We start from the raw sequence: 144,179 nt of genomic DNA on the forward strand, positions 1-144,179 counted from the left end.
AAATCTCATCTTTGGTTCTGCAGTGAAGAAATATCTTCAAGAAAATAAGCTCCCGAAGAAAACATTACTAATTCTTGAAAATGCTCTAGCCCTCCCACCTGGTCTTGAAGATGACATTCTCAATGATTTCAAATTTGTGAAAGTCCTCTACCTCCCACCTAACACAATTTCCATCTTATAACCTATGGATCAGCAGGTCATTTCCAACTTTAAAAAGCTTTACACAAAGCACTTGTTCTGCCGCTGCTTTGAGGTGACTAAGAATATAATTCTAACCCTTTGAGAGTTTTGGAAAGATCACTACAACATCGTGATATGTTTACGCATTATTGACTTGGCATGACAAGAGGTTACAAGGAAAAGCTTGAACTCAGCATGGTAAGAGTTATGCCCTGGTGTTGTTGCAGACAGGGACTTCAAAGGATTCAAACCAGAGACCGAGACTGAGGTAGAAGCATTGGAGGAGATTGTGTCCCTTGGAAAGTTGATGGGTCCAGAGGTAGATGAGGGTGACTTAAGCTCATTGAGGAACATGAGGAGAACTGAGGAGTTGAAGAAGCTACAGATGATGCAACATACAGAGCTTCTGCAAAAGAGTAGTAGTGAAGAGGAGGTAGAGTCAGAGGAAGTGATTCCTACAAGTGAAATTAAAGACATGCTGGCAATGTGGGAGAAGCTTTTAAGTTTCATTAAAAAGAAACACCCAGAAAAAGTTTCAACTTGTTGTGCTTCAGCACTTTTTAATGACACTTGTCACATTTCCGTAACATTTTAAAAGGCAGGCAAAAGCAAACCTCTTCAGATAGATTTTTATTCAAAATTCCTGTAAGTGAAAGTGCCAAAAGTGCAACCAAAAAAGCAAAAACAGGTGATGATTAAATGAAAAATACATAATGTTAAGCTTAGGTTAAGTTTAAAGTTAAGAAAGTGCATTTTTTACAATTAAGTTTTTGTGGTTTCATTTTAAGTAAAAAAAAAAAGTGCAGTTTTAGTTTTGTTAAAGCAATGGTAGTCAACCTGGTCTCTACCACCCACTAATGGGAGTTCCGCTTTCATGGTGGGTGGTAGCAGAGCAACCAAAGAATAAATAAAAAGATAGATTTAACTATAGTAAGATGTCTTATAAAGATTTATTCTGCCATAAAGTACTTGGTAAGTAATTATTATTATATGCTTTAACTTGCTGTAACTCTGCTTTATAAATTTTATAAAGTAAAGGTACTTCCCTACTTTATAAATCACCATTACTGTGGAACTGGTGGGTGGTTAGAAAATTTTACTACTAACAGAGATACAAAAGTGGGCAGTAGGTATAAAAAGGTTGACAGCCCATAGTTTAAAGTAAAGAAAATGCAGTTTCAGTTTACATTTAGTGTTAAGAAAATGCAGTTTTAGTTTACATGTCTACAATGCCTTCCTCCCTCCCCCCTCCTCCACCATTCACCTGTTAGCTACACTCATCTGTTTCCAAGGTAAGAATACAGTACTAAATAACACTTTTTTCTTTTATTTCATATATTTTGTTATTCATTGGTAAAGTATACATGTGTGTTTCTTAATTAAAAACATGTCTTTTTCATAATTTAGGATGATTTGGGGATGTTTCACAGGGCTGGAAGGGATTAAATCTATTTCAGTTATTTTCAATGGCAGAACTTGTTTGATATATGAGTTGACTGACTTATGAGCTCGGTTACAGAATGAATTAAACTCATATCTCAAGGTACCACTGGATTTTAAATGTACATATATATTAGTACAATCATGAAATAGATATAATTTGTACATAAATAAAGACACATATATTGACAGTACATGCTTTTTTTTTCAGCTCTTAATCAATAACTTTGTAGAATACTATGCTAGCCAGCATATAATAGTATAAAGATTAGAATGTAATTTGTTCCTCAGAGAGTTGGCTATATTTGAATTTTTAATTTAAATCATATTTATATTAAACCATGCCAAATGCTGATTATAGATTATGCTCTTAGGCATCTTCTTAGACTTTGAAGAATATTTAGGAATAAATAATATCCACAAATATTTGTGCACAATTATGAGCAAGTTTTACCTATTTACTCTTTAATATATTTTCATTATTGTGCTTATGCAGTGATCAGATTTCAAATAAAAAATTATACTAACCATAAATGAAGCTAATATAAATAAAGATATCAGCACCTTTGTACACACTAATTTCTAATTCCCCCTTTAAATGAGACAAAAAAAAATGTGTAGCACAGAAATTATATATATCAATCTCAGAATCCTATAAATGTACTGATTAGCTTTGCTTCAATTAACAGAGAAGTGCTCTCCCAGGATCTCTTATTTTAAGAACTAAAAAGAAAAACTATTTAACTACTGTGCCCCACTCCAACCCAATTCAATGATTTTTAAATATTAAGTAATAGATACTTTAATTAGTCTTGAAATTATGTCACCTCTCTCCCTTGAGTCAACATGAGAAATCCTTGTTTTTGTATTTAATCAATAATAATATGTCTGACCTACTATCATTTTTATTATTAATCTTAATTTATTGTATTAACATGAATTCAAGTGCCCCACTCAATATAACTGTCTCACCCCATCCCCTTGTTCCCCATTGTCCCCTCTCCTTCATTTCCTTTGGGATTTGCTGTCCTGTAATCTGTATCTCTGTGTTACGTACATATAATTTCACTAATCCCTTCACCTTCTCTGATCCTATCCCCTCATTCCCGTTTCCTCTAACTGCTGTCCCTCTAGTCCCTGTGACCCCACCTCTGCCTCTATTCTGTTCACTTTGTTCATTAGATTCCACATATAAGTGAGATCATACGATAATTGTCTTTCTCTGCCTGGCTTATTTCACTTAGCATAATAATCTCCAAGTCCATCCATGCTATCACAAAAGGTAAGATTTCCTTCTTCATGGTCTTTTTCTTTTTCACGGTCACATAGCATTCCATTGTGTATATGTACCATTGCTTTTTAATCCACTTGCCCACTGATGGACACTTGGGCTGTTTCCAGATCTTGGCTCTTGTAAACAATGCTGCAATAAACATAAGAATGCATATCTTCTTTTGAATCAGTAATTTTGTATTCTTAGGATATATTTTTAAAAGTGTGATAGCTGGGTCAAAAGGCATTTCCACAGTGGCTGCACAAGTCTGCATTCCCACCAGCAGTGCAGGAGGGTTCCCTTTTCTCCACAACCTTGCTAGCATTTATTGTGTTTTGATTTGTTAATGAGTGCCATTCTGACAGGTGTGAGGTGGTATCTCATTGTGGTTTTAATTTGCATTTCTCTGATGACTAATGATATTGAACATTTCTTCACATGTCTATTGGCCATCTGTATGTCTTCTTTGGAGAAGTGTCTGTTTAGTTCTTTTGCCCATTTTTAATTAAATTGTTTATCTTCCTGGTGTTGAGCTTTAGAAGTTCTTTATAAATTTTTGTTATTAACCTCTTATCTGATGTATTGGCGAATATGATCTCCCATTGTGTGGGTTGTCTTTTTATTTTGTTCATGGTGTCTTTTGCTGTGCAAAAAGTTTTTATTTTGATATAGTCCCATTTGTTTCTTTTGTCCTTTATTTCACTTGCTCATGGAGATAAATCGGCAAAAGTATTGTTATAAGAGATATTGGAGAGATTAGTGCCTATGTTTTCTTCTAAGATGTTTATAGTCTCAGGACTTACATTTAAGTCTTTTATCCATTTTGAGTTTATTTTTGTCAATGGTGTAAGTTGTTCTAGTTTCATTTTTTTGCATGTACCTGTCCAATTTTCCCAACACCATTTATTAAAGAGACTATCTTTACTCCACTGTATGCTCTTACCTCCTTTGTCAAATATCAATTGACTATAAAGACATGGGTTTATTTCTGGGTTCTCTGTTCTGTTCCATTGATCTATATGCCTGTTCTTATGCCAGTACCAAGCTGTTTTGATTACAATGGCATTGTAGTATAACTTGATATTAGGAAGTGTGATACCCCCCACTTTATTCTTTATTTTCAAAATTGCTGAGGCTGTTCTTCCTATCCATGAATGTGGTATACGCTTCCACTTGTTTATATCTTTCTTGATTTCTTTTTTCAATGTCTTATAATTTTCTGAGTACAAGTCTTTTACCTCCTGGATAAATTTACTCCTCTGTACTTTAATTTTTGTTGTTTCAATAATGAAGGGGATTGTTTCCTTAATTTCTCTTTCAGACAATTTATTGTTGGTGTATAAAAATGTTACTGATTTCTGAATATTAATTTTATATCCTGTCATATTGCCAAATTTATTTATCAGGTCTAGTAGTTTTTTTACTGAGTTTTTAGGGTTTTCTATGTACAGTATCATGTTGTCAGCAAATAGTGATCTACTATCATTTTTTACTTGAATAGAATCTTTTCTTCTCATACACAAAAAGTAAACAAAGGCTGTTACTAAAATTATTTTTAATTCATTTATGAAAATATGTTTTTGTTTCTTTGGAAAATTTTCTTCAAAGTACTTGAGGGTAAAAATGCAAGTGACAAAATTATTATCACAATATAATTCTATGGAATTACATCATACATACATTCAATTTTCTAAAATTTTAATAAGTACACTTAGGAAATAAATAAGGAAGGAAAAGGAATGAGAGACAGGGTAAAAATTTAGAAAGTAGGATGAGAAATAATTTATGTTGTTTGAATAACACACTTCCCGTTTTCTTGACTTCACATAGCTCCAGAGGAGCAGGAGTTGGGAGACATAAATCTTTAATTCAGTTATTCTCAGCTCTCTCTTGAAAATTTTTTCAAGAATAAGTATGATTCTAGTGTTTAAATGTGCATTTCACACAATTTAGACTCTGAATACAATCTAGTACTTTACCTAGTGCTAAGCTGAAGAAACCACAATGTATTTCAGTTTAAAGACTAGCTAGTCAGTACCTTAGTGCAGTGGTCCCCAACCCCCTGGCCATGAACCAGTACCTGTCCTTGGGCCATTTGGTAATGGTCCGCAGAGAAAGAATAAATAACTTATATTATTTCCATTTTATTTATATTTGTCTGAATGATGTTTTATTTTTTAAAAATGACCAGATTCCCTCTGTTACATCCGTCTAAGACTCACTCTTGATGCTTGTCTCGGTCATGTGATACATTTATCTATCCCACCCTAAAGGCCAGTCCGTGAAAATATTTTCTGACATTAAACCAGTCCGTGGCCCAAAAAAGGTTGGGGACAACTGCCTTAGTGTGTGTGCATTATACAATACAGGTAATATAAAGAATTCTCAAGAGTAATTTTGTTGATCTGTTCTTTTGCATAAAACTATAATAGCTGATCTCCATGTAATCTGTGACTATGTTGGAATGTGTATGTTTAGAAACATCGGTAGGATATTTATCACATCCGAGTCATCACTGTGGCTCACACCCAACTCTAGTCCATGACATCAGTATTTAAACCATAGCTACTTCTCTCTCTCTTTGTTGTCCGGGTTTTAATTCCAAAGAAATTATCTGTTTATTTGTTGGTTTGCTTGCTTGTTTGTTGGTTTGTTGAAGTACTGTTTTTCTACAAAACACTCATCAGTGCTACAAGATCTGCAAAACCCCTCCATATTCGAAAATGAATTTCTGTTATCTTTATGTTTGAAAATGAGGTTAACGGTATAAAATGATTAGAACACACTTCTTTTTTTCTATTCTTAGGGATTCCTCAACCTTCTTCTAGCAGGTAATGTTGCTATGTAAAATTCCAAGACAAGCCTTGGCCGCATAGCTTCATTGGTTAGAATGCAACCATCACCTCTATCTAATTTCAGAACATTTAAAACATATTCTTCAAAGAATGGGATAAAAGCCTATTTTGAAGATACCAGGATTCATATTTTGGTTATCTTCAAATCATTTACTTTTATGCCTTTATATTTATGATCTTCTAACTATATTGCAATATATATCCTTGGACACAATATACATCATTGGATACATACCTGAATTTCTGTTTACTTCCTCAGACCAAATCACTATGAGTGAGACTGTTGGACTCAAAGAATAAGATCATTATTAAAATTCTAGATATATTAGCTTTTGTAGCTACTTCTACTTAATAATTTACACCACATCATACAGGGCTATTATTTTAAGAATGTTTATTATTTTGAAGTGAGGAGGAGTGCACGGGAAATTTATCCATAGTCTCTTTACTCATTGCCCCCCAGCCAGTGCTTGATTGTAATTCCTATATACCACAGATTTGCTGTCATTTTCTAATAGTACTTAAGTTTTGTTTAAGGATGAAGTAATACCTATGTCAGTGTACTGCCTAGAAGAATAAATTTTACATAAGTAGCAGTTAGTATTAATTAAATTAAATGTAACCACTTTTTAAAAGGTAGCCAATAAAATATTTTTATATTATCTGTTCCTAAGAAAAAGATAGAATATATTTAGAAAAACTCTATATTAGGTTGCATCAAAGCATGAGTTCTTTATCATTTTTAATCCTAGAACAGCACCTAGCATATAATAGGTGCTTAATAATTATTTTCTGATTGAGTACAATGTTGAGTAGCTTCTCTCCATACTACTGCTGAAAGTCTCTCATCTTTATAAAAGACCCAGAAAAGAAATCTCATCTTTTCAACTAAAGCTTATAAAAAAATATGTTTGAAAAAAAAAAAGATCTGTTTGTAAATACCTAAACTTTTGAACATTTATTATGTTTGCTTTTTCACAAAAGACAGAAATTACACCATAGGAATAAGTTATGCATTCAAAACATTTTTTCATTTTATAAAGTTATCACTATCCTTTTTACCTAAGCTGTAGGTCATTGTGTCCATATGGAAGTAGTGAAAAGAGCAATAACTATATAGATGACAACTCATTCTATGTGACAAGAACATTGAAACTGAATCACAAAACAAAATGATAAAAATGAACCAAATAAGAAAGATTGATTTTAGGTTTTTTATTAAATTAGTATCTTTTTAAGGAAAGATCATTATGATGTGAAATTATTTTATTTCTTTGTATCATCTACTAGAAGTCTGTAAAGACCTTATTATAGACTCCCTTCCACAAGTGATTCATTTGGAGAAACCAGGAAATCAACTATATTGCCAGATGATTTAATTTCCTACAGTCCAGTCAATATATTAGAATTTTATACATTTTCTTTAGTAAGACTTTGTAAAACCCTCTCAGTTAACTGAAAATAACAATCTTTTTAAAAGTCACTGCTTCAAACTTAACTATAAATATCTAAATTGCATTTCTTTGACTGAAATTTGTTAAATATATATAAAAATAGAATATTACTAGCAAAACTGGTAAATAAACCAATAATTTTAGCACATATTTTTTTCCATTAATATGTAACTAGAGAGGGTGAGAGAAACATTTCTACTAAAGTTACCCAGTAATAAAAAGGAATTGCCATTCCCAATTATATACTTTATATAAAAGAGGAATTAAAATTGAAGTATTGTGGGTCTTTAATATGACATCTTATTACAAGAAATGAATGTGGTATTCAAATACTGTGTGGGTAAATCTAATGAATACATAAAATTCTTGCCATTTTAGTAAGTAAATAAGAATATTTAAGCATCCATAGGTAATTACAAACCTATGCTCAAAATAAAATCTAATATGATATTCTGTGAATCTAGTAATAATAATGGAGAGTATTAACCTCAAGGTCTCTTCGGTAAGGAAAACAGACCAGTATATTTCTTCTTAACATGATTTAAAACACAAATTAACTTAAAAAATTACCATTTGCAGTACAACATAAATTACAAATAACAAACCAAATAAAATAAACTTTCTTTCTTAAAGATCATACTTTAAAAATCAAATGTGCTCTAATTTAAGGTTATTAATTCTATATTTTATATAGAAAGAAGAGTTGATCTTCTAAACATCTAATCATTCCACTAACATGCAATTGTTATAGGTTCTCTGCTAGCTGGCTGAATAAACCTCATATTCAGCTCTCAAGTGTCTCATAGTTTAATGGGAGAGACATACGAGTAAATCAGTAATTACAGCATGGTATAAAATGAGTTAAGCTAATGACATAAACACAGTGCTATAATGGACAGCCTCATCATAAAAAACTTCTCCAAAAAGGCAATAATTAAAATAAAATATTTTTAAAAGGTAGTAAACATAAAACATTAAGAAGAGCAGGGTGTTTCAGGAAGAGGGACCATAATTGTGAAGACATAATATATAATAGGAAGACTCGTCAATAATTGCAGGTAGTTGAAGAGACCAACCATGCCAGGGGGAAGTAAAAGATAAAGAAGCAAGCAGGGTCCAATACCTTGTTGCTTTCACTGAAAAATTTTTGGCAGGGGAATCATTGATCTAATTTAAGTTTAAAACAATCTCTCTAGCCCTGGCCAGATAGCTTGGTTAGAGCATTGTCCTGAAGAGCAGAGGTTGTCAGTTTGATCTCCAGCCAGAGCACATACAGGAACAGATCGATGTTTCTCTCTCTCTCTTCCTTCCTCTCTTGCTAAATTCAATAAATAAAAAAATTTAAAAAAAATCTCTCTAAAGCATTGTAAAAAATAATTGAAGTACAGTGCTGAATGAAATCCACAATGATCTATTCATCAGCGTAATTCATTATGAGCCTGTCACAGAAACCACAGGAAAAGTAATAGAGATTTGATCTAAGAAAGTATCAGTGGGAATAGAAATGTGAAAATTTATATAAGAACTTATAAGAATGCTGAATCTATTCTATTGGAGTTGCTAAGTGTTTGGATTTGTGGAATAGGGGAGAGAGAAATGCAAAGAAATCTAGAATAAATCTTAAGTTTCTAGTTTGGGTAACTAAATTCAGTCAGATTTATTTTCTTATCTACATGGGAAGAATAGAAAGAATGAGTTTAAAACTTTGAAGATTAATTGAATTTGGGGCTTGGAGAATCTGAAGTGAATGTAGGACATCTAACAGGAAATATCCAGTGGGTAGTTGAGTATATGAGCCGGGGGAAGTAAATTTGATAGACTTCATGACTAATGGTAGCGAACACATAAATTCGCGTAAGGTGGCCATAACAGGGAGAATACACAGAGTAACAAAAGCAAAGGATCAAGAACGAAATCTTGGATATATCAACTATAAATGGTATTTAGAAGTAGGGGAACCTCAAAATGCATTGTTTGGATGTAGGGAGAAAAGAGAAAGAAGCAGAGAGTTGTTCTACAGCCTGGCAGAGAGATAGAAGTTGAGAATGAAAAGTAAATAAAAATGTTGCAGGTAATATTGTGGGGTAATGCAGTGATGCTATAGCAAAAACTTAAAATGGGGAACTGGCTTTGAAACTGGGTAATGCATAGAGGCTGAAAGAAGTTTGAGGCACATAATAGAAAAAAACAGATTGCTTTGAAGAAACTTTTAGAAGTCTGATTGTTAAAAAAGATCTGGTGAGAGCTCAGAAGAAATAGATTATTAGAAACTGAAAGAAAGGGTATCCTTGTTATAAATTTGACTAGTATTTTGCTTTGGGGTGGAAAGTAAAACTTGTAAATGATGAACTTGGATATTTAGCTGAGGTCATTTCTAAGCTAAGAATGGAAAGTGAGGTCTAGTTTCTCCTTGGGGCTGTAGTAAAATGCAGGAGGAAAGACATAACGTGAGACAGAAACTGTTAAATAGAATACGAAAATTTTCTGAAGGTCTATAAATCCTCAGACTGTTCATTTTTCAAAAGATGAAAATGTTGTGTCTTGGAGAGAACACCAAGAGTATGGCTGAATGAAGTATTGTTGGAGTGAGAGACATGTGATGCCTTGATCCAATCATCCATTTCAGCAGAAACACTGCCATCCTGTCCTGAAGAAAACAGAGGCAATACAAAATAAATAAAGGCGGATATATTTCTGGAATTCTATAGGGAAGAAAAAGGAAATGAGACCCTAGGATGGTGTTCTTTCAAGAAAAGGGAAGAACAATCCTAAGTATGGCTAGGAGGTCATTAGGATGTCACTCCTTGGTTCTAGAGGATGGAACTACCACTTTCTTGAGCCAACAGTGTGGGGCCACTTTGGGCTAAGATGGAGGGACCACCACAAAGGACCCAGAAACAGAGGCAAGTGGGATCTTCACAGACCCAGAGGACAGACCATCCAGTCATAGAAAATAATTTTCAGGCACTTAAATCTAAACGGTTTCTTCCTGTTTGGTTGTAAACTTGCTTTAAACTAGTGACCCTTTTGTGTCTTACATTCTCTTTGTTTTCGAATGAAAATGTCTACTCTGTGCTGGTCCTACCATTGTGTTTTGGAAACAGATAGCTTATTTTCTAGTTTCATAGATCTATAGATAGAAAGAAATTTTGTGGCAGGATGGAATATGCCTATAGTCATACACATATCTGATTTAAATGACGAGACTTGGGACTGTTTGAGTTGATATTTAAATAAGACTTTGGACTTAGACTTGATGCTGGAATGGGTTAAGACTGCTGGGAACACTGTTATAAAGTGAACATATATATTTTACATGTTGGAAGGACATGAATTTTGGGGTATCAGAGGGCAGACTTGTGAGTGCAATCTGCCCCTCTCAAAATATGTTCAAGCCTAAATCACCAGTCTCTGTGAATGTGACCTTATTTGGAAATTGGATTTTTGAAGATGTAACAAGTGAAGGTGAGGAGTACTGGTTTGAAGTTGCCCTTAATTCAAGGAAGATTGCCAGTAACCAACAAGAACTAACTATTAGAGAGACATGAAACAGATTCTTCTTCACAGTCTCCAAAAGGATCCAATCTTGTCTGCAGTCTGATTTCAGACTTTTAGCTTCCCAAACCATGAGAAAATAAATTTCTGTTGTTTTAAGCCACTCAATATATGGTAATTTTTTTTTTTTTGTATTTTTCTGAAGCTGGAAACGGGGAGAGACAGTCAGACAGACTCCTGCATGTGCCCGACCGGGATCCACCCGGCACGCCCACCAGGGGCGATGCTCTGCCCACCAGGGGGCAGTGCTCTGCCCCTCTGGGGCATCGCTCTGCGGCGACCAGAGCCACTCTAGCACCTGGGGCAGAGGCGAAGGAGCCATCTCCAGCGCCCGGGCCATCTTTGCTCCAATGGAGCCTTGGCTGCGGGAGGGGAAGAGAGAGACAGAGAGGAAGGAGGGGGGCGTGGAGAAGCAAATGGGTGCTTCTCCTATGTGCTCTGGCCGGGAATCGAACCGGGGTCCCCCGCATGCCAGGCCGACGCTCTACCGCTGAGCCAACTGGCCAGGGCTTTCAATATATGGTAATTTTAATGACAGCCCTAGGAAACTAAGACATATGACAAATGCTAATGCTGCAGGGAGGTCAGGAAAGTTAAGTATGGAAAGTGATTAGTTGGTTTAACATGCAGGTAATGGATAGGACAGTGCATTGACAAAAGAATATTAAATATTTAATTTAAGGATAATACTAAGAGTGAAGAAATAGAAATATTGAATTTATATATCTTATTAAAGAAGCTCATCTAGGAAAAGAAGAGAGATAAAAGTGGTAACTAAAGAGAATGTGGTCAAGAAAGGGCTGTTTTAATATAAATTTTTAGATATGGTTAATCCTAGAAAAAAAAAGTATGAGATGTTGAAGAGAGAGAAAAAATAGACGTGGTTGAAAAAACAAGTAGCACAGATGAAAGAATGGCTTTTAAGGAAAGATAAACCACTTTCACAGACACAATAACATGATTAAAAAATGAATGAAATATACAGAAATATGAAATTTTTGGCTTATGATCTTAATTGTGTCAGATAAATTGGAGACAACATAATATGCTGAGCATGAGAAGAAAGATGGAAAAAGGAAGAATATTAAGGAATAGTTGAAATTCTTGGAAATGGTAACTGACCATAGACTCACATGGATAAGGTGTCTACAAGAGAGTAAGAATTTTTAGGGAGCATCTGTCTACATGATTAATGGAGATGTGTAATTGTTGAATGATTGATTGATTGCCAGCAATACTCAATAGCCAGATTGTAGTCACTCAAAACTACGAGGATGGCCCTGGCCGGTTGGCTCAGCGGTAGAGCGTCGGCCTAGCGTGCGGAGGACCCGGGTTCGATTCCCGTTCAGGGCACACAGGAGAAGCGCCCATTTGCTTCTCCACCCCTCCGCCACGCTTTCCTCTCTGTCTCTCTCTTCCCCTCCCGCAGCCAAGGCTCCATTGGAGCAAAGATGGCCCGGGCGCTGGGGATGGCTCTGTGGCCTCTGCCCCAGGCGCTAGAGTGGCTCTGGTCGCAACATGGCGATGCCCAGGATGGGCAGAGCATCGCCCCCTGGTGGGCAGAGCGTTGCCCCTGGTGGGCATGCCGGGTGGATCCCGGTCGGGCGCATGCGGGAGTCTGTCTGTCTCTCCCTGTTTCCAGCTTCAGAAAAATGAAAAAAAAAACAAAAAAAAAACAAGAAAAATAAAAACTACAAGGATGGAACTAATCCAATAAAATTGCAAAACAAGTATGATGGAATAATGAAGAAAAGAAGCACAAACGAAAGTCACAGTATAGACTATCGGTATATGAAACTGCTGAGAAAGAAAAAACTCTCAATATAAAGGGAAACTACAAACATTGACACTAAGTGTGAAAGAACTGTCCAAAAAAATAAATAAATAAGGTTGTTTTTAGAGACTGGAATTTTGTCAAGCTCTTCTTTCCAAAAATAACTCCTCCACTGGCAAAACTACTTGAGATTCTGCTTTATTATGCTTATTTTGGGGAAGCCTGTTAAAATAAGAGTATAAAATATTCCAAACTGTTTCTCTGAGTTGTTAGAGAAGAAAAAAAAATATATGACTAATATCCATTTTATTATCATAAATTGCTAGCAAAATATTGGAGCACATTACTAGAATGTATTCTAAGCAGAAATACGAAGAGTGAATAAAATTTTGAAGAAATGTAATCTATTATGCATAAAAGATAGGTAAACACTTCTTGGTCACTAAGAAAAAAACAGCAAGCATTTACATAAATAATCATAATTTGCATTATACTTATGCTGTCAAACCAAGATTTAGTCACTATTATCTAAAACTGATTACAGTCTCCTGGGGTAGCACTCTTGGCTTACTTGCCAGCACCCTTACAGATTTACATAAGCGCATACCCTTGCACACTCCCAGCCTTTAAATGTGAGAGTATAGGATCTTCTCTTAGAAGCACTCGGTCAGTTACTATTTCCTCTGACCTTCTCTTTCTCTGCTCAGCAGTCCATGTCTAAGGCTTTCAGAGTTCTTATGAAAAGAGAAAGGGAATGAGAAAGAATAATTAAACCAGCAGAGTAGGCTCAAATAAGAGCAATACTCAGATTCTGAAGCCACAATGAGCAGTAATTTCTCAAATTCTCTTAGTCAGGAGCCCTTCTCCTTAGCCTTCCCTTATCTCTTTTTAAATTTTTTTATTGATTTTAATTTATTGTGCTTACATAGATTCAAGTATCCCACCGAATATATCTCCCTCTCTCCAACCCCCGTGTTACCCTTGTTACCCCCTTTGAACCCTCCCCCAATGCCTGGGTTCCCTTCAGGATTTGCTGTCCTGCTCTCTATAATGCTGTTATCTTTATTATATGCGGCTTAAGTGTCTGTCGCCGATAGCTTATTGGTTGCTTGTGTAACTGTACTAGCCAATGGGGTGAAGTTGCCACGGCATTCAAATAGTCCCGCCTTCTGGCATGCCACCTCACAAATTGAGGTTAAAGATTGGAGCAATTATTATGCTGTTAAGAAATCTTAACACCAGAAGGGGTCTTTGCAATGGTACAAGACTAGAGGTTCTCCAATTGAAAAATAATGTCATAATAGCTAAGTCTTTGACTGGCTCCTCTAAAGGTGAAATACATGTCATTCCAAGAATTGATTTGGCTCCATCTCAAACAGGGTTTCTGTTTCAATTGAGACGTAGACAATTTCCTGTAAAACTTGCCTTTGCTATGACCATCAATAAGTCTCAGGGCCAAACGCTTAAGCGTGTTGGCATTTTTTTACCTGAGCCTGCATTTGGACACAGCCAACTTTATGTTGCCTGTTCAAGAGTTCGTGAAAGAACGGACATAAAATTAAAAATAATTGATGGTCCTCTGCAAGGTGAGCTTGAAAATGATGGAAAGATCTACACAAGAAAGGTTGTGTACAAAGAGATCTTTGACATGTGAATTAACATTTTATTATTTAAATCACCTTTATTTATTGAGCTAGCGGTGGCTCTTAAGAAATGTACCACCAGTGGTTTCCTTCATTGCACTCTACTTTAAGCAATTAAGAAAGTAGAAGGGGGAAACCCCATGGGGCAGTAAGCAAAGGGGCGTCCTCACTGCCTGCCCTGGGTAATTCAGTTTGAATTAGCAGACACCTTTGCACAAATCATTTTAATTACAATTTATAATATCTAGAACAGCGGTCATTTCGTATGACCGCCAGGCTTTCTAGTGTATATATAATTTCACTAATCTCTTTCCCTTCTCTGATCCCATCCTCTCCTTCCCTTTCCCTCTGACCCCTTTCCCTCTGTCCCTTTGATCCTGCCTCTACCTCTATTCCATTCCCCAGTTCACATTGTTCATTACATTCCTCATATGAGTGAGGTCATATGATATTTTTCTTTCTTTGCCTGACTGTATTATACAAAGTGAAATAAGCCCTTATCTCTTAAACCTTCCCATTTTTTCAAGGTGTAAGCTTCTGGTAAGCCTGTCTGACTTTTTGGCACTTGATTTTATTCTCACAAAGAAATTTTTTAGAGAAGTTGACAGAATCTAGAATCTACTGACCACAGCATCCTTCCATTCAGTCACACACTACATTTTTCTCTTTACCTCCCTATTCTATTATTCATAATACTTGCTTGAATGTCAAAAATACCACTACACTGCAGGCTCCAGGAGGACAGGGTTCATATCTGATTGGTTCATTGTCATACACCTAGTGCTTGGCACAGCTCCTGGAAAGAAATATACTTAGTTTATACCTGAGGAATGACTGAAGCAATGAATGAACAGTGGCTACCGTTCACTACTACTCTGGGAGGCAGATTCTATGTAAGGCAGATTCTATGTAAGGCAGATCTAAAAGAAAAAGCATGACTTGAATTCCTTTCTTCCCTAGCAAGGAGAGACCTCTTTAAGACCCTTGTATTGTAATTACTTCTAATTTCATCATTATCACTTATTTTTTGTCATATCATCCCCACTCATGTGTAAATCCAAAGAAAACACAACCACAGACTTATGATACTCTGTATGGATGAGTAAAACAACAGTGTAAACTGAACAGATTTCTATACAACTGAGCAATTTCAAAACTTGAAACATTTGAGCAAGATATGCATAATTACCAAACTACTACAATGACCCATTTTATAATTTTGATAAATGGTGCATATCATACAAAATTTTTTTTTTAATTTTCCCATGATTTCATTAGGGAAGAAAGAGGCTTTTATTTGTAACTTAAGTAATTTTTAGATGATGAATTGCCAAAAAGAAGTAATTTGCCTTTAAAAGAAAATGGTTTAATTTAAAATTAGTAAGCATAAAATGTAAAATATCTATTAACTCTACTTATGTTTTATCATATACTTTCATAGGCTTCTTTAGGAAATAATAACCCTTGGTAATTATCACTTTCAACATTCATTTACTTTGAAGCAGGGTTGTGTCAATGTAATTATCAGATTGCCTCAAATTTATTTATGTGCTACTGTTTTCATCATTAGAACTATAAAAAGGAAAACACTAGTCATTACCAGTTACCCGGGGTCTATTTGTACAATAATCATTGCATTATTTTTAAAGAATATAGTCTGAACTGGGAAACTAAACAATACAGAATATTCACAAATTAGAAGTTAAATAAGTAAATCAGAAAAAAACAAGAACTACATGATTCCATACATTGGTGGGACATAAAAAACGAGACTAAGAGACATGAACAAGAGTGTGGTGGTTACCAGGGGTGGGGGGAGGGAGGACGCAGGAGGGAAGGAGGGAGAGGGGAAGGGGGAGGGGGAGGGGCACAGAGAAAACTAGATAGAGGGTGAGGGAGGACAATCTGACTCTGGGCAATGGGTATGCAACATAATTGAATGACAAGATAACCTGGACATGTTTTCTTTGAATATATGTACCCTGATTTATTAATGTCACCCCATTAACATTAATAAAAATTTATTTAAAAAAAAGAAGTTACCTTCTCTCGAAGAAAAAGAAAACCAAAAAATCCTTGCTGAGATTTATTTTACCTGAAAACATTTAAATAAAGTGCACAAAGATAACAAGAGGAAAGTAGCTAACATTTATTAAAGTCTCCATTTTGCCTGTGTAGTTTCAATTCTGTTGAAACTACACATCCTTATAATTATCCTGTAACTTAGGTATTTTAAATTTTTTCATTTTCAAATGAGGAAACTGAGGTTCAAAGATTTCAAGTGTTTCCAGGAAATTGCTAAATTATGTTTAACGTGAAATTGCACACCTGCCCCTAAGAATTTAGGAGAGCATCGCCTTTGGAAAATACTGATTAATGACCTGTATGATCTAAGCACAGACTACTTGCTCTAGCCGCATTCCACAGTGCACTGCAGCTCACCTGCCCACCTGTTCAGGACACTAAGGATATCGCTGCCCATCTTCATCAGTATGTCCTCATGGTCAAGCCCTGAAAACCAAAGAGCCAAATGTGCACATCTGTATAACCAAGTGTAGGTAGTCAGATTGCTTAAAGGATATGTTTATCCCAGAGAAATAAAGAAAAACAATTCTTGTCATTTTTCAAGAAAATACATCTCGGGATTTCTTTTTTACCCCCTGTGCCTTCTGGCCTTCCGGAGCAGAGCTCTTCAGGAGCGATCATAGTGTCTCACGGCGATAGAGATAAAGGAAGAGGGGGAGACAATGGAAGCAGGAGCGAGAGTGAAGGATCTGAGAGGTGGTAACAGAAGCACACATGGAGAGAGGAAGTGAGATTCCACCGCGCGCGGCCAGCTGTGCCCACAGCCCGCCGCGGGCCACACCCACACACTTTTAGAAGAATCCCGGGAGATGTGCTTCCGATTTACCGGTGAATGGTTTAATTGGTTTAGAAAAGAGCAGCCCTCGGTAAATGTCTTGAGAGCAGAGACGTCAACAAAATATGCTGAAGTTAAAAGAGGAAAAACAATCTTGGAGAGATTTTAAATACTTCTGAGACAGTGCAGCCCTTCCTTGAGCACTTCCACCCGCCAAGCTCCAGCTGCTTGGCGGCAGGTGGCGAATGAATGAACTCAGAAGGGCGGAGTGTAGGAAAGGAGAGCAATCGCGGCCTGAGAAGGGGTTGGTCAGCTCCGCGGTCCCCCACGACGTCACCAAAGCCGGGAGCTATAAGAAACCATGAAGTGCGCCGCAGCCCGAGAGCCGCAGTGCTCCAGCTGGTGCGGGGAGCTCCCGCCCGGTCCAACCCAGAGGTCCCCGTCGGTGACAGCCCCTGACATCTCTCTTCCCAACGATATCGTCCTGCCAGCCTGCCAAAGGCGCAAACTTCTAGGGGAAAAAGTGGCGCCGCGCTCCCCATCCTTACTGGCTCAAAGCATCCCTTTACTATCCAGGGGAACAGCAGTTCCGGCGGCGCTTCCAGGCGCTGTTGAGAACCTCCCAGCAGCCAAGAAACGGGGAGGAAGGAAGAACTTTAGGGGACTCGGCTAGGGCTGGCAGCGGTGCGCGGACAGATCCGAGGCCGCAGACCCGAGGCGATGGCCTCTCTCCCCGCAGTCGCGAACTGGACGGCCGGTGCAGGAGACGCGGGCGCTGACGCCGGGAACCTGAGTGAGGCGCTCGCGGCTGGGGCCGCTGTGGGGGCTGAGGCGGGGTGGCTGCAGCTGCTAGCCCAAGCCGGCAACCTCTCCACCTCGTCCTCCACGCTGGGACTGCCCGCCCCCTCCCCGGCGCCGTCGCAGCACGGGGCCAACCTCACCAACCAGTTCGTGCAGCCGTCCTGGCGCATCGCGCTCTGGTCCCTCGCGTACGGGGTGGTCGTGGCCGTGGCGGTCTTCGGGAACCTCATCGTCATCTGGATCATCCTGGCCCACAAGCGCATGAGGACCGTCACCAACTATTTCCTCGTGAACCTGGCCTTCTCCGACGCCTCCATGGCTGCTTTCAACACCTTGGTCAACTTCATCTATGCGCTTCACAGCGAGTGGTACTTCGGCGCCAACTACTGTCGCTTCCAGAATTTCTTTCCTATCACAGCGGTGTTCGCCAGCATCTACTCTATGACGGCCATCGCGGTGGACAGGTGAGGAGAAAACAGCGAGAAAGAAGGGAAAGGGAGAGAGAAGAACCGGGAAGGGGGCAAGGTTATAAAGGAAATGGTGATAAGATGGGTCTGATGAAAGGAAAGGGTCTAGCAAGGAGTTCTTGGAGAAGAGAGGTCACGAACCCATTTGTAGTCCTCCAGGAACTAAACCAGCTTCTGTTTCTATGGCCTCTCCCACTCCCAACCTAGCCTCCTGACCCCCACTAAGGGCATCTAGAGAGACTGAAAGAAGCGGATGAGAGAAATGGGCAAAGTCCAAGCAGGACAAAGTCAGCTAGAAACACAATACTAGCAAATTTTCTCAAATAGCTTCAAACAACTGCAGTAAAATTTGAATCTCTGTAAAATATACTCTCTGGCTTTCCATCTCTCTGTCAGAACTTATTCTCTCAGAGGAATGGATGAACAGTCACCCTCCACCCTTCCTTCCCCTCCGGTTCGCTGGTCCACATCCCCACCTACCGCATTCCCTGCCCATGTTCCAGGGGCAGCACTCGTGTAGCCTCCCAGTCATGGAGAACTCTTCCATCAGAGATAACGAACTCCCCCCCGAAGGTTGACAGCAGCCAAGAGCTTCCTTCTGGGCTTAGATTTCACTTCCAGTAATCTGCCAGGCTACAAGCTGGGTAAATCCCACGCCTCTGAGATTGCATCCAAATCTTTCAGATAATGAGCAACAAAAAGACCAAGAAATAAATGTTTAGAAAGCAGACTGACAGCTGTTAGAGGGGAGGGCACCAGGGAGGTGAAAAAGGTGAAAGGATTAAGAAAAAAAATAATAATAACCTCAGACACAGTCAACAGTATGGTGGTTACCAGGGGGAAGGGGAGTGGGAGGAGGAGCAGAGGGTAAAGGGGAGAAACGGTGATGGAAGGAGAGGTGACCTGGGGTGGTCAACACACAATACAATATGCCGACGTGTTATACAATTGTTCACCTGGAATTATATAATTCTATTAACCAATGTCACCCCAATAAATTCCTAAAAAATTTTAAAAATGAGACTGATTTATAGCTGTTTAAGGTAACTTTTTAGATTGTTCCCTCATCTACAGTGGAGATTCTGAGATACTCAAACCATTTTTAAAATGCTGGGTAGACCTCCAACATTTGTTCTCATAATTAAATTTACACTTTTCTGTGTGCACTTGCTTTCTTACACTGAACATTATAAAATATACATGCTGTGTTAGGATAATTATAAATCCCCACTTATTATGGAAGCTGGTAACACTTTATTTCAACATTATGGTGGGGGAAAAAATGAATGACACCAGTTGATTCCAGTCCCAATTTTGTGACTGGCAGCAGCATGGAGGATACAGGGGGTGATTTCAATTTAACCGCAAGCCTCAATATTCTCACCTGTGGAAAGAAAGGAGCACTTTTTTGACATTAGCAAACCCACTTCAAAAGAAAATGAGGCTTAATATTAATTCTTACTAAGTTAAGCCACAATTATAAGAGAAAAAATAAGTTCTTTCAGTAACTCTATCCTTTGTGTTGACTATATTGAAATAGTGAGCACAGAAGTATTGATAACATCTTTAGAAATTGTTTTGAATGCCAAACTCAAAGGGTTAAACTGAAAAGGCAGTGGTTAATTGCCACTAACCAGGAGAAATAAGCACAAAATCACAATCAACCTTTTACTCTCTTATCTCTGATCTTCCACATGTGTCTCAAACCTTCATTTTGTGGGGAGAGAAATAAGAAGACATATCAAAATCAGCCTAAAATTGAGGAACAGATAAAATTGCTTCTAACCTTGCTCTACCAAGATAGAAATAAATGTTGCTTTGGTCCAAGCATCTTCTTTTTATATTTTGTCTTTGTTTATTTCTCTTTTTGTATGTGTGTCTTTTTTATTTCTTTTTAATGTTGTGATCAGGAAAGGCATTAATATATCATGTTATAAAGTTCTCACAATATTCTCAAAATTTTAATGATGTATTATGAAATGTGATGAAAATTTTGTAAGAAACACTTTCTGCTAGCATTTATACAAAATCTGAAATAGTCTTGGAGTTATTTTAATGGCTAATATAATGCTATTTCACTATGCTCACTGTTTTGAAATTAATGAACACCACTTTACTAGAAAACATTCAATCACAAAAACTATGCACAATTTATGGAGCATACAATTTGAAACAAAATCTGAAGCATACTCTTCAGATACTGAAAATCTTTTTAAAAACTGTCATTTAAAGGATTTTATTTTAGCAGACAAAAAATACAGAAATAAAGAAAAGCTTGTTTAAGATATATCTTTTAGATTCAAATACTGTACAAATACAACATTTCTTAGAACTCTCAATAGTTTATCAATGCAAGGAATCTATCGGTATTGGTATCTTGTCAAAAATGAACTGAAAAAACTTGCAATTGCAGTTATTTTATAGATTTAAGTTTGCAAGGTTGACCCTTCTGACGATGTTCAGGTGAGTCATGGTGCCTTTGTTTATGACTGCCTGGGCTCCTTGCCCCATATAGAACACAGTTATCACTATGTTCACAGAAATGATATTTTCTTGTATAATTAATGCTTTATTGAAATAACCATAAAGATTATTTAATCCTAATTAGTTTTTATTGATAAAGGAATATACCATGTCAACACTCAGCTTATTGAAATGTGAGTGTTTTCTGTCCCCATTTAATATAAACCTAATCCTCCCAGCTGGAAATGGAAATGGAAAGCACAGGTCACTCTGTCCCTCTACCTAAAGTTAAAAGATCCTATGAGCTTAAAGACTACTTCCTCTTTGATTCAGACACATCTGGCTTTCCTTCAGCTGCAGCAAAATGCTTGCAAGTGCTTATGACCTTATAAATTTTAGACTTGAGAGGATGGTAGATACTCCCTTCATGAACACTTGTATTTTACAAATGGAGAACCTCAAGCCAGTGCTTACACATTTTGTTGAGCAAAAGGCATTGACTTTTCCTTGAAGTGTTTGCTCTTCATCCTGTACTGGGAAAATTGCTCATGTTCTACTGCCACTTCTTAAACTACATACAATATTGGTAACAGTATAAAATATTTGAATGTGAGGTCACAGGTTCTGGTCTTATCCTGAAACGTGTTACCTTCTGCTTTCTTGGAAATTCTTGGAGAACTGTGTCTTTATTGGTTAAGAAACCATCTTTCAGTTCTCCATAGTTCCGTTCCTTCTTGCCTGATAGACTACTTCACCATCCCTACACACACACACACACACACACACACACACACTGGAACTGTTTGCCAATGAAGAATCACTTTTTCTTTCCACCATCTTCTCCAAATTTGCCATTTTGAAATGTAGCATTTAAATATAACATTTAAAAGATACTACACTTTCCAGGATCATGCAGTAGAGCCAAGATTCAAATAACTGCAATCTAACCCTAAATCCCTGCTCTCCTAAACATCTTCACTATATGGCTCCTAAGAATTGTGATAAGTGCAGGGTTTAATTAGACAAAATTCTTCCTTCAACTAAAATAGAATTTAGGACTTTTTATGCTATATAACTTATATGTATATATAACACATCTTACATATATATTACCTATATCTTTTTTTTTTGACAGAGACAGAGAGAGAGTCAGAGAAAGAGATAGATAGGGACAGACAGACAGGAAGGGGGGGGGAGATGAGAAGCATCAATTTTTCATTGCAGCACTTTAGTTGTTCATTGATTGCTTTCTCATATGTGCCTTGACCATGGGGCTACAGCAGACCGAGTAATCCCTTGCTCAAGCCAGTGACCTTGGGTCCCAAGCTAATGAGTTTTGCTCAAACCAGATGAACCCATGCTCATGCTGGCAACCTCGGGGTCTCCAACCTGTTTCCTCTGCGTCCCAGTCTGACACTCTATCCACTGAGCCACCGCCTGGTCAGGCTATATGGTCAGGCAATATTACCCAAATCTTAATTGAGAATGTAGATATTAGAAAATTATGAATAAAATAAATAATATAATAAAATATTGTCACTTTTATTCATTTATGATGTGTACCACTCAATATATGGGGATATTAAAAAATAAAAAATATTTTCATTTCTAAGAACATTTTTGAGATTAAGTTAGAAAATCTAAGAAGTTTCATTAACATTTAGTAAAGGCCCAGTATTGACTGGAATATTTAATTAAAATGTTTAAGCTGACACTTAACTATTTCTTACCTGAGAATCATAAGTAATTTAATGTTTTATTTGATAGTTCAAAAATATTAACAAAGATAACAAAAAATACTTTATAAACACAAGAACACATCTGACATGAATAATCACTAGATGTATTACTTAATCTTATTGAACTAAGTTATACTTTTTAGCCAAATAGAAATTAATCTTATATACTACTCTTTGTTATTTAATTTCTTTAAGAAAATTCTTTTCTATAAATCTAACTATTATGCAAAGTATTCACAGAACCTCTATTTCTTTTGCAATTTACCATGTTAAAATAAAGAAGAATACAGTCATAAAAAATTGTGAAGCCTGAATCTTTCTCCAACTAATTGCATACAAATGCATGGCTCCATTTTTCATTTTTGAATAAAGAGCTCCAATTTTCTTTTATCTAATTGGTTTTCTTCTGGATTATAAAGACATGTAACAATTTATACAATAAAGAAGGTAAATATAAATGAATGAAATTATGTAAATGTACTGTGATAAATGTTATAACACTGCTATAACTATATGAATATAAACTCTTTGGTCAATTTTTTAAACTACTTTATCAGTCTTTAGTTCTAGTACCCTGAGTCAATGTTCTCATTTCTTTCTACTTTAGAGAAAGCCACTGCCCATGTAGTTGATATTCATTGTTAGTGTTATGATAAGACTTGACTCATTTTTTAGCCCAGATGATGAACTGGATGAGTTTAGACTAAGATCAATTACTTTCCTTTTTTTTTTTTTTTTTTTTTTTTGCATAGTAGTAACTAAAACTATATTTTAGAAAACATTATTTTTAGGAAATTTATATGAATTATTGGTACTTTGTACAATTTGTAGCTCTTATTCAAGGATTGAAAAAATCACATATTTGAACATAATATCAATTCTTCCAAGTCTCCAGGCACATACATATAAGTGTGGTAACATTAATATGAATATTCCATTATTTTAGTCTATAACTTTTACTTATAAACCATTTCTTTCTATTCTCCCAATTATTTTAAAGAGTCCCTATGGAAGTCTGATAAGAGTTTATCAGTATCTTTAGCATTCCCATTCTCCCCACCACACCCTGGCCAGAAAAAGAGAGAAAGGGAGGGAGAGAAAGAGGGAAGAAGAGAAGAAAAAAGAGGAAAGCAAGCAAGCAAGAAAGAAAGAAAGAAAGAAAGAAGAAAGAAAGGGAGGGAGGAAGGAAGGAAGGAAGGGAGGGAGGGAGGGAGGGAGGGAGGGAGGGAGGGAGGAAGGAAGGAAGGAAGGAAGGAAGGAAGGAAGGAAGGAAGGAAGGAAGGAAGGAAGGAAGGAAGATGAGAGTAAGAAAAGAAGAAGGAAGGAAGAAGGAAAGGAAGGAAGGAAGGAAGGAAGGAAGGAAGGAAGGAAGGAAGGAAGGAAGGAAGGAAGGAAGGAAATGCAATTTCAACGTTTTGGTACAGTTTCTTGGGAGGAGGAAGGCATATCCTACGCCAGATTTTCATTTTGGGCACATTACATCCAAATGTGCAAAACTCAAAAGTTACAAACTTTGCCCTCTGCCTGAAATATTTATATTTTTGATGTCTATTTGTATTCCAAACAGAATTTGAAAAAATTATCTTGTGCCTTACTTTTACACAATTTCTCCTTTTCCAATAACACAATTTACAGATTCATTAACCTTTAAATTACAATAAATGGTAACCATACTAATAGATATTTAAAATGTTAGCCTTCTACTTGCAACTCTCACTCCCTGGGGCTCAGCTCTGAACCATCTGTCCAGAATGATGAACTATCCATACTTCTTCCTCACTGTGACTCATTACTCTGAGCATAAATCAATGAGCAACTTTATTGAAAATTGCTCATTGGTTGATTAAACAAATGCTGCAAACCAGACAACTGGGTGTGTAGCTCCACCACTTCATTAGATATGGTCAGGGTCTGGATGCCATTCTAGACTCAGCAGTATCTCCAAGATATGAGGAATTTTTAGACCATGGATTTAAGTCTGATATAATTCTATATGTGCAATGAGGTTGATGTAGATTTCATTAGCTCTAAATTATGAGACTTTGGGTAATATTATTTTCTTTTATATTTTTCTTTTTATGATTATCTACAACAAAATGTATATTTTTTACTTGAAACAAAAAATAAATTTTTAATTAATTAAAGTTCTAAAGATGAATGGTGGTGATGATTACACAACGTGAATGTACTTTCTACCACTAAACTGTACACTTAAAATAGTTAAAATGGTAATTCTTATGTTTTACCACAATAAATTTTTAAATATTAGTTAATTAAATAGTTTTTTAAATTTTTTAATAATTTTATTTTTTTAATGGGGCGACATCAATACATCAGGTTACATATATTCAAAGATCAACAAGTCCAGGTTATCTTGTCTTTCAATTATGTTGCATACCCATCACCCAAAGTCAGATTGTCCTCTGTCACCTTCTATCTAGTTTTCTTTGTGCCCCTCCCCCTCCCCCTTTCCCTCTCCCTTTCCCCCCTCCCCCCATAACCACCACACTCTTATCAATGTCTCTTAGTTTCACTTTTATGTCCCACCTACGTATGGAATAATGCAGTTCCTGGTTTTTTCTGATTTACTTATTTCACTTCGTATAATGTTATCAAGATCCCACCATTTTGCTGTAAATGATCCGATGTCATCATTTCTTATGGCTGAGTAGTATTCCATAGTGTATATGTGCCACATCTTCTTTATCCAGTTGTCTATTGACGGGCTTTTTGGTTGTTTCCATGTCCTGGCCACTGTGAACAATGCTGCAATGCACATGGGGCTGCATGTGTCTTTACATATCAATGTTTCTGAGTTTTTGGGGTATATACCCAGTAGAGGGATTGCTGGGTCATAAGTAGTTCTATTTTCAATTTTTTGAGGAACCACCATACTTTCTTCCATAATGGTTGTACTACTTTACATTCCCACCAACAGTGGATGAGGGTTCCTTTTTCTCCACAGCCTCTCCAACATTTGCTATTACCTGTCTTGTTAATAATAGCTAATCTAACAAGTGTGAGGTGGTATCTCATTGCAGTTTTGATTTGCATTTCTCTAATAACTATAGAAGATGAGCATCTTTTCATATATCTGTTGGCCATTTGTACTTCCTCCTGGGAGAAGTGTCTGTTCATGTCCTCTTCCCATTTTTTTATTGGATTGTTTGTTTGTTTGTTGTTGAGTTTTAGGAGTTCTTTGTATATTTTGGATATTAGGCCCTTATCTGAGCTGTTGTTTGAAAATATCATTTCCCATTTAGTTGGCTTTCTGTTTATTTTGTTATCAGTTTCTCTTGCTGAGCAAAAACTTCTTAGTCTGATGTAGTCCCATTCATTCATTTGTGCCTTCACTTCTCTTGCCATTGGAGTCAAATTCATAAAATGCTCTTTAAAACCCAGGTCCATGAGTTGAGTACCTATGTCTTCTTCTATGTACTTTATTGTTTCAGGTCTTATGTTTAGATCTTTGATCCATTTTGAGTTAATTTTAGTACAGGGGGACAAACTGTAGTCCAGTTTCATTCTTTTCCATGTGGCTTTCCAGTTTTCCCAGCACCATTTATTGAAGAGGCTTTCTTTTCTCCATTGTATGTTCTTGGCCTCTTTATCAAAAATTATTTGACAATATATATGCGGTTTTATTTCTGGACTTTCTATTCTGTTCCATTGGTCTGAGTGTCTATTTTTCTGCCAATACCATGCTGTTTTGATTGTCGTGGCCCTATAATAGAGTTTGAAGTCAGGTATTGTGATGCCCCCAGCTTCATTCTTTTTCTTTAGGATTGCTTTGGCTATTCGGGGTTTTTTATAGTTCCATATAAATCTGATGATTTTTTGCTCTATTTCTTTGAAAAATGTCATTGGAATTTTGATGGGAATTGCATTAAATTTGTATATTGCTTTGGGTAATATAGCCATCTTGATTATATTTATTCTTCCTAACCAAGAACAAGGAATATTCTTCCATCTCATTATATCTTTCTCAATTTCTCTTAACAATGGTTTATAGTTTTCATTATATAAGTCCTTTACATTCTATGTTACGTTTATTCCTAAGTATTTTATTTTTTTTGTTGCAATTGTGAAGGGGATTATTCTTTTGAGTTCATTCTCAATTGTTTCATTGTTGGCATATAGAAAGGCTATTGACTTCTGTATGTTAATTTTGTATCCTGCGACCTTACTGTATTGGCTTATTGTTTCTAGTAGTCTTTTTGTGGATTCTTTGGGGTTTTCGATGTATAGGATCATATCATCTGCAAAAAGTGATACCTTTACTTCTTCTTTTCCGATATGGATGCCTTTTATTTCTTTGTCTTGTTTGATTGCTCTGGCTAGAACCTCTAGTACCACATTAAATAAGAGTGGAGAGAGTAGACAACCCTGTCTTGTTCCTGATTTAAGGGGGAAAGCCTTCAGTTTAGTGCCATTTAATATGATGTTAGCTGATGGTTTATCATATATGGCCTTTATCATGTTGAGATATTTTCCTTCTATACCCATTTTGTTGAGAGTCTTAAACATAAAATTGTGTTGTATTTTATCAAAAGCCTTTTCTGCATCTATTGATAAGATCATGTGGTTTTTGTTCTTTGTTTTGTTGATATGGTGTATTACGTTAACCGTTTTACGTATGTTGAACCATCCTTGAGATTCTGGGATGAATCCCACTTGATCATGATGTATTATTTTTTTAATATGTTGTTGTATTTGATTTGCTAGTATTTTGTTCAGTATTTTAGCATCTGTATTCATTAGAGATATTGGTCTGTAGTTTTCTGTTTTTGTGCCATCCTTGCCTGGTTTTGATATGAGGGTTATGTTTGCCTCATAAAATGTGTTTGGAAGTATTGCTTCTTCTTCAATTTTTTGGAAGACTTTCTGTAGAATAGGAACCAATTCTTCTTTGAAGGTTTGATAAAATTCGCTGGTATAGCCGTCTGGGCCTGGACTTTTATTTTTGGGGAGGTTTTTAATGGTTTTTTCTATTTCTTCTCTACTAATAGGTCTGTTTAGGCTTTCTGCTTCTTCTTGACTCAGTCTAGGAAGGTTCTATTGTTCTAGGAATTTATCCATTTCTTCTAGATTGTTGAATTTAGTGGCATAAAGTTTTTCATAGTATTCTACAATAATTCTTTGTATATCTACGGTGTCCGTGGTGATTTCTCCTCTTTCATTTTGGATTTTGTTTATATTAGTTCTTTCTCTTTTTTCCTTGGTAAATCTTGCCAAGGGTTTGTCAATTTTATTGATCTTTTCGAAGAACCAACTCTTTGTTCTATTAATTTTTTCTATAGTTTTACTGTTCTCTATTTCATTTATTTCTGCTCTGATTTTTATTATCTCCTTTCTTCGGCTGGTTTTAGGTTGTCTTTGTTCTTCTTTTTCTAGTTCCTTAAGGTGTGAAGTTAAGTGGTTCACTTGGGCTCTCTCTTGTTTGTTCATATATGCCTGAAGTGATATGAACTTCCCTCTTATCACTGCTTTTGCTGCATCCCATAGATTCTGATATGTCGTATTGTCATTTTCATTAGTCTGTATATATCTTTTGATCTCTGCACTTATTTCTTCTTTGACCCATTCATTTTTTAAAAGTATGTTGCTTAGTTTTCACATTTTTGTGGGATTTTTTTCCTCTTTTTTGCAGTTGAATTCTAGTTTCAAGGCTTTATGATCAGAAAATATGCTTTGTACAACTTCGATTTTTCTGAATTTGCTGATGTTGTTTTTGTGGCCCAACATATGGTCAATTCTTGAGAATGATCCGTGTACACTGGAGAAAAATGTATACTCAGTCACTCTGGGATGAAATGTCCTGTAGATGTCTATCATATCCAGGTGCTCTAGTGTTTTGTTTAAGGCCATTATATCTTTGTTGATTCTCTGTTTGGATGACCGATCTAGAGCCGTCAGGAGTGTATTGAGGTCTCCAAGTATGATTGTATTTTTGTCAGTTTTTGTTTTAAGGTCAATAAGTAGCTGTCTTATATATTTTGGTGCTCCTTGGTTTTGTGCATATATATTAAGAATTGTTATGTCTTCTTGATTCAGTGTCCCCTTAGCCATTATGAAATGGCCATTTTTGTCTCTGAGTACTTTTGTTGTCTTGTAGTCAGCATTATCAGATATGAGTATTGCTACACCTGCTTTTTTTTGGATGTTATTTGCTTGGAGTATTGTTTTCCAGCCTTTCACTTTGAATTTGTGTTTATCCTTGTTACTTAGATGAGTTTCCTGTAGGTAGCATACAGTTGGATTTTCTCTTTTAATCCATTCGGCTACTCTGTGTCTTTTTATTGGTGAGTTTATTCCGTTTACATTTAGTGTAATTATTGACACTTGTGAGTTCCCTATTGCCATTTTATAGATTGCTTTCTGTTAGTTTTGTGTCTTGTTTGATCCTTCTCTTTCGTTTTTTTATCTTTTGTTTTTATTTGGTTGTATTCCATACATCTTTCCACTGTTGCTATCTTTTTTATTTCATGTGCTTCTGTGGTGGTTTTTTCAATGGTGGTTACCTTTAGGTAATGAAAAGGGTTCCTACCTTGTTCATTGTAGTGCACTATTTTGTGAGTACTTTTGCACTCCATCGTCCTTTGCTACTGTTAATCTCCATCCTCTCCCCCCTTTTTTGTTGTTGTTGTCACAGTTTAAATTTGGTTTTATTGTGTTCTTCTTGGAGCTTTTACTTGTGGCTTTATTTTTTTTGTTGTTCTTTGTATCTGATTGGAGAACCCCCTTTAGTAATTCCTGGAGTGGGGGTTTTCTGATGATAAATTCCCTCATCTTTTCTGTATCTGTGAATGTTTTTATTTCTCCTTCATATTTGAAGGATAGCTTTGATGGGTATAGTATTCGTGGCTGAAAGTTCCTCTCTTTCAGGACTTTAAATATTGGGGTCCACTCTCTTCTAGCTTGTAGAGTTTCTGTTGAGAAATCTGATGATAATCTAATGGGCCTTCTTTATATGTTGTATTCTTCTTTTCCCTGGCTGCCTTGAGAATTTTTTCTTTGCCATTGGTTTGTGCCAATTTCATTATGATGTGCCTTGGAGTAGGTTTGTTGGGGTTAAAAAAACTCGGAGTTCTGTTTGCTTCATGAATTTGAGGCTTTAGTTCTTTCCACAGGCTTGGGAAGTTCTCATCTATTATTTGTTTGAGTATGTTCTCCATTCCATTTCTCTCTCTTCTCCCTCTATATACCTATTATTCTTATGTTATTCTTTCTGATGGAGTCAGATAATTCTTGTAGGGCTATCTCATTTTTTTTAATTTTTGAGTCTCTTTCTTCCTCTCTCTGTTGTGCCTCAAGTTGCTTGTCTTCTATTTCACTAATCCTCTCTTCTATCTGGCCTGTTCTATTAGCCAAGCTTGTTACCTCATTTTTCAGCTCGTGAATTGAGTTTTTCATCTCAGTTTGATTTGTTTTTATAGTTTCAATTTCCTTGGACATATATTCTTTGTGTTCATTGAGTTGTTTTCTGAGCTCCCTAAATTGCCTTTCTGTGTTTTCTTGTATATCTCTGAGTATTTTTAGGATTTCTATCTTGAATTCTCTTTCATTTAACTCTAGGGTTTCCAATGTATTAAATTTTTTCTCCATAGATTTTTCCTCATCTATCTGTGTTACACTCTCTTTCTTTTGTATCCATGATATTCGATTTTCTTTTCCTTAATTGCATCTGAGGGTGGTTTTGTTGATAGTATTAATGAGATTTAATAAAAAATAAAAAGTTAAAAAAATAAAAAATCGAAAAAAGTTTTTTAAAAAAAAATCAATAATGAAATAAAGAAAAATAAAATAAAATAAAAATTTTAAAAAAGGAAATTATTCCCCCCCTCCTTTTTTTTCTCTCCTCTCCTCTCCCCTCTTTCTTGAAAAAATCTTGTGGTGAACTGTGAATTATATTTATTAATAGAACAAACAATGCCTGTAATGGAGGAAAAGTAATAAAGGGGCAAGAAAAAAAATTAAAAAAAATAAAAAATAAATAAAAGAAGGGGGGGTATGGACCCACAAAAAGCAAATAATGAAAAAATTTGGATCAAGAATAAAATGATTTGCATTTAGGTGTTGGTTGACTAAGAGATATGATGGGAGGAGTAAGAGGGAAATAGGAAAATGGGGGGACAAAATAAAAAATAAAAAATTACTATTGTATTTAGTGGAACAAGAGCTTGATAAAATGGAGAGCCAGGGATGGGAGCACTGCTAGTGAGTTAAAAAGGTGAAGTAAAAAAACCCAAAATGCCACAAACATAAGTTTGAGTCCCAGATAAAATAATTTGTTTGGTATTGAGGTTTGAATGAGAGGAGACATAAAGGAGAAAGGAAGAAACTAATATAGAGGGAGAAAAGAAAGAGAGAGAGAGAGAAAAAAAGAGAGAACCACTAAAAGAAGAAATAGAAAAAAGAGGAGAGAGAGAGAGAGAGAGAATTAAGGGTTTTGGAGTGCAACCCTCATAGAGAGAAAGGAAGAGGAAGGAAAAGATAATGGGAGATGTAACACTTATGGGTAGTGTAGTTCAAGGAGAGGAGAGAGTAAGACCAGTAGTGAGTTAAACGACCAAATTGAAGGAGGAAAAAAAAAGAAAAAAAAATCAAGGATGAAGATAAGAGAAACAAACGAACAAATATAATAAAATGGGATAGGTTATAAAGTCTGCAGATTATTCTGATTTTAAGAGGTTATCTTCTTGCTTTTTCTTTTCTCTCCCTCTTCCTGGTCGGTGACTCTGTACCCCGGGTTCTGCCCCTTTGGCACGCTCAGGTAGAGGTTTGCAGTTGATAAGTCTCTATAGCGATGTCATGTATTGTGCTTCAGTCTCGTTGGCAGTCGAGGCTCATTAGCATTTATAGGCCCCAACAGTGAGAGAGTCAGTGTTCCAGGAGCCTCTCTTCTAGTCTTTCCTTCCTCAATTAGTAGCCTGAGAATCCAGCTATGGGGTTGCTGCTGCCTCTGCCTGGATAGTAAGAGGCTCAAAGATCTGGCAACTCCCCACTCTATTCCCACTCAGCACAGGGCTCTGGGTAAGGCTCAGTCAGTCAGAGCCACTAGCATAATCAGCCGGGGCTTCCACCCACTCAAAGACCTCTGGCTCTGCCACTCTGTCCGGTAACACGGGCGGGTCTGCGCACGCAGACCAGGATGTTAGACCGGAAGTCTCGCCCTCTGAGTGAAACCCCCCGCCCGCACTGAAAAGTTCCAGTGTTGGAATTGGCTCTCGCTCTTTCCCCGTGTGCAGCTTTTTCAAGGTGCTGGGGCAGCCCGTGACTCTGCCCTTGGCCCACACAAAGGCCCTCGACTCTGCCCCTCCGTGGGACAACACGGGCTCCCACTCCCGAGGTGCTGGGAGGAGTCTCCTGCCCACTCTCTGTGCGCAGACCAGGATGTGAGGTCGGAGACCTGCCCTCTGAGTGAAACCTCCCGCCCGCACCGAAAAGTTCCAGTGTTGGAATTAGCTCTCGCTCCCTCCCCGTGTGCGGCTCTCCCTGGGTGCTGGGGCAGCCCAGAGGCTTTCGGCCCACACAAAGGCCTCTGACTCTGCCTCTCTGTGGAGTAACACGGGCACACCCTCCGGGGGCTTTGGAAGGAATCTCTCGGCCACTATGCGCCTACCAGGGGATCAGGTAAAATGGCTGCCCCGCTTGTCTTTCTTTGTCTGGGTTTGGCGTGAGTGTTAGCTGTATTGCCCGGGTTGTCACAGGAACAGTTTTTCCTCGGCTTGGATCTCCGAGCCACAGCCTGGTTCGGCCATTTGTGCCACGGCCTGGATCTATTCACCCCCTTTGCCCGCCTTAGTTTCTATATTCTCAGTTTCCAGTGAAAATTGCCCTGTTTAGGTTAGTGAGGAAGGCGGAGCATTTCTTACTCCCTATTTCCTTCGGGGTTTGGTTATATATTTAGCCAATTTTTCGCTCGATCATACCTTTGGGTGTATTGCGAAACATCTGGAGGCTCCAAGGATAGGTTTTTCTGTTTCTGATTGAAGATCTTGTTGAGGTTTGGGGGAGATTTATCGGTATTGCTTCCTACCCCGCCATTACTCTGACGTCGTCTCTCCAATAAATACTTTTTAAAATCCCAATAGTGACTGAAATACATACCAAACAGTTTGGATTTCAGATGGGAAGAACTTGATTAAAATTTATATAGATATTTTTTTAGTAAATGTTTTGTAGCATAATTTTAAACACATTTTATAGGCTGAATTAAAAATCATAAAGACAACTCTGACAAGAAAGTACTGTTAACATGGCCTGACAGGCAGTGGCTCAGTGGATAGATTATTGGACTAGAATGCGGAGGATCCAGGTTTGAAACCCCAAGGTTGCCAGCTTCAGCATGGGCTCATTTGTCTTGAGCAGAGGCTCACCAGCTTGAGCAAGAATTGCTGACTTGAGCATGGGATCATAGACTTGACCCCATGGTCACTGGCTTGAGCCCAAAGGTCACTGTCTTGAAGCCCAAGGTCACTGGTTTGAGCTCAAGGTTGTTGGCTTGAGCCTAAGTCACTGGCTTGAGCAAGGGGTCACTCGCTCTGCTGTAGCCCCCTGATCAAGGCAGATATGAGAAAGCAATCACTGAACTAAGGAGCTGCAATGAAGACTTGATGCTTCTCATCTTTCACCTTTCCTGTCTGTCCTTCTCTCTGACTCTGTCTCTGTCACAAAAAGAGAGAGAGAGAGTACTGTTAACATTATAATTATTTTATAAGCTATAAAATCTTTTTTTAGAAATTATAAAAAGATATTTCACCTATTTAGTTTGTTATATGACATAGATTTTTTTTGTGTGTGACAGAGACAGAGAGAGGAACAGACAGACTGGAAGGGAGAGAGATGAGAAGCATCAATTCTTTGTTGTGGCACAGTCTCTCAGTGATTGCTTTCTCATATGTGCCTTGACGGGGGGCTACAGCAGACCAGGTGACCCCTTGCTCAAGCCAGCGACCTTGGGTTCAAGCTGGTTAGCCTTGCTCAAACCAGATGAGCCCGTGCTCAAACTAGCGACCTTGGGGTTTCGAATCTGGATCTTCAGCATCCCAGTCTGATGCTCTATCCACTGCGCCACCACCTGGTTAGGCTGACATAGACTTTTAAATGTTCACTTAAGTCTCCTATTTTGAACTTGTATTATCATCTGTGAGTTTTTTATTTTATTTTACATAAGCCCACTTATCAAAGTTATTTAAAATTCTCTTTTATACATACTTGGAAGTAAGGAAAATACATATATGATTATAATATTATGCAGTAATGGGTTCAATTATGTTTTGGAGCTGATTTTTACTGGCTAGAGGAAATCAATTGTGCACATTTCTTCCTATCTTTTTACCCACTGATGTTACTTTGTTAGCTTGAAATCATGGTGGTGGTACTTACACAACAGAAATGTGCTAACACTAAAAGTCAGGAGTTTTGTTTTGTTGGTTTTTGTTTGTTTGTTTTCCTCAGACTGCTTGTGGTTAAGACATTTACCAGCACATTACTCATTATTTGTAGTCATTCACTCAACAGATATTTAGTGAGTAGTACCTTTTGATTACTAAATATTGTATAGCTATGGAGCACACTGAAAAAAAAAAAAAGATATAGCCCATATCCCAGTGATACTGTAATTAAGCTCTTTAGCTTGAACCTCTCAGTTGTATTCCAGAATCCTAAAGCCAACTACCTACATGGCTTCATCCTTTGGAAATCTATTAGCCATCTTAGACTTTACATGTCCCAAACTGAGTTTCTGACATTTCTCCAAAACTTACTCCTCCTTCAGTGTTCTAAGGTAAAAATGTGAGCCTCACATAAAAATTCTTGGAAGTACTGTATTCTTGACTCATCTCTTCTTTCATATACCATACCTTATCTATCAGCAAATGTTATTATCTCTACTTTCAAAATATATGTAAACTAATCACTTTTTAAGATGTCTATTGCTGCTTTCCTAGTTCAAGCCAACATCATTTTTCACCTAACTGGTTACCCTACTCCTACTCTTGTTCCTCTTTAATTTGTTCTCAATGCACTAACCAGAGTGATCATATTGATAATGAGATCATTATCCTACTCACTACTCCACCACTCAGCTTCACCATCACTGGTCCCCTCAATTTCATCAATATAGTAGGAATGCTTCCACCTCAGGAAGAGTGTGAAACATTCTTCCTCCAGATGGTCATGCTTATTTTTAAATAAACTAGACCCTCACAACTATTTTATCATATGTCACCTTCTAAAACACTAAATAATTAGCTCATCTAATATATATTATTTTTACGTCTTCTTATTAGCAAAGAAGAAAGACCATTAAAATAAAATTAACTTACATTTATAGGTTTGTTGTAAGAAGACAGAAAAGCAACTCTTACATAGAAATGAATAGTTACCTTTTTATTTCTTTATGTATTTCATGTGTGAACTGATTACTGTCTAAAATGGTAGCTTGTCATTTTCTATGTATATATTCTGTTTATTTTTCTTCATTCTACTTACTACTATCTGTTTTGTTTACTACTATATTCATAGCATCTAGGATAATTGTCTGAATATATTTGGAACCCAATATAAATGACCTTCCTGTCATTCTCTTTCATTGAATAATCTGTGTTCAAATTACCTTAGTAAGATATCATGAAAATATAATGTAAAATTAAAAGTTAGATATTAAAATAGCCTTTATTTTCCAAGTTTAGAAGTTATCTATTACCTACTTTCTACCATTTGCACAGTTAAATAAGCATTTACACTATTACAACTTAAATACCCAAAGATTTGGATATCCTCTGGTTGATGTGCACCATCATCTCTATGAGTTTAAGAATAATATAGTGGAACTACTTCATGCCATTACTTACTTTAGAAAGGAGTTTGATATGGAATACATCCACATTACACAAAAATGAAAGGAACTAATTCCTAGCACACCCAATGAACTCACAGTCTCCAAGCATAATATTAAATATTTTTACTTAATCACTGAATCACTGAGAATGAGTTGCCCTAATTGAAGTTGCATAGATCTCATTACTCACTACTTCCATACAAGAAATTGTTTTAAAGGAGAGATATAGAAGAGAAATAACCTGTACTCTAGTACCCTGATGGAATAGGTTTCTGTAGAAGAGCTAGAGACAATATTAAAAGAAGCTTTTTTTCATTCCTAGATCAGAATGTTGGCATAAGCTTATTTCTTTTTCCATGCCAATCACAAATACTTAAAAGCCACATTAAATAAGTAATTTTTTGTTTGTTTTTACCTCAAGTTTACCACTATCACTGTTTCTCCCCCATGTGTCAATTTCATATTATACAACATTGTTCAGGATAATTTTTTTTGTAGTTTTCTGAAGTGAGAAGTGGGGGAGGCAGACAGACAGATTTCTGCATGCACCCAACCGGGATCCATCTGGCATTCCCGCCATGGGGCGATGCTCAGCTCCTCTGGGGCATTGTTCTACTGCAACCAGAGCCCCTCCTGAGGTAGAGCCCATAAAGCCATCCTCAGTGCCCTGGCCAACTTTGCTCCAATGGAGCCTTGGTTGCAGGAGAGGAAGAGAGAGACAGAGAGGAAGGAGAGGGGAAAGGGTCAAGAAGCAGATGGGAGCTTCTCCAGTGTGCCCTGGCCAGGAATCAAACCTGAGACTTCCACACCTGGAGCTGACGTTCTACCACTGAGCCAACCGGCCAGAACCTGTTTAGGATCATTTAAATTCTATACTGAGCCTAACATTATCTGTCTCTTTACAGACATTGTGTTATTTAATGTCATTTTAACTTCATAATCATACTGTATTTTTTTATTATTTCTGTTTAGCAAAATTAAGAAAACTGTTCTTTGAAAAAATTGTATATGTGCTAAAGTTCTCATTTATAAATGATTATTCACTCACTATCTGTACAAACATTCAACAACCATTTGCAGTCACTATTCAACAATCATATTGACTACTATAGATACTTTTTAGGTGCCACAGAGCACAGAGAAGAATAAAATCAGCATCTCTAATGAGCTAAAATCAAAAGTGAGAGCGTAAGCTGCTGGAGCTCTGAGGAGGTAAAAACTAAGTGGACAGAGAGAAGAAAAAGACTCCACAGTGAACATTCTGTAATCTGAGTGGAATTTAGTTGTAGAATTCAGTTGTGGGACTTTAGAATAAGAGAAAAATCATTTCAGCAAAGTAACTTGCATTTGAAAAACATGAAATTGTTAAAGGATATTTGGGCTGGGTCATTTCCATCTTTCAGTTCAGATCTATGCTCTACCTATTCCACTATTTTTTCTGCCCTCTCCTCACCTGGCTTACTGCTTCTATGGACTAACTAACTGCATGGATGGTGGGTCCCTTGCTGTTTGGCCTCTTATTGACTTTGCCTAATGGGGGACATTTGGTGGCAATGTCAGGAAGAGAGGATAAAAACTTCAGGATATATCTACCACACTTTCCTTTCATAATTGCTACAAATTTGCTACGCCCAACTGTATCCCTATCTCTTGTCAAGAGCTTCCTTCCTAAGGGCCTTACCTCCTCATTTTTGATGATGGGATCTTTTCACTCTTCAGGGCTGGGGTAGGGAACACCTACCCCTTGCCATTGCTAGTCTTATGAACATTCTTTTCAGGTTGGTTTACTTTAATTATTTGTAAAGTGGGGCTTGTAAAAGTCTTCTTTATCAAATTTTGTAAATTAACTATTTATTAAACTCTCTTCAGTCTTCTTATCTAAGTGTGCCTTGTTTTTCCAGGAGCTGTGACTGATATGATATAGTAAATTTGAGGAAAATGTAAGATACTTAGTGTCACTGTAGTAAAAGATATGCAGAATCGCAGTTAAACCTGTTGGAAATGAAGAAACAGTGAAATATTTAAGAAAGGGCACTTTGAAAACACGTGAAGGAAGCTGGAAAAGAGCAGCCTCAGAGAAACCCATGATGATGGTTTTCAATAGTTCAGGCACTGATAGTTGGAAGGGAAGGAAAGAACATATTTGTTTATATCAGAAACTGGGCTGATAAGATTTATGATTGTGCCTGACCAGGTGGTGGTGCAGTGGATGGAGCAGTGGCCTGGGACACTGAGAACCCAGGTTCAAAACCCTGAGGTCCTTGGCTTGAGTGCGGGATCATTTTGGCTTGACTGTGGGCTCTCAAGCTTGAGTGTGGGGTCGCTGGCTTGAGCCCAAGGTTGCTGGCTTAAGCAAGGGGTCACTTGTTCAGCTGGAGCCCCCCAGTCAAGACACATATGAAAAAGCAGTCAATGAACAACTAAGGTGCGGCAACGAGGAACTGATACTTCTCATCTCTTTCCCTTTCTGTCTGTCCTTGCTTATCTCTCTCATTCTTGCTAAAAACAAAACAAGAAAAGATTTATGATTATGAAAAGACATAAGAGAAAGGAAGAGGTTCAGAATAACATATATGCATATGAATAATATTTACAATGAGCACACTCAGAGTAGTATTAGTTTTCTAAGAGTAAAATAATCTATATCAAACATTTTTTTCCTTATTTTATTCTATTTTATTTATTGTTGAAGTGAGAGGAGGGGAAGTAGAGAGACAGACTCCTGCATGTGCCCTGACAGGTATCCATCCACCAACCCCCATCTGGGACTGATGTTCAGAGCTATCCTCAGCACCTGGGGCAGATGCTAGAACCAGTCAAGCCGCTGGCTATGGGAGGGGAAAAGAGAGAGAAGGGGGAGAAGGAGGGGGAGAGAAGCAATGTTCCTTTTTCGTGTGTGCCTGATACGATCTAGCCCAGGACATCCATATGCTGGGCTGATGCTTTACACTCTGAGCTAACTGGCCAGGGCTTATTAGTAATATTCATGTTTCTTCTGAAGTCATTCATACTGTAGGAGAGTAGATATAAAATTATTTCCACTCATTTATAGAATTCTTTTTTTTAATTTTTTTTATTTTAGAGAGGAGAGGGAGAGACAGAGAGAGAGAGAGAGAGAAAGGAGAGACAGAGAGAGAGAAGGGGGGAGGAGCTGGAAGCATCAACTCCCATATGTGCCTTGACCAGGCAAGCCCAGGGTTTCAAACCGGCGACCTTAGCATTTCCAGGTCAATGCTTTATCCACTGTGCTACCACAGGTCAGGCACACTTATAGAAGTCTTTTTAACCTTTCTATGAGTTAAGAAAAATGTCTGCTAGAACTATTAACTTGCAGTGTCAAACATAATATGTAGCTTATTTAATCACATGCATAGAAGGTATATAAAAAGAGAAACCAAATAATTATAAGGGGAAATTAATAGATGAAAGAGAATTTTGGTTCCATACTATTTGATATATGAGTCACACTTTAGTACTCTGCAAATTACACAAAATTACAACAGTTACTTTGAACATATACAGTTTTCAACATAGCTTGTCCCCATCAATCTACTTTCTGTCATAATTCTGATTATAATTAATTTTCCAATAATCTCCCTCTGAATAAATTTGGAATCTCAAAGTTGTGAAGGAGTCTAGTTTCATCTACTTAAATAACTCATATGAAATTTATAGTTTTTTAATCACCCAATAAATTCCTGAGTACTTCAGCAACAGAAAAAAAAAGTCTTAATACCACCAAAGACAATCCATGTGCACCCAGAGAGTTGTGACTTATCTTTCTCCAAAAACTGAGCCCTGTCCTCTATAGCAGGGGTCGGGAAAATTTTTGGCTGAGAGAGCCATGAACGCCACATATTTTAAAATGTAATTCTGTGAGAGCCATACAACGACCCATGTACGTTACGCATTATGCAATAAAAATTTGGTGTTGTCCCAGAAGACAGCTGTGACAACCATGAACCACCCGCAACCATGAACATGAGCGGTAGGAAATGAATGGATTGTAATACATGAGAATGTTTTATATTTTTAATGTTATTATTTTTTTATTGTATTTATTTTTAATGGGGTGACATCAGTAAATCAAGATACATATATTCAAAGATAATATGTCCAGGTTATCTTAAAGTTCAATTATGTTGCATACCCATCACCCAAAGTCAGATTGTCCTGTCACCCTCTATCTAGTTCTCTTTGTGCCCCTCCCCCTCCCCCTTCCCTCTCCCTCTCCCCCACCCCTGTAACCACCACACTCTTATCAATGTCTCTTGGTCTCACTTTTATGTCCCATCTACGTATGGAAAAATGCAGTTCCTGGTTTTTTCTGATTTACTTATTTCACTCCGTATAATGTTGTCAAGATCCCACCATTTTGCTATAATGATCCGATGTCATCATTTCTTATGGCTGAGTAGTATTCCATAGTGTATATGTGCCACATCTTCTTTATCCAGTAATCTATTGATGGGCTTTTTGGTTGTTTCCATGTCCTGGCCACTGTGAACAATGCTGCAATGAACATGGGGCTGCATGTGTCTTTACAAGTCAATGTTTCTGAGTTTTTGGGGTACATACCCAGTAGAGGGATTGCTGGGTCATAAGGTAGTTCTATTTTCAGTTTTTTGAGGAACCACCATACTTTCTTCCATAATGGTTGTACTACTTTACATTCCCACCAACAGTGGATGAGGGTTCCTTTTTCTCCACACCCTCTCCAACGTTTGCTATTACCTGTCTTGTTAATAATAGCTAGTCTAACAGGTGTGAGCTGGTATCTCATTGCAGTTTTGATTTGCATTTCTCTAATAACTAAAGAAGATGAGCATCTTTTCATATATCTGTTGGCCATTTGTATTTCTTCCTGGGAGAAGTGTCTGTTCATATCCTCTTCCCATTTTTTTATTGGATTGTTTGTTTGTTTGTCATTGAGTTTTATGAGTTCTTTGTATATTTTGGATATTAGGCCCTTATCTGAGCTGTCGTTTAAAAATATCATTTCCCAATTAATTGGCTGTCTGTTTATCTTGTTATCAATTTCTCTTGCTGAACAAAAACTTCTTAGTCTGATGTAGTCCCATTCATTAATTTTTGCTTTCACTTCTCTTGCCTGTGGAGTCAAATTCATAAAATGCTCTTTAAAGCCCAGGTCCATGAGTTTGGTACCTATGTCTTCTTCTATGTACTTTATTGTTTCAGGTCTTATGTTTAGATCTTTGATCCATTTTGAGTTAATTTTAGTACAGGGGGACAAACTGTAGTCCAGCTTCATTCTTTTGCATGTGGCTTTCCAGTTTTCCCAGCACCATTCGCTGAAGAGGCTTTCTTTTCTCCATTGAGTGTTGTTGGCCCCTTTATCAAAAATTATTTGACTGTATATATGTGGTTTTATTTCTGGGCTTTCTATTCTGTTCAATTGGTCTGAGTGTCTATTTTTCTGCCAATACCATGCTGTTTTGATTGTCGTGGCCCTATAATAGAGTTTGAAGTCAGGTATTGTAATGCCCCCAGCTTCATTCCTTTTCTTTAGGATTGCTTTGGCTATTCAGGATTTTTTATAGTTCCATATAAATCTGATTATTTTTTGCTCCATTTCTTTAAAAAATGTCATTGGAATTTTGATGGGAATTGCATTAAATTTGTATATAGCTTTGGGTAATATGGCCATCTTGATTATATTTATTCTACCTAACCAAGAACAAGGTATATTCTTCCATCTCATAATGACTTTTTCGATTTCCCTTAACAATGGTTTATAGTTTTCATTGTATAAGTCCTTTACATTCTTTGTTATGTTTATTCCTAGGTATTTTATTTTTTTTGTTGCAATCGTGAAGGGGATTATTCTTTTGAGTTCATTCTCAAATGTTTCATTGTTGACATATAGAAAGGCTATTGACTTCTGTATGTTAATTTTGTATCCTGCGACCTTACTGTATTGGCTTATTTTTTCTAGAAGTCTTTTTGTGGATTCTTTGGGGTTTTCGATGTATAGGATCATATCATCTGCAAAAAGTGATACCTTTACTTCTTCTTTTCCGATATGGATGCCTTTTATTTGTCTTGTCTGATTGCTGTGGCAAGAACCTTTAGTACCACATTAAATAAGAGTGGAGAGAGTGGACAACCCTGTCTTGTTCCTGATTTAAGGGGGAAAGCCTTCAGTTTTGTGCCATTTAGTATGATGTTAGCTGATGGTTTATCATATATGGCCTTTATCATGTTGAGATATTTTCCTTCTATACCCATTTTGTTGAGAGTCTTAAACATAAAATTGTGTTGTATTTTATCAAAAGCCTTTTCTGCATCTATTGATAATATCATGTGGTTCTTGTTCTTTGTTTTGTTGATATGGTGTATTACGTTAACTGTTTTACGTATGTTGAACCATCCTTGAGATTCTGAGATGAATCCCACTTGATCATGATGTATTATTTTTTTAATATGTTGTTGTATTCGATTTGCTAGTATTTTGTTTAGTATTTTAGCATCTGTATTCATTAGAGATATTGGTCTGTAGTTTTCTGTTTTTGTGCCATCCTTGCCTGGTTTTGGTATAAGGGTTATGTTTGCCTCATAAAATGTGTTTGGAAGTATTGCTTCTTCTTCAATTTTTTGGAAGACTTTCTGTAGAATAGGAACCAATTCTTCTTTGAAGGTTTGATAAAATTCGCTGGTATAGCCGTCTGGGCCTGGACTTTTATTTTTGGGGAGGTTTTTAATGGTTTTTTCTATTTCTTCTCTACTAATAGGTCTGTTTAGGCTTTCTGCTTCTTCTTGACTCAGTCTAGGAAGGTTCTATTGTTCTAGGAATTTATCCATTTCTTCTAGATTGTTGAATTTAGTGGCATAAAGTTTTTCATAGTATTCTACAATAATTCTTTGTATATCTACGATGTCTGTGGTGATTTCTCCTCTTCATTTTGGATTTTGTTTATATGAGTTCTTTCTCTTTTTTCCTTGGTAAATCTTGCCAAGGGTTTGTCAATTTTGTTGATTTTTTTCAAAGAACCAGTCCTTGTTCTATTAATTTTTTCTATAGTTTTTCTGTTCTCTAATTCATTTATTTCTGCTCTGATTTTTATTATCTCCTTTCTTCGCCTGGTTTTGGGTTGTCTTTGTTCTTCATTTTCTAGTTCCTTAAGGTGTGAAGTTAAGTGGTTCACTTGGGCTCTCTCTTGTTTGTTCATATATGCCTGAAGTGATATGAACTTCCCTCTTATCACTGCTTTTGCTGCATCCCATAGATTCTGATATGTCGTATTGTCATTTTCATTTGTCTGTATATATCTTTTGATCTCTGCACTTATTTCTTCTTTGACCCATTCATTCTTTAAAAGTATGTTGTTTAGTTTCCACATTTTTTGTGGGATTTTTTTCCTCTTTTTTGCTGTTGAATTCTAGTTTCAAGGCTTTATGATCAGAAAATATGCTTTGTACAACTTCAATTTTTCTGAATTTGCTGATGTTGTTTTTGTGGCCCAACATATGGTCAATTCTTGAGAATGATCCATGTACACTGGAGAAAAATGTATACTCAGTCACTTTGGGATGAAATGTCCTGTAGATGTCTATCATATCCAGGTGCTCTAGTGTTTTGTTTAAGGCCACTATGTCTTTGTTGATTCTCTGTTTGGATGACCAATCTAGAGCCATCAGCGGTGTATTGACGTCTCCAAGTATGATTGTATTTTTGTCAGTTTTTGTTTTAAGGTCAATAAGTAGCTGTCTTATATATTTTGGTGCTCCTTGGTTTTGTGCATATATATTAAGAATTGTTATGTCTTCTTGATTCAGTGTCCCCTTAGCCATTATGAAATGGCCATTTTTGTCTCTGAGTACTTTTCCTGTCTTGTATTCAGCATTATCAGATATGAGTATTGCTACACCTGCTTTTTTTTGGATGTTATTTGCTTGGATTATTGTTTTCCAGCCTTTCACTTTGAATTTGTTTTTATCCTTGTTACTTAGATGAGTTTCTTGTAGGCAGCATACAGTTGGATTTTCTTTTTTGATCCATTCTGCTACTCTGTGCCTTTTTATTGGTGAGTTTAATCCGTTTACATTTAGTGTAATTATTGACACTTGTGAGTTCCTCATTGCCATTTTATAGATTGCTTTCTGTTAGTTTTGTGCCTTGTTTGATTCTTCTCTTTCTTTTTTCTATCTTTTGTTTTTATTTGGTTGTGTTCCATACATCTTTCCTCTGTTGCTATCTTTTTTAAATCATGTGCTTCTGTGGTGGTTTTTTCAATGGTGGTTACCATTAATTAATGAAAAGGGTTCCTACCCTGTTCATTGTAGTGCACTATTTTGTGAGTACTTTTGCCCTCCATCACCCTTTGCTACTGTTAATCTTCATCCTCTCCCCCCCCCTTTCTTATTGTTGTCACAGTTTAAAGTTGGTTATGTTATGTTCTTCTTGGAGCTTTTACTTGTGGCTTTGTTGTTGTTGTTTTTTTGTTCTTTGTATCTGATTGGAGAACCCCCTTTAGTATTTCCTGAAGTGGGGGTTTTCTGGTGATAAATTCTCTCATCTTTTCTGTATCTATGAATGTTTTTATTTCTCCTTCATATTTGAAGGTTAGCTTTGATGGGTATAGTATTCGTGGCTGAAAGTTCCTCTCTTTCAAGACTTTAAATATTGGGGTCCACTCTCTTCTAGCTTGTAGAGTTTCTGTTGAGAAATCTGATGATAATCTAATGGGCCTTCCTTTATATGTTGTATTCTTCTTTTCCCTGGCTGCCTTGAGAATTTTTTCTTTGCAGTTGGTTTGTGCCAATTTTATTTTGATGTGCCTTGAAGTAGGTTTGTTGGGGTTAAGAAAACTTGGAATTCTGTTTGCTTCTAGAATTTGAGGTTTTAGTTCTTTCCAGAGGCTTGGGAAGTTCTCATCTGTTATTTGTTTGAGTATGTTCTTCATTCCATTTTCTCTCTCTTCTCCCTCTGATATACCTATTATTCTTATGTTATTCTTTTTGATGGAGTCAGATAATTCCTGTAGGGCTATTTCATTTTTTTTTTAATTTTTGAATCTCTTTCTTCTTCTCTTTGTTGAGCCTCAAGTTGCTTATCTTCTATTTCGCTGATCCTCTCTTCTATTTGGCCTGTTCTATTAGCTAAGCTTGTTACCTCATTTTTCAGCTCATGAATTGAGTTTTTCATCTCTGTTTGATTTGTTTTTATAATTTCAATTTCCTTAAAGATATACTCTTTGTGTTCATCGAGTTGTTTTCTGAGCTCCCTAAATTGCCTTTCTGTGTTTTCTTGTATATCTCTGAGTATTTTTAGAATTTCTATTTTAAATTTTCTGTCGTTTAACTCCAAGGTTTCCAATATCTTAAATTTTTTCTCCATAGATTTTTCCTCATCTCTCTGTGTTACCTCTCTTTCTTTTGTATCCATGATATTCGATTTTCTCTTCTTTAATGGCATCTGAGGGTGGTTTTTTTGATAGTATTAATGAGATTTTATAAGGAATAAAAGGATAAAAAAATAAAAATAAAAATAAAAAAGTGTGCGTTTTTTTTAAAAAATTAATCATTAAATAAAGAAAAATTAAATAAGATAAAAATTTGAGGAAAAAAAAGGAATAATTCCTTCCCCTCCTTTTTTCCTCTCCTCTCCTCTCCCCTCTTTTTTGAGAAAATCTTGTGATGAACTGTGAATTATATTGTACTAAATAGAACAAACAATATCTGTAGTGGAGGGCCTGAATTGGGGAGAAGTAATATAGGGGTAAAGGAAAAAGAAAAAAAAGAGAAAAAATAAATAAAAGAAAAAAATATTTATATATAAAAAGGGGGGGAGCAGTATGGACCCACAAAAAGCAAATTAGGAAAAAATTTGGGTCAAGAATAAAATCTTTTGCTTTTAGGTGTTGGCTGACTCAGAGTTATGATGAGAGGAATAAGAGGGAAACAGGAAAAAGGGGTGGAAAATTAAAAAATTACTATTGTATTTAGTGGAACAAGAACTAGATAAAATGGAGAGCCAGGGATGGGAGCACTGCTAATGTGTTAAAAAGGTGAAGTAAAAACCCTCCAAAATGCCACCAACTTAAGTTTGAGTCCCAGATAAGATAATTTGTTCATTATTGAAGTTTGAATGAGAGAAGACGTAAAGGAGAGAGGAAGAGACTAATATAGAGGGAGAAAAGAGAGAGAGAGAGAGAGAGAGAAAAGATGGAACCACTTAAAGAAGAAAAAAGAAAAAGGAGGAGAGAGAAAGAGAGAGTTAGGGGTTTTGGATTGCAACCCTCAAAGAGAGAAAGGAGGAGGAAAGAAAAGATAATGGGAGATGTAACACTTATGGGTAGTGTAGTTCAAAGAGAGGCGAGAGTAAGACTGAGAGAGAATTAAATGACCAAATTGGAGTAGAAAAAAAAATCAAGAATGAAGAAAAGAGACACAGACGAACAAATATAATAAAATGGGATAGGTTATAAAATCTGCAGATTATTCTTGATTTTGAGAGGTTGTCGTCTTGCTTTTTCTTTTCTGTCTTTCTGGTCGGTGACTTTGTACCCTGGGTTCTGCCCCTGTGGCACGCTCTGGAAGAGGTTTGCAGTTGATAATTCTCTATGGCAATGTCATGTATTGGGCTTCAGTCTCGTTGGCAGTCGAGGTTCATTAGTGTTTATAGGCTCCAACAGTGAGAGGATATTTCACTGTGAGAGTGTTCCTGGAGCCTCTCTCCTAGTCTTTCCTTCCACAATTAGAAGCCTGATAATCCAGCTATGGGGTTGCTGCTGCCTCTGCCTGGATAGTAAGAGTCTCAAAGAGCTGGCAACTCTCCACTCTATTCCCACTCAGCACAGGGCTCTGAGTAAGGCTCAGTCAGTCAGACCTGCCAGCATAATCAGGCGTGGCTTCCTCTCACTCAAAGACCTCTGGCTCTGCCCCTCTGTGAGATAACTCGAGTGCCCACTCCTGAGGCGTTCGGAGGAATCTCTAGCCCACTCTCCGTGTGCACCCACCAGGATGTCAGACCAGACAGGTCACACTTTGAGTGAAATCCCTACCCACACGGAAAAGATCGAGCTTTGGAATTGGCTTTCGCTCTATCCTCGTGCGGCTTTCCCAAGGGGCTAGGGCTGCCTGAGATTCCGCTCCTGGCCCGCTCACAGACCTGCTCCTCTGTGGGAAAAACACGGGCGCCCACCTCTGAGGAGTTCGGAGGAATCTCCTGTCCACTCCTCCTGCGTGCGCACTGACCAGATTATGAGGCTCAGGCGGGACGCCTCTCACTCCGAGAAAGCCCTCTGCCCACATGGAAAAGTTACTGGGTTGGAATTGGCTTTCGCTCTGTCCCCGTGCGGCTTTCCCAGGGCGCTGGGGCTTCCGCTCCTGGCCTGCTCACAGGCCTCTGACTCTGCTCCTCTGAGGGAAAACACGGGCGCCCACCCCTGAGGAGTTCGGAGGAATCTCCTGCCCACTCTGCGTGCGTGCGCAAAGACCAGATTATGAGGCTCAGGCGGGACGCCTCTCGCTCTGCGAAAGCCCTCCTCCCGCACAGAAAAGTTCCGCCGTTGGACTTGGCTCCAGCTCCCTCCCCGTGCCCGGTCCCCTCAGGGTGCTGGGTCTCCTAGGAGATGCTGCTTTTTGCCCACACAGAGGCCTCTGACTTTGCTTCCCTGTGGGTTAGCACGGGAGGCGCCCACCCCTGAAGTGTTCGTAGGAATCTCTTGCCCACTAACCACGCCAACCAGGAGATGCGGAAAATGGCTGCCCCACTTGTCTTTCTTTGTCTGGGTTTGGCGCACGCGTGTTAGCTTGAATTGCCCAGGTTTTTCCCCGGCTTGGATCTCCGTGCCACAGCCTGGTTTGGCTGTTTGTACCGCAGCCTGGAACTATTCACTCCCTATGCCCACCTTAGTTTCTATATTCACAGTTCTCAGTGAAAGCCATCCTGTTTGGATTAGAGAGGAAGGCGGAGCATTTCTTACTCCTTATTTCCCCCGGAGTTTGACCATATATTTAGCCAATCTTTCGCTCGATCCTACCTTCGGGTGTGTTGTGAAGCATCTGAAGACTCCAAGGATAGGTTTTTCTGTTTCTGGTTGAAGAACTTGTTGAGTTTATGGGGAGATTTTCGGTATCGCTTCCTACCGCACCATCACTGTGACGTCATCCCCTGTTATTATTTTTTTATTAAAGATTTGTCTGCGAGCCAGATGAAGCCATCAAAAGAGCCATATCTGGCTCGCGAGCCATAGGTTTCCGACCCCTGCGCTATAGTGATCTTATACGTTCTAATTTCTGTTCTGCACCATAGCCAGCAAGTGTCCTGAGTCTCTTATGTTTAAAATTTTTACCTTCTTTACCCATTTATTATTATATAGCATGACTATTGATCCTACCTGAGGGTTTCTTTACTTGTTATTCTCTTTAAGTCCACTTTGAGCCATCTCTTAAATTTTCTCTTTATCTAAAAACTCTTCCCCTTATAAAATGAAATAAAACAAAACTAAATTAAATTTCTCTTTTATTGTTATGAAAAGGGGCTTTGTGTGCTTATTACTTTATATACAAATAGAATATCATATATAGTTATGTGTACAACACACTGTTATTTGTAGTAATTTGTTTTATCTCTATAAAACATTGAATACTAGAAATATTTACAGGTAAATTTGAATGTTAAATATGTTTTGATAAAGACATTACTTCCACAAGATAATCTGCTAAGAGTTCAAAAATATTTCATAGAGATTTAAGATCTTATCAAAATTAAGTTTAATATATGATTGATAACATAAAATAACTGTGAAAGCTGCGCTTTTGAAGTGATATGTACAAGGTTATATATCTTACATTAATTTCCTGTGACAATATAGAGATGACAATGGTAGTAAATTGGACTTCAAAAAAAGTGATCTAAAATTTTATAATATCTTATAAACAAAATAATCTATTATGTTCTGATTTTTAAGTTATTAGAGATAGTAGAGCAAAAAATAATCTTTAGAAATGTTTTATATTGTCAATATAGAAAACCACTTTTAAATTTGTTTTTAAAATTTTGAGGAGAAATTATTTCATGTAATGTTCACCAATTAGGTAGCTTATTTTATATAAATCATTTTATAGTTACTATAAATAATTTGAATTTAAAGATTAAAGGATTCCTATATAAAATACTTAGAATCATGTATAGAATGTAGTAAACATTTAACATGTCAATAATTATTGCTTTTATTGTTAAAAAAACACACTAAATTTATATTCAACATATTACATTGGTGAAGTCATCTCAATACTTACATCTTCAGCTCATTTGATTCTTCTGCTTTTTCCTCTCCTCTGTGCTATAGAGAAGCTAGCCTTTAGTTCTTCAAATACCTCATGCTTTCTTCAACCTCAGGACTTGCTCTTCTATTTTCTCTTCGAATCCTGCCTTCATTCTAATTAATTCTGGGAAGCCACACTTAGTGGCTCTTCCGTCATTTCCATTAATACCACAGATTAGGTCAAATTTTCTATTTTATGCTTTATATTACTAGTATATCTTTTCATGACATCACAGTGTACACAATGTAGACAATTTTATGCCGGAGAATTCCCAGAGTATTGACCTAGACAGACTAGACTAATGAGGAAGTGGAGGACTAGGCTAAACTTCTCAAGAGATTGAGAAGTGACAGGATCACTCATAGTGCATGTGGGGTTTTAGAAAATGACAGAATATAAGGTGAGCATAACAAAGGGAGGAAAGCCAAATTTGGAACCATAAAGATGAGAAATGATAATGTATTCTTTCTTCTTCCCTAAATGTATAAATTCAATCAAGTTTTGAAATCTAAAGTGTTTTCTAGAACTGGCTTTTTTTGTGGAAATCAAGTGACAGTACAATTTTGCATCAATGTTCACACTATGTGAGATGAATGAATTTTATATAGATCTAAGAATAAAAATGGGGCAACAAATAAGTCAGGTAAAATTTTTTTTTAAATCATGAGGAAGTGTGCTAAACTCACATAGGCCATTACACCAAAGCTCCAAGGAAAGTTTAACCTAATATCCAAGAGGCAATATTGTCCTAAACGACAGTGAAGTAATATTCACATATTTTCTGATTATTTTAACAACATATTTCTCATGCATTAGACTCTGTCTCTATAAGATTAAAGATAACATCTTCTTTTGTTTATTAATATAGCCAAAGAATGCCATACCATTCTAGAAAATAGCACTTAAGAAATAGTTGAAAATAAATACTTGATATTTAATAAATAAATGAATAAACTTTATTGTTAACTTTAAATTGAAAGTTTGTACAATGAAAAAAAAACTTCCACTATTCTGATGCTTTATTCTTTAAATAAAAATTTTCTCAGCCTTGGCTGGTTGATTCAGCGGTAGAGCATCAGCCTGGCATGGGGAAGTCCCAGGTTCGATTCCCAGCCAGGGCACACAGGAGAAGCGCCTATTTGCTTCTCCATCCTTCCCCCTCTCCTTCCTCTCTATCTCTCTCTTCTCCTCCCACAGCCAAGGCTCCATTGAAGCAAAGTTGGCCCCGGGAGCTGAGGATGGCTCCATAGCCTCTGCCTCGGGTGCTAGAAGGCTCTGATTGTAGTGAAGCAATGCCCCAGAGGGGCTGAGCATCATCCCCTGGTGGGCATGCCAGGTGGATACCAGTTGGGTGCATGCGAGAGTCTGTCTGTCTGCCTCCCTGCCACTTCTCACTTCAGAAAAATACAAAAATAAAATAAAATTAAAAATATAAATTTTCTCAAATGTCAGTGTAAAAATTTTATTTATATAAATCAAAAAAATTGAGTAGCCTAACCAGGTGGTGGCTCAGTGGATAGAGAATTGGACTGGGATGAGGAGGACCCACCCAGGTTCAAAACCCCAAGGTCACTGGCTTGAGCACAGGCTCATCTGGCTTGAGTGTAGGTTCACCAGCTTGAGCACAGGGTCGCTGGCTTGAAGCCCATGGTCACTGGCTTAAGTGCAGGATCACTGGCTTGAGCAAGGGGACATTGGCTTGGCTGGTGTCCCCCGGTCAAGACACATATAAGAAAGCAATCAATGAACAACCAGTGTGCCACCACTATGAGTTGATGCTTCTCATCTCTCTCCCTTCCCATTTGTCCCTGTCTGTCTTTCTGTCTCTCTCTATAAAAAGAAAAACAAATTGGAAAAGTGACCACATCAAAGATATAAACTTCTTTAAAAGAAGAATAAAGTACTGACATTTATGTGAATTTATACCTAAGATTCAATCATTTCTTTTCAGGGTCCAGAGGATGTTTATCTGGATGAGCTTAAACAGCCATTTTCCTCATGCCTACTTTTGAGCAAGTTATTATTGCTGGAGATAGTCACAGAATAAAAATACTAATGCCACAGTGAATTCCTAATCACCAATTTCAAATTGGTCTCCAGAAATTCCTGGCTATTCTACCCACTTCTTTGGCCAACTGGCTCTCCCTTTCTGCAGCATTTCAATATTTTCTTTATTTTCCTCAGACTATTACCATAATTCAATCTCTAATAGCAAAACTCTATTTCAAGTAGCAATCATCACTCACCCAAACCAAAGCAATAGCCAGGCAATTTGTTTCCGTACTTCCATTCTTTCTATCTTTCACTTCATTCCCCAGACTAAAATTTGATTATTCTCCTTCTTTGATTGACACCTCAATTACTTACTATAAGACACAAATCTATAGCCTGCATTACACCTTTGTCTCAAACCATGTTCCCCTTTCACTATCTGTGTTTCATTGTGGTAGCCTTTAATTACTCAAGTGTATAATGCTTCTCCCACTCTGACCCATTCTATTGGTTTTCAGGGGCTGCTCTGACAAAGTACCCACAAACTGAGTGACTTAGAATAATAGAAATCTATTGTTTCACAGTTCTAGAAGCTAAAAGTCTGAAATAGGGTGTTGGTAAGGACCATGCTCCCTCTGAAAGTTGGAGAAAAATCCTCCCTTTCCTCTTCCTGGTTTCTGGGGATTTGCTGGAAGTCTTGGCATTCCTTGATTTGGAATACCTCCCTCAATCTTCCATCTTCACCTGGTGTTCTCCATGTGTTTCTCTCTGCATCCAAATTTCTTTTGTACCAATCATTGGATTAGAACTCACCCTAATAACCTAATTTTAACTTGATCACTTATATAAATACCAAATTTCTAAATAAAGTCACATTCTCTGTTACTAGGAGTTAGAGTTAATATGTCTTTTTTAAGGGGATACAATTCAACCAAGTAAAATTCACCATTAACCCAGGAGTTTTTCACATGTTGTTTGTTCTCCAAGAAATCTTTGCAACCCTCACCATTCTGCCACTTGCCTCGTCACCCTTCAAGCTTTCAACCAATAATGACTTTTCTTAGGAAAGACTGATTCACAATATAAATATGTTTCCCCAGTGAATGTATTCATGTGACCATATATACCTTGCCTTTGTAACACTTACCACATGTGTAATTTTACATTTATTGGTGATATTATGTGATTAATATCTATCTACTTCACTAGACTGTAAGCTCTGTGAAAGTCATCTTTCCTCCCTGTTGTATCATTAATTGTATCACTAGAATACCACAGCAGGCATTTAATAAATGTTTGAATGAATAAATAAATAAAAACAGACCAGAAATGACAAAACTGTCAGCTTGAAGTTTTAATATTTCTACTTTTATTAAAGTATTAGAACATAAATTGTTTCCATATAATATTCTCTATCATTAGACTAATTGGCTAAAAAAAACTACAAGAAATCTGTAGTTTATTTTGAATTATCCATGCTGCAGTATCAGCACAGGACTCTCACCCTGTTCATGTCACTCAATTTCTCTTTGAGTCTCAAAATATCAACTGTTAAACATCCATATTGCATTAAAAAAAGACTCTAGAGCAAGCAAAAACCCAAAAGATCATAATAGAACTTGAAAATATTCAGTTCAGTAAAACAAAATTTATTGATAAGGTGATATGGCTGACTCTGGAAACCCCAAAAAACAATTCAAGACAGTGAGAAATATTACAGTGACTTATAATCAGCAGCAATGGAACCCAAAATGCTCAACTACAACTATTACCTTTAAATGTTTGACTTTTATGTCATTTTGCATATGAATGCTTTTGCATTACAAGGCAAAATGCAACTTCTGATTCTTTGGAAGGCATCTACCATATATATTATTCTTCTCTTTCAATTTTTTACATAAATGGTTTTTTTCAAAGCCATCATTTGTATTCATATGGAATTATTTATTTATTTTTTACAGAGACAGAGAGTGAGTCAGAGAGAGGGATAGACAGGGACAGACAGAAAGGAACGGAGAGAGATGAGAAGCATCAATCATCAGTTTTTCATTGCGTGTTGCAACACCCTAGTTGTTCATGATTGCCCTCTGACATGTGCCTTGACCGCAAGCCTTCAGCAGACCGAGCAACCCCTTGCTGGAGCCAGCGACCTTGGGCTCAAGCTGGTGGGCCTTTGCTCAAACCAGATGAGCCCACACTCAAGCTGGCGACCTCGGGGTCTCGAACCTGGATCCTCCGTATCCCAGTCCGACGCTCCATTCACTACGCCACCACCTGGTCAGGCTCCATCCATATGGAATTTGAAGACTGGCAGAACTGGTTTAGAATTCTAGCTCTTGACAACTGAGTCATTTTGAACAATTTATTTAATTTCTTTAAGCCTCAGTTTTCTTTTCTGCAAAATAAAAAATAATATTATTTTACTAATTGGATTATTCTGGATTAAATATAAATAATGTATTTAATAAATTGCCTGGTTATGATTAGCAATCAATAACTGTTGCTATTATCTTCATCAACATAAACATGAAAGGTAAATTTTAAAGTTTTAATTTTATATTCTATGATCACTTTATTTTCTTAAACCAAAGTTCTGTTTTCATAATTGCTTTTATATCCAACATTCACTTTTACCTATTTACTGTTATGCATAATAAATTAAGAATATTTTTTAAGTAAATTACAACTAAAGTTAATATCATGAATAGTGTATAGATAATTCCAATACATCTACTGAAAATTAATTCTGATCGATAATTACAAAAGCACAGCCTGACCAGGTAATGGCACAGTGGATGGAGCATCAGACTGGGATACAGGCAACCCAGGTTCGAAACCCCGACGTGACCAGCTTGAGCGCAAGCTCATTTGGTTTGAGCAAGGCTCACCAGCTTGAGCCCAAGATTGCTGGCTTGAGCAAGGAGTCACTTAGTCTGCTGTAGACCCCTAGTCAAGGCACATATGAGAAAGTAATCGACGAACAACTAAGGTGCCACAACAAAGACTTGATGCTTCTCATCTCTCTCCCTTCCTGTCTGTCTATCCTTATCTGTCCCTCTCTCTGTCTCTGTCTCTATCACAAAAAAAGAACAAGAATAATAATTACAAAAGTACAAATAAACAAATTTAGTAAGATATTTTTATTTTGAAATATTTATTCTTGTTAAAATGTTCTTGACCTAAATAACACTCATTCTTTAATACAAGTGTTGCCTTTGAAAATTTTTCATAAATCAATACATATTTGAGAAACACAAAATGGCCAACACTAACAATAAAAAAATTAAATAATGTGATTTATTGATAGAAATACAAAATTATAATTAATTTGTTGTACATTATTTTCTGCTTTATTAGCCAGAATTTGGCAATATCACTAAATTTAAAACCAGAATTTTATTCTCCCAGATTTAGTATTATTATTTTATCAGGTGAATAAAGCTTGACTTTGGTTACTATATTCAGAGAGATAACAATTTCCAAACACCTGCATTCTAAAAATCATGTATAAGTGTGTTCTTAGAGCCTCAAATATATTTTAATAAAAATTATATATAGTTATATGGATAGACACTATGAAGATTTTCATGATGCAGTATGAATTCAATTTTAGAGGTAATGGGAAGTCATAACTTCAATCACATTTATTTATCTTTATCTGAATCCTGAACTTGTCTCTTCATGCTTTTAGATGGAAATGTTGATATCTTTCATAGAGATTTCTCATCTTTGTTAATCATGTAGGTATTATCCATATTGTTTCTAGAATTTTCTTTTAAAAATTTAAACATACAGAAAAAAATGGAGGTCTTGAGGTACTGAATTTATATTTTAAGCACTTATTACTCACTTTTCCACTTTATTCAGCAGACATTTATGAATTCTGAAAATGTGCAAGGCACAGCAGCAAATAATCAATACCTTTCACTTATATTATTTCTATTGATCTTGACTTCTCCTCCAAGAGGTGTATATTCTTATTTCTATTTTAAAAATAATAAAGCTGAGGTTCAAAAAGGTTTAAAAAGTGACAGAATAGAATCTGAACTTCGATTTGTCTGATTCCAAAGACTGTGATAATTATTACTTTATGCTGCATCTGCACAAGCAAAATCCTTATCAACTTGTTTACTGGAGGAGAGAGAACCCTGGCCACTGAAACATCTCTGAAACTATTTTTCAACTCTGTTAACAAGAGAATAACAAAATTGTTTTGTCTGTTTTAGGTATATGGCCATTATTGATCCCCTGAAACCCAGACTGTCTGCTAAAGCAACGAAGATTGTCATTGGCAGTATTTGGATTCTAGCGTTTTTACTTGCCTTCCCTCAGTGTCTTTACTCCAAAATCAATGTCATGCCAGGCCGTACTCTTTGCTATGTGCAGTGGCCAGAAGGTACCAAACAACATTTCACGTAAGTTAATTCTCCATTATGATTTCCAATTCAATTTATTGAACACTTAAGGATCTGTCGTTTGGGAGCAACAATGAAATAAGACATTTTTTTCAATGTCTCATACCTTACTTGAAAAAAGAGACATGTAGAAATATTATATTACAATATGATATGATCAATAAGTTGATGTTAGTTACAAAGATTTATAATTGGAAAAATGTAATGACTTCTATATGGGGCAGTTCTGAAAAATTTCCTAAAGTTGATGATAAATTCATTGGAGATGAAAACAGTGCCCAAAGGAAGGCAGGATTGTTATTGATTGAGAAATGAGTGAGAAGGGAGGAACTAAAGCCCAGATATGTAGACTGCTATTTTAAGAAGTATGGCTGGCCCTGGTTGGGGGTTCTATTGGTTGGAGCATCATCTCCATTGCACCAAGGTTGCGGGTTTGATTCCGATCAGGGCACACAAGAGTCAGCCAAAAATACATGGAAATAAGTGGTACAACAAATCAATGTTTTTTCCTCTCTTCTCTTCCTCCCTCTCTCTCTAAAATTAATAAATAAAATTTTTTAAAAATTTAAATAAGCCTGGCTAAAAGGAAGGGAGTCTGGTAGGTCCTTGGATGTGTTCTTTTGTTTTACCATTAAAGAAACTTAAACACTAGGTTGAAAAAAAAATAGAAATGTTATATGATAGAATTTGACATTTCATATTTTGGACCGACCTTAAAAAAAAGTATGAAATAGTGCCATTTATGGTAACATGGGTAGATCTAGGGAGCATTACATTAAGTGAAATAAGTCAAATGGAAAAGGAAAAGAACCCTATGATTTCACTCACATGCAGGATATAGAACAGAAAGCAATAAATAAACAAACAAAACAACTCATAGACAAAGACAACAGTACTATAGTGCTTACCAGAGGGCAAGGAGGAAGGAAAGGTAGTCAAGGGTAAAGGGAATCAAACATATGGTGACAGAAGGAGATTTGACTGGTTGGTGAGCACACAATGCAATACACAAATAATGTATTCTAGAATTGTATACCTGAAACCTATATAATTTTATTAATGTCATCCCAATAAATTTTTTGAAAAGCAAATGGAAAAAATATGCAATTTATTTGCATTTGTTTTTTTATTCTGATCATTTAAATATTATTTCAATATAATTCTTATTTAGTGACCAGTTCTTTTTCATTTAAAAATAACAGCCCTGGCCGGTTGGCTCAGTGGTAGAGCATCAGCCTGGCATGCAGGAGTCCCCGGTTCAATCCCGGGCCAGGGCACACAAGAGAAGCGCCCATCTGCTTCTCCACCCCTCCCCCTCTCCTTCCTCTCTGTCTCTCTCTTCTCCTCCTACAGCCAAGGCTCCATTGGAGCAAAGTTGGCTTGGGCGCTGAGGATGGCTCAATGGCCTCTGCCTCAGGCGCTAGAATGGCTCTGGATACAACAGAGCAATGCCCCAGATGGGCAGAGCATCGCCCCCTGGTGGGCATGCCGGGTGGATCCCGGTTGGGCGCATGCAGGAGTCTGTCTGACTGCCTCCCCATTTGCAACTTCAGAAAAATACAAAAAAAATAATAACAATAATACATGCCTGACCAGGCGGCGCAATGGATAGAGCATCGAACTGGGATGAGGAAGACCCAGGTTTGAGACCCTGAGGTCACCAGCTTGAGTTCAGGGTCATCTGGTTTGAGCAAAAGCTCACCAGCTTGGACGCAAGGTCGCTGGCTTGAGCAAGGGGTTACTCGGTCTGCTGAAGGCCCACAGTCAAGGCACATATGAGAAAGCAATCAATGAACAACTAAGGTGTCACAATGAAAAACTGATGATTGATGCTTCTCATCTCTCTCCATTCCTGTCTGTCTGTCCCTATCTATCCCTCTCTCTGACTCTCTCTCTGTCTCTGTAAAAAAAGAAAAAAGAAAAAAAGAAAAATAACAATAATACATATAAGTCATTTTTTAAAGCTGTCATTAACAACTCTGCTCTACCAAAAGTCCAGATTTTTTAAAATATTAGAAGCTTTTATTGAAGAAAAAGAAGCAGCAGTTTTTAAACTTTTCTACCCATTATTTATAAATCTTAATTGTACAATAAAATCAAGTTAATAGTAAAATTTCATTGTTTGTTGACTGAATAATACTTTCATGCTTAATAAGCTATCAGGAAACAGAGAGGCAAGGAAATTTAAGATTTCCCTTATAAAACAAACAAACAAACAAATAAATAAATAAATCCCACACGCAGCATTGAGAAGATTAGCATACCAAACTCTTGAATCTTGAATTACTTTAAAGCCTTCTTAAGACACTTGGAAGCCACACAAAAGTTTATATAAACACTAGTTGGTTTGTTACATTTTTGGTTACCCTCTATTCTTCCCTTCTTGCCTCCTTATAATTTTTATGGAAAGCTATGAAAGTCCAGAATTTAATTTGATAATAATACTGTCCAGAATTCATTGTGATTGACATGTCTGCATATTATTTACCAAATTAATAATCCAATCAAATGTTCCATGACTTTGAAAAAATACATGTAAATGTTTTTATCTAATTTTTAAAATCACAAATAGCTTTGTGAATTCAATGTGGCTCACAGTATTTGGTAACATGTTTTTCATTTGCATGAAAAACAGTTTATTTCAAATGTGAATGATGTGATAGGAATATATACAATAGATTTACATAGAAGAAAATGTCAGTTGATTATTTTATTTCGTCCCATCTCTTTTCCTCTGATGATACATTTAATTAGGTTAGCTCAACAACTACCAAGCAGAGGAAAAGCATTTATCCTGAAGTTCTAAGCAAGGGGGAAGGGCAGGTGTAGTTTAAATGAACACTGCAGTTCAGCTGTCATGTATGAAGATTGACAAAGATCAATTGGTAGCATTTGGACAACTGTAGTTGACAATAGCATGCTATGTTAATGGATTTGTGAAATGAGGACTTAGAGAAAATGTGGAAATATTCTTTGGCACTTTAAATTATGATTTAAAATAAAATGAATTCAAATTCTATTTTATCTCAATATGATCTTCAGTATATATTTTTTTTGTATTTCTTTCAGTTACCATATTATTGTCATTCTATTGGTGTACTGTTTCCCATTGCTCATCATGGGCATCACATACACGATCGTTGGAATCACTCTCTGGGGAGGAGAGATCCCAGGAGATACCTGTGACAAGTATCATGAGCAGCTAAAAGCTAAAAGGAAGGTACTGTTCCTTATAATTTACCTAGCATTTGTATAAATTTTGGCATATCAGAGAGGGAGAGAAACCTACTTATGCTTTGATTCTACTTTCTTTTCATCCAATTTTTCTACTTCCTTTTTGTCTTCTGATTATGTGCAATATCAGTCTGTAATAGAACAGTCACTTCCCTACAGAAAGACTTATTACCTTGTACAGAATATTCTCAACTACTTCACAGAAACCTTTTGAAATTTTACTTTAAGTGGAGTCCCAGTTGACTGTATTTCTGCAGTTTTAGCTATCTTTGTTCTTTATTGAACAAAATGTCTCTGATGTACTCTATAATCTTCCAGAAGTTTCTTGATCCCAAGAATGGCATCTCCCTTAGTATGTGCTATAATTTCCTAATATCCATTTATCTATCCCACCTTCTCTACCTTCCTAACACCTCTCCTTACTCCCTCCCTCTCTCTCATCTAGTTTCTGTACAAACATCATGTGTCCAACTAAAAGATTAGAGTTGCATTAATGCTCTTCTACAACTTATTGGGTGACATTATAAAGGCTATTTCTGAACATCCACATTAAACAAGAAACACTGTAAAGTTATTATATTGACATTTTACTGGGATTTTTATTAAGATTATTTTTAGACTACCATTATGTGACTCAGTGAGTGATATTTTTTTTTATAAATTTGTACAGTTAGAAAGAATCATGGTCATCTATTCCAGCCTCTTCTCATGTACTTAATGAAAATCTGAGAAGTTTTTCCAAGGATAAGAGTCATACTATTATGCCAACTCCTATTTATTTTATACTTATGGTTTATTTATTTATGTAGAACTACCAACTACATGGACACTTCTCTTAAAAAACATTCAACAATTTTAAAATCCCTTACCTACAAACACCCACATCACAACCATCAATCATGTTTTAAAAATGTAATGTGGAAAATGGGTTCCATTTTAATATTAATGTTTTTCCTTTTGTTATTTACAAATAACGGTAGACAAGATTTATGTTCGGTTAACAATTTATCATGCTCTCTAGTATTTGGAAAAAATAGTACACATAATCTTTTCCACATCAACTTACTTATTTCAGCCTGTAATATCTATATAATTTTATTTTAATCCTCTTGCAAAAATAACACTTTAAAAATGAAGTGTACAAACAACCAAATTATGCTTTTAGCACTAAAGAAAGAATCCTAAAACCTAGGAGAATTTTAATAACTTGGTTGTCTTAAGTGAACAGTTTCTCTTTCTCTTTTGTAATTTCAACTCTCATTTTGTAAGATCTTGCTCATATTGAAAGATGCTCTTTGGGGCAATATTCTCTTAATAGCAATGTTTTAGGCAGCATTATATTAAATAACTGATGTGATGTTTTATGTATTTCAGAATAATTTTTGCCTATCAACTACTTAGTTTTCTGTCTTTTGTTTCTTATTGCTTTAGGCATTTTTAAAGTTTTCCCCTATTCATTTCTGCACAAATTAAAATAAGTATAGCAATTGTAAATTATAGTTATTTTTTCATATACACATGATATTTTTCTAGCAAGAAATAAAAATTTAATGAATATCCTTTTTATTTTTGCATTGAGTTCTGGAGAGAATAATAACAAGACTGAATATTTCTGTCTTTACCTCTATATAACTGATAAAAGTAAGGTATAAATATTTCCTACTTATTTCATTAAATTACAATGTTAAAGTATAAACATCAATTTAAATTGAGAGTGAGACCCTTCTAAGTTATGTCTAAAAGAAAGGTATTTAAATTTTTTAGTCCACGTGTCTTTTTCTCAGATTGTATTCCAAATTAAAATAATACATTTATGTCATGGACTTCTCATAATAAATTATCAGATCCTTATATTTTCTTATTTATTTTAATGAGAGGAGGGGAGATAGTGAGACAGACTCCCACATGTACCCAAACCAGTCCTCCTGGCAACCTCTGTTAGGGCCAATGCTCGAATCAACTGAGTAATTTTTAGTGCCTGAGGCTGACATGCTCATACTAACTAAGCTATTCTCAGTGCCCTGGGTGGATACTAGAACCAAGCAAGACACTGGCTGCAGGAGGGGAAGAAGGGGAGGGGGAGAGAGGGGAGGAGAAAAGAAGATAGATTCTTCTCTTGTGTGCCCTTACTGGGAATCAAACCCGGGATGTCCATATGCCAGGTCAGCACTCTATCCGTTGAACCAACTGGCCAGGGCCTATTCTTAGATTTCTTTTACAGTCACTAATTAGTATAACCATCAGTATCACCAAAGTAACACTCATTTTTTCCCCAAAATTTAATATTTCAAAATTAATTTCTTTTTTTATCTGAAATTAAAATACTGTCTGGTATGGTTTGGAATAGAGTTATTTCTAGTAATCATTTATGTTTTAATATGTCTACTTAGGTCAAAGATATAAATCATAACTCGGATGGGCCATTTAATTATATTCTGTCTCCTAGAAAATACATCTTTGAAATTACAGATTTGACTTCAGGGATAATATAAGAAAGTTTTGATAATAATAGTGCAAATTTATTCTGTTAGGAAAACAACAATACAACCAGTCTTCTAGTAATATAAGAACAGTGAATGTTGATTGAGATCCTAAATACACATAAACTTGAATAAAAAAAAATTAAGTCAAATCACTGAGAAGATCTTTGCAAATATTGAAAAGCATTACTTCCATTTCTCTTTCACCCACAATTTTTAGGAATTGTGTTTAATTTCAAACCTTGTTGATTAAAATTTTCAAAGAACAGACAGTAGAAATAAATTACATGTCTAAGGTATTTAGAACCTAGCATGTCTAAGAAAGTAACTACTATGAAACTTTCAGATCATTAACCATCCCCACTTCATCTTTACATATGCCCTGCCTAAGTATGTATATGGTTTGAAAATAATAGTAGTGTCTTAGCCAGTGCTAAATATTAAAAAGATAAACTATTAGTCTTGCGAAATAAATTAATACCTCTGGAAATATTTTCTTATTAGAGAAATTAGACTGTTGAACCTGATAATCAGAATTAAAGTTCTGTAACTTCAAACAGCTTTCTAAGCTCTCAGAGGCAACTGTAGGATTGACTAACATTTCAGTCACATGTAGTTAACTAAACTTTCAAAAAAAAGTGTTAATAAGCACATTAATAAACTATTTTTTATATAATATAATATATTATATAATTTTAAAGCACTTTGAATACCGCATAAATCCTCAATTTATAGTAGATATTCTAGGTTTTAAAATCCTGTATGTTATTACCCATTGGCTTTAAACATGTCTATTTAAATATGTATATTGAATTAATAATGTCCCTTTAATATACCAAAGTGATTAACTTAAGATTCCCTGCACTTTAAATGAGAATACCTTCAGACAGAAGCAAAGTATAAAATATCAATTAATATTACACCATCCACAAGGCCTTGACTAAGTGCTATTTTTTTGTGGTAACTTCTTAAAATTTTTGCCAACACTCTCCTTCAGGAAATGTGTATACTACTATAGGATTCATATAAAATGCATTTTCAGTTTAAGAAATCTATTCCAGAATGATCAGTCTTATTAAAATCTAAAATTTAAAGAATCCCTTGCCTGACTGCTATTCTAGATTAAAATCAAATACATTGTAAGTAATAAATAAGTAAAGGGTACTAACAGATCTTATATTTAGGATGTTTTGGTAAAATAAATCATATATGCTCTTTAATTTTTTTGCCTTGACAATATTCTGTTTCCTTAAGTATCTAGAAGTTAGTAAACCATAGATACTGACTCATAAACCATTGAATACTTAAGCCAGAATCTTATCTTTACTAAATCCATACCACTACAATATGAACTCATACATTTCGGAAACAGATTTGCCACCCATTTCTGTTAGCATTCTCCTAAATTAAAACTACTTTCTTGGCAATTTGGGCAAAAAAAAAATGTAGGGACATTCTCTAATAAATGATATTAAAATTCATGTCAATGATAAAATATATCCCAAAATATAACTGTGAGTCTGCTGGCATCCTGGAAAAACTATCTAGAACATAAATGCATGAAGTTCAGTAATTAGCAAGATGGGAAGAAAATAAATTATGCTAATTAATAGATGAATGAGTTGGATAGAAAACATACTAATATTTAAATGATTAAATTATTAAAATCATCTTTAAGAAAAATAAACTGCAGCTAGATGAGAATGAAAACAATGAGAATAGTTATATCAGATCAATTTTAATTTATTCATTAAAGGTTATTTTTTAAAAATTTCTATTGCTCTCAGAGTGGAGAGGCGGAAAGGGACTAGGTGAAAGAAGGTGATGGGATTAGCCAAAATTCATATGTATTGTATATAAAACACATAGACACAGAAAACAGAGTGGCAATAGTCAAAAGGAAAGACGTCGGGGGCAAGGTGGAGGCAGACGAAACGAGTAGGAAATTGAAATGGAAAAAGACTTTATTTGGGGCAAAGGGTGCATGATTGCAGTATGCCAATGGTGTCATATTGAGTTCTGCACTTGAAATATGTGTGGTCTTGTGCATCTATTTCATCCCAACTAATTCAAATGTTAAAAATTCAAAATAAATGAAAATAAATAAATAAAAGTTCCTATTGTGGAATTACCATAGACAAAATTTGTCTGATATCATTAAAAATATTTACAGTCTACTGATACCCTTATAAATCAGGTAAAAAAAATGAACTAGTTGTAAATTGTATTAATATTGATTGAATGCAGACACTCCATGTGTGCTGAAGAAGAGAATGATGTTGATCTAAATGAAGCATTTGAGGGGTATGCTACAGAGCTTTTACCTCAGTATTAATTTGTTTCTATTGATTAAGAACAAAAATATCTATTCTGTGGCCATAAATAAAATTCTAGATCAGTGGTAGTCAACCTGGTCCCTACCGCCCACTAGTGGACGTTTCAGCTTTCATGGTGTGCGGTAGTGGAGCAACCAAAGTATTATATAAATAAAAAGATAGCTGTAACTATAGTAAGTTGTTTTATAAAGATTTATTCTGCCAAACTTAGCGAAAATCCAACATAAAGTACTTGGTAAGTAATTATTATTATATGCTTTAACTTGCTGTAACTCTGCTTTATAAATTTTATAAAGTAAAGTTACTTCCCTACTTTATAAATCACCATTACTGTGGAACCGGAGGATGGTTAGAAAATTTTACTACTAACAGAAATACAAAAATGGGCGGTAGGTATAAAAAGATTGACTACCCCTGCTCTAGATAGAGACAAAATATTAGATGACTTAATTAGGAACGGGGAAGGTCAAGAGCACAGTGCCATGTGTATGATAGGTTGTACATGCTATAGGGCTGTAATGGGGAACCTTTTTATAAAAACCGCCCACTTTTGCAGTGCTGGTCAACCTGGTCCCTCCTGCCCACTAGTGGGCGTTCCAGCTTTCAAGGTGGATCAATGGAGGCTCTGTTTGCTCTTTGATTGCTCCACTACCTGCCTACCATGAAAGTTGGAACGCCCACTAGTGGGTGGGAGGGACCAGGTTGACCAGCACTGCAAAATTGGGTGGTTTTTATAAAAAGGTTTGCCATCACGGCTATATGGTCTAGAATTCATAGCTGACAAGAAAGAATGAGGTCTTATATGTCAAGGATCTGTATTCTAGTTCTTGTCCTATCTAGGTGTGATCTTAGACAAATCTCTTTAACTTTCTTAGGCCCTGCATACTGAAAATCATGGAGGTTTAAAGGACCTTTGGAATTATAGCTCTGTGGTTCTAATGCCCAGCATTATGCCTTTTACACAGCAGACACTTAATTCATGCTCGTCTTTCCTCTTTCTCCTGCCATTCTCTATCTTTTTCAATGAGAAAAAACTAAAGTTAAATGCAGAATTCATGTCGACATTTATATCTGACTCTCATTTTACTCTTTTTAGTTAATCAAGATTTGTATTTAAGATGGTTGTAGATTTTATCAAGATTTATAGTCAAGATAAATTACATTAAGGGTAAAATCAATTTCCAAGCAGTCTAAAGTTTCTTGTTTACTTTCTAGTTTTATTTTGAAAAGAAATATAAATGGTAAATTTTCTATGACTATATTTAACCAAAGTAACAACAGCAGCTCAACCAAAAAGGAAACAGTTACTTTCAATTTTTCAGATTTAGCCTATAAACCTCTTACTCTTGGAATAATATTTATTAAAACAAGGTGAATCAAGAATTTGTCAGCACATTTTCTTCTCTGTCTTAATATTTACATCATAACGTTATTAATCTGAATCTTTGCTTCATAGTTATCCTTTCTTTAGCTACCTAGCTTTAGCAAATAAAGTAATACAATATTTATGCATTTTTTCTGAAAGAGAAGTCACTGCAATATTAGCAGTGGTAAATGTTCAGACTAATTGATAATCTGCTGAAATGCTGACTTTGTGAAGGAACTAGAATTTTTCTGTCTGACATCTTCCCTATAATCAATTATTTAATCTTTATGTACTTCATTTACCTTGTTGTAATTTAAAAGCCTTGATATTATCTATATAACTTAGATTTTAAATATTAATACATTATGCAGGTGTACAAGCTTGTATATAATGCAGTGTGGCTTACCTTTTTTTCCCTGCCTTTATGACACATTTCCACTGATTTCTATGCAGCTTTCCCCAATAATTTGTTATAAATTATTTATATCATTATCATAAAGCCATATAGCTCTTTAAAAAATCTTTATATTTTAAAAATATATATCTTTTGTATTCTACATTCCTTTAAAATTGTATATTATTATCCAAGTATAAAGCCAACATTCCAATAGCAGATTTTCCAGGAAAACAAATACAAAGAACCATAAAATATGTTTGTAAGTCTCTGTCACATATCACAACCTATCTCCTCAATAAAGAAAAATGTTGTAAACCTTTATTTATATAAAAGTTTATGATTATTTACCAACTATTTTTCATGCAGATATTTTGAGAAAAGTATGTAGTTTTGCAGATAAATCAATAAACAGTTTTAAAACATATCTACTTTTTATATTTCTGAATTTTCAGAATATGATAAAAAAATTATCTATCCAGTTGGGTCTTTAAAAACCTCATTTTCTTAAAAGGAAAAGAAGTAAATCAAAATGAATTTTTAAAACCTTGAAATTTATGATATGAATAGTATTACCATGAAATACTTCCAATTAAAACTTTTAATGAAAACTAACAGCCATGTATTCCCTGTCACTAACTTCTGCCGTACTCCAGACTATATCTGTAATCAGCAGTGTCTTTCATTGATTGCAAATACCATGTAATTTAAAATCCTTGATTAAGTCTTCTCCAAGCTCTGTATGTGTGACAGTGGATCAGAACATTTTGAAAAGCCTAGAAAAGTTCCTGTGTGTTTCATAACAGTAGTACTTGAAAAGTGGAAGTGTTTACTTCTTTCCAAAAGAACAGACAGCACTTTAGAAGGACATATCTGCTGTTTCTGAATGCTTGCACTCACTTGAAATGGTTTCTGTATAAATTATCCATTAATATTTCTCATTCCACAATTACAAGTGCAGGGAAAACTGGAACCAGGTTCAGGCATTCTGGATTTTTGGCAGGAAAATGAAGCTTAGCATGTGAAACCTATAACATGTTACAAGTCAGTACTTCAGGACACATGTACACACAAACACACATAAATAGTATCAATTATTGTAGATTTTATAAAATTTCTAAATAGATAGATTAGATTAAATCACACTTCTAGTATTTCATAATGTGTTTGTTATTTAAAACTTAGATCCATCTGAAGTTTGTTTACTTAAGTTGTGGGATGAGACTCCAATATTATCTTCTAGGTACTTTCTGTTTTACCTACTACCATTTATTGACTAACCCATCTTTTTCAACACTAACTTAACCTGTTTGGCTGTTCATGTAGTATCACCATATTGATTAAATTAATGGTTTTATAATATATTTTAATATCTTTCAGGGCAACTCTCTACCCCTATTTACTCTTCTTTATTTTTCCAGAATTTTCTTAGATACTCTTACTTATTTATTTTTACATATAAAATTTATAAAAAATAATTTTGCCTAGTTAAAATTTTTATTTATGAAATTAAATTATATTTATTAACATTGAGGGAAATAGACAATAAATATTTAGTAAAGGAAACACATAATGGATTAATGAGTGGATAAGTAAAAGTCATTCTTTTATGTAACTCAGGCTATTGAATATAGTGACTAGAAGCAGCCTCCATAGGTGTGACAAGTTCAAATGCTTCCTTTGGCACATACGTTGGGCAATATAACCTATCTGAGTCTCAGAAAGGTTACAAACCATATAAAAATGAAATGAATAATAATGCATACTCATGTAGTTGTATACAGGTTAAATGAGACAGTACATGTCAAGCACTTCAAAACATGCCTAGAATTTGGAACTGACCTCAGTAAATAGTACCTATTACTTCAAGCAATTTATTGTGAATATATATGCTAGTGCTGTGAAGATCAGAAAGTCAGTATCTTACCCATTGAATTTTCCTGCCTATTATTCCATTATACATCCTGACTTACTCTAGATTAGCACTTTCCATTAGAAATTTCTGCAATAATGGAAATGGTCCCTATCCAGGCTGTCCAATGTAGTAGCCATTAGCCACTTGGAGTTAAATATTGAAATAATATTTCTTTTCTTGAAAAATTTTGATGAGGGTTAATCAAGATAATGTATGTTAAAGTATCTGGTAGCTAATGCTCATAAATATGCAGTTCCAATCTGCACTTACTTTTGTGTTATAGTGAGACAAAAATAAACTTAATTATGATCAATAATAATAAGAATAATGCTTGTGATAGCTCTATAAAAACAACTAGCATTGATTGTGCCTATTAATGTGCCAGTTACTTGATTTAGGTATGTTTGTAGATTAGCCAGTTGTATTCTGACAAGCACATGAAGAAGATACTATTGTTATTTTCATTTTTCAGTTGAAGAAAGAGTCACTGAATGGGTTAAGTTACTGACTAGTATATTGAATAATCCAGTCAGGATTTGAAAGCAGAATGTCTGACTCTAGAGAATGTGTTCTTAACCTCTATATTATATTGATCATTTCTGATTTTGTTCAAGGGTGGGTTGGAAAAATAAATAAGATAAAGAAAATTCTTAGTTATTTTTCTATTTGTTTAATTACTAGTCATATAATTAAATTATATTATTGTATAAATTGTTAGTCTATTCTGAGTTTAAAGAGTTGTGTATATTAAACTAATAAAAATAGACATTTTAAGGAAAAATTATTTTCCAGTACCAGCAGTCAAATTAAAATTCATTTCCAGTACCAATAATCAACTTAAAAATTGATTCTTAAAAAATTATTTACTAGTAAATTAGAACTGTATGCAATTACCAAAGAGAGGGGATATGTATTTTAGATATGTAAAAATGTGAACTAATATAAAATCTGTTTTTAATTATTAAAAATTGTCAATTAACTTAAGAGTTTGCTTGTTTTAGTTCAAATGAGTTTGTTTTTACATACAAGGCTCCCTTTAAAACATACTGAACAAAATCAATACACAAAAACTCATTAACAATTCTCCTTAGTTAATATAATACCCTAAAGCATATGGATGTTAATTAATGGTTTTGCCACACTATAGCAATTCCATAATAATTACATTGTCATTACCAAATATCAGTAGACAAATATAAATACAATTTTTTTTGTATTTTAAGAAAATCTAGATTTGTTAAGCCAAATGAACACATTTGTGTGTGCCTGAGAGAAAGCATTATCTTGTTTGAATCACAACTTTTTTCTGGGTTCAGTCTTATTTGTAAAATGAAATGATTGAATTAGATTACTTTTTAAGTTCCCTTCCAACTATAAATACCCATCATAGAGACCCATAAAATATTTATTCAACATCTAATGTGTATCAGGTATTGTACACAGTGATTATAATTAAGCCTTATAAAATCTGATAAAAAAGGATATATTTCAGGACAAAACAAAAATTTTAGTGGGCAACCTCATAGGAAATTTTCTAATAGGTTATGTACCATTGATTTTCTTTAGAACCAGTTTTTCCTTGTACCTTTGATCCCACAAAAGTAACCAGTCACTCATATTATATTGTTGTCTACAAGTGATGGATTATGCAGAGAAGTAGGGATGGGAAGACCCACTCTTAATGTCAGTTCAGCATGGAACTTAATCCACTCAAAAATAAAATGTATACTTCTCCTAATCTATGACTTCAGTTCGTATACTGCTTTCTCTCCAGTCTCAGACACCCTTCCACCTAATTCTTCTCCTACCCTGGCCTTATCTAGTTGGGGGTGTTAGAAGGTGGAATTTGCTCCCTTACCCTTCTTGATTTCTTATTGTTAGATTAATAATAAAATTAACACAAGACAGATTAACAGGAGAAAAACCAATTAATTCCACAGGTATGGAAGATGATAATAACATTGATACTCAGTGATTAAAAAGCAGATAGATTGTATATCTTTTTAGAAAAAGAAACAGTATTGTCAGGATTTGGTAGGACAAAGAAACAGGTTTGGGTGATCATTAGTGAAGACCCTAAGCAAAGTTTGGGTTGGAGTAGTAAATTAGTACAAAAGTGAAAAGGTTTCTTTTTACAGGGTTCAAAACTAGTTTGGAAGATGTGGTGAAAGAATCCCAATTCTGTCATTTTTTTTTTTTTTTGTATTTTTCTGAAGCTGGAAACAGGGAGAGACAGTCAGACAAACTCTCGCATGCGCCCGACCGGGATCCACCCAGCACGCCCACCAGGGGGCGACACTCTGTCCCTCCAGGGCGTCGCTCTGCCGCGACCAGAGCCACTCTAGCGCCTGGGGCAGCGGCCAAGGAGCCATCCCCAGCACCCGGGCCATCTTTGCTCCAATGGAGCCTTGGCTGTGGGAAGGGAAGAGAGAGACAGAGAGGAGGGAGGGGGAGCGGGGTGGAGAAGCAGATGGGCGCTTCTCCTTATGTGCCGTGGCCGGGAATCGAACCTGGGTCCCCCGCACGCCAGGCCGACTCTCTACCGCTGAGCCAACCGGCAAGGGCCCAATTCTGTAATCTTTTATAGCACAAAGTCTATGTAATATTTTACATAGACTCACAATAATGCTCTGGGATAAATAAGAAAGGGACTATCTTAAAGATGTGTAAGCAGGAAAGTTGAAGCTAGAGAAGGTAAAGATGGAAACAAGGGGTCAACATGAAAAACTTAAAATAATCATCAGTGGGTGGTAACTAATTAGATATAAACACTGAGGGAGAAAAAATGATAAATTATATTTGAAGACTCAATTGCTTGCGAAAATTGGGGCACTCTTGATGGGAAATAGGGCGCTTCTGAGAAAAATAAAGCAATTTTGATGAAGAAGATGAATTCATTTTAAGGGGATATAGCCAAGTGGAAATGGCTTATATGCAGCTGGAGGTAGTTTCTAGCCAAGAGAACACTTACTTATGCTGATGAAGACAACAACTGGTGCTATTAATGCAGGAAACATTTCACACTTCTGTAATGTGTGATCACAGCTGGATGCCAACCCATTCTGTCCTCTGATTAGAAAGTCTCATAAGAACATTCTATCACTCCCTCTGAATGAGATAATAGGGAATCTAGGCACACCATCTCTACTGGGTATCATTAGCCCAAATTCCTCTTCTTACCTCTCAATGCTCCTTCCTCCCTCTCCACATACCCAGCCTCCGGGAGCGCAAGTCAGAGAAGCAGAGAAAAATCCTGTTGCCAGAACTGCCAGTTTCTATTTCTTTCATTCTTTCTATTTTTATTATTTCTATTCCTCTGTTTGTCTTGAACATTTTCCTTCTTTTTCTCATTCCTAGCTGGCAGTTAGCCATGGAGCCCTTTTCACTTTTACTTTCTACTCTACCACTTTCTTCATTCTTGCCTTAGTGGAAACAATTTCTGTTAAAATTATTTCATCTTTCCATTTTTACATAGTCATTGCAATAATGGACAATGCCATCTTTTAAAGTGCCTAGCATGGCACCTGCCTCCCCTAACATGACGTCTATAAGTCACCCTTACTTTTTTGGTTTTTATGATAGCAAATTCCCAGTCATCGGCTGTTTGAGTTACCATGGTTTATGTGACCAAGATTTTAACTAACTTCATGTATATCACTATTTGTGTGTGTGTGTGTGTGTGTGTATCCTGAATGAAAATTGTGAGTTTTATTAAGGATTTTTAGATTAATTCTAAGGGAGAATTTGCCTCTCAGAGCAAAAAACCCCTCTGGCATTTCTTTCAAGCTGCTCCCAGACAGTGGTGTGTGTCTCTCCTTCCTCATGCCCTCCACCTTTCCTGCTTGCAGCCCCACCTGGGGGTTTCAGATATATTTCTCTGCTCCAGAAGGATGATTCGCCCACAAGTTTTCAAGACAAATTTAGCACTGTTCCTACAATTCAAACTGTAGCACTGTTTTTATAATTGAAATAATTCCAAACTTGCAAATTCCCATCTACATCCATTACCTTTCTCAGCAAATGAAATATACTTGGTATACTCCATTTCATTCTCCTTTAAGTCAGGAGAGCTTATAAATCAGAAAATAAGGCTGTTGTTTTCTGTTACACTGTGCTGCAAAAACCCTTTGTGTACATGATTCTAATTACTTACTCTACGTCTTTTTAGATGTCTTTCTGCCACTGTTTTCATATTTATTTCATTTCAGAAAAGAATTCAGGGACATTTCTCTCCTACTTTGCTTAGGTAGTAGAACCCAAAAGTACTATAAGTCTCTGTTCTATATGCTTTATGCAGCATATTTCCAAATTTATGGATTTTTGAAATCATTTGTAATCTTCCCAAACCAATCTTTAATCTGTTTTTGTTTGGAAATATTTATTGGTGAAATAATACATTATGAATACTTCTCACCTTTTTATTCTCAGGTATTATCCTCAGATTATTTCTGCTTCATTATTTCATTATTCTCCAACATGATCTGGCAGCATTTTACAAATCTCTGAAATAGGAATTTCTAAATCCTTTTGCCATACCCGAGTAAGCCCAGATGAGAATGATTGTCACTGACACTTTAAAGAAACACAGACATGCTTCACACATTGCATCTGTGAAGGAAAAGAGCACCTTAAAGGAACTAAAAATGATGGACAGAATAGTAATCACATTCCAAAGGGAATAGGAACTCCAATATTAATTAGAAAAGAAAATGATCTTTTAAATGCTACCCTGCTGATTAAAAAGTAGAAAATCAAGTAGGGCATAGTCATCACAGTGCCTCGCTGAAAATTGAAAACTGATTTTTGGTGGCTGTAAATTTATATGCCACAGTTAATCCAGCTTGAACAAGATAGAGTGTTTTATTTTATAATATAATTTCATGGAAAACTAGAAGGTGCCATTTTATTCACTTGTCTGAAAATACAAGCCAGGTCCCCACCGTTACACCAGTCTTCCTTCAAGCCATAAAGTTTCACAAGGCATCTCCCAGAACACTTCATTGCCAGACTGCAGATATTTTAATAGGAAAGGTTATATAACAAGCCCTAACTCCAATACCTTGAGCAAACAAATAAGTCAACTTACATTATTTAGGGATGATCTGTAATACATTGAATAAGAATACCCTAAACCTTACAACTCAATTTCTATTTCTATACTATCTTCCTATAAGACACCTTAGAATTTAGGCAGTTTATGAAGATTTTTGCCCTCATCTTCCTCCAGTCCCATAGCCTAAGAGGAGAAGCATAATTCAGGAATATTTGCTACAGGGATTTTATTTTTTAATACATATAAGACACATAAATGGCTGTTCTATTACATTATTTGATGACAAACCAAAAGAAATTTTGCCATAAGCAAAAGGAACCATTTTTTAGCACATAAAGTATTATACATACATACATACATACATATATGTATATGTGTACATATACATACACACATACACATATATACATTTTAAATTTTGGAGGAAAGTTACAGAGTTCCTTTCTTTGGGTGATTTAACAGCATATGTCAGACTCTTATTTCTGACATGTTTTGCTTTGCACACAATTATTCTTTTTTTTAATTTAACTAAGGTCATATTAGCTGAGTAGAGGAAAAGTATATAGTAAAAATTATTTATATTACATTATTGTATGTGGAGAAAATTTAATCTATTTTGAATCCTTTTTCTAAGAGAGTTGTAGGTATATTCTAATTTGCCATTACCCTCAGTTGAAAAATACTGTGCTTTCTCTTAGAAGGCAATTAAAATACTAGAGGAGCATTCAAATTTGCAGAAGGTTGGTTTTGTACTTTTTTACTTTGTACTATTCTGGTTTTTCTGTTAGCTGTAGGGGTAATATCTTAACACTAGGGATAATAGTTGCTCCTAAGGCCTAGACCTTCTAGAAAAATCCCAAGATGTTTACTGAGTGAGACTCTCTAGTTTGGTGAACTCAAACTCTAAACTGTCTCCCCTCTGAGAAGGTGCTTCTAAGATCTCTGTGCTCTTATAGGCTTCCAGGTGTTGTCCACCCGCTGAGCTGCTCATAGCCTTGTCCCATGCATGTGCAGTGTATGGGAAGCCAAGGATTTAGAAGTTTGTCTATTTATAAATCTCACTCAGGTTATATAGCCTCCACTTCCAACCTACTTTTGAATACTCTTCAGTGCCATGAAACAATTTTATTATTGTTTATATTGAATGTTTTTCCATAGCTTAAAGTTGTTCTTGGGGAAAACATTATTTTATTACATATATGTTACATATATGTAAATACATACCTATGCATGTGCCTGTATATGTCTATACGTCTGCAAAGTACTCTGTATGTACTACATTGTACTATATACAATATAATATCAATATATACTTGTGTATATATACTTGTATTATTATAAGCAAACTCTATAATACACTAATGTTTCTGATATAAGAAAGATTTTTATAATATGTCCTGTCCTTTTTCTTTGGTTGCATTTTTTTTGCTGTACAGTGATGTACAAACTTGTACTAATGCTTCACTTATAATTTAGAATTCTCCAATATCTTATCTAGGAGTTTCCTCTAGCACAAGTCACTATTTTCTGACATTACTAATTGAACTGAACCCATAAAATTTAATTTTCTGGAACACCTCTGATTTTCCAGCCATATTATGGGAAGGACTTAAATTTGATGTTTTAAAATATATTTTTGGAATTGTTAGAACAGAGAATAGTTCTCTTTCCCAGAAATTATTCATGCATCTAAACAAATAATTATATAAACAGATTTTTTGTTCTCAGATGAACTTCCAACTGAAATTTTAAATACCCATAGAAAAATATACTGAGATTATATGACTTGGGTTAATTTTATTGTCTACATGTTGCAGTTAACATTTAAGTGGTCATCAGAGTCCAAGTATTTTTTAACTTTTAAAAATATTTCTGACCTTTCTATTGTTCAGTTAATATTTTACTAAAAAAGTTTCACATTGTTAATTATGTTGCTATAAAACTAAAGTAAATAGCAAGAACAGAATATTATTATTCTTTATTTTTCTATGATAATCATATTAATGGCTTTTTTCCCTATAGTAAAGCTTTTTAAGGAATACCTATTATCTTGTTATTTTCTGAAAAGTGACAAAACCATTGTGGCTATGAAGTAATAAGCTTGTTACTTTTTAAGTAGTAGTGGAAAACATGGGTTTGATGCCACCTCTCTCTCTCTCTCTCTCTCACACACACACACACACACAGACACACACACACAGCACAGATTATGATTTTTAAAAAATAGCACATTTTAAAACTTTTTTGTGCACCTTCTATCACAGAATTTGACTTATTTGGCTTTCCAGTACCTAAACTTCATTTCACTCATTGTTCTAAGCCTACCACAATAGTCTCTCTTTGTCTTTACAAAGGTACATTTATAATCACTTCAGGTCATGCTGCCAACAATTTAAAATATGCTTATAAATTAATCAGAATTTGGGAATGAAGTAGAAGTGAATATATCTGCATGCCTTGAGTATTAATGAGCCTATTCACATTCCTATTTAAACCTTACAGTCCCCTGCATGATGAGCATTCTTGTCACTTCTTTATTAATAAGATTATTGACATTCAGAAAGGTTAGGTCATTTCTTCAAGGTTGCATAGCTATTTATAAACAAGGCCAAAATTTAAATCAATGTCTTTCAGTCTAGTGCTCTTGACACTACAATACACTACTGTGCAATGAAGTCTTCAAGCTTTGTTCATACCTATCCCATAAGGTCATGTGCCTAAACATATGCCAATCAGCCATTTTATAAGCCATTTAAATTCTTTGTTTCAACATGAAATAGAGCCAACTTAGTAAAATCTATACTTTAAAATATCAGGGAAAGAATTCCTCTCAACAACTCTCTAAATAAGTTGTGTGTTTTGTGTCTCTCCTAGTTTGGAATCATTTTTCCATAAGTCAATGGTCAAACAGTGAATTATGAGATACACATACACACACACACACACACACATATCAAAAGGAAACACTTTCTGGAAAATATCAATAGATAATTAACAACTTAAATGGAAAGTCTAGAAAATCATAGAACTAAAAATATTTATAAATGAGAATTGATATTGTAATATCTTACATTTATTACTGTGGAAAACTCAATTGTGTCCCCCAAAATTTACGTATTAAAGCTCTAACCTCTGATATGACTATATTTGAAGATACAGCCTATAAGGAAATAATTAAATTTGGTCATAATAATGAAGCCCTGATCCAATAGGAATGGTGCCCTTGCAAATAGAGACGCCAGAGAGCTCACCCCTCTCCAGCAACACACAGAGAAGAGGTCATGTGGCACAGCAAGATGGTGGCTGCCTATGAACCGGAAGTGAAACCTAACCAGAAAGCAACCTTATTGACACTCTGATCTAGGACTTCCAGCCTCCAGCATTATGAGAAAATAAATGTCTTTTATGTACCAATCTATAATATGTTGTTATAGCAGCCTGAGCTAAGACAGATATTATTATATTTTTAGCTATTAAAATATAATTATAGTTTTGACAGTTTTCCCCATTATTTTACATAATCTTTATCCTAATGCTATGACATTAGTTTCATCTTACATATAAGAAATCTGAGATTTAAAGAGACTTAATAACTTGTATAAGATCACACAGATAGATAATTTGCTAGCAAAGTTGTAACTAAAATTTGTAGCTTCTGGCTCTTGTTCCCCTCATCTATTGCAATACCATACTTTACCTATATGAAGACTTTTGTGATCAGTACTCCCTAACTGTTAAAAATATGATCAATGTTATAAACCATATTTCACAGTGCAAACTTATTCATATATTATTAACTAATTGGTTCTACAATACAGAGAGAACATAAAGAGAAACTTTGTAATGTTCTCTCAGTAGCCTGTATGAGTTTGAAGGTGTATTTTATCCAAGATATCATAGCCCAATAACATGTATGAGAATGTCAATTACTCCATTTTGAATTACCCATTACCATATCATTCATGTATTTATTCATTCGTTTATTCAAGGAGGGCTATCTGGTGCTGCATGTATTTTTCTACACTCTAGAGATGCAGGGTAAATAAAACTGAAATGCCCAAGGCCCCCAGAGCATTTGCACCCAAGTGGGGCACAGACACACTCTAGATTAACAAAACAAGGACCAGTTGTGCTGCAAATGCTGAAAGAAATAGAGAAATATGAAAAAGAATAATTGCAATGAGGGTCACCTTTAAACAGGGTGGTAGGAAATACCTTTTGGAGATGATATCATTCTAGCTGAGCTTTTATCAGGAAGCACAAGTAAGGCAACAGAGAGCTGGAAAAAGTGTGTCCCTAGCAGGGAAGACCACAAGAGCAGTGCCTGGAACAGAAAAGGGATTGACGTGGTGAAGGATCAGAAATAAGAGCACTAGAGCAGAAAAATAAAGGGCAGAACACATAATGTGTGAGACTGGAGAATAGGGCAGGAGAAGCAAAATACAGCAGAAGTTTTGAGCAACAGTAAGATTTTATTTTATTCCAGGAAGTCATTCTAACCACTCTTGAGAAGCAAAGATTAATTAAGTGGTTACTGCAATTATTCAGAAAAAAACATAATAATGCTTTCTTAGAGGTATAGCAATAGAGATGGCAAAGCATGAAAATTAAGAAATATTTTGGTGAATTGGCCATCAGGATTTGCCTAGATAATGAATAGAGCAATGAAAATGAGGAAATGCAAAGAAACAAGCACGACTTCTAAGTGTCTAGCTTCAGGTACTAGATGGATTGTGATACCACTTACTGAGTTGTTTTTTTGTTTTTGTTTTTTTTTGCTGAAATAATAAATAGCCTTGGGGTGGGGAGATGGACAAGGGAAGGAGCTTGTTTAAACATGACATCTTGAGACATCTTTGAGACATTGATCACCTATCTGGGAGACAGTGGTAGCCTCAAAGAGTTGTTTCTTTTTTAAGTTTTACCTTCTCATCTGCCATTTGGCTAATTTTCTGGAATGAAACAGCAGCTGTAATAGGCCAGAAAGTAGAGCTCAGAGGGGGGTGTGGGAAGCCCAGAGGGTGCTGCAATCCGGAAGAGAAAGACACAGTGTTTTACTCTCATTATTCCTAAAACTAGGAGAGTTCCAAAGCTCTGCCATCCTCTGAGGGCACACAGGGAAGGAGCTGTTCTTCTTTTATGATTTGAAGATTTGCAGTGCCAAGAACACTTTCCATTTACCTATACATGCAAGGATAAACAGAGTCTGGCGTTGGAAACAAAATAGAAACAAACCTTAGGAAAACCAGCTGCTAGAAACAGGATAATGAAGTAGAGGACATAGAATAAGCTGTACTTTGTGAACTGAACACAAAAGACAAGATCACTTAATTATGGCATAAAGATTATGAGACCAAAAAAGTGGTTTTTAACATTTTAAAATGTGAAAGAGTAAAGAAATATATCAAATGCAAACAAATATACAAAACACCTAAGGATCATGAGGGGAAATATATCACCAGGTTAGAGTAAAGGTCTAGATTAAATTCATTAACTTCAATAATGAAGAATTTACTGTACTAAGAAGAATGTTTTGTTTACATTTACTTGCAGAATCAGCCTCTTCTATGTCTTGACACACGATTAGAAGAGAAATACGTACCTATTAGATTTTTTACTATAATTGAAACACAATGAGGCATTTCCAAATTGCATTAATCCATACAAATTGTATTTATTAAATTGTACAAATTGTACATAAATCAAATTTTACAAATTGCATTCATTACAGTCAGGTAGGCAGTACACATAACACATATACTCAGTACCTTGCACATAACAGGTCTTTAACAAATTTTAGTTTCCCTTTTGATTTAGGAGGAAACTCTTTCGTTTTTACTTTTTAAAGTGTTACTTATTATCTTCTTTTCTGAAGATAAAATAAATGTATTCACAAGTTACTATCCCTTCCTGAATTATTCATTACAATAAAAAGCAATTTCCTTCTTTTTTTTATCATTGCTGTAGCTACTTGGGGAAGAAAACATAGGTTATAGAATATATAGTTTGACTCAGATTTACCTTCAGGTGTAAATAAATCTACACTGACATACTACTACACTCTACAACAATAAGGTTGTGTATGAAAATAGTTTTTGTAGCCACCATTGAAACGGAATGCAATGAACAATGCAAACATGTATCTATTTTTATTAGTAGCATGTCAAAAGTCAACTTAAGAGTATAATGAAGCCTATGTTATTGTAATGGTTAATTTTATGTTTTCGATTGACTGGAATTCTATTGTTTTCCTTTTTTTTAATTTTGAAATTAAATTTAATGGGTGATAATGGTCAGTAAGAGTACCTAGGTTTCAGGTAAACATTTCTATGGCATATAAAATGTTGATTATGTTGTATACCCATCACCCAAAGTCAAATCATTTTCCCTCAGTGTATATTTGTCCCTCTTCACTCCCTCTTACCTTTCTTCCCCTGGTAACCACTGCACTTTTATCTATGTCCGTAAGTCTCAGTTTTATATCCCACCTATGTGTAAAATCATACAGTTCTTAGCTTTTTCTGATTTACTTATTTTAATCAGTATAATATTCTCAAGGTCAATTCATGTTGTTGTAAATAGCACTATGTCATCATTTCTTATGGCTGAGTAGTATTCCATTGTACATATGTACCACATCTTCTTCATCCAATCCTCTATCAAGGGGCACTTTGGTTGTTTCCATATCTTGGCCACTGTGCATAATGCTGAGATAAACATGGAGGTGCATGTGTCTTTATGTACCAATGTTTTTGAGGTTTGGGGTAGATACCCCATAGAGTGATTGCTGGGTCACATTCTGTTATTTCCTTGCCAAGTCTGTGACTGCCTTTTCTCATATTTTTTCCAATGTTTTGCCTCTGACTTCAAAATGTCTGAGGTACTCAGGGCTTGTTCTTGACAACCTTTTATTCTTCATTCTTTGAGTAGTTTATCCCCATAACATTAAATACATATTATCTATAGTCACTGACTCTAAAATGTATATTCCAAATCAATACTCCCTCCGTGAGCGCTAAGTTTAAACAATCAGATGAATACTTACTTGGTATTTATCAGGTATTTTAAAGTTATACAAAACTTGTTTCTGGGTTTAGGGTTTCATATTAAAAAATGTAGACTCTTCTTACAGTCTCAGTCTTCTTAAATTTATTGAGACTTGTTTTATGGTCTAACATGTGGGCTGTCTTGGCAAATATTCCATGTGCACTTGAAAAGAATGTATATTTTGCTACTTTGGGGTAAAATGCTCTAAAAATATAAATAAAATACATTTGATATAATGTGTTACTTGAAGCCAATATTTTTTGTTGTTGATTTTCTGTAGGGATGGCCTATCCCTTGATGTCAATTTGGTGTTAAACTCCCCTACAATTACTGTATTACCATTGATCTCTGCTTTATGTCCATCAATATTTGCTTTATATGTTTAGGTGCTCCTATGTTTGGTATATAAATTTTATAAAGATTATATCTTCTTGGGAAATTGATATCTTTATCATAAAATATCCTTTTTCTCTTGTTATACTTATATTTTAAAGTATATTTTCTCTAAACAAGTAATGCTACCCCATCTTTTTTGTTTTCATTTGCATGAAAAATCTTTTTCCATTTCTTTACTTTCATTCTGTATGTGTCTTTCAATTTGAATTGGGTCTCTTATAGACAGCATATATATGGGTCTTGTTTTCTTATCCTTTTAGCCACATTATGTCTTTTGGTTAGATTTATTTGAATTTAAAGTAATTATTAATAGGCAAGTAATTATTGCCATTTTATTATTCATGTTTATAATCTTTTTTCTTCTTTTCTTCTTAAAGAAGTCCTTTTAAAATTTCTTATAATACTGATTTGGTGATGAAAAACATTTTTTTTTTACCTTTCTTTTGTCTGGGATGGCTGATTTGTTTTTCTATTAGATTTAGTATAGAAAATAATAATCTTAAATATTCTATATTTATGATGATTCAAAAAGCAATTATCAACACTAATGAAGTCAACATTGCTTGCACATCCAAATGAAACACATCCCTGTTTAAAGTATGTAACTGGCCCTGGCCAGTTGGCTTAGCAGTAGAGTGTCGGCCTGGAGTGCAGGAGTCCTGGGTTCGATTCCCGGCCAGGGCACACAGGAGAAGCGCCCATCTGCTTCTCCACCCCTCCCCCTCTCCTTCCTCTCTGTCTCTCTCTCTCTTCCCCTCCCGCAGCTGAGGATCCATTGGAGCAAAGATGGCCCGGGTGCTGGGGATGGCTCTGTGGCCTCTGCCTCAGGCGCTAGAATGGCTCTGGATGCAACAGAGCGATGCCCCAGAGGGGCAGAACATCGCCCCCTGGTGGGCATGCTGGGTGGATCCCCGTCAGGCGCATGCGGGAGTCTGTCTGACTGCCTCCCCGTTTCCAGCTTCGGAAAAATGAAAAAATAAATAAATAAATCAAGTATGTAACTGAAAAAGAAATAAAAAATAGAGGTAGTTGTTACTTGTTTTTTTAAGCAATTAAAATATGAACACTGACAAGACAAAAAGCCAACTGCAAAAGTATCTTAAGATTCTGACTGCCTCAATATTTCAGCCTACAATATATTAATAACATTATATTTTAAAAAGGATATGTTATGTCAACATATAGCAAGAGATGAAATCTGTTGTTCTCGCAAATACTGTCTGCCTAGCCCTTTTCCCCCAGCCAGACACACTCTCAGGGTAGCAGATCTCTTCTTTCAACTCCTAGTAGAGAGAAGAAGGCTCTGCCAAGTTGTCAGTTAGGCTGGCAGTGGAGCTATTTCTTCATTTACTCTTTCTCCCCCAAATAGGTAATTGATACAAAAATCTTCCTGAGTCTCTCTCCTCTAAGACTGTCAAAGGATCTTAAACCCAAACACCTACTATTTATTTGAGACTAAAATAATTTTTAAACGTGCTTTGTGGCTTCTAGGTATAATAAATATTTGAGATGATCAAGAATTTATACTTCTTTTCCATTTGTTTTGAAGCATGTCCTACATATATGAAGATTTTGGAAGTAAGAGGCACATAAAATATTTGAAGTACTAAGCCCCTATTTCATAGTTTCAGTGCAGATAAATCTGTCCATATTCATATAGCATTAGATAAGCCAAATTTCAACTACAAGTTCACTGACTTACTCCACCATTTCAACTTGTTTTTCACTCACCTTCCTACTTTAGGAAGATATCTCATCTCACATAAAGGTCAAATTGGAGGAATAAAATTCTCTGACTACCCTTTGCTCAAATACCCCCTGAGCATGCTAAATGAGAAAGAAGCAAGGCTATTTCTAAGGACCTTGAGAAACAGAATGTAAACAAAATGAACCCTGGCTAATTAAGAATTAAAATATCAAAGAATTCTAGCTCTGAACTTGCATTTGGGATTTTGAGAAATCATTATATTGTTTTTGTTGTGATTTTTTTTTCCATAAAATGGAGAAATACTGTGGTCAAAGGTTTGTCATGAAGATTAAGTAAGTTTATGTATAGTCACAAGATTTTTAAATGAATATAAAAAGCACTAAGCCTTTTTACTAAAACCAAAAATAGACACAATTACACTAACCCATTCATCAGTGTTGCCCACAGATGCGTCCACTGCCTTTCCTTTCTCCAAGGACAATGTAACTATCAGTGCTATGCTCCTTTGGTGGTTCTCAAAATGAGTGATGAAACTACCTAGTCAAAGCATAAACTGTAGCCCTCTGGTGTGCTGAGCGCTGTGGTCTACAGCACGGAGCCTGTATCAACAGAAATTGGCCCCATGAAGGGAGGCAGGAGAAGATGAGGTAATGGAAGCTTGGAAGGGAGGATAAGAAAGTCCTTAAGTAGAAAACAGAAAAAGAAATTTGAAAATACTGCTGTCTTTTCCAGAATTTATGAGAGAAATTTGAAATGCAGAATCAGGAATAGACTCCTTAATACTGTTCAGTTATGATGTAACAACACAGCCTATCTCCATAGAGCAGAAGACAGTGGTCCAAAAATTTCAAATCCCATTGTCGTTACCATATTACCTTCTTGCAGTCCATTATGAATGGTTGTTTTATTTTTTTTTCCATATGCTGTGAATAGTATATTTTCATTATATTTTTGTATTAAATTTTTAGATGTATACCCTTAAAGTAGACTACATATTTTAAAACCTTATTTTGGTATTTCTTCCCATTCTAATATAATAAAAGCCTCAAAAAATAACTTAGTCCTAATATTTATATGTGACAATTTCTTTCAAAATATTTTTGTGAAAATCAGTCTTGATTTTTTGAGTACCTAAAAAACTGGTAAATAAATCTAGTTCTGGTGTTTTTGTAAATTACAAAAGCTGTTTTCTGGTTATTTTCTATTTTAATTCTCTTCCTCTAAAAACTAACAAGCCAACTCTGCTCCTTCAAAGATAAATATCTAAGTGTGGTAACAAAAAAAGACTTATGCTTCAGTAAAAGGGACCATTGTTCAGTCTAAATTCAAGTGACAGAGTAAATTGGATTTTTGAGTTGTATAACAGCCAAAAAGCATATATCACCTCACTCAGTCGAACTTTCTGTGGTATGTGTGTGTCTGTGTATTCTTTCTTTCTTTTTTTTCTTTTTTTCTTCCTTTTCCAAGTGAGAGGAGGGGAGATAGAGACACAGGCCAGGGCCATGTGTGCATTATCTCTGTTGCAAAGGAGTTGTAATAAAAAACAGTGGTTGTGAAAAAGACCATATATAACCTAAGAGAGGCTCAACTGTAGGCCCTGGCCAGTTAGCTCAGTGGATAGAGTGTCAGCCCAGTATATGGATATATCAGGCTCAATCCTCGGTCAGGGCACACATGAGAAGCAACCATCTGCTTCCCTACCCCTTCCTCTGCTCCTTCTCTCTCTTCCCCTTCTGCAGCCAGTGGCTCAATTGGTCCAAACATCAGGACCAAGTGCTGAGGATAGCTCAGTTGATTCAAGCATTGGCCCCAGATGGGGGTTGCTGAGTGAATCCCAATCAGGGTGCATGCAGGAGGCTGTCTATCATTTCTCCTCTCACTTGAAAAAAAAATGAGAGGTCACTAATTAAAATAGGGATCATGGTCTGTCCTTTACATTTCTGAAAGCAATTTTATAGGCAATTTATCCACTCTACAAATTTCAATTTTCACTGGAAGCTTATATAGTATTTTATGTCCTACTTTGGAGAAATAAACCATATAATATATTATCCTCAGCATTTCAAACATTGTATCAGCCTTCTCTGGCTGCCATAACAAAACACTATAGAATGTGGTTTAAACAGTAAATATATATTTTTTCACAATTCTGGAGGCTAGAAGTCTAAGGTAAGATGTTGTCAGGCTTGGTTTCTTCTCAGGTCTCTCTGCTAAATTTGCAGACAGCTGAAATTCGCTATCTTCACATGATGTTCCTTGTATGTTTGTATCTTAATCACCTCTTCTTTTAGGAACACCAGTCATATTGTTTTGGGCTCCACCCTAATGACCTCATTTTAACTTAATTACCTCTTTAAAGACCCTTTCTCCATATATAGCCACATGTACTGGGGATTAGGACTTCAATTTATAAATTTGAGGGTGTGACATCATCAAGATCATGAATAAGATGTTCTTCCTCATCTTTCCACTCAACAACAATTTGACATCCATCCACAGACAAAAGTGCCTTAGGGGAGCTAAGGTATCCAGGTAGGAGATTGTGAAACCATGGTTCAGGCCAAGAATGAGAAAAGTCATTTTGAGAAAACAGGCCTATGCCAGTAGGCTGACTCCCAAAAGACTGTCCTGGTTATAGACTGAGAATCAGATCCATATACTTGAGGACTTGGCTGCAGCCCCTTCAGCTTTGGTTCTGTCACCAGCATCATATGCCAAAGGATCTGGGAGGAATCTGCCCCACTGGGAGTCAGGTATTAGATACAAGACCTCAGTCTAGCTCTGAACCCTGGTCTGGCCTGTGAATGAGATCCAGCCCCTTTCGGCCATCATCCAAGAGCCCCTGAAAAACACTGATTTAGACACACATCCACATTCCAGAGAGCTTGTGCAGAAGATTAGGAGTCCAGCATAGAAGCTCCAGCATACTGCTGGAATAAAAACATCTGAATTTGGATGCACGGAAAACCCACACCACCACTCCCTGAAGGCAACACAGCTCAGTATCAACGTTTCTCCCATGGGGTCAGTAGAGCAAGTGAGTGAATGCCTGCTTGGCTTTCCCAGCTGTGTGGGGCACTGCCAAAGAGGGCCATCTCTCTCTCTCTCTCTCTCTCTCTCTCTCTCTCTCTCTCTCTCTCTCTCTCTCTCCAGGGCACTGAGTCCCGAGCTGCATAAATAGGGGTTGGTGAGAAGCTGGGAGGACAATAGGCAAGGCTCTGAACAACACATATCAAAGGAACTCAGGTCTACTAACCTGTCACAGAATCCTGGAAGCCAGCGCACAAGCCACTGGGGACCTTGCTTACAGACCCTCAAACTACCCAGTTTTAAGATGATACATTTTAGAAAGCTAATGTACAGCAGGATGACTAAATTAACAATATTGTATTATATACTTGTATATTTGAAAGTTGCTAAGAGTCTTTTTTTTTTTTTTTTTGAAAGAGAGAAAGACACGAAGGGCGGGGGGGGGGAGAGATGAGAATAATTAACTCATAGTTGTTTTACTTTTGTTGTTCATTGATTGCTTCTCATATGTGCCTTGACCAGGGTGCTCAAGCTGAGCCAGTGCCTCCTTGCTCAAGCCAGTGACCTTGGGCTCAACCCAGCAAGCTTGGGTTTCAAGTCAATGACCTTGGGGGCTCAAGCCAGTGACCCTGGGATCATGTCAATGATCCCATGCTCAAGCTGGCAAGTCCACACTCAAGTCCACGAGCCCACACTCCCACTGGCGACCTCAGAGCTTTGAACCGGGGCACTCAGTGTCCTGGACCGATGGTCAATCCACTATGCTATCACCAGTCAGGCAGGGATTATATCTTAAATGTAGTCACCACAGAAAAAAACAACAACAAAAAAACAAAAAAGCATGGTAATTATGTGAGTGAGTGAGGTGATGGAGGTATTTGTTAACTAACCTTACTGTGATAATCATTTCATGATATATATATATATACATGTATAGAATTATTATATTGTACATCTCAAATTTATGTAATGTTACACACCAAGCGTATCTTAATAAAAATAGAAAAAAAATTAAACAATAATACACTTAAAAATAATACACTTTTTTTATACACTTAAAAAAAAGAATTTTGAGGGAACACAATTCAGTTCATAATAAGCCACTCTAAATTTTTCTCTCTAACCTTAATCCCGTAACACCAGTTTTTATTCCCTCTGCCTTAATGTATTTTTTTCCATTTCATCTTGTCTTGCCTTTGATGACTGCATCCCTTTCTTTTGCTTCAAGTTTCTGTAAACCTAAAATATTGTGCTCTCAAAGTTGAAATTTTCTATAGAAAAATGAAATTACTTTAAAAATGATATGTGGCTAATGAAACAGAAAGAAGTAGAGTCCAAACACAATTCCACATGCACATGTATATACACATACACATGTCCACACACACAGAAACACTCACTGCGTGGGCTTGGCATACATACTAATATGTACATCGTTCTAAGCTAATGTTAATTAGTTGTGTATCTTAGATTTGGCAACAGTGTCAAATTTCTTGGATAACACTAACACAATATGCCTATACACTCATTTAATTCTGAAATTACTGGCAAAATTCAACTCATCTTCTGGAACATTGCACACTTTTTTTTTTACAAGTGTTACTACTTAGTTCTTATTTTCTCACTGGGAATAAAGAGTTTAAGAACAGTCTTTGATGCAGCAAAAACCCATCCTAAATATCCCAGGAAGTGGTGATTTAGATTTTGATGCTGTTTATTAAAGTTTTTTTTTCATACTTTACTTTTGAAAATATTTTTATTTGCTAATATGTGGTTAAAATAAACATGCCTATAATTTTGAGTTACAAAAATATAACAGTCAGTTTGAGAATATTTGGGCTGACAAAAGATATAGAGAAGACATAGGGTATGTGTGGTCCGTGGATGGTTCTTCTGGACATATTCACTGAGGAAATTCTAATCAAAACAAGTTTCCTGTCATATAGACTTGACCATTTCCAGTTTAGACATTTAAAAAGAATAACTTATGACTCTTGTTTTTCCTGGTTGGCAGTATATTATTTTATTTCCTATACTGGTTTTCTTTTTTCTTTTATAACCAAAACCTCAAAATCATCTTTCTTGCATCCATTTAGCATGACAGATAAGAACAACTGCAGACATTCCAGTCTAACCTGTACAGGATACAAACGTCAACTGTTTCCGGTTTGTTTGTTTTCATGTTGATGCATGAAGACACCCAAAGCTTCTTCTCACTAAAAGATGACATTCATTTCAAATCCTGCTTATATTGATATGATTAAAGCAAATATTTAAGGAGATATTACTGTAAGTGCTATATCACTCTCATCCCACCTCCCTTATTTTTCCTACTAGTAACTTTCTGTGCCAAGGACAATGGATGGCCATAATGTCCATGTTATCATAGAAAATAAAACCCATGGCCTCAGATGCTGGATTAGTCTTTCCACTTCATGAATATCCAATATCAATCAATCTTTAAAAAAACTAAAGACTTTCATGTATAGGGCACTTCTTATTTAAAAGTCAAGGGGTTAGGAAGAGGAGGGAACCGGGCGTCATCATTTAATGGGTATAGAGTTCCAGTTTTACCAGATGTAAAGAGGTTTGGAGATGGATGTTGGTGATGGTTACACTTAAAAATGGCTATGATAAATTTAATATTACACATCTTTATCACAAAAAAATTGAAAAAATGTCAGGGATTCTTTTTTATCATATCTCTATGATAAAATAATTTTTATCTAATTAGAATCAAAGGAAAGTCCCAAAAGTACACTTTATTTTACTATATCTGAAACTATGAAAGTCACCAAAACTATGCTAGATATGAAAAAAAAAATCTGAAGTTACAAATAAAGATTATCATACTGATTGTAGATAATTTACCAATCTGGCAAAACCACTCTTTCTCAACTAGTATTTTCCTTCTTTGAGGCTGTTTGCTCAAAATAAAAACACAACCTTTTGAACTTGGTTAGCCTCCCAAAAAGTAAGGTTTTATATCTACCATTTAATCTGCATCTTAATTAAATCATTAGCTATTATTACATTGCAGACAGAAATTAGTTGTGTCTTCTCTACCTCCTTTTCATTCAAATATTTCTATCAAATTTATTTTTAAATTCCCCTTTCCAAGAAAAGTCTAATAAGTAAATAATAAAAGCCAGTCTGGGATTAATAGATTAACCTTTTTTCTAAGATTTTCTTTTTTTATTTGACTAAATTTTTTTTAATTTAATTATAGTTGTTATACAATATTATATTAGTTATATTAACTTCAGGTGTAAAACAGTGATTGTACATTTTTATATCTTATAATATGATTACCCTACTAATTCTAGTAATCATCCATCACTGTCAGTCAATCCTTTTTTTTTTTTTTTGTATTTTTCTGAAGTTGGAAATGGGGAGGCAGTCAGACAGACTCCCACATGCGCCCGACCAGTATCCACCCGGCATGCACACCAGGGGCGATACTCTGCCCATCTGGGGCGTCGCTCTGTTACAACCAGAGCCATTCTAGCACCTGAGGCAGAGGCCACAGAGCCATCCTCAGCACCCGGGCCAACTTTGCTCCAATGGAGCCTTGGCTGCAGGAGGGGAAGAGACAGACAGAAAGGAAGGAGAGGGAGAAGAGTGGAGAAGCAGATGGGTGCTTCTCCTGTGTGCCCTGACTGGGAATCAAACCCAGGACTCTTGCACACCAGGCCAACACTCTACCACTGAGTCAACCGGCCAGGGCTTCAATCGATCTTAACATCAATTTACAATAAAATTTGTCAAGATATAGTGACAGATTTGAATCACCTCTATCTCAACTTTTATCATACCTAAAAACTTACAGAATTTCAGGGACTCTACCAATTTTCCTGCTTAGTATTTGTATCCTGTCTGTGCTAATGCCTCATCCAACATGTCCAGTCCCACACAGGGGAACTGCTCACAGCATTTGCACATCTATCACTGCTCACGGTTTGTGTTTCAAAGTGCTCTTTTTCTCTACCATTGTTAGAGGGACAGGATTACAAGTTCAATTGAGTGATTTGAGCATTTCACAACGAGGACAATTTTGTTCACCCAAGAGCTTGCATTTGCATTTACATCAAACCTGAGGTCCTGAGTTTGATAGCTTAAATCACTCTACAAGATTTTGTGAGCAGAAGTCTAACATTAAAATGTAATTATAGAAATAAATAAACTTAAGTATAACAATTGTTTCACTGTAAACAATCCTTTTGCTTAGGGTGGTCTAGATTTTTTTTTAAAGAAAATCTTCTAAAAAGTTACTGAATGTTTTTGCAACAAGGTCCTTAAGACCATATATATGTGAATAATAAGTTAACTGATACCTCTGTTCCAGATGCATTGTAACTTAATGAAATTCTTCACATCCACTTTAATGTCCCCATGTTCTGGACTTCCACACTGATGGCTGGAAGTCCTTTAAAAAGACTCCGATAGCCTTTGTAGCTCTTCAGCTATTCAATTCATGCACTGGGACTCTGTCGTCAGTCTGTATAAAAACATTGAAATGAGCTTTTATGTACATTTGTTGATAGTGTATTTACCATAGTAGCCTGAACTATTCATGTTATCATAGATACTTTTTTCTCACCCTTAACAAGGGCAATTTCAGAATCAAATATAATGCTTATGTTTTCAAAATAACATTAGGTATATTGTTGGTACACTCATGCTTTTACCTGAATTTGTTTGCCTAGAAGAGGGAAATAACAATAAATCTCAGGTTCATTTTATATCTGAATTATTTTAAATTTGGAAAACAAATAAAACCAGTAATTAATATGTTGGAGTAAGATCATGGCCATCACTTAAACAGCTATATGTCTTTTTATTTCTTTTTGTATTCACTTTTATTTATTTACTTAAAGAAATTTTGAGCACCCATTATGGGTAAAGTTTGGTCTATAGGCCTGAAATACCTCAGTAAACAAAAGCAGCAGAAAATTGTTGCTCTTTTATATTCTAGCATAAAGAGACACAAAGTAAAAAATAAACACAACAAATAGACTAAAGAGCAAGCTAAGGGTTTAGAGGAGTACTAGAAGGACAGATTGCAATTTTAAATAAGTTGGTACGAACAGGATATCATACAAAACGTGGGAATTGTGCAAAGGCATGAAGGAGATGAGTGTATTGGTCAGAGGCGATGTTAGGGTAAGAGTATTCCAGAGGGACGAGCTGGGGAGAGTATCTGTGGACAGGAGGTTTTTTTTGCCAGCTGTGTTAAAGAAACAGTGATGTTCACACATTCAAGAAGGAAAAGATCAATAAAAACATTTCATTCAATCTAATATCTGCTGAGCCTACAGTTAACATGCATTGAGTTATTCTTGCTTATAATAGATTAATAAGTTCTCATAAATATTTTCAATTTTATTTACTCCTGTTTATATTTACCACATCTTTATGCATTTTTGTAAAACATTTACATTTTTTTTTGTATTTTTCTGAAGCTAGAAACGGGGAGGCAGTCAGACAGACTCCCGCATGCGCCCGACCGGGATCCACCCAGCACGCCCACCAGGGGGCGATGCTCTGCCCATCTGGGGCATCGCTCTGTCACGACCAGAGCCACTCTAGCGCCTGGGGCAGAGGCCAAGGAGCCATCCCCAGCGCCCAGGCCATCTTTTGCTCCAATGGATCCTCGGCTGTGGGAGGGGAAGAGAGAGACAGAGAGGAAGGAGAGGGGGAGAGGTGGAGAAGCAGATGGGTGCCTCTTCTGTGTGCCCTGGCTGGGAATCGAACCCAGGACTTCCACACACCAGGCCGACGCTCTACCACTGAGCCAACAGGCCAGGGCCAAAACATTTACATTTTTATTACATTGTAAACTTATTCCAGGATAAGGAATCAGTCCTACATTTGTTATTGCTCTCTATGGTGTTTTCTAGATCCTAGGAGTCTGAGGTTTAAATACTCTAACTTTGTTTCATGAATCACAGTGGTCAAATCTTTTGGTCCATGACTCAGTTCCCTAAAGTAGAATTAATTGAAAGCTAATTAATAAGTTGTTAAATATGTGAAACATTGTATAAATGTAAATTATAATAAAATATGGCTCTTACTTGTATTCCACAAATATAAGAATAAGAAATAGGCGAGTTAAAACACAGAAATCTGAACACAGTTCTTCAGATGTGCTCTTCAAATGCAATTTACAGAGTCTTGAGAAAAACAAAAGACTTTACATGACATAATTAATGAGGACATTCTGTGTGCTATTGACTAGAATTTTTAACTCTGGTGGCCAATTTCTATCAGCTCAGTACTAGTCACCAGGATGGTACAATGATGAGGTTTTTGAGAAAGCTTTGCCTTCCACATTGATCCACTTCATGATTTGTCTAAGCGTCACACTTATGACGCTTAACTTTGCCAACTTTTATTTGACTCTTCAGCTTACAAACGACAAGTCAATACATAAATAATGTATTTTCATAGTCTTAAGGTGCTGTGTTGGCCATTTATATCAAGACTCTCTAGTTATATTCTGACCTAACTGTGGGTAAGTCTCAAAATTATTTTAAGATATTCTAAACATTATTTCTAAATTCCCAAAAGAATTATGAACAAATTTAGCAGGCTTATTAAAATAAATTTGTTTCAGTTTGATTTAGTGCCACCCCTTTCACTCAGGAAAAGACAGAATGGTGACACAAATATGTTTACTTAAGACTTACCATAAGCAACTGTCCCTTTATTAGCTCCCATTTTAAAAATATATTGACTATTCCTTAGGCATGCTATATATTTAACTGTACTGTCAGGAAAAGATGATTTGCAGAAAGCATTGTAAGTAATGTATTTAATGACTTAAATTTTCCAAAAATGGCCTTTTCCTTCTTCTCTTCTAGGTTGTAAAAATGATGATAATTGTTGTGGTGACATTTGCCATCTGCTGGCTGCCCTATCATATTTACTTCATCCTCACTGCAATCTATCACCAACTAAATAGGTGGAAATACATCCAGCAGGTCTACTTAGCAAGCTTTTGGCTGGCAATGAGCTCAACCATGTACAATCCCATCATCTACTGCTGTCTGAATAAGAGGTAAAAAGAAAATTACCAAATGCTAGTTTCTTGTCACTCCTGCCTTCACTGGAAGCGTATAAAGTTCTTGATACAAATTTGAAATGCAAAAGGAAGGGGAAATTCAAAAATTCACTGAGAGAGCACAGAGCTGGATATTTTTTTAGACTCTCCCTTACTCTATAAAATATATCCCACCTTAACAATTGCATCCTCAAAACAATGTTCTTGGAGGCTCTAACAGGACAGTTTTTATATGGGCCAAATTCTCTCCCCAAACCTTCCCTGATTTTATCTGCCAAAGAATAAAAGGAATACCTTCACATCGAAGAAGGTGAGTTGAAAATGTGCTCAGGTCCTCAAGAATTGATACTTCACTGAAATGCACAGGTGACAGCATATGTGATTGCACTCTACTGAATAGGACGTTTTGTAAATAAACTTCTAAATAGAGGGTGCTATTGTGAGTATGATAGAAGCAGCAGCAAAGCAAGGGGAAATCCAGTCAGCATTCCTGCATAATGACATCAGTGAGTAAAAGAGGGTACAGCCTCCTTGGCATGGGGTGTGAAGAAGGTGAGGTGGTCAGCAAAAGCTATTTTTAAAGTGAAGTTTGAAAAAAAAAATAGGACAATTTACAGTTAAATTTAAGGCTGGAGTAAAATGTAGTTTTCAGGTAAAAATTACCATGGTTGTAAGGTTAGCACATGGATGAGTAGGGTAAACTTCATAGGATTGATATTTAATTTCCTTAATAAACCAATGTGTTCTGAGCTACTTTGGGCACAAGTAGAAATGGAACTTTAACTACATGATCTCTCTTTCCAATTGGCCCTCCATCATACCATACCTTAAGCTTGTTAAACACTTAATTCTTACTTTCTTTTATTAATTACATAAGCTGTATAGTGTTGCATCCACCAGGTACGAGAACAAACGTCGGAGACTTTCAGGAGTTAAGATGTTACTTTATTGGCCAGTTTAACCTGCACAGGGGCGAACTCCCAAGATGTCCAGAGACACCGTGCTCACGAGGAGCTGGAAACAGAAGCCGCGCCTGGTGCTTACAGCCAGGTCCTTATATATCCTAAGTGAACAAGCATACTACAGAAGCAGATGTGGCAGTTTAGCTATTGGCTAGGGAGGTCGCAGGTAGCATAGCAACAGGGGCCAGCATAGCAACAGGGGCCGGTTTTAGTTTAGTGGCGAATTTCAAACATAAACTTCTGATAAGGGTCTCTGACCTTCTTTGTTCTCAGCCTCACCGGCCATATCAGTACTCCTTGTTCCTTTAATAGTTACACTCTTTGGCAGCCCCAGTATATCAGTACTCCCTGAATCTAACATATACCAATTTAAACCACCACGCTAGCAGTACATCTGTTTTTAATCAACTTCATTTAATGGTCTACAAAGCCAAGGATTTTTCACTTTTACATATGATTTGATCAAAACCATCAAGATGAGGGAGCATTTGAGATCTTGTTTCCTTGCATATGTTGTTGGTTTGGCTCAAATAAACTCACAGAAATTTTTTTTAATCAAGTTTAGAAATTAATTCTAACATTAAATAAGGCTTTAATTTATAACTGTATTATGACTAAAAAAATCTGTTTTGAAAAATGTCATCTTTAAGTGCCTTAACTGGCAATACTAATTCAATTTTACTTATGCAAATGTATACAGTTATGGAAGAAAATTTCTACACTGTTTCTTTGGCATGTGGATACACTGGCCCTGCTTTTACTCATTGATGACTTGCTTCTCACTGATGGGAAATTAAGATTCAAATCAAACAAAAACTTAAGAGACTAGTACCAATACTGCGGCATAAATTCTAAGAGTTTGACTAGAAAATCAAATTCAAAAACTGAATTGTCTGAAAAGCCTTAAATTAAGTAGGGCTTTCTGTGGCATTTGAAAGAAATTTCCCCTTGAAAACAGTATAGTTTCGGTTTTTGTTTTTTTAACCTGTGGCCTCCTTCTCCTCAGATTTCGAGCTGGCTTTAAGAGAGCATTTCGCTGGTGTCCTTTCATCGAAGTTTCTAGCTATGATGAGCTGGAGCTCAAGACCACCAGGTTTCACCCAACTCGGCAAAGCAGCCTCTACACTGTAAGCAGAATGGAGTCCATGACGGTGGTGTTTGACCCCAGTGATTCCGACAACGCCAGATTCAGCCGCAAGAAGAGAGCGACTCCAGGAGACCCCAGCTTCAGTGGCTGCTCCCGCAGGAATTCCAAATCGGCTTCCACCACTTCAAGTTTCATAAGCTCACCCTATACCTCCGCGGACGAGTATTCCTAAATCCGCTTCCTGCGGTGACAGGGCAGTGTGAGGCTGCCACGCGCCAGCCAGCCCCTCCTGCTCACGAGTCAGTCCTCCCGAAACAGAAGGCTGGTTGGTGTGTAGGCAGCTCTGCTTGAGTCGAGGAAGGCAGGGTGTAAATCCAGACCACAAAACCACTGTTAGGATATTTGCTGCCCTCACAACTAAAACAGGCTTTAAATTTAGTCTTTGAAAATTCTAAATCAGTATATATAACAAACAAAAATATATCTGAAAAAATGCTTATAAATGTTTAGATTTTCTCACTTAAAAATTGCAAGATGCATTTGGGAAACTACAGTGACTTGTGATTTTTCCAAAAGATGTAAGAAACTTTAAAATACAATGTCGTGAGTGAATAATAATGAAATCTATATAAAATAAAGCAATTTCATCTATAGCTATAAACAGAAAAAAAAAAAAAGGTTAAATGAATATCCTCCCACGAGAGTGATGGAAAAATAGCCTGAAAGAGTAGGACTTAATGAAAACTTACGCAAGAGAAATTCATTTTGTAGAAGGATTTAAATTTTTTAATTTAAAGGTTAATATTTAAAAATTATTTCCTTGAAATGTAACTGAAAAGGGAATCTAATCAATTATTAAGCAACTACATGTCATTCTCTTTTTTTTTTCTGAGAGAGTAGCTCAAAAGGAAGAAAATAATCATTTACTTTTTGACCATTATATATTTTATTTAGTGCAACCTAAGAAATAGTCAAAGTTGGACCTTAAAAAGACAAGTAAATTACTATGATCTTCTACATTTTAATTTTTCATATTTACAATTTTTTTAAATAAGTAGATTATAAAACACTAAACATGCCTTCTAATGAAGAAGGGAAGATTCCCATTTGTCTCTGAAACAGGCTATCAAATTTAGGCAAGAATTAAAAGTACTAATTCAAAGTTATGATGCCAAACAGGAGCATCTGCCAGCTCCAAAGGAAGATGTATTTCTCTATAACCCAAGGAAAAAGTTTAAGTTGAACATCAACTTTATAAATTGCAGAGACCTCTTCTTCTCCTCTCTTTGCATTGAAGAAAGCAGCAAGGGCTAAGGGAAAATATCAGAAAATATATTTAAAAGTAAGTCCTTGGGGAAAAAAAAGTCTATGTACTGCCTATGTGTACTAAGATACATATAAGTAAATCAGGCAAGGTGTAGAAAGGTGAATGAACTATTGCAACTGAAAGCCAGACTATAGTTATGAACACATGACCAGCAAACAATTGTATGGTATACTCCTTCCCACAGAGAGAGCTTTGCTTGTTTGCTTAGATATTTCAGAACTGCCCCCCCACCAAAAGAAATAAGATAATGGTCCCAAAGAAGCATCTTTTTACTACAAGAAAAAATAAACTGCCACATTTCTGAGAGCATACAAAACAAGGTACACCATGAAGTGTAAAATTTATTCCCAGATGTCAGTGTTTATAAATCTTTCTTGAATTAGAATTCTGCTCAAAAAAAGCAAAAACTTTTTGAGAATGTGGACATATAGTACAAACTTCTCCTTTAAAATATTCAGTTAGATTTTTAAAGCTATTCAGCTAAAATTATTACCTATAACACTTTACAGGATTGTTATGCTTCCATCAATAGAAACCTGACTATTTGTTTTTGAAGAACAAGATAAAAGCAATTATTCAAGAGCAAATCATGGTCTCTCACTACCAAGACATTAAATTTTTAATCCTTCTCTTTATTTTTAACCCAAAGCCAGAAACATCTAATTGTCTCAAAGTGTTAAACATTTAAACAACCCCACCATATGTGTTTAAGCTGAATTTCTTCTGATTACACCAATAAGCAGACACACATACATACGTATATTCGAGTGTGCCGACGCATAAATTTTCATGTTTGTAAGAAATTCAAAGAACTAAGTTCAAAACAATGCTGAAATAGTAAATAATCATTACAGAGTTGCCACGATAGCTCAAAAAACTCTATGAAGTTTGTATGCATGCGTTACATAAGTAAATGTGTTATTAGTATCTAATTGTTGAATATGTTTTTAAATGGTCACTCCAAAAATTGTAAATGCTTATCATACAATGTGAAAGTGTCAGGAAAATTTACTAATGTTTATGGGACTAGCATTAATGAATCTTTTTGAAACATGGGACCATGCTCAGCTGTAGAATGCAAATGGGAAGTGTGGCCCTCAGATCCAATGCAGTCAGCCACCACCAAAATACATTTGAAAAGCAACTCTTGGCCTTCATACATGTTAGGGAAATTCATTAGAATTTGCTAAAAACAGCTAAGGAAAAAATTGCTCCAATCAGCTGTTTTGTTTTCTTTTTTTTTTTCTTTTCTTAGTGGATTTGCTATTTTACATACCAAGTATCATCCTTCTAGCATGACAGAAATACCTGAGGCCCAGAAAGTATCTTTTTAATATATTTTAGAACAAATTGACACCAGTCACTCCATAGTCAAGACTCTTAAATCAAGATTAATAAAACAAAATTTTTTAAGTTTAAAATCTGAAAAATGACAATGAAATAAATGAATATAATATAAAAGAGATAAGATTTTATCCCTTTTCTATGAATTTTGTCACTGAGAATTATAGAATAATACACATAGAAATCGGCTTCAGTGAGTGTCTCTTTAAATAAAACTGTCAGTGTTTTCATATTTTTCAGAATTTGGAAAAACTTGCATCCAAAATTCACCCTATCCTTTGATGTTAAAGTTCACTGTGAAACTTTTTTATTGTTCACAGGCAAACTCTGGCCAGAAACACAAGGCAGATAGTTAAAATGTTCTAACATTTTTTTAGATTTAGCTCAGCGAAAGAAAAATACACACTATTTTGAGAGAAATCTAAATCAAAAAACCTTGCATTGTTTTAAATATTCTCTTTTTGAAAGACAAAAATGAAAAAATAGTAAACATTTGTATTTTCACTATTTTGCATCTGGAAACAAAGCATTTTATAAATTACTTGCATGGGAAAAGAATTAAAGCAAACATAACATAAGTGTTTTAGAATCCCATGTAGCATCACCAGCTTTGTTAGTTGCTGGTAGTTCCCTGTGGTGCTGCATTATTCTGCCTCCCAACTTCATGATGGTGATATTTCTGACCCAGCAGCCAAATTCATACTCTTTTCCAGATCCTGCCAGTGTCTTATAAACAGAGATCCTGCCAACTTCAGAGTGAACTTCGCTCTTTCAAAAGCCACAGACGAATTTTGAGAAGCTTAGTATCATACCTCAGAAGCACAAAATAAATGTGAAAAATCAGTGCTGGCCAGCTCATAATTTGAATTTGCTTTTTGTTAATTCTAGTTTTCATCAGAAAACTTTTGAATAGTATCTGATAAGTTCTTTCATCATCTACAAAGGCAGGAGAGTTATAACAATTGTTCACACTTTTAACGGTAACAATTTGAGTTCCTGCTCACTGTAGCTAGTGTGCCAACAGTTAAGGTAATTAAGTATGACACTTGCTATGTAGAATAATAAGATTGTAAAATTTCCCTTAGGGCCAAGCAGAAATGAAAAATAATGTCCAGTTGTTCTGTGTAAGGTCAGTAATTACGTGTTGTAAAATAGCTTGGTGAAATTCTTTGTATATAAGAAATAAATGTATATAAAGTTTGTAGCTAGTGAATAAAGTATTTTCACATTGTGGCAATTCTACCGAAGAGGTTTAATACAATCATACTCTGCATATGTGGTATATGTAATAGATTTTCTTTCTTTTTTTTTCTTAAAAACATTCAAAATAATATTAAATGTAAAAGCATCCCTAATATTTTTTTTTTCTGGCTAGCAAAACATGCTATGGAGGGTCCTATCTTGTCTAAGCACACTCACTCAGCTATTCCTCAAGACTACTGCGCTTTCTTCTGTATTTTTTCTCATAAAAATGAACAGTTTTCCTAAATTCCTTTGATTTGAAAAAAAAAAAGCATCTATGCAGAGCAAAGCTGTCAAATGTAGAATAATATTTTGTGTGGCTAGCAGGAGCAGGCTAGCTGGAATGCAGCGAAAGGTGCATGCCATTGAGCACAGAGCATGGCATTTCGGAGCCATGGCACCAGAGCTGTTCCCACCCACAGGCTGGAATTTACCTATGAGCCCCACCACCTGTCAGCTGGGAGACCTGGGCAAGTGACTCTCTGCCCTGGGCCTCTTTGAACTCCTCAATAAAAAAGAGAAAATAATAATTTCTTCACAGTGCCGTTGTGAAGATTGAAAGCTTTGGTGCATACGTGGGACAAGGCAAACATTAAATACATGTCCAAAAACATCATCAGTATCGTTATGTGCACGGGGAGAACACTAAATAAACCCTGACCATTCTGCCCCCATCCAGAGCTCTTTTTGAGGGGCAGATACAGCATTATAACATCCTATCACTTAGCCCCAAGCTCTTTTCAGAGCTCTCACCAGATTTCTGGGAATTTGCTATCTGGTCCTCGGCCCTGAGTAAGGAAAGTTATACAGTTAGAAATGACCAATCCACATATGAAACTAAGCTCAACTTCTAGGAAAGATACAGCCTTTTTAGGTTAAAAAATAAGAAAACAAATGAGAGTGGGAAAGCGGAGTGAGTTATTCTCAGCTTCCTGAGGCAGCATCGCTGGCTGCCCGCCAAGGGCCCATCCCCCGAGCTCTGGGGAACACGCACAGGGCAAAGTCCACGTCGGGTGGCAGCAATGACCCACACTGTCATCTTTCTTGATTCAGTCCCTCAACCCCACTCAGAGACAAGGCAAGCATCCCCTACCCTGTCACACCAGCTCATCATAAAGGGAAAGAGAGAGAAAGAAGCAGGACATTTTTACCAGCCTACCAAACATTCAAAACATCAAGAAATCTTCTAGGCTCTTAAAAGATATCTAATGTTTTACTACGTCATACTATATCCATTTCTGAAAACCTGGTCCAAGCTACCACCATCTCCTGCCTGGATTGTTGCCAATAGCTTCCATCCATGTCTTCCCTAAAGTCAATTCTCAATAACACAACTAGAGTGATTCTTTTAAAACAGCATCTCACCATCTCACTCATCTGCTCAAAGTCCTCTCATGGCTTCATAATGTGGCCCTCCTTACTGTTTCTGCTGGTTTCTCTCGTGTTCAGTTGGATCCAGGGAGTCATCAACATTGCCTACTTTCTTGGCATGCTACATGTAGCCAAGCATGACACAACTTCAGGACTCTGGTACTGCCTATGTTGTCGACTGTGATATTTGCATGACAAAGTCTGTTTTCTTCAAATCTTTGCCCAGTGAGGCTAATCCTGATTACCTTTTTGAATATCACCAATCCTCACTTACACCCAAACCATTCCTCTTAATATCCTATTTTGCTCTTCATTTTTATAGCATTTCTCATTTTCCAGAATACCGTATAATTTACTTATGCATTATATATATTACTCATACCCCTGAATTGATATATAAGCAGTATTAGGGAATGAGGTTATTAAATAATTATTAAACAAATGAATGAATGAATGAGTTTTTTAAAAAAAGGTTTTATTTATTCATTTTAGAGAAGGGGGGAGGGGGTGAAGAGCAGGAAGCATCAACTCCCATATGTGCCTTGACTGGGCAAGCCCAGGGTTTCGAACTGGTGACCTCAGCATTCCAGGTCAATGCTTTATCCACTGTGCCACCACAGGTCAGGCCTGAATGAATGAGTTTTTATGTGAGGTATAGTAGAGTTTGAAGTGCTTCATATATCCATTATTTCTCAGTGTCAAAGTATGTCAGATATTTTCTAACTGTATCACCACCAACCCCGCTCTATACCTCTCTTCTCATAACACCAGAGATGGAACTTGATGAAATCCACTCTCCAGATTTCCTTGTTGCCTTTGTTTCTGTTAGGTTCTGTAATGGGAGTCACTAGAAGAGAATTAGACAATAGAAGGACAGAAATTCTGGTAAGTGACATTCCAGAAGTAGCAAACCTTTTACGCCAACCAATGGCTTTCTCCAACACCCCAGCACTAGCTTTCCATGCACCCTTCAACATAACGGTAATAAATGCACTGTGCCCCTTAGCAATCAGATTACCAATCAGACTTCCTTTTTTTCACCTGAAGGCCTACAACACCTTCACAGAGACACAAGCACCTGCCCAAGGGGTTCCCTCCTCTGAATTTTCAGTCTAGCAACATCTTCCCTTCTTTCTTTATATCCCAGAACTACATATAATAACTACTTCTTTGCAAGTATGAATCTTTCAGCTACCTCAACATACTTTTTTTATTTGCTCTCTCAAATTTCTAACATTTATAGGACCAAAATCTTGGCTTGAAATACCTAACATGATTTACCTTTTTCTAACTAGACCTCTGACTGATATAGTACTTTCTACCGGGAGTGGCCACAGGGGATTCTGGTTTAGTTTAATTATGTTCTTGGTCTTGAACTATCTGATCTCCTAATCAATGGAGAATTAGTCATTAATAATCAATAGCATGCAGTGTCATTATGAATAGTTATATTGCCACTTATGGCTACTTGGAATGAAAAGCTTATAAAGCAAGACTTTGGAAAATGAGATGGCAGCAGCACATACCCACTGCAGCATTATTCATTACTGCAATAACTGGCGAAGGGGGGGGGGGGGAGAAAATGGTTACAGTTTGGCTAGCTCATTTGTTTTCAGCTGCAGAGCCATAATACCTGATGTAACCAAGGACACATAACCTTGTACCCTGTCTTAATATAAACACCATATGTAATCAAGGACACAGCTCTTGGCCGAAAGCCACTATCATCTAGGCAGCCCGTAAGAGGCTGCAGGCACTTGCCCCCTGAGCAGTTCCTGGAGTGTTTTCTGAGGGAGAAGTGGTTCTTCTCCTGCCTGCTCACCCGCAGCTGTGGGACTGAGGCAGTTTCTCCCTGTTCACCTATCTACCACTGTGAGAAGCAGCTCCTTCCCCTGCCTGGTCTCTCATACACCCTATGAGACTAAACAGGAATGACACACTGCCCTCTGGCTCCATATGTGCTCTTTGGTCTGACTGAATCCAGTGTGATCCTGCAGGGCCTCAACCTCCTACATTAGAGGGAGGTAGTGGTATTCCTGCTAATATCTACACTGAAAAACTTATTAAATGCAAATTAAAACTAAATTTAATCCTAAGGAACATAGAGACCAGAAAAAGAAGAATTGGTCTTCAGAAGGAAGTCAGATACCATGAAACACACCAACATAAACATAATGGAAGTACAAGGAGAGAAGAGAGAGGAATAAGCCCAAAAAGTATTTTTTAATAATAATGACTAAAAACTTCTTAAATTTACTGAAAAATAAATTAATTACAAATTAGTGAATTCCAAGTAGTATAGACAAAAGAAAATCCACATCCAGATACCTCACACTAAAAATATTGAAAGCCAAAAATTAAGAGAAAAATTCTACATGCAATGAAAAATGACTCAATAAGGAAAAATATATGGTAATCAAAATAGACTTTAAATAAAACCTAGACCTGACCTGTAGTGGCGCAGTGGATAAAGCATCAACCTGAAAATGCTGATGTCGCTGGTTCGAACCCTGGACTTGCCTGGTCAAGGCACAAATGGGAGTTGATGCTTCCTGCTCCTCTCCCCTTCCCTCTCTCTCTCTCTCTGTGCATCTCCCTCTCTCTCTCCTCTCTAAAATAAATAGAAAAAACTATTACAAGAAACAAAAACTTTATATATTGATAAAGTCTCAACTCATCAAGATAATATAACAATTATAAATACATAAGAACCTAACAGTCAGAAAATATAATAATTAAAAAATGACATAAATGAGGGGAGAAATAAACAGTTCTGCAAAAATAGTTGGAAACTTTGATACCTTATTTTTTATAAAGAGCAGAACATCTTGGGAGATAACTAAAAAAGAAATAGCAAACATGAAATACACTATAAATCAACAAGACCTAACATATGTATATAAAATTCTCCACATAACAACCACAGAGTACGCATTCTTCTCAAGTGTACATAGAACATTCTCAGGGGCAGGTTACATGGTATATACCACAAAATAAGTCTTGAAATTTAAAGAAATTGAAATTATCCAAAATATATTCTCCAACAACAATAGAATGAAGCTAGAAATTAATAATGGAATGAAAACTGAAAAATCTACAAATGTGTGGAAATTAAACAACCAAAAGATCAAAGAAGAAGTCACAGAAAGATTAGAAAATAATTGAGATAAGTAAAAGAAAAATACTTTTCAAAACTTATAGAATGTAGGAAAGGCAGTGCTCAGAGGGAAACTCATATCTGTCAATGGCTATATTAAAGGTAAAATATATTTTAAATTAAATACCCAAAATTACACATTGCAAAACTAGAAAAAGTAGAGCAAAACTAAACCCAAAACTAGCAAGAGGAAGAATATAATAAAGGTTAGAGCAGAGATAAATGAATTAAAGAACAGAAAAATTATAGATTCGACAAAACTAAAAGTTGATTCTTTGAAATGATCATCAAATTTGAAAACTTTTAGCAAGACTGTCACAGAGAAAAGATGCAAATAACTAAAATCAGAAGTGAAAGTGAGGACATTAACACAGAATTTACAAAAATTAAAATGTTTATAAGAGAATACTATAAACAATTGCACACCAACAAATTAGATAATCTAGTTAAAATAACAAATTTCTTAAAATACACAAATTACCTAAACTTATGCAAGAAGAAATAGGAAAAACAACAACAAAGAGAAGATTAGGACAAGAAGGTTTCAATGGTAGATTCTACCAGACATTTAAAGAATAACAGCAATCCTTTCCAAACTCTTCCTTAAAAACAGAAGAGGGCCTGACCAGGCAGTGGCACAGTGGATAGAGCATCAACTTGGGATGTGAGGACCCAGGATCAAAACTCCGAGGTTGCTGGCTTTAGTGTGGGATCATAGACATGACCCCCACGGTCACTGACTTAAGATCAAAGGTCTCTGAGTTGAGCCCAACGTCGCTGGCTTGAGCCCAAAGATAATGGCTTGAGCAAGGGGTCACTATCTCTGCTGGAGCTCCCTGGTTAAGGCACATATAAGAAAGCAATCAGTGAACAACTAAGGTGCTGCAACTGTGAGTTGATGCTTCTCATCTCTCCCCTCCTGTCTATCCCCCCTCTAAAAAAATTAAATAGAAGAGGAAGGAATATGTCTTAGCTCACTCTATAAGGCCATTATTAACCTGATATCAACAGCAAATAAAGACATCAGAAGAAAATAAATTAGACCAGTGTCCCTTATGAATATAGATAAATTCACACATGTATGGCCAATTGACTTTCAACAAAAGTACTAACACCATTCAATGGGGAAAAATAGTCTCTATAATAAATGGAGCTGAGAGACTCAGATTTGACATGCAAAAGAAATAAATTAAAGCTTTACCTCACAGCGTATACCAAATTAACTTATAATGCATCATAAATATACATATTAAAAAGCACAAATTCTCAGAAGAAAACAGAGCTAAATCTTCATGACGGTGGAATTAGAAATGGCTATGACACCAAATGTACTGCTCACAAAAATTAGGGGATATTTCAACATGACTATAAAGCAATAAATCCCCTAATTTCTGTGAGCAGTATACAAGAGCAAAAAAGAAAAATATGGTTAAAATGGACTTCAACAGAATTAAAAATTTTGTACAGCAAAGGACATTATAATGAAAGTGAAAAGACAACATATAAAATAAAATATTTGTAAATCATATGTCTGATAAGGGTTTACTATCCAGAATATATGAAGAAATCCTACAACATAACAACAAAAAAACAAACAACCCCATAAAAATGGACAGAGGGTTTGAATACACATTTCTCCCAAAATGATATAAACGTGTCCAGTAAACATGAAATGGTGTTCAATATTATTAGTCACTAGGGATATGCAAATCAAAACCATGATAAAATACTTTACATCCACTAGGATAGAATTTTGAGTTGAATGTGGATAAATTGGAACTAAATTAATTGTAAAATGGTGTAGCTGCTGCGAAAAATAGTTTGGCAATTCCTCAAAATGTTAAACAGAGATATTATAGGACCTAACCATTCCACTCCTAAATGTCTACCCAACATAAACAAAAACATATGTCCACACAAAACTCATCCACAGATATTCATAGTAGCATTATTCATAATAGACAAAAACTGAAATCAATCCAAATGACTATTGACTGATAAATGAATAAACAAAACATGGTATTATTTGGAAGTCAGTAAAGTGAAATTGAGTATTGATTTGTGTTACAAACATGGATGAACCTCAAAATTATTCTAGGTGAACTGTGTGTGTGTGTGTGAGTGACAGAGACAGAGACAGAGAGAGAAACAGATAGGGACAGACAGACAGGAAGTGAAAGAGATGACAAGCATCAATTCCTCATTGTGGCACCTTAGTTATTCATTGATTGCTTTCTCATATGTGCCTTGACTGGGGGCTACGGAAGAGCAAGTGACCCCTTGCTCAAGCCAGTGACGTTGGGCTCAAACCAGCAACCTTTGGGCTCAAGCCAGCGACCATGGGGTTATGTCTATGATCCCACACTCAAGCCAGCGACCTCCACTCAAGCCTGGTGACCCTGTGCTCAAACTAGTGACCTCGGGTTTCAAACCTGGATTTTCTGTGTCTCAATCCGACACTCTATCCACTGTACCATCACCTGGTCAGGTCAGAGTAGGTGAATTTAATAGGAAAGAAAGTAGATTTGCTGTTGCCTGGTTGCCTAGTGCTGGAGGGGAGAGGGAGTAGAAAGGGATACTCACTGCTACGGATGCAAGTTTTCTTCCTGGGGTGATGAAAATGTTTTAAAATTATTATGTTGGCTTCACAATTCTGTAAAGATGCTAAAAGCCATTTCATTGTACATTTTAAACAGATGGACATTTTATATTCATAAAACTAAAAAACAAAGATTAGGGATTTTTGGGCCCCACCTAAGTATGTGGGCTGGTTGCCAATCATGTGATTAGAAGGTTGAACTATCAGTCTCAACCTGACCTCGAGAAAGGAAACGATCTGGAGATGGAATCACTTGCCAATGTCCAGTGATTTGATCAATCAAGACTATGTACTAAGGCTGTCATAAAAACCCAGAAGGATTGGGTTGGAAGAGCTTCTAGGTTAGTGAACACATGGAGGTGTTGGAAGAATGGTGCACCCAGAGAGGGCATGGAAACTTCCCTCCCCTTTCCTATACCGTATCCTACATATCTCTTCCATCTGGCTGTGCTTCAGTTATATCCTTCCATAGAAAACTGACAATCTAGTAAGTTAAATGATTCTCTGAACTCTGTGAGCAACTCTAGCAAATTAATTGAACATTTATAGCCAGTCAGTCAGAAGTATGCGTAACAACCTGGACTTGCCACTGGCATTCTGAGTTGAAGGGTGTGGTGTAATGCCAGTGGCTGAGACCAGGCAGATCCACATTGGATTCAAGCAAACGGTAGAGAAACTGCAAACCCAAAAAGCATTGGGCCGTTCCATTTCAAAGAGTCTCGCTTTTGCTCCATGTTTTATAGGACATACTCGAGCTCACTCCATGCTCCCTGGAGCTTTAGCACAAGGGAATGCCCTTGTTGATCAAGCTACCCAAAAGAAAATTATTTGGAGCAACCATGACAGATCAAGCAATTCAGTCTCATACTATTCATCACCAGAAAGCTGCAGCCCTGTGTAAACTTTTCAACTTTCTCGGGAAGCAGCACGGCAGATTGGTAAATCCTGTCCAAGGGGTCCTATACTACAATCTGCCCCTTCATTTGGAGTTAACCCTCAAGGACCCCTATCAGGACAACTTTGGCAAATAGATGTTACTCATATACCTTCATTTGGCAAACAGTCCTATGTCCATGTTACAGTGGATACCTATTCTGGATTTATAGTAACCTCTGTCAGCAGGAGAGGGTGCTAAGCATGTTATAGCTCATTGTCTGTATGTATTTTTCTATTATTGGATTTCCTAAACTGGTTAAACTGACAATGATCCTGCATATGTAGCAAAAGCATTTACTATATTTTGTCAAACCTTTCAAATTATGGGTATTTCTTACAATCTTTAAAGTCAAGGTATTATTAAAGTGTACCCAGCAAATATTTTAAGGTCAATTTTAAAAAACTTAAAAGGGGGGAGTCATACCATGGAACTCCTACGGGTCTACCATATCATGCTTTTTACTTAAAAATTTTTAAATTTCTTTTGAATGCTAATGAACAGGAAATGCCAAATCTTTTTCTCCTGCAAACTTCTACCTTCTTTTATTTGATCCAGCTAATAACAGTGTTTTGTCTTTTTCCAAATAGCTCCAGATATATGGAAAAGGTTTATATAGGGGGATGGGGATCCTCAAACCCCTCAGTGAGATCTTCTGAGCATGGCTTTTAAGGTATCAAGAGGCAGAAAAAGCCCGATAGAGATCAGGTGAACTACCAGCTTTTAGGATACGGCCTTAAAGGCTCCAACACCCCAAAGGGATCTCATAGGATTCCATCTGGGTCCTGCTTCAATAGTGAATAGGAAGGTCATTGAGCTAAAGCCTGACAGGCTTACATGCCTTTGCTGTGAGGAAAAAGGGACACTGGAAGGTAGGCTTCCCCCTCACTCCTCTAAGGGATGGTTCAGTCTCTTCCAGCCCTGCTCCAGCCACCTATGACCTAACCTTGCCCAGAATGCTGGAGTTTGCCACTGAAGGCTGAAGGTGCCCAGGGCCATTGGCTCCATCTATGACACTGTGGATGAGCCTAGGGTATTTCTTCCAAAAAGCAGGTAAACTGATCTCATTTGCACAAGGGCCATTTAACTATGTCTCGCCTGAATAGTCAGGTTTTTTATTCTTCCCTCGAAGATGTCTGTTGTGGGTGTTGATAGTCCTATTTTCTGCTACTTTGTTTAATATATACTGTTTCCTTTATTCCTCTTACCTCAATGCCCCACTCATATTTCAGGCTGGGACCTACTCCTAATTTAGAGCTCTCTTTCCCCCTTTTGCCAACTTCTATTATGAATTTACCTTTGCTACCCAACTTAATATATCCCAAGGTTCTCTTTACCATGCCACAGTTGCAGAGCTCCAGGGAAAAGCAACCTGGTCTCATCTCTCCAGGCAGAGGAGAACAGAAGCTCCATCTCCACACATGCTGCAGATGGCTTTTCCAGTCTACCTGAATCATTACCAGCTAGAAACAGCAGTCATTAGGACTTGGACGTGAGCTGCAAAGTATAGAATTGTGACAACAGTTTCAGTGCCATACGAAGTTTTCCTGGATGTGGACTTTTCCTGGACTCCTGCTCCTTGTGACAGCTCCTTATGGACTGAACTGGGGTTGGGTTGCATTTGCAGGGATTTGGAATGGTGTTGGTGCCAACTTGGACTTGGTGAACATGTTAAGGACACTACTCTTTTATGCATTCTTGCTGTATTGGCCAAGAGTTTGCTTAAAGGCTTTAATCACTATAAAAAAAAATAGAAGACTGGATAAAGAAGATGTGGCACATATACACTATGGTGTATTCAGCCATAAGAAATGATGACATCGGATCATTTACAACAAAATGGCGGGATCTTAATAACATTATATGGAGTGAAATAAGTAAATCAGAAAAAAACAAGAACTGCATGATTCCATACATTGGTGGGACATAAAAATGAAACTAAGAGACATGGACAAGAGTGTGGTGGTTCCGGAGGGGGGAAGAAAGGAGAGGGGGAGGGGGAGGGGGAGGGGAGGGGCACAAAGAAAACTAGATAGAAGGTGACGGAGGACAATCTGACTTTGGGTGATGGGTATGCAACATAATTGAATGACAAGATAACCTAGACATGTTTTCTTTGAATATATGTGCCCTAATTTATTGATATCACCCCATTAAAATTAATAAAAATTTATTTATTAAAAAAGAGAGTCTCGCTTTTGAATCAGTGCTATGGTGTTCTTGGAATATATTCCTAAAAGTGGGATGGCTGGGTGAAAAGGCAGTTCCATTTTTAATTTTTTGAGGAATCTCCATACTGTTTTCCACAGTGGCTGCACCAGTCTGCAGTCCCACCAGCAGTGCAGGAGGGTTCCCTTTTCTCCACATCCTCATCAGCACTTATTATGTATTGTTTTGTTAATGAGCACCATTCTGAGAGGTGCGAGGTGGTATCTCATTGTGATTTTAATTTGCATTTCTCTAATGATTACTGATGAGTCTTGCAACAGCGGGGGAGCACACAGACAGTAAAAACTGCTTCTAAGGCAATGAAACCGCAAAAATGGCCCATTACAGTGGCAGGCAGGCGATCCACCATCCGCAATCCTCCTGAGCGCAAGCACAAATACTCTTACATAGACTAGACACACACACCTCTGCCATGGGCTCACGCACTAATCAGGCAAAGTGCTTGCAGCTGGTGCACCAGCAAGCAAGCCTAACACAGCCATTTTCCCAACAGGTGGTTAGAATCCCCAATGTGTAGATGGTGAGTCAAAAGCACAGGTTACAAACTGAGCTTTCAACTGGTGTCTGAAGTGGGGGTTAGGGTGGAGGGGCAGTTTTTAAAACTAAGCCCTTTACTTGTGAAATATAATGCTATCTTTGGGTAGATGATGTCAGAATTGAGCTGAATCAGTTGCATTCTCCCCCCTCCCAACTCACACATGTTGAAATTGGGTCTAGGAATACAAAAGTCCCTGAAATTGAACATAAGAATTTCCTCAGAAAATCCTAGCGCACGAGAAAGATTTACCCCAGATTCAAAAGCATGCTGAAATATGCTTCCCATCACATAACAAAAAGTAATCCACTGATTTAGTGTTTTTTAGTTGCAAGTAATAGAAACTAATTCAGGTCATTTTAGCCAAAGAAATTTTATAGAATACAACATATTGGGGTTTTACAAAGTCTCTTTGAGAGCTCAAAGAACAGGCCTGGGGCAATATGCAAAATAACACCTCAGAACCCTTAAAGTAGCTACACTGCTACAGACCTGCTGAGCATACTCACTGTGACTGGCCAACTTTCATCACCAAAACTAGACACCCAGTGCTGCTGCTAGAACTGCTGCTGCTATAGCCTCTGGAAATTGGATGCTGCAGCCACCACTGCACCACCCTTATTGGGGGGTTCTCCTGCATCTCTGCTGCTTTGTTTCATCAGCTTTCAATTCAAAGTACAGGTTAAGGTGGCTCCATCAGATGGGTGCATTCTAGTCTGTGAGCTCACCCTTAGCTCCAAAGCCAGCTGAAAATAATTATTGGATTTTGAGCTTCTAAAATGAGAGGCAGGATCTACCTCATAAGGTGGAAATTCCCTAAGCATGGGCAGTGATGTTCAAAAAGAATGGCAGATATCTGTTTTCGGTGCTTTAAGTAAAGAAAATATATCTAAATCTAGATATTATGAAGATGTCTTTGGTTGGTAGAAACATAGATAACAATTTTGCATTTGTGCGTGTGTTAACCATATTTTTTTTGTATTTTTCTGAAGTTGGAAACGGGGAGGCAGTCAGACAGACTCCCGCATACGCCTGACCAGGATCCACCCGGCATGCCCACCAGGGCTCAATGCTCTGCCCATCTGGGGTGTTGCTCTGTTGCAATCAGAGCCATTCTAGCACCTGCCATGGAGCCATCCTCAGTGCCTGGGCCAACTTTGCTCCAATGGAGCCTTGGCTGCAGGAGGGGAAGAGAGAGACAGAGAGGAAGGAGAGGGGGAAGGGAGGAGAAGCAGATGGGCGCTTCTCCTGTGTGCTCTGGCCGGGAATCGAACATGGGACTCCTGCACGCCAGGCTGACGCTCTACCAATGAGCCAACCGGTCAGGGCCAAACCATATATTTTTTTTTTTTATAATAAACAGGTACTGGGTAAGTAATAAATTTTAAACAACTTTATTATGAGGAAAAGAGCAAAGCTTTCTGTTTTACCTAAATTCATGGGAAATATCTCCATATTTTCAAGGTTATTATTACCATTGTTGTAAAGTACTCATACCTCACTTCCATGGGTTTATGTAGAGACACCAAGTCCAAATGAGTCGTGAAGGGTTTTATTAAAGGAGATTTATTTAATATGCCAGCTGCATATGACTAACACGGGGCATTGCAGACCCAAATTGTGTGCGCCAAATACATCTCAGAGGCTGGTTATATACCCTTGAACCCACACAGGCTGGAGGAGCATGACATCATGATACAATTATTAGCAAGCTTACAATGTTTAGGGGATTCACAAAAACAGTAAAACTTTCGAGGTAATGTAATCAAAGACATTTAGTGGCTATCTCCCCTCCTTTACCTGGAGGTATGTTACTCTCAGGATTCCAGGAATGGCGGGGGGGGGGGGGACTACAATCAATGTAGGGTGGTATGTAAGTTCTGTGTCTTATTGAAAGAGAAGAAGTTCCTCAGACAACCTTTATTCTATACTTAAAACTAAATGACCCATTGTCCTTGCAAGCCAGAAACTTCTACATTCTTCTCCCTCTCCTCCCCAAAGGAAGGATGAGACAGAAAAGCCTGACCTTTCCTCCTAAAATATCAATATTAATTTTGCAGCTTTCTGGTACCTTACTACACCATGACTCGCAAACATGAAAATAATAGCTACAGGTTTGTAGAGGTTAGATATTTATCTATTGTTAGACAGATGATATCACAATTAAGTGAAATTAACATAACTACTGTCTAGATATAATGTTATATTTATAAAAGCACTATATAAATTAAAAAGAAATTCCTGTGTCTGACAAGCCAAACAAGCAGTGATGAATGGCCTAATCTAAAGAAATTGAACCTCTGCCTGGTTTGAGATATCAGGAAAGGTTAAAACCTTGTTAATTAACTCTATTTTTTATTACTGTTGGGCAGATAAAATATATTATGCTCACTTTGTTAAGGATGGCACTGCCCACGTGGAAGCCCGTCATCCAGGTGATATTAGTTGCCCTTCTTGCTTGAGATAAGCTTGATTATATTAATGTGTGTTGGGGGCACGCTGTGGGCCCCCTTGTAGCCTGGGGCTTGGTTTCAGGACTAAGCCTTTCCCGTCCTTTTTGATGAGGGGTGGTACCCTCTCATGAGGAATCCCATTATGCTTCAGATAGTGACTTTGTATCAGAGACTTCCTTGTTTGTATATTGGATTAAAGGTTTTAATTTCTACACTATAAAGTGAGGGAGACTAGGAGCTTGCTCTCTCTCAGTTCCTGAGATTAGCATTAGAGGAAAGAAAAGAAAGGCCATGTGGAAGAGAGGAGAGGCAGCCAAGATGGTGGAATGCTAAAAGAGAAGCCAGTTAGTGCAGAGTTCGTGCAGAGAGAAGGAGATGGGGAACAGAGGTGAATAAGGCTAGTGAGCTAGAAACCGTTGATTCTAAGAAACTCGGATAAGTCAGTGGCTTTGGGAGCCCTGAATGGAAAGGTAAATGTTTTCCCACTGTGTGTATTTCTTGCCTGCCAGGTGCAAGCTAGGATTAAAGGTAATGGCCCACCAGTTATTGGCTCTGTTGTTTCATTGCCGTCTGTGCGAAACTAATGCGAACCTGCATGGGCCAGGGGGTTGTGATGGTGGCCGTGGCTACTGGCTTTACAATTAGCAATGAAACTTTTTTTAAGTGTATAATAAAAAGTTCACAGTTTATTCTAAAACATAATGAAAGCCTATAAAAAAGGATTTTTGTTTATGAATGAAAAAGCATCAGAATATTGTTCTATGTTCTAAATCAGAATTTTCATCTGTACTAGAGATAGCAATTGTAAGGTTTCCTCTTCCTCCACCCTCTAAGTCTCCTAAGAGTGAATCTGTGTGGGTAGCTGTAAGGCCAGTAGCCACGGCCACCATCACATCTGCCTGGCCCATGCACATTCACATTTGATTTGGACAGACGGTAATGAAACAATGGAGTCAAGAACTGGTGGGCCATTAGCTTTAATCCTAGCTTGCACTCAGCGGGAAAGAAATACACAGTAGGAAAACACTTCCCTTTCCATTCAGGGCTCCCAAAGCCACTGACTTATCCAAGTTTCCTAGAATCAAAGGTTTCTAGCTCACCAGCCTTATTCATCTCTGTTACCCATCTCCTTCTCTCTGCACAAACTCTGCACAAACTGTCTTCTCCTTCAGCATTCTGCCATCTTGGCTGCCTCTCCCCTCCTCCACGTGGCCTTTCTCTGCTCTCCTCCCTCTGCTCTCCTCTCTAATGCTAATCTCAGGAACTGAGAGAGCAAGGTCCCGGTCTGCCCCACTTTATAGTGTAGAAATCAAAACCTTTAATCTAATATACAAATAAGAAAGTCTCTGATACAAAGTCACTTATCTGAGGCATAATGAGATTCCTCATGAGAGTGCACCACCCCACATCATGCAATCAGTCAAGGGTATGGGGAAAAGCTTAGTTTTAAAACTAAACCTTAGGCTATAACCACCCTGCCTGCTTACAGCCTGTCCCCCACACCCAATGCAAACTATAAGCAAGCAAACATATATATCAATTTACAAACTTATTTGACCAACAGTAGCCCTAGGGTGGCCTAAGAGAACCAGTGCCTTTTCATGAATTTAACCATTGAGCATGTATTTATAGACATGGTAAGGAAAGCAATAAAACATGCAAAGCTTCAGCGTTGCGTTTCTAAAAGGCAGGCTCAAAAAGTATATGACCCTTTATTTAGTAGAGCAACATTAAGACTTAGATATGCAAGTATAATGAGAGACAATTTGATGAATGGTTAAATGAAGTGATTTCAAAAATGCAGTCATGATAGCAACAAATTCTGAGCACCCCAGAAGCCACTGAAAATCTGAATTAGGCAAGGAGAAGCCAAGTGGAACAGATCTAGTGATGGTCCAGAGGGCACCTAGAAATCAATGAAGAGTAGTATGAGGACTTTAAGCAAGATAAACTGAGTCAAAAATGTTGAATACTAGGGAAAAAACCCAGGCATCTCAAAGACAATTTTCTATACTTAAATTATGTTTATACAGCCAAAGAATTGATGCTAAAATGAAAATCTTGACAAATATGACTGATTACTAAAGAACAAAAGGATTTGATGAAAATTAAACTTCCTCTACTTACATAATAAAGACACAAGAGCAACCATTCCCTAGCCAACACACTTTACCATTTCATTGTAAAGCTTTGAGATCCAAGTTCAGGTCAGAATAACACTGTTACTTTACTCATGAATAACCATCTAGCCCTGACCAGTTGGCTCAGCAATAAAGCATTGGCCCAGTGCATAGAAGTCCCAGGTTCAATTCCCAGCCAGGGCACACAGAAGAAGCACTCATCTGCTTCTCCACCCTTCCCCCTCTTCTTTCTCTCTATCTCTCTCTTCTCTTCCTGCAGCCAAGGCTCCATTGGAGAAAAGTTGGTAAAGGTGCTGAGGACGGCTCTATAGCCTCTGCTTCAGGTGCTAGAATGGCTCTGGTTGCAATGGAGCAATGGCCCTGATGGGTGGAGCATCACCCCCTTAGTTGGCATGCTGTGTGGATCCCTGTTGGGCGCATGCAGGAATCTGTTTTTCTGCCTCCCCACTTCTCACTTCAGAAAAATACAAAACAAAAAAAAATAGCCACCCAGACTAATGTGATATAAAAATGTGAAATTTGCCTCTCTACTCACTAAGTAGACCCTGCAACTACCCAGGGATTTCATCTCATCCTACCACATATCTTCATGTTGCATCTCACTCATCCCATCCATCTAGCACCACTCTGACCAACTCAAGGTCTGCTTTAATTTACCTTCACATTATCCCAAGGTGGGTCTGCAGTACTAACCAAGGGAATGGCAAAGAAATAGTTGTCTGCAAACTCAAAAGCTTTAAGAACATGAGGGACAAATGATTCCTTTGTGCTACAATTTAAGGAAAAAGGTGACAGCATGGCAAACAGATGCATGATGAATTTACTAAAGTTGACAGCTTTACTACCTCAATACAAAACTGAACAATAGTTTTAAAGATCAGATGTGTCATTCATTTAAGGACAAAAATTAAAAATAGCCCGTATGAAAGTAGAGTCAATTCAAAGTCACCAACAAATAAAAGTATTTCTCTTGAGAATTTGACTTTTAATACCAAACACATATTTGCATTAGCTTAAGTAATAATAAATTAAATGTATGATGCCTAAAATGTTTAATATCTGAAAGTTTATTTTTCACACAAGATCCAAAGAGAGAATTCTTGCTCTTAAAATATGTGGTTCTCCAGTACAGAGTGAATGAACAGAGCTCTTACCCTCTGTAGGTTCAGTATCTTCAAAACCCAGCTTCCAATGCGAATCAAGGCATGAGGGGAAAAGTTTGGTTACACCTGACTTCTAGTTATATTCCACTGACAAGAACTAGGCATGTGGTACAACCTAAATGGGAGGGAGCCAGAGAAATAAAGACCTTGGCAAGGCAGCTACTTCTCAGTAACAAGTTGCACTATGGGAAGGCAGTGTACCCCGCCATAGAAATATAAAATGCCATTCAGGACCTGCATACAGTTCAGAGATCCTGATATTCCAGTAGTGTACAGCCCTCTCCATCTAACCTGGGTGGGGTTGCTTATGGTTCTGCAATCTATGGTCTAAAATGACATGTCGTCTCCCATATCCACCAATATACTGTGCTGAGAACAGACAGAATAAATATAATTACAAACTCAAATTCAGAAAAAGGAAGAAGGGAAAGCACACAGCAATCAATGGTCCTTAGCAATGATATTATTCTAAAAAAAGAAGGTATTAAAAATACTCCTTATAAGCACACAAAATAATCATTACACTTATTTTTTTACCAATTACGCAGATGTTTTTCTTATTATTCTGGCCTGTAATTCACTTACATACTGAAAGGTTCTGTATTTTCTTAGGCGATTAACAAATATCAATGTCATATAAATATTGAAGAACAAAACTTTTAATATAGGTTTAATTATTTTAGAAAAATGTGTTTTGAGATTTTATAAATATGCATAAAAAAGATTTTACAGAAAGTATCCTTCATTGACCTTGATTTTGAAAACTTCTTTCAGATTTGGAGCTCCAAATATATAGTGAACCAAACTCAAGCAACAGCTTTGAAAGTTCTTTTGACCCTGAGTATAACAACTAAAGTGCACATGCCAGAAGTTCTCAGATTGGGAAACGTATCACCCCACCTTAAGTTCAAAGAAATGCTGCTTCTGTGACCTAGCTTCTCTCAGATTCTGCCTTCTGGTTTCTCTCAGGAAACAAAGGAACTTCCGCAAATAAGAATCAGCCATTTCCTTTTGTGCCTGTCACACTCCATGGAGATCTTGGTAAAATATAAAATGTAGCTCATCTGCCTCCTATGATAACAGAATAACAGACTATTAAGGACAGTGCTTTTTAGATAAAGGTGTAAGCAACTGAAAACATTGAAACATTATATAAAAGCACTGCTGAAACTCTTTGGTGATAACATGAAAGTTAATTGCTCAGAATGGGTTCAGACAATTGTAATGTTTCAGTTTATCATTAGGATCATTCTCAAAGAATGTGAATGTTTATATAGAGTCTTTCAGCATGAAATATTCACAACAGTCCATAATATGATTACAAGGACATAAGGACTTACTTTCCAATTTATTTCTCTTATTTTTTCTGTATCCAACAAAAATCATTTGTATGAAAGCAAGAGAAAATCATGTTCAATATTGTCATAGATTTTTTAAGTTAACACATTCATTTCAGCAAATAAAATTTATCACCATCTTGAATCAACCCATACTCTTTATTACCAATATAATAAGCTCTTAGTCTACACTTTTAAAGTCATGTATGACATTAATTTTTATACAACCCTATGAAAGAGAGTATTATCCCTATATTTATTTGTTAATTTTATAAGTAAATTAAATTAATTTAATAAAGAAATTAAAACACAGAGATTTTAAGCATCTTGCCCAAATCACACAGTTTGCTACTTGTGAAACTAATCTTTGAACCCAGGTAGTTTGACTCCAGAAGCTCTTCTCACCTTTGACTAGTATTTGTGGGATTCAGCCACATGAACTTCATGAAGTAAAGGCTATACAAGGGGTCCTTGGGTTACAACAGTCTCAACATACGACATTTAGAGTTTACAATGCTCACTCACATAAAAACTTTAAAAATTTGAGACATTAGTGTTTTGGCTTATGGTGTTAGCGTTATACTTACAGACTATGTGGGCAAACTAGTTTGGAAGAGAAGAAGTCATCAACCTTGAAGACTAGCCTGGAACAATTCTTTAAGAAGGTGGAGAGGACTGCAACCGATCCTGTACCCTCTACATCAGCTGCTTCTGGAGATGAAACACCTGTGGTACAGGTAGAACCATCTCCAGCATCTCCTGCATGTTCCTTAAGCAATCCTGATTCACTTGACCCAGTATCTCCAGCACCTTCTGCAGGTTCTCCTGCCTCTCCGGCTTCCTCGTCCCAACAGGTCACTCTCTCCTACCTTGCAATGCCCTAGCCAGTGTAAAAGTGAACCACAAAAATAAAAGTAAGAAATTCTTTTTTACACTCATTTTTTCTGTTACTACAGTACAATGTACAATACAGTATATTTCTGTCCTTTTCCTTTTTCTGAGGCTTAGTTGTATTTTTTTGTTCTAGATTATGATTTTACAACTATGTTAGGATAGGTAAGTGACTTAAGCTAGTAGGGTGTATTTTAACTTATACCAAAATTCGATTATGTCACAGTTGTAGTAACAGAACTGTCGTAACTTGATCCCTTGTATATATTTGTGTCTCTAATTCTGACACATCAGATATTTTAATCTTTAAAGTGTTGCTACTATACATTTCATCTGTAGTTTTGAAGCTGATGAACTACTACCTCCAAATATTTCAAAACAAGCACTATTTTTAGAGACGGTCCTTACCATTTACATGCTAATATATTTTATGAACTCTATAGTTATTCTGATGAATTCTTATTATTGTTAGAATAAGTCCTGGTTCTCATTCTAAGCCTGAGGCTGTTCCAGGGTTAATTCCAAATCAGGGCAGGTAAGTAATGTTAACGAAGTTCACAGAAAACTAGAGAAGATATTAGCATACTGGCAAAATAGCATCTTAGCTTTCTACATAGAAAACAAATTATTCAAGAAATTGATAAACATGTAATCAGAACAAGGATTGTTATATAGTGATTTTCTTTTATTGGTTTTCTCTGTATTTCCTTGGAGAACAATTCTTATTTATGACTAAGATACTGTTGATTAATATAGTAACTATCCTTGTTGGATCTATCTTGTTGAATTCTCAAAATGCTAAGCCCCAGTTACATTTGTAAATAAATAAATGATTAAAAATATATTTATAAGGTGCCATGGGAACAGACTGGGGAGAACAGCTCTGTCTACCTGAAAAATTAGAAGGAAGGAAGAGATAGATAGAGAATAATTTTCTCAGAAGAGATTACTCTTGAGCTGAATCCTGAAGGATAAATAGATATTTTACAAAGAAAAGAAAATGTCAAGCCTAGAGAACAGAGTGTACGGGGGCAAGAAGGCCTAAATAATCTACACATTTTTTCCACTAACTGCTAAGTTACTTTCAAAGTTAAAAGTAAAGAAAGCTAGTGGTACATCATTAGTCAATACTAAAATTATCTTGAGGTCTGGCAATGACAAAGAATAAATTACTTCTGCCAGACAGCAAGTTACCTTTTATAGTATCAATTTAGATTCACAGAAACCTAGAATTGCTCACATCCTCCCTGCATTCTTCTTAGGATTTTCCAGCCATGCATCAAAATTATATGAATGAACAGAAATCTGATTAAAAATGATCAAGGCCTTTCTTGTCTGTAACATTTCAGATCAAATGCAGTATGCAGTGTGTTTGCTGAATCATTATAAGCAATAAAAAAAAAACACCTTTTTTTTTTTATTGTTACACTATTTGTACCGGATATTGGAGCTATTGGGTACTTTACAATTTATTTTGATTCAGCACCATTAATTTAATCATTTTAATTTCAGGAATACTTTAATATGAAATATTCAGCTTTGTTTTATTACCATTTAATGTTTAAAACAGATGTTTTCACTTCATGTCTAAGACTTAGTACTTCTTAAGGTCAGGGATAAATTTAAGGAAAAAATGAGGGTAAAGGAAGAGTGGAAAAAGAAAAGGCTTCAGGGGGAGCCAAGAGAGATCTAGAGATTGAGGACGGAGTGACATCAAGTTCAGAGGGCATCAAAGTTGGAATGAGGATTATGTTTGGAGCAAAAGTAATGGACACATGTCAAAATGCCCTGCCTCAGAATGTTTTCTACTGCTCATGAGTTTACTAATACTCAAATCCATGGAATAACAGAAATATAACTATGAGGCATTATTCATTACTAGCAAAATCTTCTCATACTGGTCATTTACTAATATATAACAGATATATGCTATATAAAATTAACAAAAATAGAGGTGATAGGTGGAAAGATAGAGAGACAGAATAGCTTTAATACATAATGGTATATTAACTAGGGAAGTGCTCCTTGAAATTATTATAATACTTTGATTGCTCTCATTTCAGTCATAAGTGAAATGGCAGGAATTTATTCAACAATAAGGATAAGAACAAAACCCATTCCAGCTGTTTTTATTTTTTTCATTTTACCATATTCCTAGAATAGCTTATTAGAATAATTTTGTCTGAAATACTAGTATTGCTGAATTTATTATTGGCTTCTATGTTCAACTTCACCCTTTAAAATATATTCAAAATTTGAACTGTAATTTTGACTTAAAATATAAATGTTTATTATTCACTCACATTATACCAGGACTTGTGCCACTTGAAATATTGTTAAGAACAAAATAAGAAACCACAACTTCATAGAATTTATAGTAAGTAAAGAAGACAGTACTCAAATAATTACACAAATATGCATTCAATTATTACTATGGAAAAGTTGTGAAGGAAAATTTTACAATGTAGAGGCATAGCAGGGAAACATAACCTAATCTGAGAAACCAGGAAGAATTTCCTAAGAAAAACATTTAAAGGGAAACCTAAAGTGATCCTACTTGAGATCAGCCAGGAAAAAAATTTTTTAAAAGATTATTTTTTTCAGGCAGAGATAAAAGTGAATGCAAATACTCTGAAGCAGGATGTTGTCTTGTGTAACTAAAAGGCTAGCAAGGTTCCAACACTGAGGAATTGGGAGAAGAGGAAGGCAGGGCCATGTGGTGGTATACCTCTGCCTGTTGTGACTTCTTAGGTGGTAAGTACTTACCCTATTACGTAAAGAACATCCTCACAAATTCCTACAACGGCCTCTGAAAGAGAGATAAGGCCAACTTCCCACGGAAGGTGAATCCATGCTTATTTACTTATTTACTTGTATTCATGTGCCTTAGATTCTACAAAGGATTCTTGTTATTGCTGTCATCATCTTCATTGAACTCTGAATGATCATTTACCTTACAAGACAACTCAAGAGCATGTGTCGCAGATGATCACTTCCTTCTTGAAATGTTTCTCTTAGCTGATAACACTTCAACCCTCCTGGTTTTCTTTCTATTGTACCATCTATTCTTTCTAGTGTCTTCAGTGTCTCCTCTCTCAATGTGGAAATGTATCCAAAGCAACACCCCAGAGGCCTTCGTCTTCTCTATCTATGTACTTTCCATCCTGGCTCATGGTTTTAAGTATCCATTATTTACTAAATTATTACCTCTGATTCTGACTTTTCACAATTCTAGATATGTATATTCAACTTGACATCTGCTCTTAGAATCTTTGCACAAGCATCTCAAACATAATATGGATAAAAGGAACTTGCTACAATATAAATGATACTGACATAATGCAAGAATTTCCTCCTGTATACAAGATCTAAAATTTCAAGCACTGCCTTGACATCTTTGAGCTTCACAGGGTCCCAAAAGTCTGGCTGTGAGTTCCACTGCTCTTTCCAGAAATGCTTCTACCCAGTGGGGAGGGTTAGTTCCTCTATCAGGACCCTACCTGGTCCTCAACTAGCAGATTCACTTCTGCTACTACAAGGCCTACCTTCAAAAGTTCCTTTTGGTTTACTTGGCTACCAAATAAATCATTTGTATGCACTTCTCCTGATCTGTGAGAACACATGACTAATAAATTGTTGTCCTTCTCACTTGCCTAGTGTCACATGTTGTATTTTTTATCATCTTTTATGAATTATGGCATAATAACCAATGAGATGAGTAGGAAGTGTCATAATACCCCCAAAATTAACCCTTTCTCTGATCTATACTGTGCTACCACTCAACAAGTTGCTTAAGTCAATAAGCTATCTTTGATTATTTTCTTTCCCTCTTAACTCTTCTAATCAGTTTGAAAGTCCTGCCAACTCTGCCTCAAAAACATAACCCCAAAGTATCTACTTCTTTCCAACTGTATTACCTCTTATGGGTTAACTAACATTTTCTCTCACCAATGTTGCTACAGTGACACCTTAGCTGGACTCTTAACCTTTCCTCTTACCTTCCATTTCTTACAATAAAGAAATAGTTCATTATTTACACAACAGCCAGTTTTTAAAAACTCTAGTAATTTTCCACCACACTTGAAACAAAATATAAATTATTTTCCCAGATTACAAAGTCTTAAATAATTTGATTCTGCTTGCCTTTTGTATTCACCTTGCCTTACAATTCACATTATTTACTCTGTTTCTACCACATTAACCTTCCTCTAGTTGTGTCAGCACCATTTATTGAAAAGACCATTATTAGCCCCACTAAATTAAAATGGCACTTTTTTTTATAAATCAAGCAGTTATATAAATATAAGTAGGTGTTTTTCTGATCTCTATTCTATTTCATTGCTCTATTTGTTTACATTTTCCAATACTACATTATCTTAATCACTACAGACTTATAGTGCATTGATATGTAGTGAAACACCTCCAATTTTTTTTCTTCAGGACTGTCTTGACTATTCAGGTTTCTGAAATTTTGTTTTCAACAAGAAAATTTATTTAAATGAGACTGCATTAAATATAAGAATAAATTGAGGAATATTTATATCTAAATAATATTGAGTTTTAAATTATTCATGTTATGTTTTCAGATGTGTTGATGGTATCAATTTTTAATTTTATCTTATAATTATCTGTTTCTAGTATATAAGAGTAAAATTTATATTTATATATTGATCTTATATCTAAATTATCTTGTAAATTCACTCATATGTTCTAAAATATATCTAAATATCTAAAGATGTTTTTTGGCTAGTCTACAAGTAGAATCATATTTGCAAACAATGACAGTTTATTTTTCTTTTCTAATTTTTTAACATTTAATTCTTTTTCTCACCTTTCTATACTTTCTAAAACTACAGTAAAATACTGAATAGAGGTCATGATAGTGCTCATACTTGTTTTGCTCCCCTCCCAGAGGGAATGGCATAGTCACCCCTGACATGTTTACTATAGAACCCATGTGATTACATTGGGCCAATGAGATAACAAATGAATAAATAGATGGATGGGAGACGGATTGACTACTACACCAACAAACAGAATTTTAATAAATCCCAGAACAACTCCAAAAGTTTTTGAACTATAGAGAAACGTTAGTACAATCAATTTCATCCAGCAAAAACTCTTTCTACTCATTTTTTTTATATATAGCCAATTAGAGAAGGCAAACGATCCATTTCACAATTGTGATTAACACAAAATCACAGGAATATAAAAAAATCCTTGCCTTTATGGTAGGAGTAGGTAGCAATTTGAAGAAAGAAAAGAAAAGAAACAATCAGCTCTTAAAATTTTTATTGCTAGTTTATTCAAACATATACTACAATGGTTTTGAAAGACATTAATTTTTTATTAAACCTGTAATTTAATATCCCAAGAATTATTAAAGAAAATAATTAATAATGTAATATGTATAATAGAAATATCTCTATGTTACAAAATTATTAGATATACTTCTGTCGTAGAAGAAAATGCTATTCAAGAGGTATATCCTTGATTTATTTTTTGATGGGCTAACCTACACTAACTTTAAAAAAAACAGCTTTTGACAAAACTTCTGCAAAGAACTAAGTTTTAGATGATTCCTCAGGGTATGTATATGAATATGTTTGTTTTAATAGCAGCTCTTCCACAGGTCTCCTGACTTAACCTTACAGAAATCACCGCTTACTACTAAGGGCATTGTCTTAGTTAAGGCTTCTCTAAAAATGCTCCATAGATTAAGTGCTTTATAAACAATAGAATTTTATTTATTACCGTTCTCTAGAGGCTGAAAGTCAGAAATGAATGTGCCAGCTTATCAAGTTCTAATGAGAGCTCTCTTCTGGGTTGCACACAGCTGACTTCTTGTTGTAGCTTCACATAGTAGATAGAGAGCAGCTCCCTTGGGACTATTCGCATTCATTGTGGAACCACCCTGATGACCTCATCTAATCCTAAATGCCTCTGAAAGGCCCAACCTTCTAATACCATCATTTTGGGAGGGTGGGGTTTCAACATATGAATTTTGGGGAACACAAACATTCGATCCATAAAAGGCATTCACTCTATTACTAGTACTTTGATTATGCAGCTTTGGGCATGTAGCCTTATAAATATTTGGAGGGTAATTATACTTTCAAAAACTTTTGAATAATATTGGGATAGACTACATGGATAGCTACTCATTCTTCCTCTCTCATCAAAGAGAGAGTCCATTTCTACAACCCTTGAATCTGGGTTAGCCATGTGACTTACTTTACCCAATGTACCATAAGCAAACATTAAGTAAGCTGTCCAAGGACCGGGTCTGTTTCTAATGCTTACAACAGAGTAGAGCTTGCCATAGTGTTGCATTTAGAACTCATGTTGAAAGATATGTGGCCCAGTTGCTCCTCTGTCATTACAATCAATAGCCAGGCTGTGAATGAAACCATCTAGACCAGATAGCCATACACCACACAAGCTGATCCCAGCAAACCCAACCCAAAACAGAACTCCCAGCAGCAATGGAAGCAAAATTTTATTTTAGATTACTTTTAAAGATGTTGGAAGGTGTATTTTTTATGCAGAAAAGTTTACTAGTAAATATAGTGGTAGTTGTTTATCTTTGTCCTACTGATTTTTTAAAAAAAACAAATAGTTGCCACTAAAGAGAAATATCCAGTCTCGGTCATGTAGAGCTTTTATGTTCCCGCAATACTGCCTGAATGAAGAGATATCTCAAATTATTTCAAAGTATTTTTCCAAAGGAACTCATATATTAACCAGATAAATATTTTGAGTCAGTTTGTGAATAAGTATGTGATTAAATATTTCTAACAGGGATTCGGTACAGTACCATTTTTATCCAAAATTGGTTCATGGTAATTGTTTATTTCTATTAGTATGAACACAGACAATACTGATGTGTATAGCTTGTCCTACATTATAAATAAAAGAAAAAAATTGGAAATAAGATGAAAAGATATTGATTTCACCATGCCATTTTTGAATCAAAGAAAAACTTAATTATTAGTTTGATTCACTGCTTATTAGAAAGAGTTACTCAGAAAGTTTTTTGAAGTGCTTGTAGTAATGGAATCACTTGCTTATGTTTATCAGTAAGGGACTTGAATCCAGTTCTTATTTCTTCATCAAAAAATGTTAAAATTAATAAGGTTCTTAAAGGAACCACACAAGTAGATTTAAGATACCTCTCAGGCCATAAAAGCTCACACCACAAAAGAGCTAATTGGCAGACAGAAACACAAGAAAAAATTTTAGAAAAAATCAAATTAATTACTTCAACAATTCAAGACAAAATGTCTAAACTCACAGAAAGACAAATACCGTATGATTTTAGTTGTATATGGCAACTAAAGAACAAAATAAATGAACAAACGAAACAAAACAGACTCGCAGATACAGAGAACAGATTGATGGTTGCCAGACAAGAGATAGGCTGGAGGTCTGGATGAAAAAGGTGAGGGCATGAAGAGGTAAAGATAGGCAGTTACAGAATAGTCATGGGGATGTAAAGTACAGCCTAGATAATATAGTCAATAATATTGTAAAAACTGTGCATGGTGCCAGGTGGATACTAGACTTATGAGGGGTTCACTGCATAAATTACATAAATGTCTAACCGTTATGCTGTACACCTGACACTAATATAAAAATCATACTCAATGTCAGCTGTAATTAAGAATTTTAAAAGGAAAATGTTTAAATTGCTCAAAACAAAAAATATTTTAAAAACTTGAAGTATTCATAAAATTTCCTCAGCTTTTCATTCATCTGACTAGGATGGCACTTGGCCTACAATCACACCATTTAGAAAAAATCATACTGCAACATAATGCTTTCATTAATACGTTTTTCCAAATAAGCATACAGAGAAAAACAAAACTTACAGAAATGTAGATTTAATTTCCTTTTAGATTACCAAATATTTATCAGTCTTATCATAGGTTAATGCTTGCGTCTTTATATTTGTCTCTGATGTAAATTAAGTGATTTCAGAAATAGGACCTCTTATGGGCTTCATTTTAAAAAAAAAAAAACCCTTATGATCTGATCATAGAACAAATAAGTTTTAGCGTCTAATACAGTGGTCCCCAACCCCCGGGCCGCAGACCAGTATCGGTCCATGGGCCATTTGGTACCGGTCCACAGAGAAAGAATAAATAACTTACATTATTTTCGTTTTATTTATATTTAAGTCTGAACATTGTTTTATTTTTTAAAAATGACCAGATTCCCTCTGTTACATTCATCTAAGACTCACTCTTGACGCTTGTCTTGTAAGTTCAACAATTATTTTTAAAAATACCACAGTTTTTACACTGGTTGCATAATTTTATTTTGTGCATTTATCCATCCCACCCTAAAGGCCAGTCCATGAAAATATTTTCTGACATTAAACCGGTCTATGGCCCAAAAAAGTTGGGGACCACTGGTCTAATATGTACATAATGTTTTATATTGTTCAAAGCATTTTACAAAAGCTATTATTTGGTCTCTTTAAAACTATGTAAAATAGATATTTTACTTTAAGTAAGTTGGATGTCATTAAAGTTGAATTCTTCAAAATGTACAAATAGATAGTAATATATATTTAAAATATACTTCAAAAATATGATCCAGAGAAAGACTTAGTGTTAAGTATAGGTATGGTATCTATCTTATATATACAGTAGGTATGGACAGATGCCCAAGATTAGAAGCAAACAGTTATCAGGAGTATGATTTCTTAAAAAGTCATGTGGACAGACAACAGTATGGTGGTTACCCAAGGGAAAGAAGGGTGGAATGAGGTAGAAGAAGGCCAAAGGGGAATAAGTGATAATGGAAGTGAAACCGGAAAAATGACCTGCAGGTCCAGCTGCCAACTCTCATGAAAACCAATTACATGGCACAGGTGCTGATAAGAAAGAAAGAGGTTTATTCAAGTGTCAGCTACCTGAGAAGATGGAGGAACTCCTGTCCTCAAACACCCATCTTAAAAAACCAGAGTTCTTATAAGGAAGGAGAAGAAGGGGAATAAGAAAAACTAGAACAGTGGAGTCAAAAGGAGGGGTTTTAGGGTTCTCTGCTGAGGAGACTCAGCACAGGGTATTCAGGCAAGTGGCTGAAGGATAGTATGTGTCCTAGAGATGGCACATCTGAAAGCCAGTTTGTTTCCTTGGTTGTTACAGGAACTAAAGCTAGCAAGTAACTTATTAATTAGAGTTTTTGTTCTATGTAACAGGTTTTCACAAATTCCCATAGTCAGGTTTGTCCTCTTGGCCTTATCAGCAGTGTGATTGAGAGAGAGTGGGTGGGCCTAAGGATTCATTCCTCTCATTCTGATGTTTAACCCTGATGTGCCTCACTTGGAGGGGAATAGGCCTTTTAACTAAGTAACAAGAACTTGGCCAGAGGTGAAAGCACAGGATTAATTATATGCTATTGATTTGTTACAGAATACGTATCTGTGATTACTAAACTAGTAATACTGAATCATGGTTATCAGGGCAACAAACTGGATTTAACATTTTACAGAAGTTTTTATATAAACTTACTTTGTTAGTACATTCTTATTTAGCTCTATTTTATGGCTAGTCTAATTTATACCACTAAATCAGTATTATAGCATATCTATTTCCAGTTACAGAGAGACTTGACTTGGGGTATTGAACACATAATACAATATACAGGTGATGTATAGAATTGTACACCTAAAACCTATATATTTTATTAATCAATGTCACCCCAATAAATTCAACAAAAAATAAAATTTAATAAAAATTTTAAGAAGTCATGTGGAAATAAACATAATGTGACCCACTATATTGGTCCAGGTTTCACTGCAAAGATTAAAAAAACTACCTAGTTTAAGCAAAAAGCAATTTAATTCCTTTAGTTTTTTAAATCATTGAAACACCTTCAGAAAAAGGCCCTGAGCAAGCCTCCAGAAATGACTCCAGAGGGAGAATCACAGACCCTACCTGCCCGGATGCTGCCTGATCTGCCTATCGAAGGGCATAGCAGCCAAATCACTCATTTCCATTATCCAGTCAGAATTCAAGTTAGCTGGAATACTCTTCCTCTGGGAAGGTTTTACAGACACTCCTGCACTCCAGGTTTATGACTCCTTTGAAATCTGTATATTAGCACAATGCAAAGTCTGTTTGCATTTTATTTCATTTATTTATTTCAATGCATATATCTCCTTCTAAATTCAGATCTTAAGGATGTATTCTCTTTATAACTATATTCCTAAATGTTTAGTAAAGGCCCTGGACCTCAATAAATTTTATTAAAACATATCAGTTATAATTCTAAGTACTCTATATAAGTGAACTTACTTAATGTTCGTAACTTCGCTATGAGAAAGGTCCAATTGTTATCCTCCTTTGGACCTTGGCAGCCTGGATCCAGAGCTCACATCCAAACCACTATCCTACTTCTCTTCATTATCAAGGTAATGTGTCTCCAGGAAGCAGCTTTAGGAAGTTAAAGAAAAAGCATAAGAAAACAAATGGAATAGGATTAAATAAAAGAAGATTGAAGCTCCAAAGATTCAATCAAGTTATAGAGACTTTGGACTCATTTAATAAAACTTTATGAAAAATTTTATTAAGGACCATGTATATTGAAATAAATAATAATCTTACTTTTATAATTAGAATAACTTTTTATAATTACCTTTTATAATTGAAATTTTAATGCCTGTCCAATCACTTATTGAAGGACACTTTGGTTTTTTCCATGTCTTGGCCACTGTGAATAATACTTCAGTGAACATAAGGGTGGGTGCATATATCTTTGCAAATAATGTTTTCAAACTTTTTAGGTAGATATTCCAAAGAGGTGTTGCTGGTTCATACAGTAAGTCTTGAAATTAAAATTCATAGAAACAGACAACAGGCCCTGGCCGGTTGGCTCAGCGGTAGAGCGTCGGCCTAGCGTGCGGAGGACCCGGGTTTGATTCCCGGCCAGGGCACACAGGAGAAGCGCCCATTTGCTTCTCCACCCCTCCGCCGCGCTTTCCTCTCTGTCTCTCTCTTCCCCTCCCGCAGCCAAGGCTCCATTGGAGCAAAAGATGGCCCGGGCGCTGGGGATGGCTCTGTGGCCTCTGCCTCAGGCACTAGAGTGGCTCTGGTCGCAACATGGCGACGCCCAGGATGGGCAGAGCATCGCCCCCTGGTGGGCAGAGTGTAGCCCCTGGTGGGCGTGCCAGGTGGATCCCGGTCGGGCACATGCGGGAGTCTGTCTGACTGTCTCTCCCTGTTTCCAGCTTCAGAAAAATGAGAAAGAAAAAAAAAAAAAAGAAACAGACAACAGTATGGTGGTTACCAATGGGAACAGAAGAGGATGGGTAATAAAGGGTAAAGGTAGCCAAATATATAGTTACAGAAGCTGATGTGACTTTGGGTGGTTAACACACAAAGCCATATACAGATCATGTATCACAGAAATGTACACTTGAAATCTATATAATCTTATTAACATATATCACCCCAATAAATTTAATTTTCAAAAAGTGAGAACTAAAAAAAATAAAAATTTTAAAAGCTAGAGCCTCTTTATAAACACGATAAATGTGATATTTTATGAAAGAATTTGGATATAATAAATCATAATTTAACCAACCTTTTGCTTATCAATTGCTGATCCAAAGCCTAACAAGACCAAGTAAAATGTCCATGGAGAGCTTTGTAAATAGATCTTTTTTTTTTTTCTGAAGCTGGAAATGGGGAGAGACAGTCAGACAGACTCCCACATGCGCCGGACCGGGATCCACCTGGCACGCCCACCAGGGGCGACGCTCTGCCCACCAGGGGGCTATGCTCTGCCCCTCCGGGGCGTCACTCTGTTGCGACCAGAGCCGCTCTAGTGCCTGGAGCAGAGGCCAAGGAGCCATCCCCAGCGCCCGGGCCATCTTTGCTCCAATGGAGCCTTGGCTGGGGGAGGGGAAGAGAGAGACAGAGAGGAAGGAGAGGGGGAGGGGTGGAGAAGCCGTTGGGCGCTTCTCCTGTGTGCCTTGGCCGGGAATCGAACCCAGGACTTCTGCACGCTAGGCCGATGCTCTACCACTGAGCCAACCGGCCAGGGCCGTGTAAATGGATCTTTGAAGAAACATGGCTAGAAAACAGTCTTTCAAGAGTATGGAAAGAAAGAGCTATTTTATCTTAAACATACACACACGCGCGCACACAAATATTTTTTCAGTAAATGTTGGGTACTCAGTAGACTGACTAAAGAAAAAAAGCCACAATAGAGTAACCAGTTTCTCTTTCTCCATTTAAATATTATTTCAAGAATAAACATCTGAAAATATATGCAGCATAAGAAAGAAGGCAAGTGGAGATTCTGCTCAACCTAGAAATTGGTTGATCAAGCCCATGGAGAACTTTAAAACAGAAACTACTGCTTTCCAATAATTTCTACCAGTTATACATACCAGTGTCTTTGTGGGATAGTTAAATGTCCCTGTATCCTATTCTTTATCAACTGAAGGACTGGTGAGTTAGATGGCTCAAGACTGCCAGAGCGATGCAGTGGCAAGATGGCGATGGAGTAGGCGGACATACCAACTTCCAACTCCCAGAAACTAAGTGGATTACAACTTAATTTTAAGAACCATCATCAGAAAAAAACAACTCTGAACTAAACTAAGAGGACTCTTCAAACAAGGAACACTGAAGAAGCCACGTTGAGACTAGTAGGAAAAGCAGAAAAGCCTAGAGGGCTGCCCAGCTCCCTGGAGCAAACAGCAGCCCAGAGAAACTCACATGGCAGGAAGAGAATTCAGCGGACCTGGGCCCCAGGAACAAAGCCCCAGCCTGCAGCCCCAAAGCCTAGAAGAGGCATATGGACAGTATTTAGCTGCAAAACAAGTCAGGATACTGTTTGTGAGAAAGAGACAGTTTTCTCAGACCCAGGATTCTTCTTAAAGGGACAGTGCAGAAAACCTCTTTAACAACCACCCACACAGAGCCCCAGAAGAAGGGAAGAGAGGAGAAGACTGGAGTAGCAGGAAAAGAGTGAAATCTAGGAGGCACAGGGAGAAGCAATATGAGCAACAGCCACCCTAACCCCTGGGCTGAATCACTCCCCAAATCTAAAGTGAATATTTCCCCTGGAAACAGCAATACCTGCAAAGGGAAGCAGAACACCAGGGAAACAAGCTCTCCCATGGCATTCAGAGTAGAGTCACTTAGAAGGAGGGAGCTTTCAGGACTAAAGTATGCAGTGTTAAGGTCTGACCCGCAGCGCCCCCACCTACAATGCAGAGGACTTGCTGGAGGGTGGGAGGCAGTGGGATGCGGAAGCCTAGTTTTGTCCGCAAGGGCAGAAGCCAGGCAAGCCAAGCCTGAGGCCAGGCATGAGCTCAGTATAGCCTGGCAGGGGTGGAGGGGACATGTGAAAGTGGTCAGGCCCAGCTGTGGGCCTGCCTGCAACCCCACCTGTAGGGGAAGGGTGGGAGCCTGGGAATGGCCGGAGACCTGCCACTGAGCAAGGGTGCACAGGCATGAAGCCTTCCCCGACCTGCAGATCCAAGGCTTGTGGCCCTATGCACAAGCTAGCTCTGACTTGGGGGCAGGGTGGAAGACTGGGAACAGGCAAAGACCCACAGCTGAGCAATGGTGCTTACCTCTGCCCTTGGTGCCCAAGGCTTGTGGCCTCTGCACGGCACACAACGCCACCCACTGGGGCAAGGCGAAGGCCAAGACTGGCTCAGGCTTATAGAGACAGGCATGTGAACACAGTCCCTCCTGTGGAGTAGAGGTGGAAACCACAGCAACAGCCACAGCAGGCTGGCACCAGCAACACCAATATCGGAACACCCTAGGCAGTGGCAGAGGGGTGGTGGGCCTGCAGACAGACCACAACTAGGGAACACAGAGGCAACAACCATTGGACTCCAATGGCCAAACCCCTCTTATGCACAAATAAAATGGCCAGGCAGAAAAATGCAACCCAAATGAATCAAGAGAAATCCCCAGAGAAGGACCTCAATGAGTCACATATAACCAAATTACTGGATGTAGAGTTTAAAATAATTAATGTTAGGATGTTCAAAGAGCTTAGAACAACAATAGATGGTCATTACAAATGCCTAAATAAAGAGGCCCTGGCCGGTTGGCTCAGTGGTAGAGCGTCGGCCCGGCATGCGGGGGACCCGGGTTTGATTCCCAGCCAGGGCACATAGGAGAAGCACCCATTTGCTTCTCCACCCCCACCCCCTCCTTCCTCTCTATCTCTCTCTTCCCCTCCCGCAGCCAATGCTCCATTGGAGCAAAGATGGCCCGGGCACTGGGGATGGCTCCTTGGCCTCTACCCTAGGTGCTAGAGTGGCTCTGGTCATGGCAGAGCGACGCCCCGGAGGGGCAGAGCATCGCCCCCTGGTGGGCAGAGCTTCGCCCCTGGTGGGCGTGCCGGGTGGATCCCGGTTGGGCGCATGCGGGAGTCTGTCTGACTGTCTCTCCCCGTTTCCAGCTTCAGAAATAAAAATAAAAAATAAGAAAAAAACACACACAAAAAACACAAACACCTAAAGAGATAGCAAATACAAAAAAGGAAATTAAAATAATAAAAAGAATCAGTCAGAAATGACAAATACATTATCAGAATTGAAGATCAAAATGGAAAAAATTAAAAGCAGGATGGATGAAGCTGAGGACTGAATCAGAGAGTTAGAGGACAAGATAAACGAAGGCATGGAAGCAGAGCAGGAAAAAAAAGTAGACTCAAAAAGTCTGAGGAAACTCTAAGAGAGCTTTGTGACAACATGAAGAGAAATAACATTCACATCAGAGGGGTTCCTAAGAAGAAGAGAGAGAACAAGAGATAGAAACTTTGTTCAATCAAATCATAGCTGAAAACTTCCTGAAATTGAGGCAGGAAAATGTCTCACAAGTTCAAGAAGCACAGAGAACTTCCTTAAAGAGAAACTCAAAGAAACCTACACTAAGACACATCATAATTAAAATACCAAAGCTAAGTGATAAAGAGAAGATATTAAAAGCTGCTAGAGAAAAAAAGGCTATCACCTACAAAGGCGCTCCCATAAGGATGACATCCAACTTCTCAACAGAAACACTTGAGGTCAGGAAGGAATGGCAAGAAATATTCAAAGTAATGAAGAACAAGAGCCTACAACCAAGACAACTTTATCCAGCAAGGTTATAGTTTAAAATAGAAGGAGAAATAAAAAGCTCCCCCCACACACAAAAAAAAACCTCAAGGAATTCACTAAAACCAAACCAATGCTGCAAGAAATGCTAAGGGGCGTGTTGTAAACAGATCAAAGTGGGAAAAGAATATAGCAAAAGAGGAATACAGCTTTAAAAAATAAAATGGCAATAAATAACTACATATTAATAATAACCTTAAATGTAAATGGATTAAATGATCTGATCAAAAGACATAGGGTAGTTGCATGGATAAGAAAACAAGACCCTTACATATGCTATCTACAAGAGACACACTTTAAAACAAAAGATGCACATAGACTGAAGGTAAAAGAATGAAAAAAAATATTTCAAGCAAATGGAAATGAAAAAAAAACTGGGGTAGAAATATATCAGACAAAATAGACTTTTAAAAAAAGGCTATAGTAAGAGATAAAAAAAGACACTACATAATGATAAAGGGAGCAATCCAACAAAAAGATACAAGCATTATAAATACCTACACACCTAATATAGGAGCACCTAAATATATAAAGCAGATTTTGATGGATATAAAGGGCGAGATCAATAGCAATACTATAATAGTAGGGGATTTCAATACCCCACTAACATCACTAGATATATCCTCAAGAAAGGAAATTAACAAAGAAACAGCAGACTTAAAGGACACACTAGATCAACTCGATTTAATAGATATCTTCAGAACCTTTCACCCTAAAGCAGCAGAATATACATTCTTTTCAAGTGCTCATGGTACATTCTCTAGGATAGACCACATGTTAGGGCACAAAAGTGGTCTCAACAAATTTAAGAAGATTGAAATCATATCTAGCATTTTCTCTGATAACAATGGCATGAAAGGAGAAATCAACCACAACATAAAAACTAAAAAATACTCAAACACTTGGAAACTAAATAGCATGTTATTAAGTAATAAATGGGTTAACAATGAGATCAAAGAAGAAATTTAAAAATTCGTAGAAACAAATGATAATAAGCACACCTCAACTCAAAATTCATGGGACACAGCAAAAGCAGCACGAAGAGGAAAGTTTATAGCATTACAGGCATACTTTAAGAAGCTAGAAAAAGCTCAAATAAACAACTTGACCCTGCATCTAAAAGAACTAGAAAAAGAACAGCAAGTAAAGCCCACGGGTAGTAGAAGGAAAGAAATAATAAAGATCAGAGTAAAAATAAATGACATAGAGGCTAAAGAAACAATACAAAGGATCAATGAAACCAGGAGCTGTTTCTTTGAAAAGGTAAACAAGATTAATGAACCTTTAACTAGATTCACCAAGAAAAAAAGAGAGAGGACTCAAATAAATAAAATTAGAAATGAGAGTGGAGAAATAACAATTGACACAACAGAAATACAAAGGATTGTAAGAAAATACTATGAAGAACTATATGCCAGCCTAACCAGGCATTGCGCAGTGGATAGAGTGTCACACTGGGATGCGGAAGGACCCAGGTTCAAGACCCTGGGGTCACCATCTTGAGCACGGCTCATCTGGCTTGAGCAAAAAGCTCACAAGCTTGGGCCAAGGTAGCTGGCTCGAACAAGTGGTTACTCAGTTTGCTGAAGGCGTGTGGTCAAGGCAATTATGAGAAATCAATTAATGAACTAGGTGTAACAATGAAAAACTGATGATTGTTGCTTCTCATCTCTCTGTGTTTCTGTCTGTCTGTACCTATCTCTCTCTCTCTCTCTCTGACTCTCTCTCTGTCCATGAAAAAAAAAAAGAACTGTATGCCAGAAAACTAGAAAACCTAGATGAAATGAATAAATTCCTTGAAACATACAATCTTCCAAAAATTAATCTGGAAGAATCAGAAAACCTAAACACACTGATTACAACAAATGAGATTAAAACAGTTATCAAAAAACTCCCAAAAAAGAAAAGTCCTGGGCCTGATGTCTTCACAAGTGAATTCTATCAAATAATCAAAGATCTTACTTCTATCCTTCTCAAACTATTTCAAAAAATTCAAGAGGAAGGAAGACTTCCAAGCTCCTTTTATGAGGCAAGCATAATTCTGATTCCAAAACCAGGCAAAGACAACACACACAAAAAAAATTATAGGTAAATGTCCCTGATGAATATAGATGCTAAAATCTTCAACAAAGTATTAGCAAACTGGATCCAGCAATATATGAAAAAAAATCATACACTATGATCAAGTGGGATTTATTCTGGGGAGGCAAGGCTGGTCCAATATTTGTAAGTCAATCAATGTGATTCATCACATAAACAAAAGGAAGGAGAAAAACCACATGATAATTTCAATAGATGCAGAAAAAGCATTTGATAAAATCCAGCACCCATTTATGATCAAAACTCTCAGCAAAGTGGGAATAAAGGAAACAGACCTCAACATGATAAAGGCCATCTATGACAAACCCACAGCCAACATCATACTCAATGGGAAAAAATTAAAAGCAATCCCCTTAAAATCAGGAACAAGGCAGGGGTGCACTCTTTTACCACTCTTATTTAACATAGTTCTGGAAGTTCTAGCCACAACAAAAAGAAGAATAAAAGGCATCCAAATTGGTAAAGGAGAAGTAAAACTATCATTATTTGCGGATGATATGATATTGTATATAGAAAATCCTAAAATCTCAGTCAAAAACTACTGGACCTGATAAATGAATTCAACAAGGTGGCAGGATATTAAAATAATACTCAGAAATCAGAGACATTTTCATAAACCAACAATGAACTGTCAGAAAGAGAAATTAAGGAAACAATCCCCTTCACTATTGCAACCAAAAAAATAAAGTACCTAGGAGTAAATTTAACCAAAGATATTAAAGACTTGTACCTGGAAAATTATAAAACATTGATAAAAGAAATCAAGAAAGATACAAACAAGTAGAAGCATATATTGTGCTCATGGTTAGGAAGAATAAACATCATTAAAATGTCTGTATTATGCAAAGCAATTTATAAATTCAATGCAATACCAATTAAAATACCAATGACATACTTCAAAGATATAGAATACGTATTCCAAAAATTTATATAAAACCTAAAAAGAACACCAATCGCCTCAGCAATCTTGAAAAGGAAGAATATCATACTTCCTGATATCAAGTTATACTACAAGGCCATTGTACTCAAAACAGCCTGGTACTGGCATAAGAACAGGCATATAGATCAATGGAACAAAATAGAGAACCCAGAAATAAACCCACACCTTTATGGACAACTGATATTTGACAAAGGAGGTAAGAGCACACAATGAAGTAAAGACAACCTCTTTAACAAATGTTGTTGGAAATATTGGACATCTACCTGCAAAAAAAGGAAACTAGACCACTAACTTACACCATTCACAAAAATAAACTCAAAATGGATAAAAGACTTAAATGTAAGCCATGAAAACATAAGCATCTTAGAAGAAAACATAGGCAGTACACTCTCCAACATCTCTCGCAGCAATATATATTGCCGATTTATCTCCACGGGGAAGTGAAATAAAGGACTAGATAAACAAATGGGACTATATCAAACTAAAAAGCTTTTGCACAGCTAAAGACAATATGAACAGAATAAAAAGACAAACTACACAATGGGAGAACATATTCGACAATATGTCTGATTAGGGGTTAATAACCAAAATTTATAAAGAACTTGTAAAACTCAACACCAGGAAGACAAACAATCCAATCAAAAATGGGCAAAAGAAATGAATAGACACTTCTCCAAAGAGGACATACAGATGACCAATAGGCATATGAAAAAATGCTCAACATCACTAATCATTAGAGAAATGCAAATTAAAAGCACAATGAGATGTCACCTCACACCAGTCAGAATGGTGCTCATCAACAAAACAACACAGAATAAGTGCTGGCAAGGATGTGGAGAAAAGGGAACCCTCCTGCACTGCTGGTGGGAATGCAGACTGGTGCAGCCACTGTGGAAAACAGTATGGAGATTCCTCAAGAAATTAAAAATCGAACTGCCTTTTGACCCAGCTATACCACTGTTAGGAATATACCCCAAGAACACCATAGCACTGTCTGAAAAGAAGAAATGCACCCCCATGTTTATGGCAGCATTGTTCACAATAGCGAAGATCTGCAAATAGCTCAAGTGTCCGTCAGTGGACGAGTGGATTAAAAAGCTTTGGTAGCCCTGGCCGGTTGACTCAGCGGTAGAGCGTGGGCCTAGCGTGCAGAGGACCTGGGTTTGATTCCCGGCCAGGGCACACAGGAGAAGCGCCCATTTGCTTCTCCACCCCTCCGCCGCGCTTTCCTCTCTGTCTCTCTCTTCCCCTCCCGCAGCCAAGGCTCCATTGGAGCAAAGATGGCCCGGGCGCTGGGGATGGCTCTGTGGCCTCTGCCTCAGGCGCTAGAGTGGCTCTGGTCGCAACATGGCGACGCCCAGGATGGGCAGATGATCGCCCCCTGGTGGGCAGAGCGTCGCCCCTGGTGGGCGTGCCGGGTGGATCCCGGTCGGGCGCATGCGGGAGTCTGTCTGACTGTCTCTCCCTGTTTCCAGCTTCAGAAAAATGAAAAAAAAAAAAAAAAAAGGTTTGGTATATATATATGATGGAATACTATTCAGCCATAAAAAATGATGACATTGAATCATTTACAACAACATGGATGGGCCTTGATAACATTATACTGAGTGAAATAAGTAAATCAGAAAAAACTAAGAACTATATGGTTCCATACATAGGTGGGACATAAAAATGAGACTCATAGACATGGACAAGAGTGTGATGGTTACAGAGGGAGGGGGAAGGATGGAGAGGGAGGGGAGGGGCACAAAGAAAACCAGATAGAAGGTGACAGAAGACAATTTGACTTTGGGTGATGGGTATGCAACATAATCAAAGGTCAAAATAACCTGGAGAAGTTTCCTCTGAACATATGTACCCTGATTTATCAATGTCACCCCATTAAAATTAATAATAAAAAACAAAAAATAAATAAAACAAAACAAAAAGACTGCCAGAGCAACACAGTAGCAGCTTTGAGACCATTTCTCCATGCAGTCTGTATGTCTGCTGAGGATTCCTTTTCTCTTAGAAGCAACAAACACCACATATAACAATCCGCGGACATCCCAAAACCCAAGTACTCTTAAAAAGGAATATCTACTTTCCAAAGATTGTTCTAAGACAATCTTTTATACTCAATTTCTCATAAATATTTTATCCTGTTGTTTCTGTTCAAGATAATTGCATTGGTCTTCAACCACTAGTAGGTAAAAAAAAAGAGATAAATAGAACTGAATGTTTCTTAATTGGAAATCTCTGCCAACAAATATATCTTTGTAAAGATAAAGTCTTAAATATTTTTTTCATAATATAAGACCTATTAACATTATTTGTATTCAATACATGTGTGTATAACCAAAATAATAACAACAGCAATATAACATCAATTAACAGTCTAAAGAGTGATTCTCATACTTGAGCTTTGGTTTTCTTTAGGGAAAGGGCCTATTTTACATGACAGGACCTGTTGTGAAATCTATGTTGTCAGAAGAATATACTAATTGTAACCGCATATAATTTAGGACTAGATAATGCTTTTAAATTTTATTCTGTACAAAGTAGCTTGACCAGGCGGTGGCGCAGTGGATAGAGCATCGGATTGGAATGCCAAGGACCCAGGTTTGAGACCCCGAGGTCACCAGCTTGAGCATGGGCTCATCTGGTTTGAGCAAAAAGCTCACCAGCTTGGACCCAAGGTTGCTAGCTCGAGCAAGGGTTTATTCGATCTGCTGAAGGCCCGTGGTCAAGGCACGTATGAGAAAGCAATCAATGAACAACTAAAGTCTCGCAACAGAAAACTGATGATTGATGCTTCTCATTTCTCTCCATCCCTGTCTCTCCCTCTCTCTGACTCTCTCTCTGTCTCTTTAAAATAAATAAATAAATAAATGTCACCAAAAGTCCTAGCAGAAAAAAAAAGTAGATGTAAATTCCATTCTGTACAAAATAGATTTAATTATGTCAAAACTGATGCACAGAAGTAACTTACTTACTTACCAAATGAGGCATTCAAATGCCATTATTGCTCAACTATTGTTATTTATCATAAAAATTTAGTAGTTCTCAAGAATTTAAACCTAACTGAGTCTTATATGAGAAGTGTAAAAACACTGCAGTATCCATAAATTCAGAAATCTACCAAGGTTCCAGACATTCAAGATGATCCTCTATCCTAGTTTCCCACTCAGCATAATACTTAGTAGCACTCCTTTCAGTTTTAATAGGCTCTGTTTAGATAATAGATTAAATGACTTCCCAGCTTGTTGATGACAAGATGCTATTGTAGTACCAAATAATAAATATTATTTGATAATAAATGTTTATCAAAATGTCCATGAGATATATTGGCAAAAAAAAAATAGTAAAGATATAGAAAGTGGCTTTGATTTTGTCTCTCTATTATTTTAATGAAGATTAAGATGTTTTTACTTTTCTATAAGTTCCATTGCTAAGAAATTTTAGTATCTGAGCCTTTAGTAATGCTTTCCTATATTTCTCATTCAATCCAAACTTTTAGTGCCTGCCCATAGCAGTTTTCAATGTGCAACAGTAGGTATACAACTATTTTCATAATAAAATAAATGCAAATTTCTATTTTTACTCTTATTTTTTTATGTGTACAGTCAAGTTTTCCATAGGTTACATGCTATGTGATGACATCACCACTCTGATAGTATGTTTGTGTATTTTGTTATATTTTAGAATTTTCTGAAGCAGAGGATTGAGTTATAAAAGTGTGCATGTTCAGAGTTTTTTCTCTCAGTATCTTTACTGTGTGCCTACTTGGTGCTTTCATTGAATGTGCTATGATTTCTATACAGGAATTTTCCCTTATCCATGAGTTCACTTTCCATGACTTCAGCTATCTAAGGTCAGCTGCATTCCAAGAATATTAAAGGAAATTTTCCAGAAATAGATAATTCATGAATTTTAAGTTGCACACCATTCTGAAGTGATGGAAACTCAAAAATACTTGTACTCTAAGACACATGCACCCCCATGTTCATCGCAGCATTATTCACGGTGGCCAAGACATGGAAACAACCAAAGTGTCCCTCAATATAGGATTGAATCAAGAATATGTAGTACATATATAAAATGGAATACTGCTCAGCCAAAAGAAATAATAATATATTGCCATTCACAACAACATGAATGGACCTTGAGAACATTATACTGAGTGAAATAAGTAAATCAAAAAAAGCTAAGAACTATATGATTTCACACATAAATTGGATATAAAAATGAGACTCAAGGACATAAGTAAAAGTGAAGTGGTTAGCAGAGGCAGGGAAGTGGGGAGGGTGGAGAGTAAAGAGGAACCAAACAAACAATGTATTCACCTGATACTGTAAGACCAAAGACCACAAAACATTACACATGTACATTTTTTTTTTTTAGTGAGGTGGTTGGGAGACAAGCTGGAAGGGAGAGAGATGAGATGCTTTAATTCTTCATTGCAGCATCTTAGTTGTTCATTGATTGGTTTCTCATATGTGCCTTGACCAGGGAGCTACAGACAAGCCAATGACCCCTTGCTCAAGCCAGTGGCCTTGGACTCAAGCCAGCAACCTTGGGATTCAAGCCAGAGACCCCTGGGCTTAAGTCAGCGACCATAGGGTCATGTCCATGATCCTATGCTCAAGCTAGCACCCCCCCCGCTCAAGCTGGTGAGCTTCCCCTCAAGCTGTTGAGCTCGCCCTCAAGCCAGCGACCTTGAAATTTCAAACATAGGTCCTCAGCATCCGAGGCCTATGCTCTATCCACTGAGCTACCACCTGGTCTGGCACACATGTACTCTTGATGGCAAATTTGATTCTCAAAGGAATACAGTTTAGCAATTCTAGAACTATTATATATATATATATAATATAACTTTTATATTCAAATTAAATAAATTTTTATAAATAAGTAATGGGAATCAAGGTACTCACTGTCAGAAAAAAATAAATTATAAATAAGTAGAAAAAACGTTAGAATGGACTCTGTAGTACTGAATTAGATTTAGTTATATCATTATAAACTCATAATTACTTCAACATATTCAAATAGATAAACAAGTATAATTATATTTGAAGGATTGGGTTTGTATACATAAAAATATTTTCTCTTTCTGTCCATTTAGAGTCCCTAAAAGCAGTGACACCCTAGTAGCAATGATCACATCCAGTGCCTAGATAATGCTTTCTAAATATCATACTTATGAAATGAACCAGGGCTCCCTGGAGAAATAGCTAATGTTAAGGATAAAGGCCAGAAAAATTCAAAATAAGCTTGGAGAATCTGTCATTTCAGAAAGGATACAAAAAGCAACCTGAAAAAATTCTCAGTGGCCAAAAAAAAAACAATGTAAGCCACAAAATAACAAGATTGGTATTAGACTACAATCCAGAGGTTAAAACAATTATTTATGAATGGAGTGGCTTTATTGAAGGAAAATAATATTCTAAGAGTATCAACATACCAACTAATTTATTCTCTAGGAAAAAAAAATAAGAGTACAGTGGTACCTTGAGATATGAATTTAATTCATGCTGTAACCGAGCTCGTAAGTCAGTCAACTCGCATATCAAACTGCCGATACTGGACCCATGCGCCAACGTGCCAACTAGCGGCAGCTTCCCTAATCATGACTCGTATCTCAGAATTTCAATCAGATCTCGAACAAAAATATGAACCAAGTCGCAACTCGTATCTTAAAAAATTCATATGTTGGTCTGTTCATATCTCAAGGTACCACTGTAGGTAGTTTCATAAAATTAGATATTTCATAACCAGAAAATTATCAGTATGTAAACTTTAGAGCATTGATTTCTAGCACTCCTAAATCCAAGGAGCTAATATTGATTAATCACAAATTACCTTGCTGAGGATCCCTTAAAACTGAATTTAGACTATATAATCTTTGCAGATTAATTTATGCCATTTCACCAAGACCAGTATTACACTAACTTTGTACTAAAACAATTTTTACTAAAAGAATTATGTGAGAGCCTCTTAAGCATATCTGTTCAATCATAGTAATATTACTAGGAAACTAATATCTAAAATTTTAGTAACTATAAATATAGTCATTTCTTTGTATTTAATCAAATTAACTCGCTTTCTAAATAAAAAGTTGAAAGTTACTACTTTAACTTAGGAAATTAAAACTTTTAGGAAAGTTGTTTATGTACCTGCATATTAATTTGAGCCATAAATAGTAATGTGCTTCCCCAGATAATTTCATTATGCAAAAATAATTTTAGGAATGAAAGATGATTACTAGGAAAAGGAGCTTTTTGTCATTTTAACTTAGTATATATCTAAAGTGATTGGGGTAAAAATATACAGTAGTTTACCAACAGTCTTTTGGAGAGAGAAAGTGAAGAGGAATGGGAACTAGGCAGCCAAGGTAGAAATACTTGCAGTTAAAATAAAGTTCCAAATACAATATGTCATTTCCAGTCAGTACCTTTTCTAGAACCATCAAGGATTTTCAAGGATAGAATAGGGATATTTATCAAGCATCATAAGTTAAGTTATGAAACACCATTAAATTTATTTTAATGACATCCAAATACCACAGCGGCAGCAGTGTCTGTTAGTAATGTGAAAGAATCTTGTTTTTTAAAAAATAAATCCTCTCTGACAAAGTATATATTTTGCTTTATGTGTATTCATCTCGTATGTTTTTCTTTCCTTGCATTTCTTTTTTTTAAATACTTTTTTTATTTTTTATTTTTTTATTTATTCATTTTAGAGAGGAGAGGGAGAGACAGAGAGAGAGAGAGAGAGAGAGAGAGGAGAGACAGAGAGAGAGAAGGGGGGAAGAGCTGGAAGCATCAATTCCCATATGTGCCTTGACCAGGCAAGCCCAGGGTTTCGAACTGGCGACCTCAGCATTTCCAGGTCGACACTTTATCCACTGCACCACCGCAGGTCAGGCAAAACACCATTAAATTTAGATATCTGTATTATGCTTTAAAATACAAAAGTGTAACAGACCTACTCCCAACATATTTTTTCTTTTGCCAAATTCAAGTTACTGTTATTTTAAAAAGAAGAAAGGGCTAAAAATTATCTTGAAAGTGGGTATTTTTTTTCTTTAGTTTCACATGAATATGATGGCTAGCTTTTATGTGCCCAATACTATTGCACAGCTGAATAATAATATCTTAGTAATCTCATTAAGTGAATATCAAAGTTAAATCATATGGTCAGTTTGAAGAATAAATTATTGCTAATATTATTCAGAGGAGCTAATGAAAGCCTCATTGTGAAGGTTAACTTGGGCTATGTCCTCAAACATAAAAAATAAGGAATCAGCCAGAGAGATGAGGGAAAGGGAACAGTGCAGCAGGAACAGGTGATTTGAACCTGTAAAAGAACAGGGAGAATTTGGAGGAAATTTCAGTAAAAACTAGCTATGCTTGAGTAAAGAGTTTAAGCATGAGGATAGCCTTACGTTTACACTTTAAAGTTAAACCTGCTCTCTTACCTGGGCGACCTCAGTTGGATCAAGCAAAAATTATTATTCTTTCTCAAAGATCAAATGAGAGCACATCTTGAACAACTGGCACTTTAGTTCTCATTTCTTTAGACCTCATTTAGGCCCTCCTAAGATTTCTGGTGCTAAAGCCTTCTCAAACAGAGGTTACATTAGGCCAAAATTTTCCTTCTCCTATAAGAACAGATAATAGCAAAATAGGTATTTCCAAAGGTAAAACTGTTCAGCATTATATGAATGTTCATTAATTCAAGTTAAAGAAGATCCATGTAATAGACTCTAGTATAGATAAAGCACACTTATATAATTAGGAATTTAAAGTACTTTAAGTTAAAAAATCCCAAGATAAGCCTTCAGATGGCTAAATGTATATTGCAGGATCATGAACCAAGCCTTAGGACATGAGGTTAAAAATTAATATAGTCTTCCACAACAGCAACAAAAACAAAAAACAAAAAGAATCCCAATATATAGAACTTGATGACCATTTTTATGCTACTTATAATTGTAAAACAAGCTTAAAACAAACTCTTTGAATGCCAAACCCAGTGGCTGTGTCATGCTTGAAGTCTGGACTAACCTCGAAATCAGGGATGCATATATTTTCCATAAGAATATTGCTTACAGCTCAAGAAACATCTGTGAAAAGCTGTGTCTTTTAAATCTTATCCTACTGCCAGGACCTTACTCATTAATACAATTGTCTTATTTTTGTGAGGTTCTCATTATCAGCATCCATTTGTATTAAGAAAAAAATCCAAGTAAAGGAGAAAATGCATGGCACAACCACTCTAAAGACAGTTGTCAGTTTCTTCTAAAGTTAAAGCACTGTTACTATTTAAAAATCCCATGCAAGGTAAATAACACTTATATTAACACACACACACATATAAATGCACGTCAAAATCTCATTCCTGATGGATGTAGATATGAGTTTCATGAAGCCCAAACTGGAGTTCATTATCCAGTGAAGTCAGACTCATAAGACACTGGGAAGAGTAAAATAGAAATGCTATTAGCTTACCTGCAGTTAAACAAAAAGAAATAAGAGCTGATGCCAAACCTAGAAGACCTAGAAATAACACAACTGAAAATTGGAGGCAGAAAACACCAACCCTCAATTTAGCCAGCTCTACAAAAAACACGCCCAAATGAGGAGGATATACACAGACAAAATGGAAAGACAGAGAAGTGCAATTCAAATGAACCAACAAGAGAAACCTCCAGAAAATTAACTAAGATGGAAATAAGCAAACTACTGGGTGCAGAGTTTAAAATAATGATAATTAGAAATGCTGAAGGATCTTAGAACAACAATGGATAGACACAATGAACACATAAAGATAACAAGCATCAAAAAAAAACACATTAAAATAATAAAGAACCAGTCAGAAATGACAAATACAAATCAGAAATGAAAACCACACTAGAAGCAATTAAAAGCAGGCTGGATGAAGCAGAGGACTGAATCAGCAATTTATAAGACAAGATAAAAAAAAGGCATAAAAGCAAAGCAGAAAAAAAAGGCTGAAAAAATCTGAGGAAACTCTAGGAGAGTTCTGTGACAACCTAAAGAGAAACAACATCCGCATTATAGGGGTTCCTGAAGAAGAAGAGAAAGAACAAGGGATAGAGACCTTGTTCAATCAAATCATAACTGAAAACTTTCCTAAACTGATGCAAGAAAAAGTCACATAAGTTCAAGAAGCATAGAGAACTCCATTAAAGAGAAACCCAACAAAATCTACACCAAGACACATCATAATTAAAATACCAAAGCTAAGAGATAAAGAGAAAATATTAAAAGCTGCTTAAGCAAGAAAGGTTTTCATTTACAAAGGAGCCCCCACAAGGATGACATCTGACTTCTCAACAGAAACACTTAAGGCCAGAAGGGAATAGCAAGAAATATTTAAAGTAATGCAGAACAAGAGCCTACAACCAAGACTTCTTTATCCAGCAAGGCTATCATTTAAAATTGAAGGAGAAATAAAAAGCTCCTCAGACAAAAAAAAAAAAAAAAAACACTCAAGAAATTCATTACAACCAAACCAATGCAGCAAGAAATGTTAAGGGGCCTGTTGTAAACAAAACAAAAAGGGAAAAGAATATAGTAAAAAAGAAATACAGCTTTAAAGAATAAAATGGCAATAAACAACTACACATCAATAATAACCATAAATGAATTAAATGATCCAATCAAAAGACATAAGGTAGCTGCATGGATAAGAAAACAGAACCCATACATATGCTGTCTACAAGAGACACACCTCAAAACAAAAGATACACATAGACTGAAAATAAAAGAATGGAAAAAATATTTCATGAAAATGGAAATTTAAAAAAAAGCTGGGGTAGCAATACTTATATTAGACAAAATATACTTTAAAACAAAGGCTATAAAGGGATAAAGAAGGTCACTACATAATGATAAAGGAAGCAATCCAACAAAAAGATATAACCATTATAAATATCTATGCACCTAATATAGGAGCATCTAAATATATAAAGCAGACTTTCTTGGATATAAAGGGCAAGATCAACAGTAATAATATAATAGTAGGGGATTTCAATACCCCACTAACATCACTGGATAGATCCTCAAGAAAAAAAATTAACAAAGAAACAGCAGACTTAAAGGACACACTAGATCAACTCGGTTTAATAGATATCTTCAGAACCTT

The 144,179-nt window shown here is 36.4% G+C and overlaps 1 protein-coding gene across 1 annotated transcript; it reads left to right on the forward strand.

Annotated features, from left to right (window-relative positions):
- Positions 1-17,743: 17,743 nt before the first annotated feature.
- On the forward strand, positions 17,744-93,351 carry TACR3 (tachykinin receptor 3). Its single transcript, XM_066280421.1, has 5 exons — positions 17,744-18,299; positions 54,860-55,048; positions 58,118-58,268; positions 90,871-91,067; positions 93,039-93,351. The coding sequence occupies exons 1-5, from the start codon at positions 17,755-17,757 to the stop codon at positions 93,349-93,351; spliced, it is 1,395 nt and encodes a 464-aa protein (XP_066136518.1). The 5' UTR covers positions 17,744-17,754.
- The last annotated feature ends 50,828 nt before the right edge of the window (positions 93,352-144,179 follow it).

The sequence above is a fragment of the Saccopteryx bilineata genome, chromosome 5, assembly GCF_036850765.1.
Source record: "Saccopteryx bilineata isolate mSacBil1 chromosome 5, mSacBil1_pri_phased_curated, whole genome shotgun sequence".
NCBI lineage: Eukaryota > Metazoa > Chordata > Mammalia > Chiroptera > Emballonuridae > Saccopteryx > Saccopteryx bilineata.

What these genes read in the sequence shown, in the direction of transcription:
- TACR3 (XM_066280421.1), top strand. Translation starts at nt 17,755, where the DNA reads ATGGCCTCTCTCCCCGCAGTCGCGAACTGGACGGCCGGTGCAGGAGAC. An exon ending in GGTACCAAACAACATTTCAC is followed by an intron (nt 55,049 to 58,117) that starts GTAAGTTAATTC and finishes TATTTCTTTCAG; the next exon opens with TTACCATATTATTGTCATTC. An exon ending in TACTGCTGTCTGAATAAGAG is followed by an intron (nt 91,068 to 93,038) that starts GTAAAAAGAAAA and finishes CCTTCTCCTCAG; the next exon opens with ATTTCGAGCTGGCTTTAAGA.